This window comes from Micropterus salmoides, unplaced genomic scaffold (genome assembly GCF_014851395.1).
Source record: "Micropterus salmoides isolate LMB-PRFRI ecotype aquatic unplaced genomic scaffold, ASM1485139v1 Ms_hic_scaffold_20, whole genome shotgun sequence".
NCBI classification, from domain to species: Eukaryota; Metazoa; Chordata; class Actinopteri; order Centrarchiformes; family Centrarchidae; genus Micropterus; species Micropterus salmoides.
Window position 1 is genome coordinate 25,975,845 of NW_024041151.1, and position 109,970 is coordinate 26,085,814.

At 40.2% G+C, this 109,970-nt stretch overlaps 1 protein-coding gene across 2 annotated transcripts; it reads right to left on the minus strand.

The window, feature by feature from the left end:
- Nucleotides 1-312: 312 nt before the first annotated feature.
- si:ch211-196i2.1 (collagen alpha-1(I) chain) lies at nucleotides 313-107,617 on the minus strand. 2 transcript variants are annotated; one of them, XM_038734455.1, is made up of 68 exons: nucleotides 107,290-107,617; nucleotides 73,637-73,784; nucleotides 73,202-73,360; nucleotides 71,756-71,948; nucleotides 67,397-67,528; nucleotides 66,907-66,987; nucleotides 49,698-50,306; nucleotides 48,414-48,458; nucleotides 47,628-47,747; nucleotides 46,572-46,610; nucleotides 46,417-46,470; nucleotides 46,244-46,297; nucleotides 42,341-42,448; nucleotides 42,185-42,238; nucleotides 40,943-40,996; nucleotides 40,697-40,741; nucleotides 40,031-40,084; nucleotides 39,356-39,400; nucleotides 39,197-39,250; nucleotides 38,664-38,708; nucleotides 38,506-38,559; nucleotides 38,342-38,386; nucleotides 37,132-37,185; nucleotides 36,590-36,634; nucleotides 36,451-36,504; nucleotides 35,474-35,581; nucleotides 35,132-35,185; nucleotides 33,869-33,922; nucleotides 33,680-33,724; nucleotides 33,171-33,224; nucleotides 31,555-31,599; nucleotides 30,009-30,062; nucleotides 28,948-29,001; nucleotides 28,774-28,827; nucleotides 26,222-26,275; nucleotides 25,879-25,932; nucleotides 22,973-23,017; nucleotides 22,557-22,601; nucleotides 21,975-22,082; nucleotides 21,749-21,802; nucleotides 21,614-21,667; nucleotides 21,375-21,428; nucleotides 21,021-21,128; nucleotides 20,411-20,464; nucleotides 20,150-20,257; nucleotides 19,631-19,684; nucleotides 19,378-19,431; nucleotides 15,060-15,113; nucleotides 14,911-14,964; nucleotides 13,711-13,818; nucleotides 13,487-13,540; nucleotides 13,305-13,358; nucleotides 13,007-13,060; nucleotides 12,209-12,262; nucleotides 11,943-11,996; nucleotides 11,797-11,850; nucleotides 11,520-11,573; nucleotides 10,670-10,723; nucleotides 9,034-9,087; nucleotides 8,837-8,890; nucleotides 8,308-8,325; nucleotides 8,026-8,079; nucleotides 7,344-7,406; nucleotides 5,784-5,949; nucleotides 5,118-5,227; nucleotides 4,351-4,431; nucleotides 1,487-1,669; nucleotides 313-1,219 (listed from the first exon to the last, which is right to left on the minus strand). In XM_038734455.1, the coding sequence occupies exons 1-68, from the start codon at nucleotides 107,402-107,404 to the stop codon at nucleotides 1,070-1,072; spliced, it is 5,409 nt and encodes a 1,802-aa protein (XP_038590383.1). In that variant the 5' UTR covers nucleotides 107,405-107,617; the 3' UTR covers nucleotides 313-1,069. The 2 variants fall into 2 exon arrangements, with proteins under 2 accessions (XP_038590383.1, XP_038590384.1); XM_038734456.1 differs by lacking the exons at nucleotides 66,907-66,987; nucleotides 67,397-67,528; nucleotides 71,756-71,948; ... (1 more) ...; nucleotides 73,637-73,784; nucleotides 107,290-107,617 and adding an exon at nucleotides 57,642-57,803.
- Between the last annotated feature and the right edge of the window lie 2,353 nt (nucleotides 107,618-109,970).

Sequence of the window (109,970 nt, forward strand, 5' to 3'; positions counted from 1 at the left end):
CACTGTCGTTTTTAGCAAACATTCCTCAAACAGGAGTAAATAAAGCATTTGTTGTGGACTATTTTCAGATGCAGATTAATACGTTTAGAGTTTTTCCGGCAGCATTTCCGGTTTATGTAGGTCAAAATAAACTACACCATTTGTGTTCATGATAATGAGTTCACCTAGGTGGCTTTGAGATGGAGCTCTATGGCACAGAGGAATACAATATATCAGGCTTTGGCTACACAGACTAAACTTTTTCAGTGTTGGTTTTGGTCTTTCATTTCTAACATTTCTTTAAGTTTGAATGCGATACTCCAGACTGATCAGCATACTGTGACAACAGCTGCTTCAGCGCCCATGTGTACATCATTAATGTATCATACCTGAGACGTAAGAAAAAACCCAACATAGATTATATGAAACTGCAAAAATAATAAACAATGTTTTGTTTGATCTTGCTGTTGGCAAAAGACAGCATCAAGTATGCATAAAACAGGATGACTGCCCCCCTCTATTGTTTTTGGGATTAGATAAATGCTGGTCTTACAAATAAAATGTGATCGGCACCATGAGAAAAGTGACACATCTGAGTTGACTTACAGTACAAAAGTAGTGGACTTACAGTGAGAGAGTTTACTGGCCTGGTCACACACAGCCAATGGGACAACATTAGCTGTGTCCCCATGCAGAACACATTGTTAATTGTTCAGTTAGGACAGTCCGACTTTTATATACCCAACGGCCAGGCTATGACAGAAGCCCACAATACAAAACAAAAATCAAACAGAGTTATAAAGGATAAAAAAACATATATTTTTAAATTATTCAATACAAGATAAACGTCTCTGTAAACAAAATTGACTTCTCCGTGAAAAAAGCCTGGGGACACTTCTGTCCTCATAAATTCATTAAAACGGTCACTCAGCTTGAGAGATCAAATCCCCCAAAACAAGAGGAAAGGGAAGTGACATCTTTAGAAATTGGGAGAGATGTTCAAGTTGTCCTCTTGACGTCCATGATTTGAAGAGAGGTTTGTATCCTGGGCCTGTGAGGCTTCTGGGACGGCACAGCTTTCTAGCATTTCCTAGCTGAAACACACGGGTCCGACAGTGAAGCCAAACTGGTGTGTGAAGTTTCCACCTCCCATCAGTGCTACGTCTCTCAGAGGAAGCAGCTGGAGGTCTTCAAACTCAAACACAGACTCCCGAGGTCCAGAAATGGTCTCCTCTCCAGGCTGACACAAGAAATAGAATACATTTTTTAGTTTTTACATTTAATTGCTATGACTCACCTTTTTTCATATGCAATGACTGAAACTGAAAATTATGTATTTCATTCCTCTTTTTTTCCTCTATTTTTTGGATGCTTTTTTCCTAATAATAAATAATTGTTATAAAATGAACCTGCTTCAACAAGATTTTACACAGCAGCAGCATGACAGGTACTTTCTCAAGCCTTTCAGAACACAGCGAAAAAGAAGTTTACAAAACTTTATACACACCACACAATCTTTAAGAGCTCCGAGGTAACTTTGCTTCCTTGTATCAGTGAGGAATTTGATGTCTCTGTCTGTCTGACCCAGTCTGTGTCCTGGGTGGCAGGAGTAGGTCACCTTCTGGGTGGCGGTGGTACTATGCAATCTCAGAAAACGCATCTGGACCACGTTAGCACCTGGATAGTAAAACTGATAGGAAAGGAATAAGAACGTGATGTATTTACAATGTCAGCTGGTACATAGTTACGCAACAACAATAACATTATTTAAGTCATTAAGTCATGAATCAAATCATCAGTGGTGTGACAGATAACCAGTGTTAGGGTAGTTACTCAAAAAACGTAATGGATACACATTACTAGTTACGTTTGTTTTTTTAAGTAATGCCTTACTTTACTAGATTACTCACTGCTGAAAGTAACTAGCTACACTACTAGTTACATTATTTTTGGATTACTCAGATTAGTCAGTAATTGTTCCCTCTGGTTGGATGAAGTCTGACGCTCTGCATGATCCATGATGATAGAGATTAATGTCAATAAAGCATACTGTCAATATTTTAGAGACCCCCTAAAATATCACAAATCATGCTTTTAGGTGAGCTGTTGTCTTATTAAGTGCAGCTAAGCTCCCCCTGGCTCCCCTGTAGTTCACACCCTGGGCAAGAGTCTCAAATTGTTTGTCAGACAATCTGTTCCTCCTCTGAGTCAGCACAAGACTGCCCAGGCTATAGAGCCTCACCACAGGTGCACCAGAGGGTATCGCTGTCCTTTCACGAAACAATATGAAGCAATACCTCCACCCCACGAAAGACGTCTTTGGCAGCTCTGCCATTTCTGTGTCCTCATGAACTGGCGCTGAACTCAAAAGTTGGGTCCGAAAAGTATTACGCAAACACGCATGAAAAGGGACGTTTGATTTATTTTTCTCTCCTCCCCTTATGGGGATAGTTCAACAACCAGTTTGCAAGTAACACGATGATTTTGTTATTAGTAACAATGCGTTACATTACTGCGTTACAGAGAAAAGTAATCTGATTACAGTAATGCATTACTTTGTAACGCGTTAACCCCAACACTGCATATAACAATATTAGAAAAATAACTGTATCTTCCTTCTTCTCTGAAGTATCTCCGGTTTTGTTTGTAAGTTGTAATGTGATTTGCTTGCTATTTAGCCTGTTTACCTCATTGTTTTGGCTTTACGGCACATTTACAGTCTTGATGTTAGTGATGAGATATTAGAATTGGTGTTTTTCATACTTGTGGATTTCTGCTGCCCCCAGGGGCGTTTCCAGGCTCTTAAAACATTGGGGGCTTAGCCCAGCCCAGAAATCTTTCATGTTTTCACATTTTTATATACAGTCTATGGTTTTCACTTGTTTTCATCCCCACCCCCTGTTGCCGCCCAAAGTACGTCTGTAAAGCAACAGTAAATGACCTCTACACAGTAACCCAAACATCTGTCCCATTTTCTGATAATAATAATAATAATCAACTAGAGGGGGTCTGGGGGGTCCTCCCCCTGAAACATTTGGGCTTTAAACACTTAATTTCCTGCATTCCATGAATTTTTTGCAACAATTTATTGAGGAAATGTCTGAGGTGACAAATCAAAATAAAATAATTTAGTGTACTATAATGCAGTAGAGTGATCATACATGCAGGCAAGCTATTTTTCAGTGGCCACGGCTCTCCTTTATTCCTTCAAGTGCCTGCTCTATGCAGGGTAGGCTATGCAGCTGACGATGAAGCTACTGCAGCTCCAGTGCCAAACAAATCAGTTATTTTCACGTATTTGGTGATTTGTTTGGCCCACAAGAAACAGCTCGAGCAAAGGGGGAGGGAGTGGGCCGATCGTTGGCCCATTTTTTAAAATCAGTTAGTCCTACATACTGTATATGCCAGATTATCAGTCCACCCCTGAGGCTACCCCCCTTTAGACTGTCTGACAGACACAGAGCCCGTCTGGGACTGTAGCCTATGAGACGAGTGCACTGATCTTCATCAGAGGAAGAAAAACGAAACTGAAAACACTTGTGATCAGACAGAAATATCAGCATAATTCTACACAAATGTTCACTTCAGCAACTCTGATAAAGTGCAGCTCACAGCCGTTTTAGAGGGAATGAAGCATCCTGGAGACAGTAAAACAGTAGTGTCTCACAGCGAGTGGGACAGAGACAGCAGGACACAGAGCGACAGGTGTCAGTGTCGCGGTCAGGTGTGATATTCTCTCATTACTGTGCGCCGACTGTTAACTGTTTGCGTTGAATGAATGGTTTTTTTTCGGTTTACAAAATACAGAAAAAACTAACAATTTGTGTGAATATGCAATTTACAAGAATCTTATATGTGCTTACACCAATCCATTCACACAAAATTACTTGCAACATTGAAGCCCAAGGCTTATATTTGCCTGTGTGTTAACATATTGAACAGACACTGACCGACAACATTTATGTTTGATTACAATTTTGCAATTCAGAAGTCGCGGACAAGCACTGAAGCTGAAGCTGTGAGCAATGCGCGCTCTCTCTCTCTCTCGTGCTCTCTCTAAATGCAGTTTCAGTAACGGTGGTGGAGTGGTCACATCAAACAAAATGTATCAATTATTGCGAGTAGCCTCCGCTCTTTGAAGACCTTAGAGAGAGGCTGCGTCACGAAGAGTATTGCATATTAGCATGGAAATATTTTGTTGCTGTTGTTGGGGGGGGCTACAGTCAAAACATCAAAAATTGGCTGCCCCCAAGTGTCCAATAACATCAAGGAATGCAGTTTAAATGCATCTGCGAATATGCGATTTGAAATAACATCCAAATTAGGGGAAATGTTTTCTTTTGGTTGTTTCCCTCAGACGGATTCACTCACCTGAAACCCCTGTTCCAACCTGCTGAGCCACTGAAAAGATCCTTCTTCAGAAAAGCCTTCCATCCAGGCTTTCATGGGCAGCTGCAGGCACAGAAAAGAAGGCACACATTTGCACATCTGGATGCAAGTCTTGCTTTCATGTATGAGACCTGTGAAGGTCAATGATGTTCAGACAGCTGCTGATAAACTCTGGATTAGCATGCAGCTCAAGCATGAAGCAGAAGTAAATTGGCTACTTTAGTGATAGATGCATCCATCTCACGCTACCTGAGACCAATTCATTTTATTCTTTGGTTGAGTGAATCAATTCTTTATGTACTATTGACTCTATTAGAGTGATTATGATGATTATGATTATGATTAACAAATTATGATTTTGGCCATGGTTTGGAGGCTCTGCACGGCCGCAGCTGGATATACTTGTATACTTCGGTGATTTAGGCTAGAGGCTGAGATAGATGTTGTGTAGATGTTTTGGGCGCGGTATATTTATGGCAATTTTGTAGAGTCCTGAAAACTTGTGTTTGTGCGTGTGTATGGCAGACAGTGAATCTCAGCATAGATTTAATAACTGATCCTGTAGGAATGATGTCCAAACTACCGAAATAAGATTTTCCTTCAAGAGGACTGTGTCACAAGTTCAAGTCATCACTGCAGAAGCGTGTGCTGACTGACAATTTATCAAATTGAGATTGCGGTCGTGCAACACGACGACATGAAATTAGGTGCAATTTCCCGGCAGCTTTTCCCGGGTGATGTCTTTATACCTGAGAGTCTCGAGGATGAATGCAGGTCTGTTTTGATGCGGAGGAGAAGCTGCAATAGGCCAGCAGAGTGTCGGCTGGGCTCCCCTGGTTGGGGTCGATGTAATACATTCCTGCAGGGGAAGGTTACCAAGAGGTCAATGAGATCTGCAGGGATGAAAGTGTTGTGCCCCACACTGACAGAAAGACCTGAGAAAAACCTGAATCACAACTACTCCTACATAGACTATTGGCTAAATGTTAAAGCGTAAAGAATTGCAGTAGACATTTTTCTTTTCTGTTTCTAGTAAATGTATTATTAGTCCTGCTTTAACTAGCAACTGCTGGTGCACCGGTGGGCACAGAGAATATGGACCCTTCACTTATATGATATTCAATAAGAATTTAAAGTGTTAGGAGTCAATTATGCATTATGTATCTATATATAGGCACACCATAAAATCTGTATTGAGGTAAATTACTTGTTTTTGGGTGTTACCATTTTAATTTTACCTTATAACAAAAAGCATTTCTCCATGTGAGCTGTTCTGATCTCTGACGTAATAAATGAATCTGGCAACTTTTGGAATTTTAGCTTTCAAAAACACACATGTAACAGAAAGGACAGTATCTAGAACTTCAGCTATTTCAGTGTGTATTTACTGTCATGACACTGTTTCGGGAACTGACCGCTGCTGTACTCAGGGTGACAGAGCCAGAGCTCCAGACAGGTGGTGGCAGGATGCTCCTTACTGCCATCAGGAGGATCCACCAGCAGCCGAAGCTCGTGCTGCAGAGAATCTAGCAGAGTCTGGATCAGAGGGTAGTTGGGCTTATCGGACACATACATCAGGTCCTGCACAGGGGAATAGAGCAACAAAATTGAGGGAGAATGCACTTTGAGTGTATGTTGACTTGTACTTTCAGATGCTCTTATGATAAATGCTTTTGTAATTGTAAATAGGGTTGCCCCCTTCAATACAGAAAAATGAAGGACGCCTGCCGCAGTGGGGGCCACACCCCTCGGGGGCCCGGCAACGACAGGCCCGATGGTGTGCCAGTGGTGGCATATCATAACTTAAAACATGTTTTCAGGAAAGTATTAAGATTGATACCAGTGGACTTTGTAATAAGCTATTTGCTATTGAAATCAGTGTGAACAGATAAACGCTGTCTCTCTACATCACAACTCAACAGACTAGTGGTCTTATTGTCATAGCTGAATACACAGCTACCACAATAATAAACATAGGCCAACAATGTGTGACAGTGAGACCAGAAAATATAGGCTTTTGGAGGAACTTGTGAGATATGAACTGTGTTTCATTAATTTATTAAATCAATGTCATGTCCATAACTTATGAACTATAAATAGGCTAAAACAAATGACTTGATATGAATTGGAAAGACTTTTGCAAAGGATTTTCCATAATCATGAACGGCAGTGGACCAGAAGTAGTAGTCTTCTTTTGATTGTCAGTAAATATATTTATGTATTTATTTTATTTTAAATCTATAGTATTGAAGAATGCAATTCTATAGATTGGTTATGAATAACAATTGTTTATATTCTTCACATTGGCACTATATTTTGATAATTAAATGTGTATTAAATAACCTTTATCGCTTATTAAATTAATGCTTATGTGTCTGACTGTATATCTCAACCTTAAAAAAACAAATCATACCATAATGTAGGCATGTGCTTAATTTAGATTGTAACAGTATTTCTTAACAGATAGGCAGCACATGAAATCCAGCGTAATCAATCAGAAAATTTGTAAATTTTATTAAGTCATTACACTGCCTCGGCATGCTGTCACACGTCTGACAGGCCACTGTGCACCACACGAAACACTGGCCGACAAATTGTGAAGTTTGGCTTGATACTCATCAAGTAGGCTATTTGATTTCTCCCACTTGTCGTTGGTAGACTACTTTTGCATCCGCTTTTGTTTCAGAGGGGACGCGGGCGTTTCTGGAGCTGCTGCTGCCGTTGTTTCAACTCGACTCCCTGCCAAGAGACCCATCCTTATCTGACTCTGATTGGCCCTGAACCCGACGGTATTAATCATACCAACAATGGCAGCGAGTATTACCCAGTACGGGGTAGAAAAGGACTAGTCTTCACAGAATGCGGGTGGGATGATTTGCATGTGATGCTGCATTAAAGACAACTCGGAAATACGGGACAATTCTGTATTTTAAGGGACGGGTGGCAACCCTAATTGTAACTCATGAGTCACATGCCTTGAGTTGAGTCAACGTCATGTTCAGTGACTGTCCTGAGGGTCCTGGAACCCCAGGTGGGCCCTAAAACACAAGGGAGATTGTGGTAACAAATTTTACAAAAATTACACAAATTGGGTAAACACTGCAGAGAGATCAATATTATCTAGATTTTGAAAAACCTTTGTAATTCATCACAAAGTGATGTAAGAAGTCTTAATATACAAACTATACACTAACAAATATAAAAATCTTAGATTGATGGAACTACTGAGTGATGAGTCACTGAAATAAAAAGTTTATTTCTTAAGCTGTTTCACATTTTGACAATTTTCTAAAATCAAATAATGTGGTGTTCAACAAGAAATTATAGATTAAAACAATAACTCAAGAGAGCCAAAGAACTCTATAATTTGGAATAACTTCCTCTGAATGCTAAGCTAATGTTAGCTAAAAGCTAGTCAAGTTATAAACTAAGCAAACTGTCAGACACACAAGAGTATGCACACTAGGCTAATCTCATATTTAGCTTAACTTATTTCTAGGCACTGTTAATGTAGCCATCTTTGTATAAATATATCCATTTTGGATGTACAGTACCTAGTGTATCTTAAGTGCTTTATAATAATATGAAGCACATTAACCAATCAAACCTTAATTCAGAGTTTGTTTCATCCTCTGTCTAACTATATTGTGAACTTACTGGGAGCCCCCTCCTGCCGGGCAGACCAGGTAAACCTTGGTAGCCTTTCAAACCCTGCAGCGAGAAGAAAATGGGATAAATAAAGACTGCTGCAAAGTCCCATTACATTCTAACGCCAACTCCAAAGTGTGACAGCTTTATGATTATATGTGCCATCAACATAAACCAGAGTGATCTCAACATAAGAAATCCTCCAGGGCGTTTGCTTCAGACAACAGTGAGTGAGTGCCGAAGTGAGTTTGATCTTTCAGGACAAGAGTGCTTGAGTTGATGAGATCATACCTTTAATCCAAACAAACCCTGCAACAGAGGAGAGAACAGGAAAAGAAAAGGGCATTAGTATGGTTTTCCACTGCGAAGGGGATTTATCAACAAAGAGCTTTGGAGTGCTTTTATGTGCATTAAGAAGCCATCAGCCACAGCTTTGCAGATTTTATTACGTAAGTCAATGGATTTTTCTCCCCCCCAAGACACAGTGGGTTGAACACAATCATTATGTGCTGCTGAACTGTGAATTATTCAACAGACTGGCAGCTGAAGAAAAGATTAGTTACTTGACAGATAGCAGTCTGCACTTTATAGGAGTTTTTATAAAACAATAACATTTCCATCACACGTTCCACTTCCTGTGCTGTCTACATTTTTCAGACACAAGATGAAGTGACAGATGAAGTGCTTCAATTCAAAATATATCCCAGTCAAACACCATCTTTCCATATAAGAAAGCCAACGTAAAAGCCAAACTGAAAAACAAGACACCAGTTATAAATACAATGAAAGAGAAATATAATAGCAAGTACATGAAACTTACAGGCAGTCCTGGCATCCCCGGTGTACCCCTCGGTCCTGGTGGACCAATATTTCCCTAACAAAATTAAAAAAGAGAGAGAGAGAAACGTACACATTTGCCAAACCTCAATATCATAAAAAAATATTCAAATGTAGTAAAAAGTCTAGTTCAAAACACAAAACTGAAAATAAGATGACAAACTACGATATTCCCTGTACCTGCTCTCCCTTCGGGCCCAGTGGACCTGGCAACCCAACAGGACCACGAATACCCTGAAAATATAAAAAAAATTAAAGATATTTTAAAAAGGAGAATGACACAATGTTTCCAGAGACTGACTCACAAGAAAACACAACAAATATCCATAAGAGACAAATTGGATTTTTCAAAACTTTTAGCATGACTTACCAAAATCACAAGAAATGAAAAAAGGACTATCAGGGCAAGCACTCCTCTGTCAGAGCGACTCATGATGTCACTCTCTTGGCGTTTTGTGTGTTTGTCTGTGTGTTGTGTTGTTTTCTACATGCTAGGCCACAAAATGTTGTGGGTAAAGGCCAGAATTTGACAATGGAAGTAAAAGGGAAGGTTGTGGAGCACTGGGTGGGTGTCTTTAGAAACTTTTTCAAAAGAGGCCTAATACAGTGACTTTGCCTGTATTTGCTGAGGAAACTATAGACTTTGAACATTAGCAAAGCTGTCAAGAAATAACTGCCTGAGTCAGACCTTCACCATTACTTCCTGGCATAACCTTCTCTCTGTTTAAAACAAATCAACACATTCTTGGCTCATCAGTCATGCAAGTAAAATAGCAGGGACCAGCCAGTTCTCCCCATCAGATCTCTATAGCCAGCAAGACTGATGCAAAAACAACTCTCATCACACAGGACCCTTCTCACTCCCACTTAAAACTCATTCCATCTCACCCCATTAGCTTACTGTTGTAAAAACCCTCTGGCCAAAAAAATCCATTAATCAGGAATGTGATTGGCAAAGGACAAAAAAGCAGGAAAATATACTGAACCCCCCCACACACCACGATCAAACTGGCAGCTGCTCTAGAACAGCATATGGATACAGGATCTGTGACAATAACTTCAAAGACAAGTTTCTAATCCACTGTGCCATCGCAACCTCTCTATTAAAAAAATATTATTAATAATTGATGTTATTATAATTAATAATTACAATAACATAATAATAATAATAATAATAATAATATAAATACTAACTTTCAAATTAGTTCAGTTGAAGTTAATAGATTATTTTTAATGAATAAGAGACAGCCGCAAAGGTCGTTGCCTGTTTAAGACCTGGTGGAAAAACAGTTATATTATTCAGGAAACTCAGATCAAACAGCCAGATCAGTCTCTGTCTATTGAAAAAATGTAAGAAAAAGTTCAAAACACTTCAACTCTGTCAGCGGGAGGGTGTGTGTGTGAGAACGACCGCAACAGTTTCACGGGATCGCGCCCAGTATTACACAGAAGTCGTTACCATGGTTTTTGGCTAACAGCTGACTTAAACAACATATGGTAACACATGCACATATTTGGACTCATATTGAACGATTCTCTATTAAGAGTCCCAGGAAGCCTCTCCACTGAGCCATGCAGTGCAAGGCCAAACCCTGATTCTGGCTCACCTTAATGTAATACAGCCATCATTAATGTTATTAATTACACCTGCTGCTTTGACATGTCAAAAGGTCTGCTGTGAAACAGGTCTATTGGTAGGACTGTGTTGCAGCCTTGAACAATATACATCAATGTTTATTAATGTGCATTGTCCCTGTTAAATGAACCAATAAATGAAAAAATTAAAAACATTAGACATTACAAGAAATACTCCTACCTTCATGCCATCAGCTCCAGCTGGTCCAGGCAATCCATGGTCTCCTTTCTCACCCTAAGGACACAAAAAATACAGATAAAACATTTTTATAACTAGATTTTTCTAATTGAACCAACATATATACATGGTATCTTTGAAGCTACGAATACTTTCAAAGGCTTAGTGCTTTAAAGGTTCAGTGTGTAAGTTTTAGAGGCATCTAGTGGTGAGGGTTGCGAATTACAACCAACTGCTCACTCATCGCTCACCCCCCCACTTCCGAGGGCAGAGGAGAAGCTACGGTCGCCGACACACTCTGTCTGCTAAATAATACATGTGGTCCTCCATTTGTCCAAATTTCTCTTTTCTTCTTACTTTTAAAAACCAGACGACAACAGCTACTACTACTTCTTCAACTTCTTTTTCTTCTTCGTACGTATTCATCGTAGTAAAGGAACACGCTCTGTAGAGCATCTTGTCTGTTTGGGCTACTGTAGAAACATGGTGGCGCAACATGGCGACGTCCATGTAAGAGGACCCGCGGTGTATGTAAACAGAAATTTTAAGGCAATAAAAACATAATAATAAAACATAACGCTTCATTATGTAAGGTCTTTATACACCACTGACAACATAGTTATGTATATTACATTACATTTCTGTCAATAGATCCTCCTAAATATTAAACACTGAACCTTTTATTAACAGCTATTAACAGTTTTTACTGAATCTAAGACAAACCCTGTTATTTGAACACAAATGAAACTAGCGTTGTTTTTGAACAAACAGAATCCAATGAGATCCAGTTGAGTTTGGACCTGCAAGTAAAGTTTGCACTGAATCTTTGTCAGGTTTATTAATTCTTGTTTACCTCTTTCCCCTTTTCACCTTGATCTCCCGGCTCTCCACGTAAGCCAGGGATTCCCTTGGTGACAAAAATTAAATACATTTATCAAATGTACATCAATGCACTGACTGATCAAATGTACTTTAATTGTGAAAGTCATTACTTTATTGATCTCTTCTCCAAATCACTGAACGAGACAGATTGCTGAATAGATCATTTCATAGCTGATGTATGCGGGTATGTTCAGCTAAGACATAAAAATAAATGAAAGCATGTTACGTGAACAAATTAATTGACTTACGATGAGCCCTGGCCACCCAGGGAGGCCGGCCAGTCCTGTGTCTCCCTTTTCACCCTGAACGACAAAACACAATCTAATATTTGCTCATTCATAATAATTAATCCAAATGTGCACAAAGCCTGTGGCCTTGTTTCTATATATCCCACCTTCGGCCCTCTGTCTCCCCTGGTTCCTCTGACTCCGGCTTTCCCCCGTTTCCCCTGCAGACAAGTTTACCATATTTTCAATGAGAAACAAAAAGCAAGAGTGGACACGTGTGAAACAACCCACAGCAATGTTTTATGTATAAATCTATTAATGTAGTGGCTGTCAGAATGGCCAACACTAACAACGGTAATGACCAAAAATTGGATTCTTGGACTCTTTCCTACATCTTAAATTATTTTGCAAGACCAAAACAGAAAGCTCTTACCCTCCTTCCAACATGGCCCATCTTCCCTGGTGATCCATTCATGCCATCATCTCCCTGTAGGTGCAAAAAAAAACCATACTGATCAGTGAAAAAGCAAATTAGTATCTTTTTCGACAACTTCCACTGGGAAAAGGAGACACAGGTGCAGTGTGATTTTTTGTGTTTTTTTTAAAAAAAGATCAGTCTGTGACCTAATAAGTAATTAACATTTTCTTCTCAAGGGAAAGGTGATCCCAATAAAGAGTAATTACATAAAACACAACATAAAATACTTTGGTTTCATTTCAAATGCATAAAATGAGGTGGGGACAGGATTTAAAGAGATAGTTAGATATAGAGACATTTTGGAAATATGTTTACTGGCTTGAAGAGCGTTATATAATAAGATCAATACCCCTCTCATGTCTGCAAGATAAATATGAAGGCTGGGCACAGGGGGAGACAGAGTCAGGCTTGCTGTTTCCTCCTGTTTCTACAGTAAATTAACTGGCTGCTAGCTGTAGCTTCATGTTTAATGGACAGATATGAGAGTGGTGAAGATCGTCTCATCGAACTAAGGCTAAAAGGTGAATAAGAGTATTTCCTAAAGGTGAATATGTGTATTTCATGAGCAATTTAGTGAAATTACTGTATGTCACAGTGAAGCAGAATTAACTCCAAAATGGATCAAATGTTGTTTTCTTTATTTAAATATGTACAATTTAAGATGTTTTGGAAAACTAGAATGAGTAAAAGATGTTACAAGAAGTTACAAGATGCATAAAGACAAAACATCACATTGGACTTTGAGGATCTTACCTTCTCCCCTTTCATTCCCTGTTTCCCTTCAGGTCCTGGTCTTCCTAGCACTCCCTGCAAAGCCATAATGATTTGTTTTATTATCATGCTGCTTTTAACTGCCATAAGTGGCAAAAACAAAACACATACACACAGAAACACACACGCGCACGCACACCATGAGTTTATGATTGTTTGCCCTTTTCCCCAATAATTAATCACTCCCAAACCAATGGTATAATTATAGACCAGCTGCTGCAAGCAAAACATAATGTCATCATCCACAGTGTTTCTGTGTTGTACACAACCACACACTTACAGGAGCCCCTGTGGGACCTGGGGGACCCTGGGGTCCCATCTCTCCAGGTGGCCCCTGAAAAAGAGAACGAAGAGGCACAATTAACAAAGTTAGAGTTGTTGAGGGTAAAAAAGCTATCTTTAGCAGAGGTAATTAACATCAGGTGATGTGTTGACGCTACTCAATAGCGGTTTCGTTCTCACCTCAAACCCTGGCAGAGCCGGAGGACCTCGGATACCTGGCAGACCATCCTCACCCTGCACGGGTAATTAATATTACTACGGTAGTTTAATGAATATTTGCACAAAGTAAACATGTGCTTGCATTAAAATGTATTTATCAAGAAGGTGTAGCACCATGTGCTTCATTTATGTTGGATTTCTAAATGCCATACAGTAGATACATATGACAAGTTAACCTCACTAACCTGTTCCCCTGACACACCCGAGGCTCCCGGCTCTCCCTTCAGTCCCGGTGGCCCTGGTTCCCCTTTATGTCCCAGGTCTCCCTGAGGTCCAACTTGTCCTACTAGGCCCTGCAATGCAGATATCACCAAAATGCAATAAAATTACCATGACAAGTTATTAAGTCATTTTTTTTGTTTTTAATTTGGGGCTTAAAATTAAATTTTACTTCAAGTTAATTAAATCAAAATTAGCCTTTAGGGTGAGATGCTGGGTGACTGAGTTCAACTGCTGCTAAAGTTATTTAAGTTTAATGTGCAAACATCTGCTAATGGCTTATACTTCCTAAGCGGTTATCTGTTTACGTGTTTATATAGCAACAATAGACAAAAATCATTTAGTTTCACCTGTGGTGGATTTTTACTTCACCTCTTGGTAATTCATTTTAATGAACACTAAACACAAAGTACAGCTGAGGCTGAGGGGAATTGGACAAATTGAAGATTTGACCTGAGGATGGAGATAGATGAAAAGTCATGGGACCACCAAAGTAATTATAATCCATCCTGAAGGGGGGCATGAATTTGTGTCATGCAATCCACCTAATAAATGCAAAGATATTTTTCCTATAAACCCAAAAATGTCAACCTCATGGTGGCATTACAGGAAAAGTCATAGGGTCACCAAAGTTTGTGTGTGCATATTTCATCGCAGTCCATCCAATTATTGGAATATTTCAGGCTGGACCAAAGTGGTGGACCATACAAACCGTCCCTACAAACATGCCGCTAACATGGGTAAAAACCATGTTAGATGAACCTGAAATAAAATTTCAGGTTCATCATCAGGGCTTCAGTTGTTAGCCAGCAGTCTGAACTCATCGTGCTCTTGTTATTCATTTGGCATAAGTGCACCACATACTATGATGACCATTAAAACTGAAATACCACTGACTAGATTTCTCTCTAAATCACTTAAAAATATAGTCCTTCCACGGCCACTTAATTTACTGATGTTTGCTGTAATAGCGCAAAGGGAAAATCATGTATTTAAAAATGTTGCCTCCATTAGCTGCTGGAAAAGTCACATACAGGATGAGGTTTACATTATGTGGACTGTGAGGTTAACTGCAATGTAACAGATGGAGAAGTTGTGCATACTTTGCATGGAAAACAAACCAAATAAAGTAAACAACTACTCAAGTAATACTCAAGGATACTTACAGGTGGTCCCAGCCCCCCCGTGTCTCCTCTGACACCACGTGCACCAGTTATTCCCTATGTATAAGACAAACAAAACAAATGGATGGCTTTCCTCATTTAGCTGCACTTTAGTCCATATTGTACAAAATGCTAAATGTAGTTAAGTTTACCCGAGGGCCTTCACTCCCTGGAGGCCCAGTAGTCCCTACAGGCCCAGAATCCCCCTGATGAGATGGATGAAAATATTTTAATGCCATTCTGACTTAACTGATGTGGTTCAAGCAGAGCACGGCAGGTGATATACTCTATCGGCGATGGTGTATTAGAAAGCGTATAGTATGTGCCTGTAGCGGCAGGAGTCCTCTCAATCAGGTGAGATAAGTTAACATATCACGGAAATGTTGCTGTTGATTTTCCTGTCGTCTGCTGTTGTTAAGCAAAAATATAATTGTAAAAATACGTGGTAGCAGTGGTTATGCACCCTGAGCCCAAACCAAACAAAGAATAACCGAAAACCAAATTCAACCAGGAACAACTTTTAAGTTTAAACCTGACAGTTTTAAATAAAAGGGGGTGTGAGGACGGGTCTGGCGGTTGCTCGGATGCCAACCATCTGCCTCTGTGCCCGCTGAAACCGGTGAGGGTTATGCGTTGGCGTAAAGTGGTGTCTTCGGTTTGTGCTATGTGTTTGTCGTAAGAGAAAGAGACGCCTTTCCAAGAACAAAGGAAGTTGCGTCACAATCTTGCTCGTTTTACAAGTGCTAATAGTAGTAGTAGTGCCGATAGTAGCGGTAAGTGGGAAAGAAAGGATCGGCCTTGTGGGATGATATGGATGGGGGAGTTTGGGTGTCCAATGAATAGAGAGAGATAGGTGCGGTTGGTGTCATGCGGGTGGGTTGCATGGAGCTTGGAATTCGGGACTGAGGATGAATGTAAATGCTCTGTATTTGTATAGCGCCTTTCTACGTCTTTGACCACTCAAAGTGCTTTTACACCACATCTGCATTCACCATTCACTCACATTCATTCACTGAGCCTAAGTGCTCAAACAGAAACAAACATTCACACATATTCATACACTGGCGGAACAACCGCGGCAGGTTCTGGTGTCGGCGCCCCCACATAAGGAATGTGAGGAAACGGCGACATGAACATTGCGATGTAATTTAACGTAACATTAAAGTTATGTGCCACCATCCTGCCGCCTTGGTATGGTATGGGCCTTGCCTTGGTTGACTTTCTGAGGAATCGGACCGTCAGTTGATTGTGCAATGTTTTCTGATAGAAGGGTGGGTGGTTTGGGGATGATGGGAGTTGGAGGCACGGCAGGGCGTAGCCTTGGAAAGATGGGGCATCGAGAATGCCTATTTGCGGGGTCTGGAGTTTTGCACTACGGCATGCGGCCTGGGAAGCAAGAGGACGTAATATGTGAACTGAACAACGGAGCCAAATCCAATGGTGGAGAGGCAGTCGTCGTACTTGTCCCTGCAGTTGGGAAAGACTGAGCGTGTTGTATCACGTGAACAACAAAGGTAAATGCTGCGACTGTAAGCTCCCTATAACTTAAAGGTGAGGGATTCCTAACTGGATTATACCGTGGGGTGTAAGGAGCTCCCCGGGAATGTTGTGTGGTGTTAATGGATGGCAAAAAAAGAAGCGCGAGTTTGCGATACTTAGATGACGGAATTGTTGCCTGGGGTAAGGTGAAGCGGGGACAGCTGCAAGGCTGAAGTGCGTGGACAGGGGGAACGGCGCAGTTAAGTTGAATTGCTGGTGGTCGTGACACTGACGACGTGTGGGGTAGGAAGACCAAGGGTAGGGGTTGCTGAAGGAATGGACGGTAGCGCAGGTGGGGGTTTCTGCGAGACAGAGAGAGAAAGAGCTGGTAGAGCGGGGGGGAGCAGAAGGAGCTATGTTGGCTGCAGCTAAAGGAAGAGGATAAGAAGGATGCTGGGATGTGAGGGATGTAGCAGGGGTAGGGTGTGTAGCCTCCTGAAACATGGGTGGGAGAAAAAGGGGAAACAGTGGAGTCGTTTGCGTTACTGGGCGTCGTCGTGACATCATCGGCGGGTCAGGTGCATGTGGCGCTGCATCGGGAATGCGGAGTGGCCTGCTGGAGGCTGTTGGAGGTCGCTGGGTAAGCTGGAAAACCTTTCGGTGGAAAGGTATAGCTTCCTTGAGTGCACACTGGAGCCGTGATCGGGTTAACTGATGTGGGGCCGCGAGTCGGTTGTGAAGCCGGTGGTGCGGCCGGTCAGAAGTCTGGAAGAGTCGACTGTGGCCACTGTGGCCTGTGTGTGTTCGGAGGAGTTGGACAGGAGCTGAAGTGGATGAAAAATACTGGATGATGCGGTGAGAACTTGAATAACGGAGCGTTGTCGTGGTGGACGTGTAGCTAGCTGCATGGGAGATAATAAAACTATGGACTGAGAAGATTAGAGAGCGCGGGCGGATCTTCGTACGGATCGCAGTTGGGGGGGCTGAGAAGCAGCTCGTGATCTGTGTAAAGGTAAGCAAAGGTACTTTCGAGAAACTTCAATGTGTGTCTGAGTCTGAACTGATGGTCGTGAGAACTGAGAAACGGGAGAGAAAAGGGGTTAGACAGGCTTATATACGTGAGTGCATGTGACTGGATTAGAGGCACAGGTAGATGAAATAAGTGAAGCACAGGTGGTTGATTGGAGGAATTGGATGAGGCGCAGGTGGTGGAATTAGTGGGAGAGGCGTGGTCCTGTTCCTGAACTTTAGTTATATAACTCCATAAAAGTAATTCTAAAATTTCAGCTACAAGTAAATTTTTTATGTACTTAAATGAAACAATTACAGTGGGGGAAATAAGTATTTGACCCCTTGCTGATTTTGCAGGTTTGCCCACTTACAAAGAATGCAACAATCTACAATTTTAATCATATGTACATTCTAACAGTGAAAGACAGAATCCCAAAGAAAATTCCAGAAAATCACATCATATGAATTTATAAAAATTGATAACCATCTGATGAGGAAAAACAAGTATTTGACCCCCTGGACAAACAGCATGTTAATATTTTGTAGAAAAGCCATTATTGGCCAGCACAGATGTCAAACGGTTTTTATAGTTGGTGACAAGGTTTGTGCACATTTCGGCAGGGATGCTGGCCCACTCCTCCCTGCAGACAGCCTCCAAATCATTCAGGTTCCGAGGTTGTCGCCTGGCAACTCGAATTTTAAGCTCCCTCCAAAGATTTTCAATTGGATTCAGGTCTGGAGACTGGCTAGGCCACTCCAGAACCTTGATGTGCTTCTTCTTCAGCCACTCTTTTGTTGCTTTGGCGGTGTGCTTATGGTCGTTGTCGTGCTGAAACACCCATCCTCGACCCATCTTCAGCTCTCTCACTGAGGGAAGGAGATGTTGGTCCAGAATTCCACGATACATGGCCCCGTCCATCCTCCCCTCAATACGATGGAGTTGTCCCGTCCCCTTGGCTGAAAAGCACCCCCAAAGCATGATGTTGCCACCACCATGCTTGACGGTGGGGATGGTGTTCTTTGGGTTGTACTCGGTGTTCTTTGCCCTCCAAACACGACGAGTTGAGTTGAGGCCAAAGAGTTCTATTTTGGTCTCATCTGACCACATCACCTTCTTCCAGGCCTCTTCTGAGTCGTCCAGGTGGTGAATGGCGAACTTCATGCGGGCCTGTACATGTTTCTTCTTGAGCAGGAGGACCTTGCGTGCGCTGCAGGATTTCAATCCATGACGGCGTAGTGTGTTACCAACCGTTTCTTTTGTAACTGTGGTCCCAGCTGCCTTCAGTTGATTCATCAGTTCCCCCCTTGTGGTTTTGGGATGATTCCTCACCGTTCGCATGATCAGGGACACCCCACGAGGCGAGATCTTGTGTGGAGGCCCAGACCGAGGGAGGTTGGCGGTGGTGTGGTGCTTCTTCCATTTCCTGATAACTGCACCGACAGTTGATCTTTTCTCTCCAAGTTGCTTTCCGATTCTCTTGTAGCCCATCCCAGCCTTGTGCAGATCAACAATCTTGTCCCTGATGTCCGTAGAAAGCTCTTTGGTCTTGCCCATGGTGCTGATGTTGGATGCTGGTTGTTTGGGTGTTGACAGGTGAATTTTATACAGGTAACGACGTGAGGCAGGTGTATTTGATGTAGATAATTGGTTGGGATTGGGGCTGTGTCTTAAAGAAAGACTAACTGGCTTGTAGGAGCCAGAATACTTGCTGTTTGTCCAGGGGGTCAAATACTTGTTTTTCCTCATCAGATGGTTATCAGTTTTTATAAATTCATATGATGTGATTTTCTGGAATTTTCTTTGGGATTCTGTCTTTCACTGTTAGAATGTACATATGATTAAAATTGTAGATTGTTGCATTCTTTGTAAGTGGGCAAACCTGCAAAATCAGCAAGGGGTCAAATACTTATTTCCCCCACTGTATTAACAACATTGTGAACGAATGCCAGAGGATTATTACTGAAAGCAAATAATATTACCTTCGGGCCCTGAGGTCCATCTAGGCCCGGGGGTCCCAGAGGGCCTGTGATTCCCTAAAATAAGCCACACAGCACAGAAAAAGTATACACGCTGACATCAGTTTGAATTACGGGAGAAACAGGTAAAAATCAAATGGATCTGTCATACATCCACAAATGTCAATCCCAGCTGTGAACAGTTCAATAAAAGGTTAAATACAAAGCTGAGCGGCCTGTCATCGACAGCGTCAGTGCATCCTGGAAACAAACTTACCTTTAACCCGGCCAGACCTGCAGGTCCCACTTCACCCATCAGCCCCGGTTCACCCTGTTCAAGAGGGTGAACATGACATCAGGAACAGCTTCTACTCACCAAAATCTGACTGATCCATTTTATATTCTGTTTATTAAATATTCAACCATCACTACTAAAAATGTAAGTGCTTGTAATCATCAAAAAAGGCTCAAACAGCTGGGCACTGCAGTTTTTAACACACATTACAAACAAGTGTAAAAAGTGCTTTTGTTTGGGACTAATTTCATTCATATTAATACACATTTAGTGCTTAGTGAGTATTTACAGCAGCAAGGATGGTGTATATGGGATTGAGACAAAATAAACTACAGTGTGTGTATTCATGGTAATGAAGGAACATGTCACCAGTGCAACAGTGTGGCTCACTGATGTCACAGGGGAGATCAATAACTCACCAAATCCAAAAAAATTGGGATACTGGGAGTATGCTGTATCATTAAAATGTAACAGAAATACCAAACACAAAATTGGGCTGACCATTAGTCCAACGTGGCCCTTCTCCCCCTTTGGGCCCCTTTCACCATTTTCTCCAAGGGTTCCCCAAGGGCCTTCTCGACCAGACAACCCTGGAGGTCCCACCTCACCCTGCCGACAACAGCCACAGCCTGATCAGAAACTGCAAACATCTCTTAGAGTCAAACCAACACAATCACCCTCCTAATCAGCGGCGTGAACAGGATGAACTTTAACGTGTCCATTCACCAACTTCAACAAACTATAGTGAGGTAGTAAAACGACCTTTTCCCCTTTCGGTCCAGGATCTCCAGCTTCACCAGGATGGCCGGCATCACCCTGCAGAGGGGGAATGAACGTGAGTGTGGAGTGGAACAGCTGTCCAGCTGCAGGTCAGAACGAAAACACCTCATTTTAAAGGAATGATTTGAAGCTATCACAGAGATTACAGGCTATGCTAGCTCTCTGCTCAGCATGTTATATAATCAACATGTTAAAACCCTCACAGGAATCTGAGCTGTGCGCTGGCATTGTCAAGAAATGTTCATTTCACGGTTTATCTAAAGGTGATGGTAGTACCATTTTTATAAGTATTTCATAGAGCACCTGAAATACGTGACAATAATCTGTAATGCCAACAAGAAATAACAAAAAATACTACAAGCAAATCTGTTCACCATAACACTGTTGCTATAAAGTGATGCTGTAAAGTAAACAGAGTGGAGGTAATGGTATTGTGATGAAGCCCTTAAATTCTTCACTGAATTGAAAAATCACCTCCTGTGGAGCTGCTCTGTCATTTATGAGACAGCAGTCGAACACGTGTGAGAAAACGTCTGTAATCAATTTAAAGTGAAGATCATCTTTGTATAAACAGCAGATAAAATGCACCTACCTCTTTACCGACTGGTCCAGGTGGTCCCTGCAATCCTTTTGGGCCCTCGAGTCCTCTCTCTCCCGGAAGCCCTGGAGGACCAGGTTTCCCACAAGGCCCAATGTCCCCCTGTGAAAACATGGCAACATAAGAAGACAGGAAATCATTAATCATCAAGACAGGATACATTTATTGACTGCAGGTTATCAAATGCCTTTACAGAGTTGGCTGTCAAAATGTTTAATTCCTCAAAAAACCTGGGGCTGTAGACTGTTCCGCAACATTAAACAAAGACAGTTTGGTCTCATATTGTATGTATTGTATGAACAATCAGTGATGTAAAGAGTCAGGATTGATGCTGCTGTAAACACTGACCTGATATCCTTTCTGTCCTGGTGGGCCTTCAGTTCCTGTTTGGCCATGGAGACCCTGATGTCAAAAGTCAAAACAATCATCTCCTGACAATAAAAAGTCCTCCTGCCATTAATTGTTTACTATTATTTTATTATGTTAACGACAAAAGCAAATGTCAGAACAAGTAAGGAAGGCGAAGATATACTTTATGTCAAAACTGGATATATGAAAATGTTGCTTCACTATATAACTAAACCAACCTGTTGTCCATCTTGTCCTGTGGGGCCATCGTCACCAGGCAAGCCAGGTAACCCCTGGTGGTTACAGAATCAGTTCAGAACTCAACATAAATGAAATACTCATATTAAATGATTGTTATATGGACTGTGGTTTACCTTTTGTCCTCTTTCCCCTGCTGCTCCTAATAATCCATCAGCACCCTGTGGGCCCTGAGGAGATTCATGTAAATTTTTTGCTTGGTTTTGAAGGTGTGTTGGGTCAACCAGATGTTCAGACATCTTGTATTAAAATGAAAGTATTTGTGGATTTTCATCTTTCCAGACTATAAGACGTCTGGACCGTATAAAAAAAAGCAGCAGTCGATGGTAGGTACCCACTCACTGTGATTCCTGCTGGCCCCTGTGGCCCCTGAGATCCTGGGGGCCCTTGGCTTCCCCTCGGTCCTGGTTTTCCAATTGCCCCATCAACACCAGGGAGACCTGGAGGGCCCTAGAATAAAAATCAATCTTACATTTTCTGTCAAATGTTTAATGTTCTGAGTGAGTTTCCAAGACTTTTTGGACTCGGTACAAAGTCAAGACTCAGCCAGGGATTTCATCTGTAATCTTTTCTGTTGTCGCTTCAGTCTGTCATTGGTATGTACAGATTATCTATAATATTCAGTCAACTGTGACTAATTTCAGTCAATTCATCTTCATTTTCAGTTTAAAGAAGCAGTTGACAGTTACATTATGGGATGCATGTAAGCGTACATGCAAACAAATGGACACATTGATTGGTAAACAGGTTTTTTATGATGCATGTGTGATAAACCATGATGAGTCAAGATACCAAACCAAAGCAAAAAGGCAAGAAAACAACTGTGTGTCCAATTTAAACGCAAACAGAAAACCCTGCAACACACAGTGATGTGTCATTATGAAAAAAGTAAACTGCTCAACTTCACTAAGAACTACAACTTACTGGTGGGCCCTGTATCCCTTTGGGCCCTTCGTCTCCAGGCCGACCCTGTAAGAAACAAGAAGTTCCACTTAATTCACTGGTTCATTAGGAAAGTTGAAAGACATGATCTGATGGTTATGAATGTTTCCCAGTGAATTCATTAGTTCTTCTAGACTGGATATTGTTAAAAAAGAAAAGTAGATTATTTGTGATCACTATCAACGTTGTGTGTGATTATTCATTATGTTTTCTGTGCTGGTTTTATAAACAGAATTTCCTTAGGGACAATAGGTGATACTGCGTAATACTGAGTCATAATTTAATGATTAAAAACCACCAGCATCACAATTTGAGTCCATTAACCAAGCAGCAAGAAGCAAAATATTTTGTTCTCTCTGATTTAGGGCACAAACTTTCCTATCAAAGGTTTCTCTCACCTGAGGTCCCCGGGGTCCCTTCTCTCCAGGCGGACCTGGGGGACCCTGAAAAAGAAAACCAGACAAGTCAGAACATGCTAATCACACCCACAACGGGTACGAGGAGACAAGAAAAAGAAGCCCCAGGTATTTTGTGTAAGCTCAAATATCATTTGTACCCACGTCTCTCTCAACACTTTCCAAGCAAAAATCTGTTGTAGTCAGGGGACGAATTGAAAGTATAGTGTGAAGTTATCCATTTTGTGATGCATTAAGTGTCCTTATCCAGTCAGAATACCTCTGAAGCTGGTATTATTGTTGGTTGCTTAGTGAGAGATGAATAAGGCCAGAATAGTCATCTGGCCCAGGGGCTTGATGGCTACCAAGCTGAGTTCTTTAAAAATTTTTGGAACATCTTTAATGACCGCATCTGCTATTACCTTCCTCCTACACCTTACCTGAACCTTTAATATAGTGGAAGTTTTTTTAATGAACTGTAAACCCTGAATAGTTACTGTATCTTGAGGTCGGTGATGACTGTATAGTCACACATTTAACAGAATATCACAGATTTAAAAGGTGTACTTTTTGACAAACACTGTTCCCTACAGGCTTTGTCTACTCTCCAGAGCTCTTACATTTTCTTTCATTCCCTCTGAGAATAAAGTATGGACATGATATTTTGAAAAACCTTTCCAGCAAAATGTAGAACCTCACTCAGGTTGTCCAGCGCATTCGGTTTACCGCTGTATTTAGTGTTCAAGCCAGCAGCTGATGATTTCACCTTCCAGGAGTTGTGTAACTTTACTCTCACATTAATGGGCAACTATGTGAGTCAGCCAAAAGTGTGTCCAATGACACTGCAGGAGGGATGGTGGACATGGAGTGAACTTCTGAAAATTCTCCCGCTTCCATTACTGAAAGTAACTCTTTCCAAGCAAGAGTGATTTTCTTATTCCCAAATCTAACCAACCAAAAGAGGAGGATTGAATCGTAGGGTGCAGAAACATTGATGTGTTTCAAGAAGAAAGTTTGAGTTTTCAGCTTCATAGACAACTTCACCAAAGCAGAGGAAAAGTCAATCCGCGCAGGTAAAGGAAAAGACGAGGTCTGTGTGTGTGTACCTGCATTTATGATGTTTACAAGGGTATGTGTTTAAGGCCACTTAACAAATCAACTCTCTAATGGAGATTAATTCTGAATGTGTCCAGCTCTTATATCTATCATACTGTGGGCGTGTCTGCTCTGTTTAGTTAGTTCTCTGTCAGTTTGGTTATTTTGAGTCTTCTCTGTATCTGTCATTTAGTCTGTGTTTTGGGTTTCAGTCTGTTCTTGTCATTCATTTTGTTATTCGGTTTGCCTGTCTGTCCGGTTTTAGTTTTTGCCTTTATGATGTTTAGTTTATTTTTCTGCATTTAGATTGGCCTCTGAATGTTGATTTTATTTCTCTGCCTGCTTGTCTGTTCTGTGTTTTGAGTTCCAGTTGGATTCTTGTCTTATGCCCTTGGTCTTTTGCACCCTGTATATCTGTTTATATGTACTCATATTTCTGTTGGGATTTGTCTGTGGGTTTGTTGGTAGTTCTGTTAGTATGGGCCTGTTTGGTATCTTTCTGTGTTCCTGTAAGTACATCACCCTGCCTGCCTGTGTCTGTCTGCTGTTATTATTAGTATCACCTGTGCTTAAATGTTTGTTGCTTCTGTTTAGCTGTTGCTGGTGTGTTGTATGTCCACTGCCGTGTGGCTTGCTTGCTAGCTTGCTTGCCTGTCTGTTTCTGCTGCCTCGTTTTTGGACAACTCTTTGTTGAATTCTGGACTCTGCCGTAAGTTCTGTGGGCTTAAATAAATTCTCAGAAACTGTACCTGTTCTGCCTCTGTGTCCTGCGTTTGGGTCCTAAAACCTGTCCCTGCCTGCACACACGACAACATAGTAATATAGAGACTAAAATACTATTGAAAACAATTGTCATGTAAGCAGTATGTGTAAAATAATTTCACTTTTCAAGCACATTTAGCCTAGGGGCCATACTAAAGCACTGTCCAAACATAAATCAGTTTAAAATTGGGTATAATAGTATGGTTTTCACAGGTTACAGAGAGGAAGAAGGGGGTGAACAATCAGTGTTTTCTGGGTCTAGTATTTATTTTCACTTTTGTTATTGTTGTTATTCATTCTTTCCTCATATGTACCTCTTTTTCCTTATTTAAAAAAAAAAATATGTACATTTTGAATTGCTTTTGGGTATGACAAAGTAGATGTGTAAATATTAATTTGGAAGACAGGTTATTTATTAAGGGTTTTATTTGTGGACAAGGGGTGTGATTTTAATAAGTTCTTTTCCTCTTCCCACTGTTCGAATATGTAAAGAAATTGACAAGAGTTTAAAGAAATGTCTTTGACTCTAATTATTATTATTGATTTGTTTTAATTACTATTTCTTGTCTGATGTCTCTGTTTCACATATATTCAAAATAAACACCTAAATAAAGTAAAAAAAACAATGCTTACTGGAAAGTGTAGAGGTGGCCAAACTTCATAAACCATCAGTCAGCACTAGATTGTTCCACTCTGTTGCCAAAACAGTAGAGTGGAACAGGGCTGTCATTGAGGATGTCACCTGGCAGTCTGGATTGCAGGGGGCTGCATCTGGTGGACATGTCCTCTCACTCTGCCAGTAAATTTGCCACCAGTGTCCCCAACAAAATCAATCCCTGAGACCTGTTTGCCTCCATGAACAGGCAGTCCCTGCACACCAGCTGCACACTTCACTGGTTTTCTTTTATTTACCAAACCCTCCTTGGTGTGACCCCATTATAGCTGCTGTCTTCATCAAATCCTCGGAACAGTGCTCAGTCCTGCTCTCGTATACCCTGAAACAGCTCCCGGGGCTGAAAGATGGGAAATAAAAATAAACTACAGACACTTACTGCAGGTCCTGGCTTCGCAGCGGGCCCAGGTAAACCTCGTAAACCTGGCTCACCCTGGCACAGAAGGAAAAGAAAGAGTTTATTATAGTTATTTCTCACAGCTAACGTTGCCTCCAAAAGTCGCCACACCCCCACATTGTCAAAATGTCAGCGAAAATGTTTGCAAAAAGTTTTGCCTTCTAAAAGTGGCTATTATTCCTTGAACTCAACTGTTGAACATCCTCATCTGTTCTCATGTACAACGGCATGTTTGAAGCTCCCCTCACGTTCCTTTGTTCCGCCAACAAAGCTCACCTTTACAAGGTTTTAACATTCGAGATGGGTGACAGAAAGATGACCTTACCCTTTCTCCAATGAACCCTGGAGGCCCACGCATGCCCACGGTGCCCTGGATGCCCTGATGGCAGAAGGAACAACAGATTTTCAAAAATACCATAATTGATTAGTTTTTTTGAGCATTAAAAGATCTGAACTGTAGGAGTTGTTTGATTTGACCTTTTTGGAAATACTCTCCTACTGCATTAGGTACACCTTTCTACTGGGTAGGACCGCCCCTTTGACCCCAGAACAGATTGGGCTCTTCGTGGCATGGATTCAACAAGGCTGGGAAATATTCCCTAGAGATTTTAGTCTATATTGACATGATAGCATCCTGCAGTTGCATCACATTTGTCAGCCTCACATATCGATATTTGTCAGACCAGCTGTTTTAAACAAACAAGATACATATAGCTGTAGCTTCATATTAAGCATTCAAATAGAGTGGTATCAATGTTCTGATCTATACTGAACAAAATTATAAACTTGTGGCAGTGTGGAAGAAAGACTTTCTACCATTCTATATACGCTCTAGATTAACTTTAAAAGCAGACAAGTGATACACTGACTGCAGAATGTCATTCAGTCTTTTATTGCCATGTTATTCTTGAAATGTGCACTGAACAAAATTATAAACGCAACACTTTTGTTTTTACCCCTGTGGTGTATAACATATGTGCATTTGACGCATAACAGTTTAACATAGCACTGTAGCAGCTGGATAGAGGATTAGTGACCTTTAAGGGGAGAGCAGAGGTCAGTGGTTACGTGGAGGCTCAGACCCTTATCTGGTGTCCAACAAGATGTCTACACTTATCCTATAGAACTTTGCTCTTATATGGATTGGAGCCTTAGTTTGCAGACTCTGACCCTTATATGGTATTTAGTAGATACCTAAACATGTCCTATATAAGCTGTGTTTGATGTACAGAGAGACAGAGTGGCCATCGGGCTTGGTCACTCTCCAAGCTGCTGCAGAGCTTGTAATTGATGCTGAACTCCTTGATGTAATAAACTTTTATGATCAAGAACAGTGTCAAGCGGATTTCTTCTCAACACATCATCGCAGCATTATTGTTTGGACACCACACCCCCATTCATCATGAGCTGAACTCAAAGATCTAAGACTTTCTCTATGTACACAAAAGGCCTATTTCTCTCAAATATTGTTCATAAATCTGTCCTTTGCCGAGATAATCCATTCACCTCACAGGTGTGGCATATCAAGATGCTGATCAGACAGCATCGGTATAGCACAGGTGTGCCTTAGGCTGGCCACAATAAAAGGCCCCTCGAAAATGTGCAGTTCCATCACACAGTACAATGCCACAGATGTCGCAAGTTTTGAGGGAGCGTGCAGTTGGCATGCTGACTGCAGGAATGGCCACCAGAGCTGTCTGAATTGAATTTTCATTTCTTTAGATTAAGCCGTCTCCAAAGGCGTTTCAGAGAATTTGGAAGTACATCCAACCGGCCTCACAACCGCAGACCACATAACCACACCAGCCCAGGACCTCCACATCCAAAATCTTCACCTCCAAGTTCATCTTTGACCAGCCACCCGGACAGCTGCTGCAACAACTGGTTTGCATAACCAAAGAATTTCTGCCACAAACTATCAGGAACCGTCTCAGGGAAGCTCATCTGCATGCTTGTCATCCTCATCGGGGTCTCGACCTGACTGCAACTTTGCACAGCCATTGAAGAAGAGACCAACATTTTAAAGGCCACAATCAACAACCTGATCAACTCTATGCGAAGGAGGTGTGTTGCACTGCGTGAGGCAAAGGGTGGTCACACCAGATACTGGACCCCTCAATACAATGAAACTGCACATTGTCGAGTGGCCTTTTATTGTGGCCAGCCTAAGGCACACCTGTGCAAAACCCAAGCTGTCTGATCAGCATCTTGATATGCCACACTTGAGGTGGATAGATTATCTCGGCAAAGGAGAAGTGCTCACTAACACAGATTTTGACAGATCTGTGAACAATATTTGAGAGAAATAGGCCTTTTGTGTACATAGAAAAGTCTTAGATCTTTGAGTTCAACTCATGATGAATGCGGGCAAAAACAGAAGTGTGAAATTATCGGCAAGAAGGCAAAACATTTATAAATACAATATTTTTAATAAATTGTAATAAGTTTTTATTTTACTAGAAAGAGTAGCCCTATCTCTTTCCTCTTTGGTTTTATTATCAGAAGAATGTTTGTGTGTGAGGACATAAAATCACTTTGGACCGATCCACTACTATTAAAAAATTTACAATAACTATACCATTATTTTGTGTGTGCGACTTATGAGCCTAACCTACCATACATTCATACATGATATCGTTTTTTTTTAAATGCTCAGTTCCATTCCATAAAGCCATTCTGACATGGTCTCTTGTTTAACATCAATATTGAAATTACAAAGCAACATGTAAAGGTAAAAGGTAATAATCTGTTTAGTTTTAATGTGAAATGATACAGTATACTATTCATACACTGTATATTCTACACACATTATGTATATTCTGGGAAAAGGTAGTACAGGTGCATTCCCTGTATTGGCCTTGCTGAAGAATCACTTACATACATGCCTACTGGGCCCTGAGGTCCCTCCATGCCTGGCTTCCCTGTAAAACCCTGAGAAAACACACACAAAACAAACATCTGCATAGCACACACTGACAAAATACACACATATATACATATATGCGTGTTGATGTAATGGATGTCATGACTTCTCTGCCCCTGTGGACTCACCCTGTCTCCTGGGGGGCCTGGTGATCCTGGAGGTCCTGGTTTCCCTGGTGGCCCCTGTCAGATAAAAAGTTCCAATCAATACTAGCAGTGCTATAATAAAACGTGACATTGACATTTCTCGTCAAGATGAAAAGCTGTCTCGCAATAACAGCATGATGGAGTGTGAGGGAGTGTGCAGCATATAAAGATGCCTCCGACACTTTAAAATCGTTTTTGTGGCAGCATTTTGAGTACCAGGTGGAAACAATAAATGGCAACAGAGTGACAGACAAGACACCAATAATATGTAAGCAACATTTCATTGTTTTGCATTTTGTGATTTTCAGTCAAATAAAATACATATTTCGTCATTGATTTCTAAAACGTAGAGTTAAAATTTCGTCTCATTTTGTCCCGTTCTCGCGAACCCAATATCATGTATTGTTTATTGTGTAACGTCTTGACTCATTAGCCAAGACTATTGTCCCACCCCTAATCAATACCGTCTGTTTATCTGCTCACCCAATCAGATTCACAGGACTACATAGACATTACATCATCCCAAATACCATGAGCTTTATGACAACATGCACAGTGAAAACAAGGATGCTGATGATCAAGCGCACATCTCTGACATTTTTGCAAAAATGCTTGTTTGCTGTCTGACTGGAAGTTAGCTCAGCTCAGTTTGGTTTCTTAGAGTCTCATCTTTGGACAAAACCGTGTTGGTTGCTGGCTTAAACATTTGTTTCACGGGGAATAGATTTACAAACAACCCAACGGCTCTTTCTTGTGCTATCTGCTTCAGAGGATCTGTCAACTCAAATAAACTTCCTTCTTGGCTTCATTCTCGTCTCTGAATAACTCCGCTTCAGCAAGGCAAGGCAAGGCAAGGCAAGGCAAGGCAAGGCAAGGCAAGGCAAGGCAAGTTTATTTGTATAGCACATTTCAACAACAAGGTAATTCAAAGTGTTTTACATAAAACATAAAAGCAACAGGGAAATACATATAAAAAGTAGTTATGGCCTTTCAAGTGCTTTGTCTTGCAAATGACACAACCACAGACTAATAACAAAACATACCGGAGACCCTGGTGGGCCGTCTGCTCCTCTGTCTCCAGCAGCTCCTTGAAAACCCTGGAAAAGTAGCAGAGTAAACTCACAGTTGCTAAGAAACGGCAAAAAGCCACATGCGGTATAAAGGGACACAGTGTGTAATATAAAACGTGCAAATGTGGAACAAACTGTAATTTATTTCTAGCAATTAACAGATGTGCACTGAGCTCTTAAATTATTGGTTTAGCTCAGCTGATTAGTATTTTACCAATAGTTACTTAATCTGCCATTTGATGGGATTCACAAGGCTACTCCCTAAATGTCAGTACGGATAATGTATTGGTGATTAAGAGTTTAATTTAAGACTCTTTAAAAGGCATTTGTCTTTGTTAACTTGAGCAATCAATAACGTGGTGACTGTTCATTTGGTAATATAAAAAGTGTTACTCAGCAGCAGTACATCTAGAGTTTATAAGTAGTAAATCCAGTTTTCTTAGAACATTAAGACTGATGTGCACAAAATGTTGATGAGTTGGCAAAAAACATTTGGTTTGGAGCTGTTTCTCATTGTTTGGGTCACTTAGTTTCATTAAAGGGAAGTCTTAACGCAACAGCATAGCCAACAGTGTGGTTCCAACTTTGTGGCAGCAGTTCTTCCCCGATTCAATAAAATAATGTGCATAGCCAAGTCCAAAAAGAGATTGTTTTCCCAGTTTGGTGAACTGGCCTGCCCAGAGCCCTGTACCCAGTCCCATCCAACACCTTTGGGATGAACTGGAAGACTGACTATGAGCCAGACCTTACTGCCCACTATCAGTGTTGGACCTTGACAATACTCTGAACAGCTGGAAATCATTATAGCCATGTCTTAAAATTTGTTGGAATGTCTTCCAAGAAGAGTGGAAGCTGTTATAGAGGAGAGTCAAAGAACCATTTTAAATGAAATATTGTTATGCTGCAGAAATGTCCTGGCCTACACAAGAAAACATCTATATTTGGTACAGATCCCTGCAAAAATCACACCGTAATCATTTAAATAGTTTTTCAATGAAAATGAATTATTGTGTAAAATGAATTATGTAATAATGGTCATTTCCTCCAATACTGCAAATCATATCGCAATTGCAATATCAGTCGCAATTTTCACAATTAAATATTTTTTCAAAATCGTTCAGCCCTCTTATAGAGCGATTTTCAACAAACACATATAGGTGCAATGTTAAGGTGTCCACATATTTTGAGTGTGTGACACAAACACGCATGTACATACATGAACTCGGATCAGCCCCAGCCACTTTTAGTGAGCACGCATGATATGTTCAACTGCCTGGTAGCAGGTTCAATTCTGTCTTGTTAAAACTTTTTTTTTTCCTTTGGCAGAGTTTGTTGTGTTTGCCTGCTCATGAGTCTATAAAACCCTCCATATTTAATCCTGGGCTGTCTTGTAAAAGTGTAATAATGTGGTTTTATTCTGTTGAAGCCTGTAGCTTGTGGCAGAGAGCCAAAAAAGACAAGCTGGAGGGATGATGTCATAAGCTGAACGTTGAGGTCATTCTGAGGCTAACAGTCTTACCATTGGTCCTTTACTGCCAGCACTGCCAGCTGCACCTGAGGGACCCTAAAACAGAAACAGAGAAAATACCAACAATGCAATTTCTCCCAACAGCAGAGGTCATTCAGAGTGCAAATAGTAAATATCATCACTTTAATGAATTCAATTATGAAGAACATGAACTATGTTGTAATTAAATCTTAAAATTATAGTTCAACATTATGAGAAATATGCTAATGTGCTTTCTTGCTGAGTGTTAGATATGATGAGAAGAGTGATGCCACTCTTGAATCTGTACATTAAATATGAAGCTATAGTCATAAGATGATTAGTATAGCTCACCCTCTCTCTCTCGTCAACAATGTCCACACATGTTAAAACAATTATAGCAAAATGGTTACTTTAAGGTAACAAAACCCACTGGATTAAGGTTAGGGAAAGAATGTGGCAATGGTAAATAATAAAAACACTGTAAACAATAATTTCCAATCTGTGGAGATATCGCAGTACTGGTAATCCGGCCAGCGGTACTATACTGATGCTCTCTTCTCATAAACACTTTGCAGCATTCACGCTGGTAGGAAGATTTTGTTAGCTTTGGATGGAGCCAGGCTAGCAGTTTCCCCCTCTTTCCAGTCTTTGAGCTAAGCTAAGCTAAGCTAATCTAACTGTCTCCTGGTTGTAGCTTCACATTTATTGGACAGATATGAGATATTGAAAGCGATTAAGCGTATCTCCCAAAATGTCAAATCAGATCTTTTATCAATTTCATTAAAACCTTTTGTTCATTTGTTTCTACACATCTCTTAAAATCAAGGCACTGACTTGATACAAGTGAAACTGAAGTGGAGACTTTTTAAAACAAGAGTCACCCCAATAAAGGGTTTATTTTCATCATTGATTCATTTGTTGATTTTTCTTATAAATAAATGATAAAACGTCAAGTCAAATAAAATGACCAGAGGTTTTTATCCAATCAACAGCCCCAAATGAAAGAAAACAAAAAAGTAGCATATCCTCACATCTGAGAAGTTAAAGCCAGAGAATACTTTGCATGTAAAAGACTTCAGAATTATTAACATATGATCACAATTAGTACAATTAATCTTCTGTCAAACGGCAAATCAATTAATTGTTGATGATGAACATGCAATCTTTTGCAACACATTTCCCTCTACAACAGCTTATCACAGAACTCTTGTACTGTACAAAGACTGCCTCCTGCTGTCTAAAGCAACAATTACTACATTAGAGTAACAACTAGGGAGTCACTTTTGACTGTTTGAGGGCATTTCCATCTATCTTAGCGGTCTTTGCTATACGTTTGCATGCAACAGCTATGAAATCTTGGACTCGAAGGAGCATTTCTCTTTAAAGAAGTGAAGCATGAGCAGTAAAGTGTCTCTTCCCTTTATTCTCATCACCAATTTTAGCCCTGTGCACTCTAAAAGACACAAAACCGGGACTATAAACCAAGACAGATAATGACGTGTGTGGAATATGTCCACATGATAATTACAAAATAATTCACTGAATTATTCATGCTTGTACAATATGTGGCAGGAAGTAGAGGACACACAGACAAAACATAAAGCATTTACAAGTGATGGAATGGAAATATGATAGAGAATGGGAACCTGTGTACCAGGCTTTCCTTCTGCTCCCTCTGGTCCAGGTGGCCCCGGCAAACCCTGGGAGGGATAAACCAAAATCACACACAGAGACATACACAAACACAAACACACACTCATCCTGAAGAATTCTTTCTGCAGAGTAAAAAGACTTAAAAATTGCTTTTCTGTTCTATCTCTGCAGGTCTGGATTACAAGTGAGTATTATAGATGGAGGTTTAAGGCTGATATAGAATAGAAAGTATAAACATGTACCCATAGAGGTTTTTAGGCTTCGTAGGCCTTCACATCATCTGATTATGGTACAGAAAAATCTGCTTAACCATAATAAAATGAGTTAGGAATAATGTTAGGAATATACATGTTCAAATTAAATTTTAATTCTAATACAAACTACTCTTAAGACCTTGTATTTGAAATACTAACATTCAGACTTTTGAAAGACCTGCTTTTAGAGCTTAAAGAATTCAGGGACGACTACGTTTCAAATAATTTCTGACAGGCTTTAAGTTTACCGAAGGGCCCGGTTGGCCATCGTGGCCCCTCTGTCCAGTCCGACCCTGGAGAAAAGTAAAGAGAAGACGACATCTGTACAGTAACTAATAGTGGGTTACGAAAATGAAAATGATAGGTAATGGACAGATGTTTAGCAATACGAATTTATATGCTAGCTCTAATTTGGCAATGTTGTGAAGTCTCTATACCTTGTTTCCTCTGGGTCCTGGTTTGCCGGTACGTCCATCTGGTCCCCTGTTCCCCTTCAAGGAGGTTCAGATATTAGTGACAATTTCCACAAGAAGGCTGCCTTAATTTGTGTCTTGCACTGATTTTTATTCTTAAAATGGGTGAACTAATGTCGACATTAGAAAGCAGAAATTACAAGACTAGATATCCTTGTGTCACAGAGTCACAACATGCTTATCATTTAGATTTACTATTTAGATTATTAGTTGTCATTGTCATTAATAGTCACCTTATAAGCACATAAGCACAATAAGCACATTTGTTGTGTTTACAGACACACATCCGACGGACTGTCACTGAAACTTCGCTCCCTGGCCAGTAGGTGTCACTGTAAGACTGTGCATTGTGCATAGTGAGCGCAGTAAGGATGCAAGCAGAAGAGTAGTAACGGACAGAAACACGGAAAGTCCAGTATGGTAAGCCATGTAAGCAACCGCTTTTAGCTGCTGCTGATAGCTGAGCATAGTTCATTCAATTTGTCTGTGCTTCATTCACCAACATAACAAAATTCATAACAGAAGAATCCCTGAAGCCAGAAAAGGTGAATAATCACACTGGATGTTTTAAGAGCCTCTTCACTTCATTTTAGACTGAAATTAGACAGGCATAACACGTATCTTCTGACCCTGAAGAGGCAGAGGTAGGTTGTGGTAATGTGGTAAGTAACCATTGGGCTCCGTGAAAGGCACATTAGAGAGAGTAATGAATGTCAACACATCATCCATGAATTGCTAAAAACAGTTTGGAAACACCTGTCATCCCTGGAGTCATTAATCAAATTGTGGATTCATTTTTAATTATCAAAGTCTGTCTAAGATTTTACCTTGTGTCTGAAAGAGAGACAAACAAAATGTAACTTAAGCTGTTATTTTTTTAACAACTGATTGAACCTTTAGTAGAGGGCTGAAAGTGACTCCAGCTGTGAGGAGTGATTCCAATTAAAACTTGGATTTCACGTCGACATAACCGCTGTACTCGCTTCATTACTTTTTGATGTTTTAATTTAAAACACTAAATACTCCTGTGGAATGACCAAGTGCAGAAGAAGTCAGCAGCGTGTTAAATTCATGTTACTGCATTCATTCACTTCACAATATTGGATTGTTAAATTCACATGCAGGAGCTGGGAGCTTTAACTGTTTCGCAGTTAAATGTGACGTGTGGCTCAACATATGAGGTCATCTGACATTTCTTGGTGTTCAGACATACAAATCATCACTGACCTTTAACCCACGGCTGCCTTGTTTTCCCTGAGGACCAGTTTCTCCATTTGTGCCCTGAATAAAGAAATATAAAATCAGTCAAGCTTATCTCCTGGTCTACGTCTCCTGGTTAAAAGGGCATTTAATGCAATCGTGTTCTGCAAATACTATGCTGCATTGTGGGTTAAAAATCTGACAATGAAGTTTATTTTTTACTGTGTAAATCAACTCGTCATAGCTTAAAACTAAAACAGGTGTCCTTCTTGTTATTTACTGTTAAAAAGCATCAAAGTTCATTCTTGACAGTCAAAACAGGTATTTACTTTGTCAGGAAACAAAAAACATGGTGGTTAACCACTTCACCTCAGGGCCTTTGGGGCCAGGCTGGCCCTTGGTGCCTTGGAAACCTGGGAAGCCGATGGGGCCCCTCTCTCCCTGAGGACCCCTAATACCTGGTGCCCCTTGAAAACCCTGATATAAAATCAGAAAGAAACATTTTCTCATTATAAAATAGCACAGAGCCCTTATAGTTTTGCATTTTGGGAAATATGCATAACCAACAACAGAGACTACAGGAAGCAATGGGCCCAGTCAATAAATCGTCCCTCACATAACCTCGGTAAAACCACACTGCCTCATGCAAGAACCACTCGTACAATTTGTTCTGAAGGGGAATCTGAGAAATAGACCTGTTGTTTAAACATTACATTGATATGTAACTTAATTAAAGCCAAACAAATGCTAAGACTAATCCAAACTCGTGTTAAACCATTCCCTCTTTATGTGTGTCACAGTAGCACTGCTCTGATGACACGCTGTCGGCAGCGGTTCTATCAATATTCCTCTAATACCGCTACTGACGCTGCTATTTGGTCTGCTGATTTTCCGAAACAGGACTTGAAGCTCTGCTCTTCTTTTTACTTTCCCATAAACAGAGCAGCACGGGCAACCTTGTATGGCAGTTAATGCTAATGATGAAATCTCACAAACATGCACCTCCTCATGGACAGGTGGCATTCATCAAGGGTAAATGAGCAGGTCTGTGCAGTCACAAGAGTTTGGTGAATCTGACTTGTCTAAGTGAACCTCACAGAAAAAAAGTAAGAGAGGTTTAGGATAAAGTAGGAAAAATATTCTTGGACGAGGCCCGCTGTGTCGTTTACACATATTGTTATACACAAGGGAAAAAAAGAATAAATAAGCCTTAAGAAGGCACACTTTGTTAGCTTTGGACAGAGCTAAGCTAAGCTAAAGAATATTAAATTAATATAAATATATTTCCCAAAATGTTGTAACTCAACGTATTCAGTGTTATTAAACAAAAAGCTGCGGGCTTGTACTTTGTCGCCTTTAGTTCCTGGATCCCCCTTGTCTCCATCTGGTCCCCTTTTACCCTGTAAAGAAGAAAATGATCAAAGGGAGGTCCAGCCAATAAAGTTTTGCAGTAGATATGTTTGTAAATATATCTTGAGCACCTACCGTTACCCCGGGAAAACCCATAGGACCCCGTTCCCCTGGTGCACCCTGTAAATAATGTTAGTTGTTATATATATAGTAAGTTATTTTGAAGGTTTTCTAAGAGAATAAATTATAAATCTGTGAAACGAGTTCAACTACAGTAAAGGGCAGCAGAGAATTAATTTCACTTTATTGTCAGATTTTTTCTGTCATTTCTCTAGCATCCCAAGAATAAGGAGTGTAGATGAAACACAGCGGCTTCAGTGTCTCACAGCATCGTGTCAAGATCCACTGAGAAAACCAGTAGATGGCGCTGCGTGGCTGCAGTATGCTGTCTACCAACAGAGTGCTTGTAGAGATCAATGAGCAAATATATTTATAGTCTGTCAGTGTGAACCGTACAGTAAAGTTGCTTTGGATCACTCACCAGACCTTGCAGACGGCAGTCCCAACTGCTTGTAACACTCTCCCATACATCTAGTCTGTTCATACAATGTGTGTACCTACATGTGTTTGACTGTAATGATGTAATACCCTGGGGAATATGTTCAAGAGCAACTCACCATGGGCCCCTCAAAGCCGGGATCCCCCCGGGCACCCAGGGGCCCCATAGGCCCCTGAAATGAAAACAAAAAGAAAAGAAACCACACAGAAGAGAAAACAAAGATAAGACTACATTTTCTGTTCTTAGGTGCTCAGACTTACATCAGCTGTCTCTACATGTTGGTACATGACTTAGGACTTCTCATGATGCATGTCACCCTTATCTGTAGAATGAACAACTTGGCCTAAACCAGTGGTTCATAAACCTTTTCTGTCATGCTCATCTTGTTCATCTTTTATTTATTACATTGTGGAAGCTGCACTTGAGCAACATGAAGGAGACGAGGCTCTCCCACTACAGTGACACTTACGTTGAGAGCATTTAATGTTTTCCTAATGAGCATTGTTTGTTTTCTTTTGTCCCCTGTCTACAATCTGTCAAATCTATTAAACATTTCATTTTGCTGTCTGAATAAATCTTTACATGTTTGTTTATTGTCCCCGCATGAGGTTCATTGAACTTAATTTCCACACCACATTTTCTTTCAGTTATACTTGGGGCTGTAAACCAGGACACTTCACTACTTCCACTGCTGTGTGACCCGAGAGCAGCGTGAAATGCTTTTACGCCTGTTTTTACCTTTCTATGGTTGTTTTATGTTGGCGTGCACTTTTTAAACTTTTCATTATTTATACAGATTCTGGGTGCAAATGCATGTTGCATGTTGTGTATGTTGTTATGCTATGTGTGCGTGTGTTGAGTAGTTTCTAAGCAATTGGCCCTAGTGGGATTAATGAAGTTGTTGAATTAAATTGAATTCACACTAGGGGTTCTTGAGCCCAAAGAATCAGATAAGTTTGGATTCACGGATCTGACTTATCCCTTCACATCTGTCTGATCATGCATCTAAAATTGATTCACTTACCACAGGTCTGTTTTTCTGATTCCTTGTCTAACCTAAACAATTAGCGTAAATCTAAAAAACAGTTAAGTTGACAAGTCGATTTAGTTAATACAGTCCAACCATGATCTTATAGTTAAGAACAACTGGTTGCTGTACGGTGACTATGGAGTGGGGCTCTAAAACACTTGCATCTGTCACAGTATCAGCATCAAAGTTATATGACTTATACTGTGTGAAATTCAGTTCAATAAATCTCTTTTTTAAGGTTTAGAAAACAAAAGAGATGAAAAAAGGAACAGGATTAACATGATGAGAACAAACTTACGGGATCTCCTTTAAGTCCAGGAGCACCTATCAGCCCTGGGTGTCCCTGTTAAAATGCACAGATTGAAGTTAACCTCCTGCACTTTACCGGCGGCAAAGTGAGCAAAGCAGCACCCCAAAGAGTCAGAAGTCTCCATTAACAGTCTTGCCTTGAACTGTACTCACTTGGGGTCCTCTGAGTCCTGGAGGTCCCATCTGTCCCTCTAAACCTGGAGGCCCCTGGTCGAAAGAAAGGGAAGGCAACGCATTTTATGCCACAGTCTATAAACATTTCCAGCAAGTTGAATAACTGCAGCATATATATAACCAAAGAAAATGTATACCTGTGGGCCTTTGGGACCAATGCTGCCAGCAGGTCCCATGTCCCCCTAGAAGAAACAATAAACAATTTATACACAAAGGAAGAAACCTGTAAACTAAGTTTGGTCACTTGGTTTGATGTCAATGAAACCTTCCGGGCATGAAGTATAAAATCAAAAAAATCACATTTGCTTCTTTTCAAATTTCTACTCTATTGAAAACAGTTTTTTAATAATCCATTAATCATTTAAGTAATTATGCAGAAATGCCAAACATCCCATGCTTCTGAAATGGTAGAATCAGATGATTTTCTCTGTTTTATATCACAGTAAGCTGAAAACCTTTAGGGTTTTGGAGTGTTGGTTGGACAAAACATGCAACTTGAGGATAGCACCTTGGCTTTTGGAAATTTTGAGAAAATTTCACTTTTTTAACATTTAACAATCTAACAAATAATCGATTAATTAAAGCATTAAAGTAATTGCAGCCCTTGTGGGAAAACAGCTTTAACTCACATTTAAAGTATAGTTATAATAAAACTGTGGTGTAATCTTACCCTTGAACCATTAACTCCTTGACTGCCAACTTGTCCTGTAGAACCTGGTGCGCCCTGTGACACACACACACACACACACACACACACAAACAAATAGACATAAATTTATAACATGCACAAACAGCCATATTCTATCATTTCATCTGTTTTTCTGCTTACCGTCGGCCCTGGCAGACCTGGGGGGCCATCCAGTCCATTCTCCCCCTGGTAACAACACGTTAATAACAGCATGAATGAGCCACCATCCTACACACAGTATCTCGCAGTGAACGCAACTATACGATCACTTAATAATAATATTAATTCACCAAAAGTAGAAAATAATCAGGCATTAATCACTCCCCCAATATTAAGTATATTAACTACAGTTTGTATGAAAGCCAAACAAACACAGTAATACAGTATGTAGTTCTCAAACTTCATCCACATCTTTGAGACAATTTGTGGATGAAGTTTCAAAATTGATATATTTCCTGTTTTCTCCTTTACATGGGCTTCAAAAAAGCAGTTTGAAGAAAAGACGCTTAACATGGTCACCATTTTTTTAGGCTTAACCACAAAAAGAGGCCAAGCTCAATAGTTTTATTATTTGGTAAAACTGTGACTTGTTGTTACAGGATGATTATGTCAAGACTGAATGTATTTATTTTTTTGGTGAGCTTGTCCTTTTAATGTCAACATCACTACATGACAAAATAGTGAAGCAGTAAGACAGTGAAGAACGGGAAAGACATGATAAGCAAACAGCAGACAGAACAAGTACAAATATTTGACTGGTGGAAACTTGACATGCATTTAATGCTAGCAGCCAGAGTCGAATGGCACATCACTCACATCAGGCCCACGGGGCCCCTCTGGCCCGTAGCCACCTCGGATCCCCTGAGGACCCTGCAGAGAAGATTCAGAAATGCAGTGTCAACTTAATAACAATACACCATTAAAATACATAGAAAACAGAGTGAGGATTAATCAAACAGATGACCTCCTACTGATCAGAGTGCGTGTGGTAATATCAGGCAGACATTCTGATGTCTTGCCAAGTTGAATCAAAGTAAACCCGAGAATAGGCTGAAGAGAATATGAGAATCAGTGCCTCGCTGCTTGGAACTTAAAGTTCAAAGAGGGACTGGATTAGGGATTAAAAAGCATTCAGCAGTGCATGTCTTTCTTTCACAAAAGCTGATAGTTTGTTTTTTCTTTCCTTTTATTTGACACCAGTTGGATGTGTAAGAAATGTGTTACACAAGGACAGCTGTTACTTTCATGCATATTGTTTTAAATTGATCCTGTAATGTGCTGGCATCTTGCCCGGCAGATTGTACATGTCGTCTTCCTAATGTTTAAGCAGCTTAATGTTACATATAAAGAGGAAATGCTCCTTGATTTATGATCCTCCTACTTTCTTCCAAGGGGTTATGAATAAAAAATGTAAATTCCCTCCAATCATGGTTTGTCGCACACATAAAAAGGAATATAATAGGGAGGGTACAAGACACTCACCGGTGGTCCGACAGGACCAGGTGGGCCTGGCAAACCAGTTGAGCCCTAAAACAAAAACATGGTCTAAGATCATTACACTGCATCTAATTTTTCAATTTACATCTTCATACCTCCTAAAAACAAGCCACTAAAGGCTAGAGTTATTTCATTAATGTTGTGTAGCATATATTTCGGTTTTGTAAGAAAATGGTTTATGTTAGGACAAATTCTACTATATTCAGGATGGCTGATTTCACCAACAAGTACCTTCTCACCCGGTTCGCCATTTTCCCCTCTTGGACCATTGAGGCCAATGAGACCCTGGTGAGGTAGAGAAAAGAAACATTATCTTCTATGTAAAAGCAGATTTCTTTCTTGTTTTATCCTGCATACAAGAGTGTCAATCAATTTCACCAAAGTGAAATTACATAAAAACATTTTTCAATTTGGAGAAAAGGTCTCATGCTACAAGGGCCTTATCAAATCTGGATTTAAAGCAGCAGTTCCCGTCCGCTCTATAAAGCGTTTACAGCATTTTTCAAAATTATTAGCATTGTTTTCGACCGCAGCAGGCAGCAGTTTTCAGCTGAAAAGTTCAATACCTCTAAAAAATACCTGCCCAGCAGCAAACAGCAAACACAAAAAGTTAGCAAATAGCTGGTGAACATTTAGCAGCTAAAGAGCCAGATCTTTCCCTCAGGAGTTAGAAAGCAAAAAGAGTGAAAATTGGACTGGATATTTACCAGGTTGCCTGAAAAACGACTTAAAATTAATGATAATATGACTCTGTATCTGCTGAAGGTTTAAGTCTACCATATCAACTTAAATGTGGTCATATACATCACAGCTGTGTGCTTCTCTCTGTTGCCCCCATGTCCATGCCCAACCTCTCTTTGAAAGGTAGAACTTTTATTAGCTCAGCAGCTTGTTAGGTGATAGTTCAACGACCTGAATGGGCTGAATTTTAAACCTCAATTGATTTTTTTGGTACTGACCAAAATGTGTCTATAGCACCAAGTATGGAAAACTATCATAAACCAAAACCTGGCATCGAACTTCTGGTCAGAATCTTTTTTTCTTACTCTTTGATTGGATCCTTATCTACATGAAATAATTTGTCAATTAGACTTTTTTATTTATTTAAAAAATGTTTTGATAACATTTGACAGTCAAGTTATATGAAGAAGGGTTTTGTAGAAAAACGTTAATATTTCTCCAACACAACAATGGAAAAAACATTTTATTTCAACACTAGTATAAAAAAAAGTCAGTTGAAACTGCTTTGAATAAAAGTGACAGTTACCCATCAGTAAAAAAGTAAAGTAAATGACAATTAAGGTACTGAATTGTTAAAACATGGCCCAAAGATAGCATTCATGTGCCGCGGCTCAAACTGCATCCAGTACAGCCATGCCTTCTTTCCTCTGATTTCACAAACAGTAAATCTAACATGTAAGTGGTATTAACTGGTTTCCCTTACAAAAGCAGCTGTGCTTTTTTATTCCTCACCTCATCACCTTTTTCCCCTTTGGACCCTCGTTCTCCCCTGTATCCCCACGGGCCCTGATGTCAGTCAGAGACAAGGTGGAAAAACTTCAACAATTAAAACCACATCATGTATTATTTGTGTGCTTTTTAACTGTTCACGATACAGAATGTGCACACCTGTGTTCCCGGAGCACCAGCTGATCCGGGCTGACCATCTTCTCCATTTTCCCCGTCTCTCCCCGGGGTCCCGTCTCGTCCTGGAGGGCCCCTGTGACCCGGCTCACCCTATCAGACAACATGTGTTGATAGTGACTGTGTCTTTATCAGCCTGTTAGTGAGTAGTTATGACATCTTTAAAAGAAACTTGAAGACAACATTAACTGAAAAGTGACAAAGTAAAATAAAAACAAAAATCTGAATTGAAACAAACTAGAAATACAGCGCGTGAAGCACAACACTCTACAGCTGCAAGCTACATTATAGATTATAGGTTTGTGTTGTGAAGACATTGACCCTCTCCACCGCTCAGAGGAGCCATTTATCACACAGACAAGGCAACACCTGAATAACAACACAATGTCTAGAAGAGTGTGGCCCGCAATAACTCTGTCTGAAGACAGGTGGAAAACATGTACATAATCACAGTGAATGGCTAAACCACCTGTGCTGGCAGTGAAGGATGGCTACATGTAACAGGGTGTTACATATGCGGGGACTGATATGATGAAGGCTTTTATTTAACTAGAGTTGTTTCACTTTGAGCAATGGACTCTTTTTTGGGAACATTTTTGCTTCAAAAATGACATGAACGGTTACTCAAAATGATAAAATTTGCTGTTGGTTAATTGACTAATAATTTAATCACTAATCACACCTGGAAGCTACCTGTATACAATCTAAACATTTGCCCACTGAGCAGCTTCACTGGAGCAGCTCAGGTTTAGGGCCTTGCTAAAGAGCACCTCGGTGGTTGTAAGGGTGGAGCAAGTGCTTTTTTTTCACTAACCCCACCCAGATTTATCCTGCTGGTCCATGGATCAAATTGGCAACTTCGCAATTCAGTGGAATTTTCAACCTTCTTGGCATGGGACAAACAAAAATGTGCTTTCATCCATGTAGTCTACACAGTGACTCAAACACAAACACACAGTGGATCTATATTCTCTGCCACACGGGATCTAAACAGAGTAGACACCAAAGGCTGTCATATGGGCGATTGAGTGTTTCAAACCATCCCAAACCAAACTGTTTGCTCCTCAGTGGCAACTCATTTCCCAGCTGAGACCTCACGCAATATATGGCAACAGGCTCACATTTTCCATATGGTCGCAGTGGACTTCCATGACGCATGTTTATGTATCTGAGATGGTTTTTGAGATGGATGTAATGCAGTTTAATATACCTTTATTTTTACAAGCTGTTCACCCAAACACACTAAAGCTGGGGTAGGCAACGCTGGAAAATTAGCAAGAGACAGCTAGATTTTGAAAGTATCCAACTGTCCACCTCCTCCTTCTAGGGCTCCCTCCAAAGCCACTCCCTCAAAACAAATTCTCATGCGCAAGGAGTGCGCAGTCAACAAATATAACAAAAATGCTTCTGAAATAAATTGCCTACCCCAGCTTTAAGTCAGAGTTTTTTTTTATTCATTTGACGTGCACTAAGAAGGCAGGTCTCAGTGAAAGAATAAGAAAGATGAATTGAGAAAATGGGACCAACTACACATCTTTCATGGTTTTCGTTTTGAGTGTAATTTCCTATTTTAATTTGTTAAATCCTTGTGTCTATGCATACTTGTCTCATACCTGTCTCTGTGTTTTTCCCGTCGTCTGTATTAGATTATGTTTTTTCTTGTGTAATTTATTAATTTGTTCTGATTCCTGTTTTACTTTGTTACTTAACTCTCCTCTCATTTCACTCACTTCCTGTGTCTGTTTTTTTCCCGCTGGTTTGATTGTCCGCTCCGCCCTCACCTGTCCCGCATTATCTCAACCTTCCTTGTCATTCGTTCCTTAGTCATTTGTCAGGCCGTCTTCGCTGTCTGGTCAAGTGTCCCAGCTCTTCCTTTGTGTTTCCTGTGTTTGGATTACCTGTTGACTTACTGCCTGCTCTGCGATGGATTTTGTTTCCCTTTTACACTGCCTGCCTCACCTTTGGTGTACGTTGTTCACCTTTTTTAATAAACACTGAGAAGTGAACATGCTCAGCCTGGGTCCCCAGTGTTTGGGTCCTAAACCTCTGTTTCCCAAGTTGACTGTTGTTCTGTGTCTATGCTAGGCAAAACCTCAGTATAATCAAATTTAGAAAATAATATGGAATTTCTTAATTTAGCAATAAAAATACTTATTCTCTCAATATGAGAATGGTTACATCATAGGGAGGTTCATGTGTAGAGGGTTTCCAAACAACCACTCCCTTTAACCACGCTCACTCTGTTCCACCAGCTATATTACACTTAATTTAACTTAACATTCAACTGTTAAACTCTGCATATTGTATTGACAATCACTGTTCAATCCCACAGATTAATTTTAAACTTTGATCAGCATCCCAAAGTTTCCAATGACAACAAATATGTCAGATTCTATTCAGGGGACATGAACATAAAATGATGCCCAACATATCCACAATGTTTCCATTTGATGTAATTGTACAGCTGTAAAAATGTGCCATTCTTATTTTGACTACTAACTGTAAGCATGATTAAACTTCAGTGAATGGTTAGAATTTAAAAAAGATTTCATGGCTTCATTTAATCACAAACACATTTTTGTGCAGTGTTTGTTGATGTTTAAGTTACCACAGGCATCAACCCAGTCACCAAAAATTACGTTTCCTGGATCTAGAAAGACAGATTTTAGCAAGTGTGAAATCAAATTTGACATTTTGAAACATCTCAGAAACCTATGAGCAGGGCTTGACTTTTTTGCTCACTGGCCAATGTGGCTAGTGGTTTACCAAAGTTACTAGCCACACAGCATTTTTACTAGCCACATTTTTGTTGTTGGAAAATTACATTTTATATGATTAAAGTTGACAACGGCATGCTTAAATTGACTTGCTAAAATCTACTAATATTATCATTAGCTCTGATAAGGTTGTGTGTAAAGTTCCTTTTTTTGAAAACATGTAGTCTATTAACATAAAAAGAGTAGCTTCTTATTAAAAGTGCTGCATCAGAAACACTATTTATTTTTAACAGCAGTCAATACTGTAATACAGAGTAGAAACATTATCTGCATTAGAAATAAAGTTTTGTCTAAGAAAAAATCCACAATTAAGGTTAATTTATGTAGGCCTATATCAGTTTTGGGCTCTTTTGGATTTTTTGTAATTCATCTGCAGAGCTCTGACTGGATTTATGTTCATCATCATGAAGCTCTGGTCGCTCTGAGTAACTGGAGATACATCCACCTGAAACGAGCACACAGGTCTTTATTTTCCAGATTATCCCCTTAAAAACGCATCTTCTGCTTTCCTATACGGCATGATTACTTTTATTAAAACATAGAATTAACTCATGAAAGGTAGTTGTAATATGACGATATTGTGTGACATAAAGGCAGCCCGGCTACCACGTACCACACCATGTCCCTTAATCATGAACATATAATTTACAGCATTTAAGGGCACTTTCCTCGTGCACCCTAGCGCGGCGGCACTGCAGGAGAGAGAGCGACGCGTCTGTGGTCTGGATTCTCCTGCTATTAAAAAGGATCGCTATGTCATTGCTGCTGCAGGTTAAGTTCATAATTAACGGCAGGCTAAAACAGCCCTCAGTCCAACGGCCAGTCCACGAGTTTAATCTCCACAGAGTCAACTTGTTTCCAGTGTTGTCGGTCAAGAGAGGCTTCACGAATGGACCAATGAGCAAACACTATGTGGAGGTAGTACTCATGTGAGTTGTAGTGTCGTAGTGTCAAATAGCAATTCGTTTGTGAAAGTGGCTAGTGGGAGTGACTGTGTTAAATCCACCTGCATTGGGCGGGTTGGCTGGTGTTAATGTCAAGCCCTGCCAATGAGACTAATTACATTGATTAAGTTACTTCTGGATCAGGAAGTGATGGCTTAGGCACTTACCATCTCTCCTGGCATCCCTGGTCGTCCTCGCTCCCCAGGTTCACCAGGTGGCCCCTGAAAAATATAACCCATTCATGAATTCAGAATTAATCAAAGTAGAAATATCATTTTAAATGTGATTTATTCAGGTTAATTGTTTGCATTTATAATTATGCATGAAGCCCATCTCTTACCTGTATGCCAGGCCTGCCTGTCTCTCCAGGTGGTCCTGCAGGGCCTTCTTTACTCTGCAAGCTCACAAAGAAGAAACCAACCTCAGGTCAACAGGAACTAACAAAACAACTGAATCCCAACAGAGACATGATATTAATTGTCACAGCATACTTACAGGCCAACCAGCATGGAGTAACTGGTAGAAATTGGTTTGCTGCAGAGAGAATAGAAACACACAGGTTAAGTTAAATACCCTGAAATAAAAATAAAACAAAAAGTGTATAGCACATGGATGATACCAATCAGCATTTGTGAACACAGAAAATTATTCTATCACCTTCTCCCCAACTCCAAAAGGACCATTGCCTTATCACTGACCCTCATTCAGAATGAATGGAAACATGTGAGTGACCTCTGCAGGTTGTCCACATAAAGTTCAAAGAAAACACAGTAACAAATCGCCTTCACAAACTACTAACAGACTTTTATTTCTGTCATCTTTTTCCAATAACAATCTGCCAGTTCTCCATCATGCTGACAAACTGGTGGGTGTATTCTACAACATACAGCTGTGCCCACTACAGAGAGTTTAAACAGATGAGGACAAAGCATCAGCTTGCACGCACCACAACAGCAGGGTCCAAGGTTTAACAGATAGATTTGGAATGATCTTTTTTTGGGGTGGGGGTGACATTTCTGCTTTATTGTGATAGGGATAGCTTGAGAGAGACAGGAATAGCAGGGCAGAGAGAGGTGGTGACATATGACGTCTAGTGTGTCTTTGAGGTAACTGACATCAGTAAAGAGCTCCAAAGTCAGTAAAGAGCCCCAAAGGATATGTTAACTTGTTCTCAATTTGTATTTGCGTGTTAAATAAACAAGAAACAGCATGTAAATATGACAGCTTTAAAGGAAATCACTTGACTGATCTAGGCTAGCAGTTCCTTTGTGTATCCAGACTGTGTATTAAGCTAGGCTAACCCTGACCCTGGGCTGTCTCTGCATAGACCTTTCTGAAACACATTCTCAAAGGTTTCATGTTGAATATGATCTGCCAGTGGGAATCAGTGGGAAAAAGGTGCTGGATCAGGCTTGTCTCTAAACATTTTATTTATACTGTAACAATAGCTAGTGGTCATCCAAACCATATTTTTTTCCAAGCTCAAGACTGCATGGAGAGAGAGAAATGGAGAAGCAGAATAATGTGTAAAATCTAAGGTTACCACCTTACCTGAAAGGCAGCCCATTCCTCCGCTGTGTTCTTCCACAGGTAGAGGGTTGGTAAACCTGCCGGTCCAGGAGGTCCTGGCTCCCCCTTTCTTCCTGGACTCCCTTCAGGGCCTGTGTTACCCTGTGAGAGATGAAAAGGAAGTGGTAATTTTATAGCAAAACAAATCAATTTATATGGAAAACTCAGCACAGCCATGTTTTTAACATTCCATCATATTTGATGCAGCATTGGGGCTCTGGCATAAATAATTGACATGTATACTTAAAGGTGGGGTAAGTGATTCTGGAGAAATCCTATACTATGACAAATAACATGATATAGAGTTTACAACGACACAGTAAATAATGTAACTAACGCTAGCTAAGTTGTGGGTTAACAGACTTTCATTTCAGTTGTTGCTATGAAGCTAACATGAAGAGAGGACGAGACGGTCCCAGGTCTAGAAAGCGATACTCACAAGTCTCCTTAGCTAACATCACAACAACAGCAAACTAAAAAGTAGGCTGAATGTCCTTGGGCAGGTAATTAAATTTTAACTGACACACAAATAATGGTTGGAATAGTGTTGTGTGGCTCGATCTGAGCCACTTTGTTTGTTTCCCATTTACAGAGCCAGGGCTGTGTACAAAAAAACTTTTTTCAGCACATGCCCTAAATGGTCAGCTCACAGACCACGAGGAGATATAAGATATAATCCTGCATGCTAATTAAGAGGTGCACTTACATCATAAGGAGTCAAGTGAACTAGCTTAACATCATCATGTGTCATAAACACACTTTTCTTACCTTATCACCTTTAAACCCAGGAAGGCCAGGCTCACCAGGACAGCCCTGTGGAAATAGCAACAAGCCACAACAAAACTCATTTTAAGATCTCCCTCCCAACACTTTGAATGCCAATCAACCACTGTAAGATTGTATGGCTTAAAGTGTATTTGGGATATACATACATTTAAACTGCTTGGAACTGTGTGACAAATCCATAAATCGGGTATATCTCCCTACATCTTTACTATGTCCAGAGGAAAGCAAGGGAACCTGTGTTTAAGTCACAATCCATTTAACAAAGTTGGTCTTTTTAACTCATGATTAGGTCAATTTCATCAAGCAATTTAGTACACCTTTCACACTGATTTAGAACAGCGGTTAAACTGTTAAACGCTTGTCATACCATTTTAAAGCACCTGCCAGTCAATCAGAGATGAGTATTTTCTGTGGCCATGACATAGTAACATTCTTTTGTATCTCCCTAAAAAACACGCTTAACATATCGTGTCAAAACATAATAAAGTTCAACACAATACTTGTAAATGCTAATTCTACAGGCTAACATATACTGCTGAGCAAGCAAGACCTAAAATGCAGCACATAAGAAGAGGAAGACAGAACATCTTCCTTTATGTTCCCTACAGCCGTCATCAATCACAGTAATCTTGCTGAGTAATCCTGTGGATTTTATGGCAGCGTGACTCCGGAGACCGGCCCAGACATGACCAGATGTGCAGTCTGGTTCTGGTTCTGTCTGCCCTGCAGTCTCTGTGATGACCCACCTCTCATACCAGGTAAACCTTCCGATTGGATACTATAAAATGACTTTACTCTCTGGAACCAATAAGGTCCTCACATTGAGTAATGCTATGACAAACTGTTGAGACATCTTAAACACGCAGCTCCCTTAGTGCTCAGATCGCGGCACCAAATCCATGTGGATCAACATATGTTTGAGCAGTGTAACCTTCTTTGATCAGATTCAGATGGCAACTGATGGAGAACAGCTCTTGTAAGCTTTAAAGCATAAACAGAGGTTGCACTTTCTTCATTCAGGAGGTTTGTTTTTTATCTCATCCGACAACAGATAGCTCTGATATGATACATCAAATGTACTGTTAATTCAGTGGGAAACAAGCCTCGGCCTGCAATAGCTACAAAAACAAAAATTCTCATTGAGCAGTTTACATCAGGCAGAGCAACCTCAAGAGGACTTTCTTTATTGTAGTTTGAACACTTGGATACATACATGCATTAAAAACAATGGTATTAAATCAACATGAAGACCGTATGACCACTCACCTCCTGTCCTGGGAGACCCATTCGGCCCGGTGGTCCTCTCTGGAGCCGATACTTTTTGCCATCCGAGCCCAAGACCAGGTCTCTGTCCCTGGATACAATGGTCACAATGCCGGGTTGCTCCTTGTCTGGTTGTTTACCATTGGTGATGGTGACATGAGGTGTAGGGGAGACAGACCCGGACCTTTCATCTGTCTCCTCCCTTAGTGTGTGTGTGGAGTCTGTGGATGTTCTGGGATCTGAAGGGATCGTAGGAAGTACAGGAAAGCCCACAGAGGGCTTCTTGGTGGCACTTCCGATGTCCAGGTCAGTGATGTCATTGGATGGTTTTCTGGGGAACAGTGATGTAGTTCTCCCACTGGAGTCGGTCTTTTTGTCTGTGGTTATGTTCTCCTCTAATAGTTTCGATTTCTCCTTCTGGCTTCCCTTCGGTCCATTTCTGGAAGGTTTCCACTGAGGGTTCACTTGTCCGCCATTTTGGAATATTGGATCCAACAAGTCAGTTTCTTCATCCACCACAAAGACATCCCCACGACCTACTGTACCTTTCCGATCGGATCCTGAAGGCACCGTCCCATCCCCTCTAGAACTCCCTCGTTGCAGAAACATATTCTGTTGAGAAACAGAAGAAGAATTGGGGCTCATTCGAGAACAGTCTTCCAGAAATTTCTGTCTTATTGTGTTGGCCAGTCTGGCTGAGTGGCAATAAAGATTACTCATATAAACTTCACCTCTTCCAATGTGTAATTTCCTAACAACAATTACACTCAAACAAACCAATGTTAAATTAGTAGTACTGGATTGAGAGCATAGACCTTGTACCTGCAGATGAGTGAAACACAAATAATCTGGGGAACCATTTACCTTCCAAATAGATGATTGAGAATACGGAATTAATAAGCATCACCACCTCATCCCAACAATGTATGTTAAATCACATTTTAATGCCGAAGAATGGAAGGTCATTAAAAAAAGAAAATGTGATGGTTGTAATGAAACTATTCCTACTTAAGGACAAAAACTTGTCTCCTACAACCCTCAGACAAAACACTGCTGCAGACCCTCTTCCCTTGTTGAAAACTGTCATCAACTCTCCACTGACATCTGGCATAATTTTTCGCTGCCTTCAAGTCGATTAGTTTCTCATCTTTTCAAGACAGTTACTCATGACACGTCTGCCATCAAAAACTCAACATCACTACTGATTTAGTCTTGTTTCGTTCCACTTGAATGTTCTGTCTCTAATTAACATCTCCATGGTTCTCACAGAGTTGCCTGTTGGAGCAAAACCACTGTAAATATGTAAATATGTTTATTGATAGCACTCTCCACACTGCTGGAGCCTCCATTTGATCTTTGATCGTCATTATCATCGGTTAGATATCACATCTACATTTGTAATTGTGTTACCTTTTTGTTCGGAGGCTCCGGCTTTATATATATCTCGTTACCCTTGGGTAAAAGCTACTTTCCTCTACAGCGAGACAGCAGTCACTGTCATAGTAATAAAACTGACTTATAATAAAACTGTTGTATAATTGTTCTCACTGTAAATCAGTCTGGCTAAGAATGTCAGTCAAAGTATAAACGTATTATTATTGACTCTCGAAGTCTCAGCCACTAAAAAATATTTCAAAACAAACACAGCAGTTTAAAGTTTTGTGGTATCCAGAGGTGACAGTAAACAAAACAAAAGTAACAACACACAAAACCCTACGACGCAGGCATTTTCCCCTTGCTTGTCATATTGCATTATAGACACACACACACACACACCCACACACACCACAACACATCAGAATCTTGGGCCTTAGGGAAGAGTGGCACAGTGAGAGAGGCCTTTCAGGGGAAGGGACCAAAGGGCTGTAAATTTTGTTTGATGACCCTAATGGGCTGAAATGGAGAGCACTAAAGTGGAGCTGAGAGACATATGGAGAGCAGGAGGGCAGGAGGAGGCGAGGAGGAGTGTGCACGCTTGGAGATTTTTTGCCTTTTAGAATACATGAGCTTATACAGGTCTTTTGTGTTGTCATTTCCCCATTTTCTCTTTCTACACATCAAAGGTTTAACTTTTGCATCACGTCATCACAATATTATACAATACCAAACAGCCACAGTAACAATTTGGCAAAGCCGGTTCAAACTGATACAGTTTTGTACTTTTAACCGTTGTTAACTTCTTTGTATCCGTATGGCAGATCAATCTGTAACTATCAAGTCTCAAGAGGCCTGCAAAAAAAAAAAAATTTTTACAAAAAGGCGCTTTCTCTGTACCATTTTAGCAACACGATGCCATGTCTCTAGGGAAGGCAATGTTTGTCTTAATGCTAATTAGCAAATCTTAGCGTGCTAACAAGCTGAATAAAGATGGTTTACATGGTAAACATTATACCTGCTAAACATTAACACTGTGATTTTGACCATGCCAGCATCCCGACATTTAGCTCAAAGCCTTAGGCTTGAGCTAAATGCTAACAACCTTACAGAGCTATTAGAAAGACTGTAGGATCTTAGTCTTTTTTATTAGATTGCACACAGATGGTAGACAGAGAAAACAGCAAGGAGGCAAAGAAAATACTAAATGTATTGGGGTGAGGTCTGCATATTGTTCATGGCTTAGTGTAAACGGAGGTGTGTGTCCTGATCCTGGTACAATTATGAGGTGAGAAATGTTGTCTGACATCTCAGCTGAATCAATTCTGCAAAATAAATGCCACTTTTTAATGGGTAGAGTGAAAGTATATATTTGGTCGCAACAACGTTTCGTATCTGTGGCACTCAATTCATTTTATGGTAGTATTTAGGGTTCTACTATGTGACAAGAAACCCTCTTTATTGGTGGCATTGGTTCATGATGTTTTTGACACAACCACCTGTCTGTGAGAGCTATACTAAAGCTGCCATTGGAAGAGCTCAGGGAGCTGCAGGTAGGGTGGGTAACAAACATGAAGAATACAATGGTGCCATGCATTTTTACGCAATAGTTAAATTTTTACAGAGGGGGTCTCAAGGTTTCATATTTGGTTACAGGCATTTATTAAGGCAAAATTCAATTGAGCATGCTCTGATTGAGCATGCTCTGATTGCATTATCAGAAAGAATGATATGTTACCCAGAAATGATCAGATGAGCCTGTATTTCATTCATCAAATCTGAAATATTAGAACAACAGTCAGACTTAAAAGCTGTATTTGCAGTGAAACCTAGCCTTTGTGGGGATGGTTGGGGATAACGAGGGCCAGTGAAGAGCTGAGATAGGCAAGAGACCAAACACAGAGCTCCCACTGAGAACAAAGGCCCTTTCTTTCACTCTAATATCAGACCGCAGTCAGGCAGCCAGCCCTGTTCGATAAGCTGACACCAGATCTCCTCTGCTCAACACCATCCCCTCAGCTTATCTCCCCACCAGTCTGTGAGATAGCCCTATGAACGCCAGCCCAGGCCATACTTAGTTGGAGTACTATGACACGTTGGCCAGTCAGTCAGGAGCCGATAGTTGTCAAACACTCTTCACCGAAGAACGACATACTCTATGAAACATCATAGCATGATGTTATGTTTTAGGGAAATCTTCTTCTGGGTTATTGTGCGTGTTGAAAGCTATGTAATTAATGTACGTGTCTCAGGGTATAAAAATGTAAAAGCAGAGCACCACATAGTCAACAAACATAAGGCAGTGACTCACTACAGACAAATATGACTGTGTGTAAAGGATGCCTGCAGTAGAATAACTGATTTACTGTATAGTTCAACATTGGATTTCACACGCTGATACCAGCATAGCGTTAGATCGATGCGCCATACATTGTCAGGTCCTGCTTCAAAAGGTGCACTCCACCAATTTTACATTTTAAACTAGCTGTGTGACGTCTTCCATGGCTCTGGAGGGAGCTTTCCGAACTAGACAATTCCTCCTCATGCAACTCTTCACATACATACTCACATACCAGAGCTACTGTGCAAGATGGGGATTTGGGCTTTAATGTCTTGCTCAAGTGGACAGGAGAAACCACCAACCCTGTGACTAGTGGAATGCCCACTCCTCCATAGGCTCCACAGCCTTGTGATCAATGTGATGATGTCAATAGGGTTAGCTGGAGGTAAGACTGAGACTTCATTTATTTGACAGAAAACCTGCATTTAAAGACGATTGTGTTTAACAGGTAGGGAAGGTCTAATGAAAGGTTTTACTGGGTTGCATTATAGGAGTTGAAAGTGCCAGCATATCAGAGGCTTTATTACAGAACCTTTCTTCAAGGTACAGAAACTTGGAACTGAAACTCGAAGGATGGTTAGCCACTGTAATTTCAGACAAAGTTTAAGTACTAATCTACTCTACACTCTGTATGTTAAAAGTCAGTATCCTTATCATGATCTCAGCAAATCATTACAGGACATCTCTGATTTACTGTAAATGACAGACATGTGACAGACTTTTAACCAAACTGTGTGTGTATGGTAAATAGGGGCAACTTCATGAGCTGTCATCAGCATTAAAACCAAACGGCACAATTAAAGGCTTCATAAGATCATTCAGTTTAAAATTCAACAACTTCACAGATCTACTCTACTCTCTACTCTGCATAGCATGCATCTGAGTAGTTATCCTGTCAAACAAATCTCTAATACCCTTCTTCTTCTTTAAACCTTTATAACATGAGCCAAGACAATGTTTGCACTCGCTCTGTCTCTACCAGCTCTTTAGTAGCAAGCTGAAGCAAGCAAGGACACTGTCTATTTTATGTGTGTGTTCATGCCTTTGTATCGTAACAACACACTCTCTGAGCGGAGGAACAATGTAAGGTTTTCGCCCAGCCCCATCTATGGGTGAACAAATGACAGTCAGGGTACCAACGGGGCTCAGCAATCTCCCAGTGAAAAGGGACTGAACACAGCCTCTGAGACTGACTGAGGCCAGTCTGACCACAGGGAATACACTACCGAGAAGATTTACCACAGCTCCAGAGAGGACTCTGATTTTGGGGACGACGAAGACATGGCAGGTTCAGACGAGGACAGGAGAGGTGTCTAGAGAGAGGCAGCGACATTGTGTATAGCCCGAATATTTTCACATCTAAATAGGTGAATAAAGTCAATATTTCGACCAAAAAAAGCTGGTGATTAATGGAACAGTGGAAATCACACAAGTTTTGTATTTTCTACGATTGTATTTTTCTGTTTACAAGCAAAACTGGTGTAAGAATATTTTCTTTTGTGACATTTTTTGAGTTTATTTATTAGGCTAAAAAAAGCTAAGAGAGCTTGCGTAACGTAGCAAGCTTTCTGCTCGCACAAATCTCCAAGTTGAAACTACAGGGGAAAGCCTAAGCTATAATATGAGACTATCGCCAATTGCGGTACAAAGTGTTATTATGACACAGGACAGGCCTGGGGCTAGCTGGTTAGCATGCTAACTTCAGTTGATATCTCTGCAACAATATACATAGACGCCTTTGACGTCAGAACTGTTCTTCACATTCCGTATATAATGTTAGTTCATTTTTTGAATGTTTTAAACTAAAATTTTGGCCATATCTTAAACATTATTCATTTAAGGCTATACCAGTGCTTCTGCATTTTTGCTTTCACTTTGCTTTTCCAACCTTAAAAGCAGCCAGTGGTCCAACTTGCAGTGACTTGAAGCTCTCCATCACACTGTCAGATGGCCTTGTCTTATTACTGTCTCAGTTATAGTGTCATTGCGAGGTAATGCAGTTTTATGGTGCTGTTAGAACAATGTCTGGATACATTTGATAAACTCTCCTTTTGAAAATGAAAGCTTTTAACTGCAATTCAGCTAAAATATATTTTTTTAAAACTACTTAAAGAGGTCGTATACAGTACAATCACATATGTTCCATTACATTAGAAATTAAAAGTATTTATGAGCAATGTCTATCAATGCTGAAATAACTCTCTGCGACTCAACTTTCCTGCAACTCTGAATTTGTGGGAAAACACAATAAATTATGATCAGGGCAGATGTTGACAGAGCACACCTGGCCTAGATTAATGGTTATAACACAGTGTTGTGTCCTTCCATTCTCCTCAGCAGTTTGTCTGCATGTGTTGCTGACAGATCCTCTGCTGTGAGCAATGAGATATCTATGGAGGCCTCCCAGCCTGACACAAGCGCTGCAGGCTAGAGCGCTATCATCAACACACACGCAGACAATGAACACTTGCTCCTATTAAGGGCTAATCAAATGGCAAGGTCCGTAAATCTAACCAAGACACAGGTATGCAGACGCTCTCAGACTGGCTGGGTCTTGCAAGTAGCAGTAGGCAATTTGGCCCAGAAAAATGCATGATGACAGTGGTCTGATGTTTCAAGAATAAGGATGGGCAGAGGTGAATTTAAGTAAAAAAAAAAAAAAGAAGAATGTGGGGAAAAGTGAATTATTACTCTGATTAGTAAAATGTTGCTAAAATTAACAAACGCTGCCAAGGAACTTGCACAGACTCAATCTTTCAAATCAGAGCAAGCATAAATGTTAATGCCTGCAAGTGTATTTAACTGTGTTTATGTGTTTGTTGATCAGAATTGTCACATGCACACGAGTGAGCATAGGACTTTCTATTGTGAGTTGTTCAGGAACTGAGCAGATTTGGTGCAGTATTAACACCGTCATCTCCAGGACCACCCATGTTAGAAATGCCACTGTTGGGTTGGGATCAAAGTGTCCACCAAATCGCTAGTGGTGGTCCTGGTGTAAGATCATAAAGCATGTCAGAGGGATAAAAGAAAGACTGTGACTTTTTGAAACAATAAAATTGCTCTGCAACCTCTAGTTAGCTTCCACATGCATCTAGGTGAAGGCTTCTCATTTTCACACTAGATAGCCACAGAAATCAGAAAGTCAGATGGAGAGCCCCCATACAGGGAGGTGTATTGTTCTGCTGTATGTTTCTGAATGACGAAACCATAGAGCGATGTGTCTTTCTCAAGTAAGATGGAACCAAAAACAATGGCATTCACTTGCTGACTTTATTAATGGCTTTCGATCTTTAGAAATTCATTGAATAAAATGTATGTAGCCAATCTCAAGTCTCTCAAGTGTTTTGACACTCGTTTTCAAAGCTTTTACGTACAAGAATATTTTTAATTTTTCTACATACTGGAATTAATGATACAATTTGCCAAATCTGCTAGATTTAACAGTGCCTGCTATGACACTGACTGTCACTGAATGTCATGAATATACTAGCTGCTAGTGAGCGAGCCATTAGAGTTACAAGTGGGCGCCGCCTTAACCTCATTCAACATGCATGTAGAGAATATTTCCAACAATGTGCCATAATGTCTGCAGCCTTTTTAGGCATTAATATGCTGATGGATATTTAAAAATGTAATCCAACTGATCTTTATATCGTTTCATAAGCCAAATGAAGTAGCAAAGCCTAACATGCAGAGAGGATGAGACGTTCCCAGAGCCAGCACACCAGCTCCAGACAGCGATACTCACAACGTCGCAACAACAGCATGTCTTGGCAAACTAGAAAATAAGCTGAATGTCATTTAAAGTTACCTGTCACACAAATCATGGCCGGAACAGCTGGAATAGAGTTGTGTGGCAGGGTGCGGGCCATTCCATTTACAGAGCCAGGGTACAAAAACCTGATTTTTTTTTTTTCCAGCACTGATTTTGAGAAAAAGACGTGTACTGGATTATAATCTCATACGCTACCCTTAAATAATATCATTCGTTTTTAAATACAAAAACTGAAAACTACAGCAGGTGTAACCTTGAACTTTAAACATCAATGTCAAATCTTCAAGAGCCATAAAAGCCATAATAGCAAGGGTGCTCATCCCAGTAAAATCACTGAAAGCATCACCACACTGTGTGCAATACAATGGCCTGCAGAGCATTACACACCCTACTTTACATCAGCGTAGAACAAAAGAAAAGGTAAAACTCAGATATGCAACAGGCCAGGCAGTACCTGTCCTTTCTGCTGCGTTTGTCCTTGCACGTGCAATCCATTTAAATCCAGTAACAGGCATCCCAGGAGCAAGTACCATCCAACATGGTAGAGCATGACTGCCGGAGACACTGCAGATCTGTCTGCACTTCAGCTATTCACATTGTACCCACAGGCAGACCTCTGCACAGGAGGCTGATCCAGCTCCCAGCAGACACACCCACACACCTACTGGCTACACACCCTTCCACTTGTACCAACCATGTGTCTTGTAGTAACAATACATCTTATCTGGCATGTTTAGGAGGCTGAAGCCCATCCCATTAGCCCTAAGGGTGGCCTCTGCGAACACTGACAAAGAGTAAGACGAGAAAATTTACAGGGAGACAACTGTAATGTGGTCAGTTCTGCGACAATTTACATTTTAAAACAAGTTTTTCAAATAAGACATACATTCTATCACTTCACACACAAACGTCAGAGCATCCATCAGATGTTAATGCACATTAAACTGTCCAAATAGTGTGCCAGCTCTCAGCTAACTAAGCTAGATGGAGGGTGAGAGTGAACATCTGATCACAGTGAGCTATTGGCACAACACACTAACCGCAACATCATGGGCAACAAAAAATTTGCTAGAGTGACTAACTGCTCCTTCCAACCGAGGGAAGCAGAACGAAGGAAAACAGGGATGGTGTGAGGGAATCCCCACTGCTTTCACACATGGATGCATTCTGGTCGGAGGGAGCCTGTGCACAACTAGACTTAAAAGAGAGTCAAATCTCTGGAGGGGAATTAAAGGAGGGGAAAGCTGCAGTGCCCAGATTCAGTGAAACAACCACAGTTGAGAGAACATTTGAGGGGAAATATTCGCCAAGGATTGTCTGAGGTTGGCTTGATTTACATGACTGGGTTGACACTGAGAGGAGACCTCCTCCGCATGAAAGTTAAGAACAGCGGGGCAGCTCCCTGTCACGGGAAACATTACTTCATGTCTATTAGGAACAAAAGGAGGGGTGGTCTAGCATAAACAGCAATATAAATAAATGAGAGCAGAGGGAGGTTGATTCGGGGTGAACAGAACCTCTGTGGGCACTTTAAAACTGCAGGGCAGATGTGCGGGGGAAATCAATGATCTCTTTTTAATTCTAAACAACTTCCCGGCACATCTCCGTCGTCACCGCCACATAATGGCTTCCAGAGATCTCTGCTGTCTGCACTAAAAACAGAATCATTGTTGCGTTTTAAGCGGGACCTGTAGTGTAGGGGTTTGCTAGTACCTCAGGGAGTGGGCTAGCACTGGGAAGAAACAGAAAGGAAGGTGATTGCAAGATGCTGATGTAGCACTCTTGTGACAACGTTCCATCACCTAGCATTTAACCACAGTTGATTTATCTTCACAGCATAGATAACCCATACTAAATTATAGTTTTGAAGAGGAAAATTATTAGTTTGAGCATGTTGGGGCTTCTCGCATTTAGAAATGTGTTCTGCACCTCTTAGTGACAAAAAGAAAGAATCAACTAGGGCAAGAATTCTTCCTTTCCTCGGTTTCCGTCTTCTTCTTTCCAAATCCTCGATCTCCTCCTCCTCTTTTATCCGAGCATCCCGTCTTTCAACAACCCACTTCCTCTTGTATTCCATAATTGGAGGCGAGGGCCTCCTTGCTTGTCTGTAATTACTTTATTTTATATTGGAAACAGTGATGAACCTCACCAAGCGGATGAAAAGTTACTGCTCAATCTATGGTAATGTGAATAAAAGAAAAGTTTGACAGTGTGCAGAAACGTCCTGTTGATTTCAAAATAAAGGGCATGGCTTTCAGATGCACTTTTGCTTTTTTACAGCAAATGCAAAGCATATTTTCTCGTCTTTGTGTTTTACTTTAGCAAAGTGTTATGAGCCCTTTACTGAGTCTTTGATGGATATGATGGATGCAAGTCAAAAACGTGGTTTTAGCCTTATCATCCATACCACCAGATAAATCGTAGGGGATTGTTTTAATAGTATTTTCCTCATTATACTCTCTTGGGAAACAAGAGCTCTGTATCCCGCCGTCTCCCACTTCTGTTGCTGCTCTGACATGTTCGTGTTGCAGTGTGTCATCTTCCTGCAATGCCAACAGTTTGTTTTGAAGAGCTCCGAGCGTGAACAGACCTCAAAGTGTTTCATGAGACAGCTAACTGTTTGTGTTGACCTTTTCAAAATAGCTCTCTTAACTCCTTAAAGTGCTGAAATACAGAGGTTGAAATTATATTATAAGGCCTAATTGTGAGGGCTCCTGTGGCTGCAACCTTTTCATTTTATTTTATTCCTGTAAACTATATATTATTCATATACTTTATATGCAGCTTTATATGAGGCTAGTTATATCATTGTCTTTAAACTGTTTCTCTAAAACAGAGGTTTTCAAAGTGTGATGGAAAGTGGAAGAGGGGAGGGGGAAGAAGAAGAGACATCCATAAATGTGCTTAGAATTGATAGAAAAAAGACGCTGCTAACATAGAACATGGCTAAGAATTGTCAGGATTTTAAGTTTCATTCAGTATCAGACTTTGAAAAGGCCTGCTTTCAGGTCTATAATTAAGGGAATTTTACATTATATCAAAATATCCTCAACACTGCTTAAATTACTTACTTTTCTCTGTCTCTGCTATGATCATAAAGCATGACACCCACTAATCACAGAGCTCTGCAGTCAGAGGGCCCTGAGAGAACTGTAACTTTGCTTTCAGCAGATCCATCATCTTGGAGCCAAACCCAGCAGGATTTACATTTTCCATGCTGGCAGAATACTGCACAAAATCACAAAAACCAACTGACAACCTAGCAAGGGTCACTCATCTACTGCTGGGCCTTGCTGGAGCTTCTTGGCTGGCTATAGCAGATATTTAGAGGCATCTTGAGTCTGTAAGTTGAGGAGCTCTGTCAGCAACCTGTTTCCATCTCTCTTTTGTTGCTAGGAAACCTGGCAAATGTGTCTGTGTTGAGCAACCCAGCTCTCCAACAGAGCCACATGTAGAGGAGAATGAGGGCAGAATTTAGATTAACGAAGGAATGTGACGTTTGCTGGAGTGAACCTGACAGGATCGCAACATACAAGCCGACTGATTCTAACTCTGACAGGTAAGCCAGAATCATATCACTTTTTCAGTTGGCACTGCTTCAGTTCTCCTAACAGCTCATGGTGCAGAATTCAGCAATGCCATTCATTATGACTGAGTCTTGTAGAAGGTAACTCATAACCCCCATTTGGGCGAGAGGCTAACCTCTCCGTCTAATTCTCCTTACAACGATGGATGACTCTGACTTTCCCCTGAACTTGCCCTGACCTCTGACCTTGGCTTTAGCCAGCTGCTGCCTGCCAACGTGGCCAGAAAGTGGAAAAAAAATAGAAACAGATAAGAGTCGAAGAGGAGAGAGAAAACAGCTATAAGCAGTCTTAAAGTACTACTTTCTGCTGACCTAATGCTGACCTAATGCTCCGCAATATGCACCAACATTACTAACGGATCAAATTATGACATGTAACACAAAAGGGCTTGGTGGTAATGATGAAACCAAAGAAACTCAATGCCACATCTGCAGCTCCACTGAGCCTTACAGCATGTTCGGTCCAGTCTCACCACTCTCATCGTTGTCATTTCCAGCAGCAGGCAGCTGTTTTCAGCACGAAAGCCTCCAGCTGCTAGCCTCAGGCAGAGATGAGGAGCAACAGTATGCAATAGTAATCCCCACTTATTGCCATTCGATTTTTTTGTATCTTGAGCTTTATTATTGTTCTTCATCAAACGCTTGTAAGTTTGGGGAATTCACAAGACAAAATCTTGAGATCAAAACTGCTCTGCTCAATATTTTTGTATTTACAATCAAATCATTAAGTGTGATGTGAAAGATGTACTGATCCCGCATAGAATTATCACCCAACTCTGTAGTTCCACACAGCTTCACACAGCATTTTAGCATCTTTCAGCTTGTTGCTGTGGTTTTCCACTCCACAAATTTACTGTTTTGATTCTACTCTCAGTAGGGTAGTTTCCCAGCAGTATCAGGCACCTGTTTTCTGCAAATATGCTCTGGTAAACTCTATCCGCTACCTGCCCAGCACCAAATGGAAGACAGACAAAACAGTTACTAGCTTGTCAACATAGTGGAGTATTTAGCAGCTTACAAGCCAGATATTTCCCTTTGAAGTTGGCGGACCAAAAAAGATTAGACTTATATTTGCCCGGTGGGCAGAATCACAACAACAAATGAAGCTAAGGTTGCACTGTTTAAGGTGAACATGTCATGGTTTTATGTTCTGTTTTATTTTGAAAGTCTGCGTCTTGTGTCTTGTTTTACTTTGCTTCCTGACAATGTATTTCCTGTTGATTGTCTGAATTTGTTTAACTTGTGTTTAATCATCCTGCCACCTTGAGTGTATATAAGTCTGTCTCTGAATTGTTTAGTGTGAGATAGACTTCGTATGTCGCCCTGCCTGCCTGTCACCTGAGTTTTCTGTGATTCGTCGCCTTCTGTCAGAGCTTGGAATTTTGTAGTATTTTTGAATTTTTTTATCTGTATTTCATCTCCAGTACCTGTTTTATTGTGGCCATGTAGGCGTGGCGCTCCAGCCCTCTTGCTCAGCTGATGTCCTGCAGCGTTCTAGACTTGAGGCTCATCCCTGCAGTCAACCTTTTCAATAAGACTCCAGCTCGACTTCAGATCGTCCGTTAACCCACCGTGGTAACAAGCGCTACAGCCAAGATCTTGTTTCTAGATTATGAGAGTTTTTGATCCTGCCCTTAGACTTTGCAACTAACATCCTGTGTTTTTCCCTTCGCTCAGATCCCAGCCCCGGGTGTGTGGACGCTGCTACATTAAGTTTGTCAATAAATCTACCTTGAGTTTTTAACTAACCCGCCTTGTATCCACTCTTGGATTCTCAGTGGATTTTGGTATTCAGTTTCCTGATGGACTGCCTTCCATCCGAGTGTCTGCTTTTTATCCTCTGATTTCCTGTGCTTATGCTTGGCTAGCATGACTGAACATCGTCCCTTTGGTTTAAGAAAACGTTTGAGATTTAAAATGACACAAAACTTTGGATCTAATGGGTAATTTGTTAATTAGCAGCTTAAAAAACAGGTTAAACAATACTTTCACCTAAGGTAAAATTGTTCAATAACAACTCCTGCCAGGCTTTAAATTAAAGACAACATGAACTGTGGTGGTTTGAAAGACTCATGGAGAAGTGTCAAAATGATGGGTCATTTTTTTCCACCTCTTTGTTTTGTCTCAGCTTGCCAGTAAAAAGCCATTGTTTGACAGGTTTGATGAAAGAGGCCTCTCTTGAGACCCGAGTGGAAACACTTGGTTGTGACAGGACATGGAACAGGGAATATTACGACCACAGGCTTCTCTCTATCTCTCTTACTCTCTCTCTGACAGATGCAGCTTTAGGGAACAAGTGTACGCTGTGTTATAATTATTTATAAAACTGAAAGCCCCCAGACAAACCAGATTCACTCTTGTGGTGATGTTAAACGTCAAGAAAACAATCAAACACAAGCTCTGTATGCTCTCTCTCTCCCTCTCATCCAGACACACATGTAAACTATATATATGCAAGACAATCCACGTTTCTACACACACCATTTAAGAGACTACAATGCCAAGCACATAGGTAGGGCTGCAATTAATCGGTTGATTATTTTTCCAATTAACAATTTTTTTGTCTAGTCTATAAAATGTCTGAAAGTATTTAAAAAATGGTCATCAAAAGTTCCCAGAGTTCAAACATATATCTTCACATTACTTGTTTTGTTCAACAACAAGTCTTAAGTGATTCAATTTACAATTAGAAATCAAAGAAAAGCAGCAAATCTTTACATTTAGGAAGCTGGAAGCAATGACTGGTTTGGCATTTTTGACAGAAGACAGATAATACTACAAATTTACAAGGGAATGTAATTCTGACTAATATAGGGCATGTCGATTATGAGAGTTCAAAGCAATCAACATACGCTGAAGTTCATAGCTCATAGTTCATAGCTGGCTTTGTAATTAAATGTTAAGGTCCCTGACTTCCAGGAGGGTTTAACATCTTAGTGCAGCACATTGGAGGAGCTGTAGACTAGCTGGTCGAGTGCCATGTCTCTAAAGAGAGCACCTGTCAAGGGAGCCGGTGGCCCCAGACACGACATGCATCAAAGTCAGGAAACCCCAGCAACGTGGCCCCATAGTCCGAAATGTTACGCTTCAAAGACGACAGCAGCAGACCTTAGCGAAAGAGAAATAGATCTTGATAATGTAGTAGTGTTGTTTTAATTTTTTCTTTCTTTCAAATGTGCACATTCTGAGGAGAGCCAGAGACAAGACGGCTGTACCCTCCACAGGTCTGGTCCGTGTGGATTTAATGAGAAACAGGTTGCAGGGAAAATGAGGACTGTGTCCAAAATCACTCCCTCATTCACTATTTCCTATATGATATGGTGCAATTAACAACTTTGACCATTCAAGATATAAGGTATTCATTTGCTGTTAATAACCATTGCCATTGTGACAAGGTAAATCTCTACGAATTGCTTGTTTTGTCTGACAAGCAGTCCAAAAAAGATATTTAATTTACTGGGAAATAAAAAAAGCAGCAAAATTGGTACAGGTTAAAGGAATAGTTCTACATTTTTGGAAATACACTCATTCGCTATCATGCCAAGCGTTAGTTAGATAGTTAGATTAGATCAGACAATTTGTATTTCATTTCAATACATTTTACTGCATACAGTATAGTGCACAAAAGGGTTGACTTATGTGACGGCTTTCAGACACTGCCAAGGAGCAGAGAGAGAGAGACAGATAGAGAGTGAACAGACAAAGACACTAGGACACGGAGACATGGACACTTAAGGAGACAGACAGACATAGAGACTGACATACAGCCAGAGGAGACAGATTCAGATTCAGATTCAGTTTTTTAAAACTGAAAAACAGAAACAGATGAAGGGAGAGAGACAGATAATGAGAAAGAGATGCAGCCAGCTGAAGCGATTTCAGTAGACAGGTCTGGTGCAGCTTTGTTCCTGCAAACATCCTCTACAACACAAAACAGCAGGAGAGGTCTTTGTCATCTGCATCATCACAAAGGCATCCAAAACGCCATCCTGATGGGGAAACTCTGCCTGGTGGGGCTGGCACGGCACGGTATGGTCTGCTGTGTTTTACTCCTCGCTCCTCTGGCTGTATACTACTGTATACTGTAAAGACAACCAGGCCCTGGCTGGGTTTTTTTTCAGGCATTTTGCGTAGACATGAAAATGTAAATTCAATCCAGCTTTGCTTTTCCTTCTTTCTAAGTGCACGGTCTTTGCTTTGATTCCATTTCAAATGTGTGCCGATTCAAGTAACACTTCTTATTTGGCAAGGGCCAGTGTAAACAAACGTATGTATGTCAGGAACTGTATTTTGTTTAGACGGAGAGGTTAAACTACAGTGTGTCTAGTCATAACAAAAAAAGGATTCCTGAATATACAAGGTAGCTCATTGTAAATTAAGATGTAATGACCAGTTTAAAATATTCACCGCCATCCACCAAAGTTTTAAATGTCAATTGAAATTTTGTCATTAATTACTAACTTACCAGATGTGATATATTTTCTTTTCAAACAGCATGATGATGAGATGTTAACACTGCAGGATCTATCTTAAGTAGAAACCCACAGGCTAGCAAGCTATGGAAAGAAAGTCAGTTTGATTTGATAGAGCAGGCAGGAAGGTGAGAATATCTGTTGCCTCCGCTGTTAAGGTGCAAAGTGAACTGTGTGTCATAGTGTAGTGTAGCATCCGAATAGATTTTCATGCCAGATGTAATTTTAAGGGTTGTAATTATTATTTATTAACAACAAATATACACCTGAGGTGTGATTGGTACCTTGCAAATCTTTCCCACCTCAGCGGGTCACAGTTCATTTATTTGAACTAAGCCTTCGCACTTCTTCTCCGTCTCTCTGGCTATCTGAGGGATTCACCACTTTAAATAGAAAATGAATGTGAACCCCCACCTCCACCCAGCTCACCACTTGCAGTGTTTCTGCCCAGGAAAGCTGAGTGTTTTAGTTTTATAATGATTCAGGGGTGCAACTAAGAATTATTTTCATTATCAATTAATCTGACGATTCTTTTATTTTTTAGTCGATTAATCGTTTTGTCTATGAGATGTCAAAAAAATTGCAAAAAATGCCAGCTATAATTTACTACATCCCAATTTGACAACTTCAAATGTGTTGTTTTTTCCGACCAACAGTCCAAAACCCAAATATATTCAATTTATTATCATAGATGACAAAAGAAAAGCATAATATATCGTTCGATTAATTTAATTATTTGATTAAAAAATTAATCAACTAATTGCTGCAGGTCTATACTGATTATCACTGAATATTACACATTTATTTTTATTAAATAGTTTAGAATAGACTTTAACACAGATGTTTTTGTCCCACAGGCCCCCAAAAGAAATGATTGAACATAAAAACATGATCACCATAGATAATGACATTTTTTTCTTGCAGAGAGTACATCTCATAAACTCTGGTTCTGGTTATGAAACATGGAGAGAATAAAATGAGGAGAAAATACACATGAACTGCTGATCACTGTAAACAATAAACCAATAAATTCCCTGCTTGTTTTTTTTTAAATAAAACCATAAGAAATTAACCCAAGCTATAATTAATCAAAACAGACTCTTAGCTTCAGCACCCAGATGAACCCTTTTTCAGGCCACAACAGAGAGCAGAGAGCAGAGACAGACTGATGGACCAGAGGACAGACAGTTCAAGCACACAGACATCTCACAGGACACATACACACCTACACACACATACACATATACACACAAACGTATATGCAAAGTGGACCAGTCAGCCAAGGATAAGAGGTGGGACGGCTGGTTGGTGCCTCTGACGCCTGAGGCTCTGCACCGCAGCACTAGTTAATGACAGACGCTGGACTGGCGGTTTTACAGACAGAGAGAGACTTATGAAAAAAAATAAGCCAGTGGAAATAGATCTGCGGTTGGGATACACAAATGTGGCTGCCTGCCTGTCCACAGCCATGTCTAATCACCATGATGACGACTAGTCAGCGGCCCACACTCTCCAACTACAAGTCCAGGAAACCGCTGTGAAACCAGGCAACGGCGTGTATTTATGTGGGGTTCTTTGTTTTTAACAACTAAAGGAACAGGGAATTTTGAGTATAGCTTTACAGAGCACTGCAATGTTTCTCAGTAGTGTAGTTTACTTACAGTTCTGCCAAAGCTCAAAAATGGCTTGTCCTCGGGATTCCCCAGCAGGTCCTCAAGGTCATTCGAGGACAGCAGTATATTCTGTGTGGAAACAGAGGTGACAAATTTCTAAATTTAAAAACCACAAACAACACGCAGTTCAGTGCTAAAGCGATGAACAACCAAACACTCACACAGTTAAATTCACCAGACTGGATCAAAACCACAGGAGTCGGTGCAGTTTTTGTTTTAAATCCTCTGATGATCTTTTATCATGCTTCATAGTATATAACAAGTTCTGCTGTCAAAGTATTAACTGCAGGAGTCGGAGTGTCTGGGCTGTGGGCTTTAAAAAGACATCTGGCTTCACCTTAAACACGTCGATGACATGTCAGAGCCTTGGTGCTTACATAAGGAACAATACTGAGCGTTAATTTCAGTTGTGAAAACGACGATTTTCCTGATCCCCTACCTCCTAACCAACCCCCACCCCCCACCCATCTTTCCTTACCTCCAGGGCGTTGGTTCGCGGGGAGCGAGCAGTCTTAGGGGCGGTCTCACCACAGCGGGGCGGGTGGTGGCTGCAGTGTTGTTGGGCAGCACCTGGGTCACCCATCAGGAAGGTCAGCTGTCGGAGATGACCCTGCAGAAAAAGAATCGTTAAATAAAATGTGAGCGACTGCGGCGATTACAGGTAACTACAGATACCGAGGCATCTGCTCACCCTGAGCATTTGGGTATCTCAGTTTGGGGGTTTTTGGGGATTTAAGTTGCAATTTTTGCAAAACAGCAGTATTTTAAAATGACAGTGGAGTAATGCAGTAAGGATGTCTTTGGGTTTCGAAGTGGTGGTCAGACATAATCTCTATAAACAAATATCTGCATATGAATGCAGAATCTGTAGACACTAGACAAGATGTTGGTAGCGTTATGGTTTTCGTTTGTAGTCCGAGTAGTACTGACCAATCACGTTTGAACTACTTTTGGTTCCATATAGGTAAACAGTCCGTGTGGAGAGCAAAAGAGATGGAACGCATCTAATGCATCTGTATTCAAATCTGTATCCAATGACCAGAGCGTGGAGGAAGAGGAAGTCTCGTCCCGGCTAAATCGTCATCAGACAATAGCCAATGGGTTCAGTCATTGGGTCGGAAAAACAGCTAACTGGAGGCGTCACCTCAGGCTATGAGAACTTGAGATGGACTTTTTACAGACCAAACAAATAACTGAGAAAATAATCAGCAGTTGCATTGCATCTTCTAATTATCTCTTGAATTTAATCAAACTAAATCAGAACGAACCTTTAGAGACAAAGCTGTCAGGTTCATCTGTATCTTGCAGTCGAAATATTCATACAGTACATGTTCTGTATAAGGACTGTATCGCTTTTCATGCATGCACACAATATGTACAGAGAATGGAAGAACAAGCTTAGACATAGCCTATTGCACACCCACACACACATAAGGAGGTTACTGAAGGTCATACATTTCACTGCAGTTCCCAGGAACCCTGAGTCTGACATCAGGCTAAACATGACAAAGAAAACATCAGCAGACATTTAAAAGCCTCTGTCCTCAGGCTGTGTTTATAAGAATGTGATGGTGGGTGAGGGAGATGTGTGTGTGTGTGTGTGTGTGTGTGTGTGTGTGTGTGTGTGTGTGTGTGTGTGTGTGTGTGTGTGTGTGTATCTGTAACGTTAAAATGCTAATTGCTCATTGTTTTGTAGAATCCAAGATTGCTGGTGCTTATCATACACATAATATGCACAAATAAGGCCCATTAGGGTAAACTGAAAACCCATTTTAACAAGCTGTTTGATCTCACATTCTCAAATCAAATCCCAACACAAGTAGAAAGTGGAGGACGTACCTGTTTCAACACCCTCTGAGAAGTGTTGATAGGTTGGTTTTTTTAATATAGAAATGTATTGCTGTATACAGAAAGATAATGTTTCAAAATCCCATAATGGAGCGGGATCAACCTACACATATGTTTGCTGAATACAGACAGCTGCTGCAAATTTCTACTAATTTTATTGTTGCTCGTAAAAAACCTTGTGTGGGTCAATTAGTAAATGTGAGCATCAGTTGTCATCTGTTGTCAGAGTAACAAGTCCTTAAGACCAGCCCTTCCAAAGTGCAGGCTCAGTGACAGTTAACTGGATCATGGCAAAGACATTGGGGTTATTTTCAAATACAAATCGCTTTATTAGCTGTATCATGAAAGAGTACTGTTATAATTATAGGTTGTTGAGAAATCACTTTGAACTGTAGGTGTAATTATCACAATTTAATTTTCATAATGTTGACCTATAATTTAACATGATAATATACCACAAAAGATTTTTACACTGAAAAAAAACCAAGCCAAATGGCCAAATGTAGTTTGAGAAACTGGGAGTGAATGGATCGCAGCCATGAAAGTGTTGGACCTCAGTTAGAGCGAGTCCTATACTGCACTGTGATTGGCCAGCTGCGTATTCGGGGTGTGGCTTAGCGAATGGTCAATTGCATTAGACTTCATGACAAAATGGCCCTACTTTCCATTTTTCCCCATTTTATTGCCTCAGTAAAGTCAGTCTATGATCTCAATCGTAAGTTTCAAATCTTCTTCAATACAGCATGATTCATTTAGTGAATTATGGTCCCATTTGGAGGAAAATAGACAATAAAGCAGGGTCTGCTTTAGGGAATGGCTATCTTGTGATTGACATGTCAATACCATGGCGAGCTGTCAATCAGGATAGAGGCGACTCATATCCATCGCAATGTTTGACCAGCATTGTTGAAAAGGCTTGTTAGGAGTCGGCTGTTAATTTTTCCGTCAAGTTCCATTTGCTTTAAGCACTTTTTTTTCCACTAGCCAAAATTAGCATCCTGGTTAAAATCACAGTTAAAGTGAATTACAAATGGGTGTATTGTCACGTCCAGTGTCTGGTTCCAAAAAATCAGGATGGAGACAGCCAAAATGCCAAACTTGAGGTTTCAAAACTGCAGTCCACCAACAGGTGACGTCGTGGTGACTATGTCCTTTTATGTCCTGGCCTGTGGCCAGATTACTTTTATAGTGGCAAAACAAAACATTATAGTGGCTGGTGCTGAAACAGATCTCAGCTCTTATAATCACTTTCTCTTAAGTGATTGTGCCAACAAAATAAAAGCACAAGAACGTCCTTGCAGCAGTACTTTATGTCCTGTTTAATTGAGAGCTTTTACTTTGAAAAGTAAAACATTCAAAGATTCTGTGGCTTGCTTTACACACCTCTGAAAAAGCCGCCAGTAAATGCAGGAATTTCCTCTGCCTGGAGATACTGGGGAAATGAAAATAAGCGTCCATAGGTTGATGTGGACAAAATCGCCGGGAGGCACACACTAAAACGCACATGTAAAACGATCTCTTCATAATAAATTTATTAAAAAGGGAGAAATATAACAATAGCAGCAAGCGGTGACTGAACACACAACCCTTCCAATGGAGTCCTGTGCACTACTGACTGAGCTAAACAGACACAATAAACGGTGGATTGTAAGTGATAAATTGACTACGTTCTGGCCCACCATCGACTGACTTTAACAAAATTGGGCCCGATGCCAGAGCAAAATGAGTATTCAAGATATCTTCATAGACGGTTTAACAAATAAATCCTTAACCTGCTTTCAAAGAACCAAATTAGTTGGATGAAAATAAACAAGATTACTTTAACCTGATAACAACATGTTAGACTCAATTAGTTAAGCCACACTTGAAGAACAGGGCCAGGTCTTGCTATACCATATTTTGGTAAAATGGAGCCACTAAAATGTTGCATAATGTGTGCCAGTTGTGCTGCCATGAAGTGGATGACAGTAAGAGTTGCAGATAAAAGCAGAATACAGTAATGTATGGTTTAGCGTTGCCAAACACAAAAGACTGTCCAGAGGCAAGACTGTCACCACCTCTGAATGTGGAAGTGCTCTGTCCTTGGAGTTCAGTAAAAGGCTGAAAAAGGCTGTCACCAGGGGAAACAAGGCAATGGAGAAGCCATTTTATTTGGTGCTAAGAACAAATCCAGATGCTACTTCTATAACGCTTCTCCTCACCCCTATTGTGATCCCCAGGCTACATGAGTGCTTTTAGTAACTGGGACAGCATGTCCACAGTGCAAAGACAGGTACATTATGGGCCTTCAAAAATCAGCCTTTAAAGAACAAGTTTCAGTTTTTACCCTTTTGGAAAAATACTTAAAAGAATCCAAAAAAGTAATATAATGATCGGTCCAAACACTCATCAGTGTTTCCTCTGTAATTTTATGTAAACACTGGTGTTTGGGAGGTAACTGAGGTTGTGGTTAGAGCAGGTTGCAGGGATTTCTACGCATACTTTATAAAAACAAACACATGGTTTCTAAGCGTTACGGGCTGCACGTCTTTGTGTCTTTGATGAAAAGAGAATGGGGTGGGAGAGGGCCGCGGGGCGGGAATATCTACTTGTGTGTTCTTTCCTGTGTGTGTGCAAGGATTAGTGGGCATGCATGTCTTTTGGGACTAAATTGAAATGAACTGGACAATACACATGTGGCTTGTAACCCAGCAACAGTTGTTTTAAATATCATCTGGCTATTGCGTAACCATCTGGTTATATCGAGTTATTACACACATGCAATAGAACAGCATTCCAAATTCTATAAATAGAGATTTTAAAATCTGACGAGGGCCATTCAGACGCCCTGAAGTTCATCGATAAGTCAGGTGAGAGTCTGACCTGAGGTTGGCAGAGTGAAAATGAATGCATTCAGCTTCTGGGTAGACTAACAGAATAGGTCATAGGGTGTTTTTATGATCAGTGATGAAAGTTGCAGAGCCGGGCCGACAGGATACAAACCACTTACTTCAAATGGAGTCTCAAAGCCCTCGATGATGCCTCCCACCATAAGCAGCCCATCTGTGCTGATCCCCATGCCGTGGTAAACCCAGTCCACACTCTCCAGCAGAGAGCAGTCCACATACAGCGCCAGCCGCTTGGCAGACACACTGACGGCCACATGGTGCCACTTTCCATCAGACAGACCGCTGACTGGGAACCTGACAGAGAGACACATGGTCATTATGTAATGACATGTCTTTGGTTTTGTGTGTCTCGAGGTTGAATGTCTTAATGAATTAATCTAGAAGGTAAGTTCAGCTTAGGTCCTGTTAAAATACAGATGTTAGTAAGCTTTTTTAATTCTGTCTATTTTGAGACTGTTTAAACCAAGTGTTTTAGTGCAAACAGTTGCAGGTGGTAGGTCTTTGTGAGCGTGTCACTGCAAGTGGCATCACATGTAGTAATTTCCTGCATTGTTAAAAGAGCCCTCCACTGATTTAGCATTATACTCCTATAGTCGGACCCATGATAGTATAGCAAAAAAGTATCAAACCAGAGCAGAACCAGAGATATTGTCCCAGATTTTTATTTTCATTTTCAAACTTCAGCCCCAACCAACATCATAGATATTTGATGTTAATTGTTTCTAATCAGATTTTTAAATATGTATTTATTAAATGTTTGGCAGCTCCCTCTGGAGCCACAAAAGCCTTTATACAACTTTTCTCCTCCATATGCAGTGGTACTTCCCAGCACTTCCCAGCACAGTCTGTTTAATATATAAAATATTAATCAGTGAAACCTTGTAGGTGGAAGCCACCAGCGAACGTGCTTGACAGACTAGTACAGTATCTATGTGTGTCTATCTTTTGGCCCAGTTCTGTCTGCTGTCTTGCTGTGATGTATTGCCTCAAGCTCTGTGGATCCTTAAGAGACGAAACCTGCCAAGAGATACCTAATAAATCATTTCACCAATGAGACAGCCAAATGCAATTTACAGTTGAACAAATACACACATGCTGCAAACACAGAGCTTTCCTCTGTCTCACAGACACATTTGCATACACTTTAGCCAAGGAGCAGGAATGGGCATGAGTGGTCCGTGATTACCTGAGATGGATCCTGTAAAGTTACAAGGTAAATTTATTTAGAATTCTACAGCACAAGGTTGTATATGACATGAAGTTGTAGTTTCCTTTATACTACTCACAAAAAGCCATCGTTATATACAAACACTATATACAGTCGTAAAAATAAAACTTTTTTACATGGTGTAGTGCTGAGGATGAAACCGTCTGACATTTTTGGGATAATGTTTAATGCAAGTCAAAAGCTTGTACTTATTTGTCTCACTGGTAAATTTTTGAGCAATTTTAACCCATTAATCATGAATCAATGTTTCATAGCACCACATGCATACCATACACTATTTTTTTTATTTATTTTGGAAAAAATGAGGACGTGGGCTCACTCATAGTGTCGCTGCTGTGTTCCTATGAAGATAATGGCGGAAGTACTGATCCGCAGCTGCAGCATAACGTGGCTGTCGGGGCTGAGCATGGTGAAGACGCTGCGTTCATCGCTCTGAGGGCTCTGCAGCTGCACCAGTAAACTGAACTCATCTGCAAACCTAAACACAAATATAGACACATACGATTAAGCCATGTAATTGCTACCGAACACATAAAGGATAACACTAGGCCTTTTTAAATAGGTTACACATGCGGAGAAGAACTGCATAGTAAGCATAAACATGTTGCTAATAAAGATGTCACACAATAAACCTTTTTTTTAAAAAACCTTAACCAATGACAAAAAGTGAACCACAAGCTTTTACCTTTACATCGAGTAGTAAGGCACTATTAATGCTATGAGTTAACATATGGAGATGTGGGTGAAACCGTACCCATCAGTCAGGAGATATCGAACAGGGACAGCCAAGGTGGAGTACTGTCCCACCTGTAGGACTTGACACCTGTTGTCATCCACAGTCATGGAGGCGTTACTGCTGTTCGACACCTGAAGAGAAAGCTCCTGCAGAATGTTCACCTCATCTGTAGTGAGACAGTTCAGGAGAAAATACAAGCGAAGCCGTTAAGAAGCTTCGTGACATGCAATCATTATTCGGAAGTCTGACATCCACCCAAACCAGCACAGATACTGTTGTGCTACACTATTACAGCACAGGGTCTTACGTGCTTGTATGAGAACCACTTTCACCCACCAGATGTTAATGAATGTGTGCCATAAAATGTCAACATGTTTGCTGTGCGATAACCGGAAGCTAAAGTCTCATCTTCACTGGAAAGAAACAAATGCAGCATTTGCTTTGGCTTTACTTTTCATGTAAACACACATGTGGACAGTAAGGAATTTCCATTACAGGCAGAAAGGAAGTAAATAAAACAACTTCATCATTCATCTAATAACGCTTTGAGAGGCATAGGACAGGCCATATGAAAAGAAATTTAAATACTACAGCATGCAATCATATTTTAATGATTTTAACAATGGCGTGCTTTAAACTTTGTGGCAGCAGTTTGAGGAAGGCCCTTTCCTGTTTCAACATGATAACGCCTCCGTACACAAAGCTATAAAGAAAAAAGGTTCATAAAAGCTGATAAAGAAAAGGTTTGCTTGCACAGACCCCTGACCTCAACCCCTTTACTTTAGGAGGAACGGGAACACCGTCTGTGAACCAGGCCTCATCACTGAACATCAGTGTTGGACCTCACAAATGCAATTGTGTCTGAATGGGCAGCAAATACCGGTAATCATGTTTCAAAATATTGTGTAAAGGCTTTCCAGAAGACTGGAAGCTGTTATATTCATGATCAATTGTGAGTTCGTGTGTAATGTTCAGGCGGGAACATACTTTTGGCCATTCAATGTATGTTCTGCAATGTTAGGGGACCCAGGCGGCGACCATCTGCGGCAACCAAACCAAATCATTCTTCTGCTGGCACTTTCAAAAAACCTTAACATGCTGTGAACAGACCACTGATGGCGTAACTAAAAAGCGGAAAACCACTTATGGGGCCACTGCCTTTCAAAGCTGCAGAGGGCTGCTACAAATTCCATTCTACTTAAAGAGGTTTTATTTCCTTTTTTTGGTGCCCTACAGTGCGTAACATTGTTGTACCTAAACTGGCGTGTTTCGCATCATTAGATGTAAGTTATAGGAGTGTGTTTAATTTGTACTCTATGTGAGCAGGTAATATGCCATTCGTCATGTCCTACCCACAGGTGGCTTTTGTTGATTAACCCCCATGCTTTAACAGCTTCTCCTGAGGATTATGAATACAGCTCTTTGTCATATTTAGAGAAAGTGAGTCACCACCAAGCGGGAAGCTTCCAAATTGATCCAAACATGGAAGTCCCTTAAACCTGCATTCCATCGAACGGCCAGCAGGGGGCGACTGCTCTGGTTGCAAAAAGAAGTCTGGCTCCATTAGAAATAATGGTAAAATGACCCTACTTCTCAGCTGATTTATTTATTTACCACAGTAAACACTTTCCTATTGAGTTTATGGTCTCAATCACTAGTTTCATGTCTTCTTCAATAACACATGATGTTCATTTAGTAAATTATGGTCCCATTTAGAGGAAAATAGACCATAAAGCAGAGTATGCTTCAGGGCAGGGTTATCTATGATTGACGTCATTACCATGGCATCAGGCTAGAGTGACTCGTACCCGCGGCACTGTGTAAATTTAACCAGCGCCGTTGAGAAAGCTTATTAGGAGTTGGCTGTTCACTTTTTCTGGTGAGTACATTTAGTTTTAAACCTGCTGTTCGCTAGAGAAAATTGTCAACCCTGTTAAAATGACGTGAATTACAGATGCACCTAGCTAAGCCAGCTAGCTAGCTCCACAAGCGGCGCTTAGCTCCACGGTCTCTTCCAAATATGGTCACATCCATTGCTGCTGGTTGCAAAAAATCAACATGGGGGCAACCTATTGGCCAAACTCGAGGCTTCAGGCGGCAGTCCACAAACCAACGGGTGACATCACTACGTCTATTTCTTATATACAGTCTATGATCACCACTCAAAGACTGGTATTATTGTATACTGATCACACTTTAACCTGGGAACTAACTGTCAGTGTCATTATGTAAGAGGCGGTGCAGAGATTCATTAGGTATGTGTAGGTATGTGTGTATGCAAGTGCACTTGTGGATACGTTTTTATGTATTGTTGTGGGTAAGATTTGGACCTTGAGTCTGTAATAAAGTTTTTGATTTGATTGATGATTTGATTAGGTTAACAGAGATGTTACATTTGAGAAAAGAAACATTTAACTAGAGACCATTCATGCTGATGCGATCAACATGAGCAGCAGGGTACCTAAAGATTACAATAGCAGCTCTTTAACATGAACCTGTAGGTTTTAACCACTATAAACATGTCTCAGACTGCCTCTGGATTTTTTCCAAAGAGATGGGATTTCTCAAGCAGATTAAACCCTACTCCTCTCAAGTACTTTAATAAATGAATCCACGTCTGTCAGCCCTTAAGAGACCCATTTGCTCTTTACACCCATCCTGACGGCATTGCCAGACAAATCACTGGTCCGGAGAGAGCTGCGTGGTCACACTCTGCTGCCCTGAGGAATGGCACTGAGGGAACATATCTGGTGTCGCACTAAAAATTCCAACATACCAGCCTTCCTGCAATCCTCAAAGATGTATGGACGAGAACCCCTTAGAGAGAAGAAATTATTTGAATAATTGGTTTACTTTGCACTTTTAACCTTTAGTTAACAGCTGTGAGGGATGTGAGGTCAATTCGTCTGCTAATCAGCTAAACAAGATGTCAGTTTTACAAAAGAGGCGCAATAGCAAGCACATTACATTGTTTCATTAATCTCAGGCCACAAGGAACCCAGATGATGAACACAACATCTGTCCAATTTCAGATTTTAATTTCACAATTAGCTGCTAATGTTGTTTTCTAAACAGAGACACACAGCATGAGGTCAATGAATTCTGCAGATGCTAGTGTTAAATCTTAAATGTTTTACACATGAAGCTTAGTTAACTCATCTCAAGGAGTGCTACGCAACCTGTTAAAAGAGTTGTCTAATGCCTGCTGTTGTCTAAGAGGGAGTTTCAGTCTGTTTATTATCACTGACCTGTCCAATAATTAATTATAATAGTTCCAGAAAGGTTACATGGGTTGATTGAAATTAGATTTTAGACAGGACATAGATAGTAAGGGGAACAGGGATTTCCCTCAGCTGCATCAAGCAGCAAGATTGTTTATTATGTCAACAGACAAGCTGACCAAAAACTCATTAGAGCATTTCCCCTAATAGATAATTAATCTTGGTTTTCCATTTTAGGATCTGATATTACACAGAAATAGCTTCTCTAGGATGACTGCAGTCACATCATGTCTTCGCTTTCCCTGAAAGTCACTGTAGGCTGCAAAGAAATGCACGCAAAGAAATGCACAAATCACGTTGACTTGAATGTATCAGCAGAACAAAAGTGAGAAGTGTCAAGTAAAACGGAATAAAGCAGCAAGTAATAATCTTGCTGTTAAATATTTTTCCATTAATCAACTGATTGATTTTCAACTAATTGTTTCAGCACTAGGGATTTATTGACACACAGGGCAATACTGTGTTAATGTGAAAAAATGACCTCAAAGATAGAAACATCCATTTTACTCAGAACAGTCAAATAGGTTCACAATATTTTGAAACATGAAAATGTACGATAGTCTTTAAACTGTATCCAAAACCGTGGCATTTATATTACACTGAACCACAATCAAATGATTAATCTTCAAAAATGTATGTTTGGATGGGCATCAGAAGTTCATTCTGTATAGTTAATAAGGAAATCTGTCATTTATCAGCCATTGTTTGGACCCACAATTGCACAAGCTTCTAACAATTTACAAATTGCAACGCACCATAATAACAACATTAACATAAGGTCACACAATCTGCAAACGTTATCCGCTGTCGTATCAAGACGTGTGTGGGATTGCTGATGCTACAATATCTAAATGAGCAGTAATTTATAGCCACAGGAACTGGAAAATGTTCTCACACACTTACTGATCTAATGCTCTGATGGTCTTCATTAAGCCCCACTTGCGTATTCATGAAAGAACATTTCATGTGCCACAACTGTGCCCTCAAGGAAAACTTCGTACTCATGTGCTTTTCTCCCAACACTATAATCAAAGGATCAAGCCATTAAGATGGGGAGTGGGGTAAGGAGGCAGAGAAGGGGGGATGCCAGTCATGCCTGTTCTGCTTCCAGCAAAAGTAAAACAGATGTTTGAGTCCTGAATCACAAGAAATGTGTGAACAGTAAGGACCTTCAGGGTTAGATCAGTCTTTAGGTCATTTTGTTATTTGTCCTATTTAGCCAGTCAGAAAACTTTTTTTTTGGTCTTCGTGTGCAGTCTGAAGGTATGTTCACTGTAGTAAGTGTATGCCAAGTTAACTTACTTAATAGTTTGTTATGACTGTTCATTAGTTGTTTAAAAGTGACATTTGCTGAGTTAATTCAACTGATCTAGACAATATATGTTCTCAAATTGAGATTTAAATATTCAGTGTGTAATATTTAGGAGGATCTATTGACAGAAATGCAATATAATATACATAACTTTGTTTTCAGTGGTGTATACAGACCTTACATAATGAACAACAACACACCGCGGGTCCTCTTACATTGACGCTGCCATGTTTCTACAGTAGCCCAAATGGACAAACGCCTCTTCAGAGCGTGTTTCGTCACTATGTTTAATACGTACGAAGAAGAAAAAGAAGAACAAGAACATGAATAAGTTACGTTAGTAGTAGTAGTAGTAGTAGCGCACAGCACAGCGAGCTTGCGCACACGCCGCAGTCAAAGTAGTTGAACTTTTGCGTTGACCCCAGCTTCCAGGCAGTGCAAATCGATTCTTTTCTGAAAATGCCGTTATGGAAGAAGTAGACCTCTCAAGACCTTCAGTCACTGAACACTTAACATTACATCCTGTTGCCTCCTCCTGTCTGTGTTGAGAAAATGTTACCAGGTGTAAAACATCAGGAGCTGCATCAGAGATGTTCTCAATTTCATTTTCACTAAAACTTGTATGTATGGATGAGAGTTGATGACAATAACAGTTCAGTTTATTCCCCTCCTCAATAACAATTTCCCCTAGGGGATAAATGAAGTTAATATTCCTCTTATATTAATAATACTTACATATACAGAAATATAATTGTTAATGTAATTAAATATCAAAAATCAACTTAAGTCATTACTACTACACATCTTTGTAGTAGCGTCCATGTTGATTCCACATTCCGACTTAAGAGCTCAATGACTTCACAACTCACGTGAATGCACCATGAGCCACTACATGCCACTAAAACTTACGCACTAAACCTTTAAAGTTTATCTGAAAAACTGGGCCATCTCACCTGAAATAACAAGACTAAGAGTTGACAGAGTTGACAGCCAAACACTCTCTGTGAGACTGATTTGGGAACAATGATGCTTTGAACTAATTGAATGCTATCAAGCTTAAATGAAAATGCTAATGCTAAGAAGGTTTAATGTTAACTAATTAGCTCTTAATACAAAGTACACCTGAGGATGATAGGAATGCCATTAGTTTTCCAGGCAAACTGAAATTTGGACCTGATAAGGGCACTGGATCTGAGTTTTTATTATTACTGAGTTTTTTAAATAAAATTAACATAAATCACACAAAATGTTTTACATCCTGAGGTGGGCATGAATTTCTGTGGCAAATTTTAAAGCAATAAACCCAATGGTTGTTTAGATGACCTTAGAAGACCTTATGGCAGCGCTAGAGGAAAAGTCAGGAATCAACAAAATCAGTAGGATTCATCCTCTGGGGACCATGAATATCTGGACAGAATTTTATGTCAATTAATTTAATAGATGGAGACATAGAGCCATAAGGCTAGCTTGGCTAAAAACCACTACTGCTAACTTTTAAAATGAATACACTTTTATAAACAAAACGTTCACTTTGTGAGGACCAGAGCAGAGATGCTACTTCAAACAACAAAAATAGTATATAGAGTAATAAGTAAGGCTATTGTTTAGGCTGTCATATACTAACTAAATTGATCACAGAGAGATGAGCATAAGCAGAATACAGTGCATCAGGGAAAAAGTCCTGAAAACCACAAACACAGACGACAGCTGTGTATGATATTCTTTAAATGCCCCCAGTCATTGTAAAGCATCTCGTCTTTTTGTTATCATGAAATGTTTTGATCCTTTCCATAAAACTCCTAAATTGCCTTCTGATGAGGGAAAGTGATAATCAGTGTAACAAATGGAAGCTTTAATGATGATCCACCATTGTCATGTGAAAGAATACAAAAGCCTCTAGAGAGAGACATGCAAAGAAATTGTAAAAAGGCCCCAGTAATTCTGTTTACCCTGCTTCAAAAGCTACTACAGCAACAGTTTGCCAGATCTACTTTGATTTACTTGAGAGATTAACAGTAAAGTGATGACAAGGAATGTCTAACAATGAATAAAATTCAGATTTAGATCAAAATGAGTTAACAACAATTCCCTTATTGATGATAATCCAGAAATGTACGATTGTTGTTTTAAAACACAATGCAGAGCTAACAATCAGAGAAAAACTCTCAGACAGGATGATCATATACAACTCATATCTGATCTTTTTGAAAGGGGTTTTGTGTTTGTGGGACACACATATGGTTCTCATACATTCTGCATTGAAGTATGAAGCTACAGAAATTCCATCATTCACCATGATTTCGCCACATGTCGGAGAAAGAGACCAAATGCCGATGGTTCTCTTTCTGCACGCATGCCAACATGCACAGGTATTCTTTTCTGCATTTACAGGTCTTGTGTTTGGGAACACTTCGGTTTTCTAATGAAATACTACAATGGACAAGACGATAAGCAGAAAGCAGTGGGCCGACATTTCTCAGTAGTAATCAGCATGTTTCTGGCACCACGTCAAACTTGTTAACGCACTAATGGTATCACACGAATGAGAACGTCACTGCAACAAGGGAAAAAAAACAAAAACGAGACCTTAGACTTTGGAAAAGTTTTTTTTTTATCTCAGCAGGCCATGAAATTGAATAAATCTGATATTTTAATGTTTAATGTTATTTTGTTGTACTTTTGAACTAAGTGCTAACAATACAAGTTTTGTAAACTGCATTATGTCATGGTATCTTGGTGAGGTCTCAACATAACAAATGTTAGGAATAATCTTTGCTCACCTTGTTTGACATGCAGAGTCACTCCTTAGCTTGTCTTCCAGGCTCGGTAACATATGGTTACCCATAACACCCTTCTCTTCGTCTATCCACAGAGATGTTAATGTGCATCATTGCAATGTAATTCCAGCCTTACACAAGAAATGCACCACCTCAAAAATGACACGTCCGGTGGCTATGGAAATGGAGACCACGAAAACTGTGATTGGTCAGCTTGTGTTTTCTCCAGTCAGTTTCAAATGTCAGTGGAGATGGTTGAAAGTGACAACCTCAGGAAGCCCAGCAATCTTCTTTTATGTAAAATCTTAGCAAAGCAATTCCCACTTTAAATCTGCTTACCGTGATCATCACTCTCTACCTCACACAGAATTAAAGAATGTAATATTTTGATTGACCCAAAGTGAATGAAAGAACATAATTACTTAATAAATGATTGACACAACCTGATCATGTAGCTACAGCACACCCAGTTAGTGTTACAGTGGCGCTATCAATGTGTGAGATCCAACGCTAAACTGTATCAGTTTCTTCACCAGAGGCATCTATGGAGAAACAGCTTAACCCAGCAGCATTCAGTAAATCCACCTAAAGACGCTCTCATCCACACAGGATTGGAGAGCTGTGAGGCATTGAGGTACTCGGCCTTAACAGCTGTATACTGGAATCCCACATATACAAATATGGTAGGCTAATGCAAACAAGACCTATATCCACTAACCCCAAAACAAAGCAACAATCAGCGTGCCCTGGCAGTGTTGTGGTACGTGTTTGTTTTTGGATGAGGTCCACAGTGAAAGGTCTTATTCACACACTGTACACTGTATAGCTGCTGGCTACACACAGCATCAATCCCATCATTTCTCAGTAACCACGGCATATAAATCATCCATAGATTGTATCCCCTTAATTAGCTTCAAGAAAATAATACTGCTCTACAATGCTGTCATCCATTCTTTGATAAAAATCACTTTGACAGCAATGAAAAATGATTTGTTGAAACGTTCAACAGATGGAGCAATTCAAAACCAGAAACATTTTACATGAGTGGAAGAAAGAAAAGCTTTTAGCATGTTCTTGAGTGAAAAACCTCAAACATTCAAAGATTCCCATTCCAGAGGGATGATTTTACTTCAGTGTGAACATGAACACACTTGGAACAGGATTTTCTCTGAAATTGACTTTTGAGTTGTGGAGTAGAGTGAGGCCAAATAGAAAAGCTGTTCACTCCTCTATGGTCCACATTCATAATTCCAAAGTAGCAAGCCTTGGACACACCTCTTTTGATTGCACTAATTTCTTTTGGCTCAGACAGCAGTGGGGCATGTAAGGAGCTTACCGACTTTATGTCAGACTGTTTCAGTACGTACCAAAGCTCAGGTCCACCATGAGCCAACAACAGAGAATAAAGCCATCTAAACTTTCTCTATTTTTGTAACTCTCTAGAGTTGCAGCAATTATGGGGCTTGGCCAATGCCCAGCAATGAGTCAGTCCACTGCAGTCAATTTGAAAGGATGAAAAACTACTTGTAGAAGAAAGAAGGTGCCAGGTTCTGTCATTCAAAAGGGTCAGAATAAAGACGTTAATCAGCAATCAGTTGTATCTGATCAAAAGATAACCACACAATTTAGTTTTAGATCCATTATTTACGCATGTGTTGTGTGTCATTGTGGAGTATGGAACTTATGGTCTGATAATTATTTGGCCATGGCCCAAATCTATTGTTCTTTTTGTATTACATGATATTTATTTCATTTAGATGACCTTGCTGTTTTAGATTTTTATTTTTGATCAACATCGTGTATCCTCATATACGTGGTCAATAAAAATACAACTGACTTAAAATATGAGTGGCACAACCGATGACTAGTAGAGTAATTCATTTATTTGTTTTAAGAAAAAAATGTGAAAAAGTCATTAGGGCTGCCTGCAACTAGGGCTGGGCGGTATATCGGTATATGAGGTACACCGATATAATTTCAAAAGAGATATGAAATTAGACAGTACCGTTTATACCGATATAGTTTGAGGTTGAGTTAATTAAAGTTTCCGTAAAGTCCTGCCAGCGTTTTCTCGTCTCTCTCCCTCACCGCACAGCCCCGCCCCTCCCTCTGCGTCTTCACAGAGCAGCTTTCTACTCACTAAGTCTCTAACAAGATGGAGGGAGACACAGTGCTGGTCAACACTGTTAAAGACCTGGCTTGTAAAAAGGAAAAACACGGTTCATTCAGTGTTTCCCACACATTCACTTTACTTCGGCGGGCCGCCCAGGTTAGGCGACACACGGAAACCCGGTGATTACGTTACAAGTCGCGACACTGTGGATATTTTACAAGAGCGGACCAGGTAAAGCGACAGTGAACCCAGCAGTCAGATGTTATTCGTTAGCTACCATGTTGGTTTTGTTTTGATAGGCTACGTCGTCAACACGCCTCCTCAACATGCAGCTCACTCCGGAAGACAAGTTCTGCTTCTTTTTTTTTCGCCGACTTTATCCAGCCTAGCCTACTACTCATGGAGAAAGTCATCGAAGCGGACATACAGGTAGAGAGAAGGTAAAGCCCCTTTTCCACTGCAAGGTACCAGCTCGACTTGCCTTTATTTGGTTTTCCATTGTGTAAAAGTTGCACTTGTATCTGCTACCAGGTCCTTTTTTTTGCATCACCTCCGTCTTATCTGTCTTTACATTCTGAGTAATGCTGAAACGTTTAAACTTAAATCAAGAGACAGCTGTGTGTGCGTCGCTGGTGTGTGTGTGTGTGTCGCATTGAACATTATGTCGCGGCAGTTGTGTGTGGCGTCGCTACGACGACCAACTACACCGAGGGGTGCTATCTCTGGTTACTATCTGCAATGGAAAACAGAGCACGGCCAAACCGAGTCGAGGCGAGTTGAGCTGGTACCGGTAATGGAAAGACGGCATAAGAAGCGGGGCACGCTGACGTGTTTGCAGCAGAGGTAGTTAGGTCTGTGAGTGTGAAGAGAACTGAAGGAGGCAAATTCAATAGGTGAGTGATACTAAGAAACAAGCTAAGTTACTAAAAAAAAGTAAAAACATGTCCCCTAAAACCGCAATCTGTTGAAAAAGAATGCTATGTGTTAGAGATAATGCACAACCACCCATGTGATTATTTAAAATAACACATTATGTTGGAGGGGAAATATTTTTTCCCTTTGAAAAATTTTCCTTTGAAAAATTTTCAAACAAGGAGAAGTAGACTTGCCTAGTAACAACTGAACAAGTAGCCCTCCAGCTATTATTTTTGCAATCATAAGACCCTGACATTAGAGCTGTGCAGTATTCTGAAAGTAATGCACACTCACACTCATTGACAGAAAGACACTGTTGTTTCACATCCTTTTGTGCATTCACAGCACATGCATGCCAAGGCTTTATAGCATAAAACTGAATTTTCTATTGGGATTTTACACACACAGTTTGTCTAGGGGGATCAGCATTAGTTATGGAGGAGAGGCAGCTGTGTCAGTCAACAAAAGTCAGACTTGGGATTTCGGGGCCACTGGGGGTCACAAACACTAAATGTTCTCCCACCTCTTACCAGAGCTTCTCTACGGCACACTGACTTTGTGAGATGATCAGTGGTACGCATTTCTACTGTTTATTCATATATTCTACCCTGAAACATAGAAAAACCCTTCATCATTTTTGAAAATCTTACAAGAAAACTTACATTTAGCCTTTTACTATTGTCAGAGCCCCCAGTTAACAGTGAACTACTGTAACTAAGCCTCCTACTGACAGTCCATTGCTGAATGAGAATAAATGTATTTATTTTATTATTATTACTGGTTTGATGTCACATACTACTGTACAGTCTTCAGTTCAGCTGTTTTTAGGCAAACAAGCTCAGATGAACCCACTGTACACTACCTGCCCAGCTCCAAACAGCAGAGAAAGTTATCGTCTAAATAGTCACTTCAAGAGTCAGATATTTTTCTCAAAAGTTTGTGGAGACCAAATCAGAGATAAAAAGGACATACATTCATCCAGTGGACATCTGAATGCTTGGTTATTTTGCTCTGTGTCTGCAAGATGTGTAAATGGGCAAATGCTTGCTAACACGTGTGTTGGTGTAAAGAAGCTCTGACACCCTGTGGCTGATGATAAATAATTGCTTTGAGCCTTTAGAAGTAGAAATGCGTTCTTTTTCAAATGTTTTGTACTGTATTTTACTGCAAAATAAAACTTGTAGTTGTAAGAGGGCAGTCTTTGTCTGTGGAGATCCAGTGGTTTATGGTGGCCGGTTACCACAGTGATAACCACAGGAACATGATAAGACATCCTCCCTCTAATCTAAATCAAGCTCTGCCCGCCCACCACTGCCTCCTGGTCTGGCCGACCTCCAGCAGCTGTAATCAGGGGGACGCAGAACCGTCTGCCACGCCGTCCTGTGGTGGGATCACATTACTCTAATAGTCTGAGACGGACCAACAGATAGCTCAATTACTGTACTGGTACAATTACTCCACTCTGCTCTGGTAGTGGGGGCAGCACAAATAGGCAGAAGATTAAAGACTTCCACCTACCTTGGTGGAAAACGAGGGGGGAATCACCGGGCCAGATAAGTAGGAAATGAGAGATGCAAAGTCGGAGCGAACACAGGAAACATATAGGAAACTCTGTGTTCCTAAACATCTCAGTCAATCATCAAAAAAAGCTTTTGGTGATGAGCACACCTACTGCCACACTAAGCTTTAACTGTACAGCAGATTGTGAATGCTCACAGATGCAGTCTAATGGAAAAACCTTCTGTCTGTACAGCCTCAGACTGCTGACTTTATGAGGTCTGGCTATCAGAGAGCAAGAGATCCGATGTTGGGATATTATATCAAGAGGTGTCCCTTACAGAGGATATAATAAGCTTATGTAAAAATCTGAGTTTGTGTGAAGACAGGCTTGTTAACTGGACCCATAGCTCAATGCAGGACATGGAAGGAATAAAGTGGACTGAATGGATGTAACAGCTATGCCTGTATGTTACATGGCCCAGTGATATGTAGATATAGGTCTTGAAAACTTACAACAGGAAATATGTGCTCTGGAGTGGGGAATTACAGTGCCACAAGGAACTACAGTATATTTAGGAGGAGTGATGTTAGAAAGGTACAGCTAGAGGAAGAAGAGGGTTTTGAACAAATATTGAAACCAGAGTTGCAGCAGTAGCAAGTAAAAGACATGTAGGACTGGTTCTCTTCCTCCATGCCTTCAGAGTGGTTATCCAGAGCGACTAATCACTCAGTCCTGGAGGGTTGAGAGAGACATAAAAACTTCCTGTGCTGTTTTTCTCTTGCTTAACTGCCATTGTAATCCTTTCAGAGGGCCTTAAGAACACTGGAGCCAGTCATCAGCAAAGTTAATTAAACAGGATGGTGGCATAACTTGGAGGAGAGGGAGAGCCCCTGTGTGATGCCTAATGCTTAGCATTACATCTGCAGAATATGGTTTTTAATGTAAAAACAGCAAAAACATGCCACAGTAAAAAAGATTTAGCTGTACTTTCTGAAGTTTAACGTTCACTGTGTTACTATCCAGGGGCAATTCACTTTGAAAGAATTGTAACTAGGCTGCAGTGGTGCAAGAGAGTACAGGTTTGACAGATTTACATCAGACGTCTACAGTGCTTAAATCTGTAAGATCAGAGGGAGGGATGAAGGATTGGTTTATTATTGGTTACACATACAACAGCAGTCCTTGAACTTCTTAACCATTCTTTTCGTTTGTGGACTTCCCCTAAAATAAAATTTCAGCACATGACATGACAGCACCGAAAGACTCCATACAATAAGGAAACACAGGAACTTATAATTTGATTTTGACTCACTGACAATTTATTTATATTTTTGAAGAAACAGTCCCAGCGTAACCACTTGAGAGCAAAGAGAAAGATTGCTGAGGACTTTTTAGCCACACTCATGGTCTGGCTCTAGGAATAAAAATGACCGTCACATGGTAGGTTGATCTACCACTTTGGTCCAGAATGAAATATCACAACAGCTACTGGATGGCCATTGAATTCAACCTCATGGTCCCAGAGGAAAAAGCCTTTTGACTAGTGACCTTTTCTTCTTACGCCACCAGATGTTTAACTAGGGTGACCATAATTTGGTTTTCAAATAAGAGGGCAATAGAGGCAGGAGGCAAGCCAACACCAGAAGAAGCAATTCTGACTCACAGTTACAGCAGTTTGTGGTTATGGTGCCTTGTTCTCATTCATTAAATCCTTGGGCAAGGAAAATTGTCTACATGATGATTAAAATGTAGAAGTGCCGGTACTGCGTACCGGGAGTACAGTCCAACTTCAAGCACGGCATTTTTTGTTAGGGCATTTTTTTTAGGCTGTTCAGGCGCCACATGCCACTGTTGACAAGCAAGCTGCTGCTCTGTCTCTTGGCTGTTGCTGTGGTGTTGAGGGTAATGATTAAGATGCAATTTGACCAATTTTTGCGTGAAGGGCCTACATGCCCGACCAATAGTGGCGTGCGAGAAGGCGGGAATGTTAAAACACACAGAGTGAATACCAACTGTAGAAAGCAAAAGCTGAATCCGGGACAATGTGGGCGATTTAGAAATCCCGATCGGGTGCATTTTTTAGGTCCCAAAAAGAGGACATGTCCGGGAAAAAGAGGACAGATGGTCACCTTAGAACATCATCAGGATTCAGGATTCCAAACAATGTATCCTTATGAATTTGGTGATCCCTTTTTATGCAGCACCATTGGTGAGGCAGAAGTCTAGCATGGTCAGACATTACTTGGAGGGGTTAGCTGTGCTCTGGGTGAACTTAGTATGGGGGCATTAGGTTTACACGTATAAAACAACACTAAAACACAAAAAGAAAAGAAAAAGTTATTATAATTAAATTATTGTCAACTTATTGAAATATTTTATTTTTCAAAGAAAACACATTATATCCTCCTTCACGAAAGTTATTGGATAACAGAAGCAAAATGAGAATAATAAACAGTTTTCTTCATAAAGCTACACAGAGCCCCCTTGAACATTTTCTCATTTCCCCTCCTGGGATGAATAATATTTAAGTATGACCCAGCCAGTGCAGCTAATCCAAACATTTTTTGTTAACGTCTGAATGCCATCTTACAGCACAATGGATCCATAGTGAAAAACCACCATGCTTACGGACTCGCTAAAGCTTTCAACACACAACAGCTTTCCCAAGACAATGCCAGAGTTACCTCAGGGCAATTTTCCTGTAAGGAGAGGAAATGTAGAAGAGCTCCAGTCAACACTTGCCCTGGTCTCCTTCTAAACTTGCCTGTTGAAAAATTCATCAGAAGACTCCAAAGGAAGTGTATGGAGTGATGAACGTGCCGCCGGGTCAAATTCCCTGCTGTTTTTGCAGGAGTGAATAGCACTAATGATAGGGTTATGACCCTGTAGAGCTTGAAGGTTTTTCTGCACATCAAAACCATGCACAGTGTGAGGGTTACCAATGTCAAATATTCATTTCCATTTTCTTAAATGCACAAGTCTTTAACTTGAGACATTAAACAGCCAAATGAGATAGCTTAGGTAGCGTAACATTAGCTTCTCATTTTCAGTGAATGACAAAAGTGCAGAGGGCAGGAGAGAGAGTGGTGCGTCAGTTTGACTATGGCCATCCAGCAGAGTTTTGTTCCATTGTATGTTCCAAGCACGATGACCCTTAGGTCTCTGAGGTCAGGGTCAATGGCAGTGTGACAAAAAGGACAACCAAAGAGGATTTTAGATTTAATGTAAACACCTCAAATAGCATGAATGCTCCTCACCCTGCATTTTTAAGCCTGTCCTAAAACAACACTGTATAGTTTCTTGCATGTGCTGTACGTAGGGTCTTGTTGTGATTATGTATCTTTCCATGTAATCTATAATGATTTTGGGACAGGTAAATTACATATAAACATAACTGTATTTCAATGTGAAGCAGGTCAAAAGTTCAATTTAAAATACAATCATTTGCTTTGTGCTATAGCAGACCAACAGGATATAGTGACCGATGGTACTTTTTATTTTACGTTTTAAAAAATTGATCACATACAAATCCTGTCTAGATTGTCAAACTATGAATTATGATTATATATATTATATTATATATTATGATTACTGAAATGCTGTTGAAAGAAGAGTACTGTGTTTTAAACCAAATGTAGCTACTTTCAGCTAAGACATCTAGACATTCTTTGTTTACTGGCTACGGTGTACTGCTATTCTGTATCTTGACTGAACATTTTGTATTATAACTATTGGTAAGGCAACATTATTTAAAAATAATTAACCAGCCAATTAAATGGAGACAAATGAGTCAATACTGTCTGTTTTCAGGGTGCAGCTCTAGTTAAAATGCAATATTACTGTTTGAGATCTTCAAAGTAAAAGCCACAGTGATCACTCTTTGTAGATTCAGAGATTTCAACAAGCTGCATGTTTTCACAGATGTGAGCCTGACAGTTTGCTTTGCATGAGAAAAGTTTCATTTCTCACCGAGCAGACACATAGGCACAATGCACATCCAGCTCCTGGGACAGGATCCATCTCTGGACCCCACCTTTAGGGGCTGCAGAACAGATGAAAGGGGTGAAAGGGCCTTAACAGACAAGCTCTGACTACATCTGGAGAAGTCGACTTTGCAAATAGTCAGTCCCCAAAGCTGGACTCTGACCAGACACATAAACAGCACCTGTGGTAATCCCCTGGCCTGTGTCCTACAAGCAACATGAGAAGTTCTTTAACCATGTCAAGCCAGGTATTCATCGACGTTTAATGTCATTTATCGAAAACCTTTTGCTTCAAAACCACAAAAATGTAGGAATATGAGGCAAAGTGAAGTGATTACATGCTCATTAACGCAATGACTGTTTCTCCCTTCCCATGTTCTGACCGCCTTTTAGCAATTCCAAGAACCACACAGCCAGATGAGGAATGTGTCGGCTGAACATGCAAACAGATGAGGGGGGAAAAACCCTTTGTGCTACATGTGTCTTACATACCAGCTAGAAAAATATAGCTGCTGAGGGTGGGGAGGGCAAAACGGCCTGTAAAATTAGTATTTTACGTGAGATGAGGAAAGCAGAGAAGGGGCTTTTGGATGGCCGAGGGAGTTGGCGAGTTGGGTAATGAGCCTGCTGGAACACTAGGGGAGAAACGCATCTCAACTGGAGTGGAAATTCAAGGAGTAAAACACGGACAGAAGACAAACCACCAGATCCCAGCACCTACTGAGAGATGATCAGGGGATGGGGGAAAACTAAAAGAGGCCACTCTTTTAGTGTTTCCACAGAAACATGAATTTCAGCGAAAAACACTCTTTCAACAGACTAAAATACATTTTTCATTTGCAGCCCTCTTAAGTTTGTTGATTTATTTTCATGATTGTTGTTGTTGTTACCTATGAAACATATAGCCCTGAACCACAGTAGAAAAATTCCACAGCTGATACTGTATCTATGTAAGCAACCTGATGTAGGCCCCTTCTTTTCAAGCTGGAACATGAATGTGTTTCCAGACTCACAAATTAAACAGGATCCAGGCCTATCAGTGTATGGGAACTGCACCATAGTACTGGCAGAGAGCCACTCTGGTGATGGTGTCACCTCTGTGTAAACAGTACAACAGTTCTACGGGTATGTCTTCATATGATAAACACACCAGAGTTAAGTTAAACCCGTAACAAAGACCTGTTCTGTGGGAAATACTACTGAAAACCTTGTATCTCCAACATATCTAGATTTCATTTAATAAGAGTGAACAACTTTATTACAGAAGCCTGTAAATATCAAATATTTGTTTTACTCCAAGTTTTCCCCTGATAATGGGATAATTATCTTCTGATCTCGAGATGATCGAATGTTGTTTTGTCGTGATAACATTTTCAAGATCTCGAGTTAAGAAAGCATATCTGAATACAGGGGTACAATTTCAGAAAAGTTCCCAGTGTCACTGGTTCGCTCCGCTGGTAGAGTGCAGGACTCATCCAAGGATTGTGTTTTCGACTTCCACTCTCGATGATTTTGTTTCTTCTTTTGTGTGTTTTTTTTTATCCTCTTCAACAAAGTTGTTATGAAGAGATCAGGGGAATTTCCCGTGTGATGTTAATTTTCAGTGTGTAATATTTCTAAGGATCTATCGACAGAAATATAAGATCCATAACTATGTTTTCAGTGGTGTGTAAAGACCTTACATAATAAACTGTTATGTTTTTATTACTTTAAAATGAGCCATTTATATCTACATAACCACGGGCACCCCCTTCCATGGACGTCGCCAAGTTGCATCGTCATGTTTCTACAGTAGCTGAAAACAGACAAACAGCGCTACTGAGCGCGTTTCACGTTTTTATATATAGTCTATGGTTTTGTCACTAAGTTCTTGTTGTTCTACTTCTGGTAGAATTCAGGCAGTGCAGACACTCGTACATTAGAAGAAGAAGAAGTAGTAATAATATACTGTAGGGGTCTGCAAATAAATTTTTAATCGGAGCAATATTTTCAACCATTAGGTGGTGGATGAGATATAAGCCATAATATTACATTGTGGCGGCATGTTGTTTGGTTAGCTTAGTTGGTAAGGTGCAGGACTTGCAACCCAAGGAATGAGGGTTTGATCCCACCTTCGGACATTGTTGGGTTTTTTTCTCTCTTCAACAAATGCGAATGTTTCTGAGATCCCGGCATGTGTGGCACTGTTTTTGTTTCAGTGTTTGATCCTCATCCATCAACCTACTAACGCTTTTGCATTTCCCCAGTATCTACAGGCAGAGGACATTTAGAGGAATCACGTTTTTGTGACGGCTCTTTCAGAGGTGTGTCAAGCAGGCTACAGACTCTTTTAATGTCGTTCAGAGTTTTACAAAGTAAAAGCTCAGTACAACTTCAAATAGAAGATTGCAATAAACAAGCTTTCTCGCATTTTATTTTGTAGGCAAAACCACTAAAGAGGAAGTGATTATGTGAGTAACTGTTGCTGTCATGACTGAGATCTATTTTTAAGCAAAGCTATCAAAGTATTTCTTTATTTATATTTTTTGTCACTATTAAAGCACCATAATCTGGCAGTGGGTCAGATATTATTGTTGGCGGGCAGTTTTGGCGAGGGTCCATAATCGCAGAGAATTAACCCCTTGACGCCGATTGTTGCAAATTCGCATCATACCTCTTCCTTGCAGACTGCAAGCCAAGATAGCACATGGATTCCCCCAATGCCTGTTGGTGCATATTCAATACGTACCTAGGAACCTTTTGCAAGCCCTGGTTTCTCATTTATGCCTGTTGTTGCTAATTTGCATCATACCTACATATACCTGAATTTATATCTTTTCTATCTTCTATAGACAAATTAACAATCTTCACTTAATTTAACGTCAGCTTAAAAGCAAATGAAAACACAAATAATTTTTTTTATTTTTTTATTGTAAAAAATTCAGGCGTTAAGGGGTTAATGTGTTTCCCTTGTCAATGTTTGTATAAACTTTATTTAATATGTTGTTTATAATGGACTGTGGAGCAGAAACAGTGACAGTGTTTCACACTATTGGCTTACATTTTCCATGTTGTCTGTCAGTGGGAAAGTTGCAATAATATCTGGTTTTACTGACTAATTAAGTAAATATAATTTCTTAATAAATATACCTAAAGAAACCTAATTTCTTGACTGGCCACTCTCTGCTGTCTCAGAAGAGACACCTTTTGTGCTGTGTCAGACACCGTAGCTGTCCTACCCTCTTTGAAAGGTTAGGGGACAGTGGTAGACTGGACAGAATGTTGCAATTCACAACCCTCACCACTAGATGCCACTAAATCTTACACACTGAACCTTTAAATGGATTCCCCTGAACGAGAAGCTCAGGAATTTCCTCTGATTGTGACAATAAACCTACCTACCATTCACTGTTTGCATGTTAGCATGCAGGCGTTAGCATTTAGCTCAAAGCACCACTGTGCCAAAGTGCATTTTAAATTTAAGTTTCAGTACGGACAATGTGGAAATTTCCACTTCAATATACAAAATATATTATGACAGAAGGTATTGGTGCTGAAGTAATTGGTTGATTAGTCAATCAACAGAAAATCACCAACAGTTTTGTTAATGACTTAAGTTCTCTATCCAGAAAAGAAATGCCAAACTCTTTAAATAGCTTTAAATTTATGGGATTTAATAGACATTATTGCAACTGGCAGTTTTCACTTTTTTAATATTTTGTAGAATAAACAATTAACTACAAAGATCTTGCACTTCACAAAGTCTTACAGCCAGGTGCATGGGATCATAAACCCTGACTGTGAAAGAACCAAAAGAATCCTGCACACTGTCCATCACTTGTTCTCTCTTTATTCAAAATGTTTCAGTGCTCAGATCTTCAAACATCATCCTCAGACATTCGGAGTTTCAGTTCTGCACAAGTAATCGACAGTGTGTGGGATTTCTGGTTCTTTCACAGTTGTAGATTAAAAGATTAACTGGATATTCAAAAAAAAGCATTTGATTAATTGATAATAAAACGAAAGATTATTATTTGCAGCCTTAAACAGTATTTTAGGGGTGTACTAAGCTGTTGTGTTTCAACTGCTGTACGCCACTAGAGCCATACTCCTAAATTCGATTTTTATTTCTTATGTTCAAGATTTAATCTTACCAGGGTGAATTTAAGTTTAATAAATATCTTTTTTAAAACGACCGAGTAGAATATTGTGTAAGACGGACGAGACATTGGCCTACTGTGATCTCATGACCTCATAGCCACTGCTCTGTCTTGTTAAGGTCATCATTAAGGTGCAGACCACAGTGGATGGGGTAAGAAAACACCATAGTTACATTGACAATGTCATTAAAGTGCTTGTAAAAAGCTCTTGTAAAAAGCTTTACAAGAGTCGGTCAGTTCTGTGGTGTATGAATCCTGACCTTAAGGTTCAAGTTCAGTTGAGTTGGTTACTCTTCAGGTCTCCAAAGACTGGCTGAGAGGCTGATCAGTACATGGTACATGTACGTTATGTATGTAAGGCATTTCATTGCTGTCTGTCAACTTTTTTGAACTGTGTCAACATGCTGGAAATGCTTTTTTTTCCAAAATAATCGATTGGTGTGGTGGTCCAAGGGGCCATTGGGCTCCCCACTTTACTCTCCTGTCCCACATTCATTTTAAGTCGCGAATCACAAATGCCTCTATTTTGCAACACTTACAGTAAAAAGTCGTTTCAATCATTTCCACCCACTTTAAGACATTAGGTAAAATAAAGCAGGCAAACATTAAAATGGGAATGATATTTATATTTTTATTCAACAAAAGAGTGAATACATAGTGAAACTACCTTGCATTATGTCAATGTTGTTTCCTGACACAGACTGCATGATTATGGCCAAAATGATAATCAGGATTATTATATCTATATTGAGTTCACGATTATTTATCACGATAATTGTACTTAATGTAATAATGTTGTGCTGCATTTCTCCCTGCGATGGACTGGCGACCTGTCCAGGGTGTACCCCGCCTTTCACCCGATGTCAGCTGGGATTGGCTCCAGCCCCCCGCGACCCTGTACGCAGGATAAGCGGTTGACGATGGATGGATGACACATGCGGACTTGTGGACTTTGCTGTCTAATCTGGACTGTAGGAGGAGGGTGCGCTCGCAGCCAAATGGCCCCCTTGGCTGTAAGTTTAGGAAGCGCTTGATTTGGGCTGAGGACCAGTAGCGCTACAAAGAAAGTTAAAGGATCAGACTCAAACTTAGAACCTGTAGGTTTTGCCAATTTTATGTTGCTTTACTGTTTATTTTGCAGGTTAGCATGTGCAAGTTTGCACGTTACGCGTGTAACCCAAGCTGGAGCTCCTGTCTATCTACCACTACACACACACACTTGGATCTCATGTAGAGTATGTCCTCAGACTGACCTGTTTTGCATATACTGATGGAAACTCAATCTACATAAAGTCTCAGCCCTGCAACTTGGTAATGACAACCACTCTTAGACATCCTGAGAGGCATGTGTCTGTTTGTAAGGACGCCAGCAGCACAGATACCGATGGTTTTCTCTTCATGTCTGTCAGCAGCACAGACCACAGTAGATTACGTCACTCTCACTTAATCAGCAGAGATGAGAACACAGCTCGGGTCACGAGAAGCAGGTTATCCTCGCTTAACGTAAGGAGGAGGGAAGAAAAGAAAAACGTGCGACATGATGATGATGGATGACAAATGATTTTGGACAGCTACGCCATGTCTGAGAAGCACTCTAATTCATTTTTAGCTAAAACACTGTATAGTTAGGCAATATGAAAATATATATAATGGGACAATAGAAATTTGACAACCAGAAGAGTTTTTGCTAAAGCAAGTCACTGATGTGTGGCAAGCAACCTTTAGCGAAACTGGATATAAACCACAGGGTTCATTCATCCCATGCTCCACAAACAGGTTAGAGTTGCAATCGTGCCAAAGTAACACTTATGTAAAACTGAAACTTTGTTCTCCACATTGTCTGAGGAAATCCAAGAACCCGAGATGGCCAAAATGAAAGGCACCACCAATGACTCTACAAACTCGATAATATAGGGTTTGAGGATTTTTGTGATAAAGTACTTTATTTTTCGGGAGGGTACTTACTTCACTGGTTAAGCTAAATACAGTAAATAACAGACTGTGAAAGAAAATGTCATCATGTCACTCACACCCAATGGGAACTTTTACGCCTCACTCACAAATCCAGATTCAAAGTTAGTTAGTTAGTTTGTCATTAGTTTGAAGTTTTCAGGAATGTTTGACGTTAGGTGCATAATATACATACTCAGCTCCACTTGGGCAGTTATTTTCTGACCTCATTTTACTGGTACACGACAAAGTATTCATTCATAAAAATGAATCAGACCGATGCAATGAGACAGTCAACATGGAATACTAATGGGTTGCCTGCTCCCTTGCATCAAAGTATAGTAGAATAAAGTTTGATCTCTCTCAACCCCTCATTGTTGCTTCAATTCCCAATGACTGGCACCCTGTCCCTTCTCCAGCCTGTGAGTGTGCAATGTGTGTGGAAAAGGGGTTAATATGTTTTTAAATTAAGCTTGTAAAAAGTGTGACAGGAATGTAGCTTGTTGAGCCTTTATCTGTACCATGTCAATCTGCAGACGCACAATCTCATGTCTCTTGAGAATGCACTGCAGACTGAGAGGCTCAAACAAGTACAATCAGCTGCATTGTGAGCATCCCAACTGTCTCCATTGTTCATTGTTCACAGGCTTTTTTGTCAGCATGTGCACGCGGCTGCAACGTCTACATTTACTGTACAGTAAAATCAGAAAATAGCTAATATTTCATTCTAATATAAGAAGCTAATAGCATGTTTCTTTTAATCTTGCAGATGTTACTGAAAGACACAAACCTGCAAAAAGTAATTTTTTTCATTAAGTCCTTGAAGAAGTGACAATATGTGGCATGACAGTAAGATAAGTTTACTTTCTTACCAATGCACACCAACTTGTTTCAAGTATTTAAGAATTATAAAGGTTTAGAAAGTGGATATCTACTGAAAACAAGGCCTTGTTTAAATATAATTCAGTTTTAAGGACAAATGTATGCCTTGGAGTTCCCATGCAGAAAAAACTATAATAATTTGTGTACCCGTTTTGATTCATTTTTGCACACAAGATAAGTGTATGTATGTATATTATATTTACACAAAGACACACACACATCTAATGTTTATCTGTTTACAAGAGTTTTGAGTAACTAGAAACGTTAATTCTGAAGGACTATGAGTTAACAGTTTGAGTCAAGCGTAGTAGGCTATGTGTTGCTCTGGTTGCGTCTTTGGTTTGTTGTGTGGTTGGTTTAAAAAACAAACAGCCTGCGTCAATGCCAATACAGCAGATTGTCAGCTGAACGTCGGAACAAATAATATAATTTTTCTCTTTATGGCCATTCCAGAGCTCCATACATTGTCCTTCATGTTTCATTTCTAAACAAATACTGTATGAATCGATTAGATGCTGATTTTGTTATATAGTGTGCTTCAGGATTGGTCTAACTCTAGCCCAGGCTGCAGCTTTGATTATCACCTTCATCCATACAGAACAGGCTAATGTGGCCAACAAACCTACACACTGACAAACACACAGGCACAAAGCACAAAAAAAAATAATGAATTTCTCTTTTGAGGGAACTGTTTTGATTAGGGCCACATTACAGTGGACCAGCGCCATGCAGGCGATGCATAAAGAAAGAAAGCCAGCCAATGGTCCTTCAAGGCTGATAAACCTTGAGCAGTCTCGACTAAAATGTGAACAGTGAAGGCGACATGCTGGGCTTCAAAACAAATCAATCACATTAAAGTAAAAGCTGACAGACAGCGGCTGATGGGAGTTTAAAGGTGAGGGCATGGTTCACCCACAGAAAGGTAAAGAGAAAAAAAAAGAACGAAAACAAAACTCATTTTGAATCTTTCCCTCTGGCTGTCCCATGTAGGATCTGCTCGAATTCTGTTAGTCATAACAGAGTTGTCACCCCAGGACCTTCATCAGTCAAGTTCAGGCAAACCGATTACTATAAGAATCAGCACGTGTTCGTCATCAGGGAGGACGTTTGTGAACATGTCATGGGCTATTGATTGAACCTATCAAACTATTCATTTAATCTAAATCAAGCAGGTTTACAAGTTCATTATTTTTAGAGGCCAGGTTTTAGAAATGAGGAATGCTCTCCAGCAGTAAATGAAGGAAAACAACACAGAGCCACAACCAATAGATGGTGGCATTTCGTTTGGTTTATTACATTTATTTGTCAGGGACCATGTACTAACAAACATTAATCTCATACAAGGAGAAGAGATTTAGGTGAGCTGTAAGGACATGTGTATGCTTTTGCACTGCTAGTTGAAGATATTTTTTTTTATTATCAACAAATCACCTCTAGAAACTAAAACCAAACATGGCTATATAGCCAAAATCTGATATACATTAGCCTGTGCCTCTATGCCACACAACTGTATTGCTGTCCCAAAACTATAAAACCACATACAGTAGCCAATGAACATGCCATGTACTTTATTCTGAAACAAATTTGGAACTACATTTTCAATGTCAGTGACAGGCAGACGTCATTGACCGTGTAAGCCTTATCCTGTAAATCTAAAACAATATCCATCGTCATAAATGTAAAGATTATAAATCAAATATGTGTGTAAGTCTGTATCTCACTGGTGTTGACTACTGGGACAGCCAGAGTAGTTTATTTTACCATGCAGCGCACCTTGCTGATGTCACACAGGGGTCAATGAATACACAGATGGTCAGTGGAACAGTGTGTCTGTGTATCTGAGAGTCTATGTGAGGGCCAATGTATGACAAAAGAGTGTGCCATGAATCTTTGAAAAATACCATACCATAAATGTGTATAAAATGTGCTTAATCTTTATGTGGCATGAATAAAGTTGCTGTACTATGAGGTCAAACAGGAGAGTGTGTGGCGTGGACAGGATTTAAGTGTGTGTGAGTGGATGGGTGTCTCACTGGTATGAAACAACATTGCATCACCTGGCATCTATTTTGTGGAACACAAGCGTATTAAGGCAGTTACACATGTCACAGCTGCAGCAGTTAAAACTGGCCTCCTGGCTCCACCTTGACTTTTTTTAATGATGAATTACAAAAATACGATAGCTTAAATGTGTCCCACAGGGCCAAGGGTTGCCAAATAAAGTCAGGCCCTGCTATTAGACCCCAATCGGCACCAGATTTAGGTCTGCATGCCTGCCAGGACTGAGGACACTCAGCCAAACTCATGCCAAGTGCTGTAACTGAACCCTACGCTCATAACCATTGTCTGGAGGCAGCAGTAAGTGTGGTTTCTAAATTGACAATATGAGCAGTACAACATGACAAAACAACACACAGCGAGAACCCAACTTTCAAAAAGGTACCTCTAACAAAACCATACCATGGTATAAAATTGCATGAAATTTGATCAATAACATGATAAAAACTCCCATGGTGCCAAGGTAAACCTAGCCTTGCATTGCGTAAAGTGGCCATAATCTATAACTTTACAATAACAATGACAATGTGAAAATACTTAACAGTGTGCTTGTTCTGATGAATCTACTTGTCACCTTCTCCCTCACCAAATCACATGTTTCAGCCATGAACGTGGGATGCTGCAGCACCCGCTAAAGTCGGGAATTATAGAAATCCATCACTTGAAAATTTATATGTTTTCCCCTTTCTTACTGAGATATAGGGTATATGTGTAGTACACAGGTGTTTGTTTATTATCATATGTATTAGTCCATTATTAGATTCGGAGCAGGTTGGAGCTATAGTGGGTGAACACAATGAGGTGTTTTTCAAGTGTCCCACTAATTCAAAGTAACTAACAATTCTCTGTTTTTGTCAGTGAAATGAGCAGTTGCTGCGGCTGCTTTGACACGCAGTATGTTTGTTGTTCAGGTTAGCTGCTTAAAATTGTTGTAAATTTTTGTTAATCTTTTTTAGGTACAAATTATCTTGGCATTTAGCATGATGTCATAAAATCAATTATAAAGTCATACAATCAATTTTAGCTGTCTGGCCCACAACTTTAATGTTTTGGTTCACTGCAAGCAGGAACGGCAGTCCACAAACTACGCTACAGAGCGCATTTCATCATCACGGCGTTCTTCTTCTGCTTGTATAATTCTGGCAGTGTAGATGCCGTCACTACAAAGAAGAAGAAGAGGAAATAATAATAATAATAACAATAATATGCAGTTTCTGTGTAGTCCTCTGGTTTATTAGAAGTATGAAGAGAAGTGACATTTGGACAAATGAACGAGCGCATGTGGTATTTAGCATGAGAGCCGACAGCCTGTGGATCTTTATACCATGAAGCCGGACGGAGTCGTGACAGATAAAAACAGCTGACGGCAGAAATCACAGATGTGGATTTTCCCAGATGGAAGGCTATAATGTGAGACAGATGTTTTCAAAGCAGTGCTCAAGTTGTTTTCTGCTGGACAGGTAATTAAGTTTATCAGACTTTAGCGATGCAAATGAAAGCTGTTGTTTGATAGCTTTAGCTTGAAGCTGGCCATAATCACAGAGAGCCGTGACATTTTTCCCCTGTCAGTGGTGTAAAATATGTTGTTGGATTAATTTCATTTTGCCTACTTATTCTCCAGCCTGTGGTTTGGCATTGCCGGTTACATTCTTGAGACAATCAGCTGATCAGTAATTGGCAATAAAACGTAGCTTCAAGCATCGAAGCTCAGATCATGCAGCTAGACTTTTACTGCGCTGGTAGAAAAAATGTGTTGTTGGATTGTAACTTCATGTCGTTCTTCTCCAGCACTCTGTTATGACTTTGTTACGTGGACAGAAATGTGCCCTTAGCTTCCTGAGACAAACAGCTGATGAATTTTATTGGCAACAAAACGGTAACAGCAGGGAAGCTCAGACCAGCAGCTAAACTTCACATTTTACTGCCCTGATGGAAAACATGTATTTCTTTTTACTGCTAATGGTGATATATAACAAGACCGTGTGCCTATCAAGTGACCAAAAATACTTTCTGAATTTGCATTATAATATTATTGGATATTGCTTCACTGTGCACAAAAATGTGTAATTTGTACAAATGCAACAAATGCAACAAATGTACACATGCAACTCTCTTCTATCTCATGGATGACATCTTTTTCCTTTCTGAGGCACCATAGCTATACAACTCGCTTGGATAGTGGGGTGCAATTCGCAAACCCTCACCACAAGATGTCACTAAAACTTACAAACTTAACCTTTAAGGGCAACGTGCGGTTATTTGTCAAAATGTATAGCCAGGTCACCAGGCCAGTAAAAGCGACTAGGCTTTTAACTGAAGTTTTACGGAACAAACCATTGCCATCACAGTTCCTAAATGGTCTAAATGCCAGTACTTAATGGGCATATGTTTCAAATCATACCACTAAATATGGTGGTTACTGCTAGCAGCTTATGCAGGTATTACCTGCAACACCAGGTGCACACTGTCACCATTAGCTCTGTTATTTAACACCACAAGGCAGGTGCAAGCAACACAGAGAACGGCCGCGGGTATGGCTGTCAACACTTTAGTCGAAGTGGAACCACAAACAGCACAGCTTGGGACAAACCACCAGATCATTAAATTGCCCTTTCCACATAAATCTGTGTCTTTGTGTCTTATGGGCTGTAATGTGTCCACAGGCTCTTTGCGGTGACTGAGTGATGGGAGACACATTGAGAAACGACATTACAAAGTGGTCACTGAGGTAACATTGTAAAAGTTAAAAAAATAAATATAAAAAGCCCATTCTTTTATTTATTCATCTTTAACGCCAAACATCTGAGGAACTCTGTCTGAACACTATCAACCCACTCTATCAGCCATCTGGATCCAGTTGGCTTGAGGAGAGATTACAGACGAGGAAGGAGGTTCTGCTGCAACATGTGGTTTGCACCTAGCCCTCTCCATCCGCTTATGTTCACACAAAGCTAACCACAAGCCGTAACCTACTCCACACCCACAACCAAGCTGATGACCCTATGTATATTGTAGGGAATGTTACACCACGCACGCCACGGCATGTGGACCTCTGCCTGGTTAAAGCTGGCTAATGGGCTCCAGATCAGGGCTCACCAAGTACTAAGGCCCAAGATCACGTTTCATTGGATGCAGATGCCTGCTTATGGATCTGGCATTATATTGGCAATGACATCATGAGCTCAACCTGCTGGATGAGCATGAGTGACGAGGCCGGCGCTGTGCTTTTGATCTGGTTTGACTTGAGGGCTTGGTGATGTGACATAAGTGTTGCAAAGTGTACCGAAATAAGTTTGAAATGACGATGATTCTCTATGTAGAGGGAATTAGAAAAAAAACAAGACAACTGTGTGACTGCCAGACCTTTGTATCACACGTTTTACATAGTGTTATATCCAAAACTGATTATCGCATTTATAGATACAGAGACAACTTCTTGATGCACAGTTTAAAATTCACACTGTGTTTCAGTTAATGAGTGCACCAAGCATGCAAAAAACCCCACATGACTAAACATTTAAATTCCTCCTTGGTAATTAAAATCTCAGTGGTTCATCCTCTCACGAGCAGAAAATAAACTGCTATTTGCAGATAAATTACAAATAAAGACTAATCATTACAGCTTTAGTCAGGATCCCACCTAAATGTAGCTATTCTCTTGGAATCATGATCCACATCACCATTCTTGGCTGGCAGTTTTGGAGATATCTTCTGTGGGGTTTCACACCAGACAGACATCCTTAGGCCCCACCATTAGCAGGGCAAACCTTTCTGAAGTTTGATAATCTAAAGCACATTTATGTCATCCATATTATATATAATTGAAAACAATTTTTAAGAGTCTTACAAGTATGTCTGTGAAATAATGCCTTCCCAAATTCCCAAAGAATGCACTTGAGACACATGAAAAGACCGCTCAGAGCCTCTCCATGTGGGACCTCCACTGACACTCTCACAGAGAAGGTCAAGAAGGTTAGTCAGCAATTTCCACTTCTGAAGAAAGTGTGTTAGTGCTAGGGTAGAGGTTTGGTGAGTGGATGGGTGATTGTGAGAGGTATGGAGACACTCAGACGCAGGCACTCCTCTTTTAAGCATCACAAAACTCTTCCCAGCAGCTGTTCTGCATACGGTGCTCTAGCGATACCTATCTCGTAGGGTCAGAGGCTATTCCTGACATATGGGAGCCACATATCACAGCTAGATATGGCTCGCTGGAAGGATGGACGGATGGATTGGAAATGACAGAAAAGCCTTAATTCAAGGAGGAATAGAGGCAGGCAACTGTGCCCAAAAGTCAATCACAGAATATACCGTAAAACTAATTAAGAGCTGAGTCCCAAATAGCCACCTACCCCGTTTACAGGTCTGGTGTGGGGACATATTTTGACAAATAAACGCAGGTCTCCATTAGACACCTGGTCTGTTTTATTGGATGTATAAAACCTCTTAACCCCCGCTGGGTCGCCTGCTTTTGCTCCTTCTAAGCTGCTTAGATCGTGCATAGAAATATTTATGTTTAAACTTATGATCAGTATGGACATGCTACACATCGCTAGATTGGTTAGGTGAGTCCGAATGTGTCCGTTCCTTGATTTTTAAATTCCTTTACTCTTTAAGGGTCCAACGATCAAAAGACTTTTCATAAAAAATAGTTGTGAATACTGTCATGTGAAGTACATCACTCTCTGTGTGCTAACTTCTGCCACACTTTTCTCTGCACCGTGTTGTTGGTTATGTTTGTTTTCGTTACGTTGGTGCCTACAATATAAAAGTGCATAAGCCGTCTGTTGGAGCTAGATCAAATGAATGACGTGAATTTAATATTATTTGATTTTTATACAAGTGATATTCATACTGTTCGAAATAAGTAAACTGTTTCATAGTAGCCTATTTCAGTTTTGTGCAAAAGGAATTAAAGGCCTGTCCCATATGGACGCCTTCCCCAAATATAGGCGTCAATTCAGTGATTTAAGCAAATAAAAGCCCGGGCTATTATCAGGCTGAAAATTTCATTGGAATCTCCTGTTTTTAATTTTTGGGTTCTTAAGTTCAAGTGAAAAGTTTGACCTGATGCTGGAGGAAAAGCCTAAAATATTAGGATTTGTCATGAGAGAATCATGGACATCCTCATGAAGTTCCAGAAAAGCTTTAGTTTTTGACACCTTATAAGCAAAATGAAAAGTAAAAAAGTAAACCAGAAGGTGGCACTAGAGAAAAGCTCACAAGTATCCAAGGAGGTGTAAGAACAAAATGCAGCTATGGAAACAGACAATAAGCAAATTATGGCATATATGAAGCATGTGACTTACAAACCTCCACTGAAGCTTCCATCAGAAACATCACATCTGTGTGTGGGGCGATGAGGACACTGTAACATTACTCAAATAAACAAATAAACATTTCCATCAGGTTTTACACCGTTTGAGCTGTCACTGGCATTATTTTAATCACATCAGCTAGTTGGGCTGTCTTCCTCTGCAGTGTTTTAATGGCAATAGTGGATGGAAGCGCACAGTTTTTATTTCCTGGAAATTCTGATACAATTTGCATTGCATTAGAATGGAAACCTGGCTAATGTCGACACATCTTCCTCTAAACTTAAGAGTTGGATGGACAGAATCACCATTCTTATGCCACACATATGGTAGGGCAAAAACTATATGGAACTTCCACAGACTCTTGTCAGATGGGATTGAAGGCACAGAGTTGTCTATGCACTACCAGGCTGAGCACATTGGTGCATGCTCAGCGCACAGAGACGGAGGCTTCAAAGTCAAATCAGAGGTGGTTTGACAATAATGATGGTAGAACAGATAAATCACCTGCAGAGGAATTTTGGGTTAAGCATCATTGCGTCAACGAATGCAGTTCTTCAAACCTGAGTGAAAAGGAATGCTTCATGTGTAGTATATGTGATTCATTGCAGTCAGAGAGGGTTCAAATATGTAGGTGATTGACTCTTGCGCAACAGATCACAGCGGTGGATACTTGGTAGGCTCACCTGTTCCCTCTTTCTTTACTCCTCCCTAACCTAGGCTATCTGAAAGGTGCTATGTACAACTACTGAACAGATGCTTTTATGCTATTGTTCTCAGTGTGTATACCTCTGATAAATCAGGACAATAAATATGCGATAAATGTATTTTAAAATGTACTTAAAAGGTGTATAAACACAGGAATATGGAGAAGACCTGTGGGAAGTTCAACAACAGCAACCCTGCATATCAAACAAGCTGACTGACTTATCCAAAGTCCTGTCACGATGTTTAATCTAATAAAGTAACTTGGGCCGGACAATAAAACAATAATAATTATTGCGATATAATTTTTTAAATATAACAAATGTTCATAATAAATAATAAATATTCAATAAATGTCTGATTTTATTCAGTTTTTCAGTCCTTATTTTGTTGAGGAAAAAGGACAAAAAAAAAACTTTTACTTAATTTCACTGATGAATATTTGTTGACAAAGATTTTATCATAACTGTTTTGAATGTTCTACCTCAGATTTGTGAAGTGACCCTCTGTTTGGCATCAAGTGATGACCATAAAGAAGTGTTTAAACCAAAATGAATCCTCAGGTTTCTTGAACTTTCACTCAGGAGCAAAAATCATCCTTTAAACAAGAAATAACGATTTGATACTTATCGAGATAAATATCGATATCAAAAGATATGAAACCTTTTATCGTGATATCGTGATGACATTTTTGGCCATATTGTCCAGTCCTAAAAGTATCTAATAAAGTGAGCAAGTAGCCAACAGGATGCAGAATCTCTCAGTTTTTGGTACTATGCATTTGTCTTTTAGCCATTATGGTATCCAAGACCTTGTTGTTCTTGCCTGATGATGATTTCATTCAAAACACAAAAAAACGCACATCACTGAGCATCACTGAGCATCTCCAGTAACCCCCAGAAGCTGAGCATCACACCACCACATTACATTATTAACATTGGCTTGGGATAAACTCACAATCACTCTTAGAGCATATGCTGTCTCATATTCAGGTTTTCACCATATTAACTGTATCTGCAATCACACATTCCAAAATGAGCTCAGTTACATCTGGAAGAGGGCGAGATTTAACTGAGGAATCCAAACAATAACAGTAAACGCATGAAGATTATTACTGCAGTGTTACATAACCATCAGCCTATTCACTGAGATTCAGTAAAAGTTTACACAACGCTCTGCCATCTACATTACCTCTCTGAAAACACACAGTGAAAACATTCAACAGGCCAGGTTCAATCAACACGCTGCAGGTCTCATCTGTCACCTCACCGCTCTAATCCAAACTCTCAGCTGGTTCCCCGCTCTCTGACATCTCTGTTTGGGTCTCCTGTGTGGCTCTAACACACATATGATTGCAATGAGGAAATATGATAAAGACCAAACTGTAAAATAAACAATATGTATGATGCTGTGGAATCCAGACACGACATACTCGGGCGCCTGGCAGAGCTCCAGTCTAAGATCAATTTCAACAGGTCTTAGGATGGATTTAACAACTCCAATGCGGCTCAGAAACACAACGTAAAGCTGCAGTACGTACGCAGTATCAACAGTCGTGATAGAACAAAGGAGATCCAGACACTGACAACACTGATGAGACAACAGAGCTGGCTGTGGAAAACGATGTTGTGATTAACTAACTCTGCTTGGCAGAATAAAGGCATTCCATGTGACTTAATAACTGTGGATGAGTCTTGGCATCAGTTTCCACATATGTTTGTTTTGCAAACTAAAGACATTTTGTTGTGCATGATGTATGCATCCAAGTCCAGACATCTCTTTTGGGCCATGTAAAAGGAAACATATCAGTCAAATTTAGTGTAAACAGATTCTATCTTGGCTCAGGCTGATTCAATGGATTTGGTAACTTTGACAACGGCCTAGTGTTTTTTTTTTTTGACAATTAAGGTGCATATTGAGAGGCAAGACAGCAGCAATAATATCAATTTAAAGCTGGTGATGGTCAGTGAAGCATTTTACAGCATGAACGGTACATAAATGAAACACCTCAGATTTGGGTTTTAAGGGCCCCAGATTTATGGAGAGACTTGTTGATATTGCAGGCTGGTAAACTAAACTGCAAATGTGAACTAAAACAATTCTTAATTAGTGTGTTGTTGTTTTTTTTCTTTGAGAAGCTGTTATAGTAATTGGAAAAAGCAATCAAACATAATTGGTCTGTAGTGAAAATAGTTGAAGGCTTATTGTTTCCTTGTGGTCTGAAATGAGTCTTCACAGCATGCCAAACAAAGTTATTCACTCAGTCTGCAAGTGTTTTGGCTTCACTCTCACAGCAGTGAGCGACGAGATGAAAATACAAAGAGAGTCAGAGCGTCAAAGTCGGACTGACTGATGCTGCGGAGTTTCATCTGGACACAAACTGCACTGAACAAATGATTTAATGAGCTCCAGCTGATAAAACCTGATTTTATGGGCAGCTGTTGTGACTGGGTTTTGAAGGTTATTAATGTATCAGCAAATGTGGCATGACTGGGGAAATGGACGTTTTTTGGAGGATGGTGAAGAAGAGCACACGACGACGATAGCACAATTTATCATTTGTGGGTTCTCAAGGGAACAACAGTGGTTTTCTGTTACATAAGTTGGATCTTATAACTTTACACTAAAAAGAGCAGGTCTATACATTAACTAGACTTCTTGACAAGTTTTTAATCTAAACACGCGTGTTTAGCCTTAAGATATTTACCACAGGTCCACAGGTGTAACACACCACTCTTACCTGTCTGCAGCATCCCGGAGCCGGACTCGCCTCCAAAATCCACCGCTGCATCGTCGGTGCTCGTCGTTTTGAACACGAGAAGGCAAACTGTCCATCTTACCAACCAGTTGAACATCTTCCCGGGTTAATCAGCGTTGTAGTTAGGGTTTAACGACATGCAAACAAGAGATCCGAAATGTGTCGTGGACATAAAACCAGCTGTAGTGTGGTTCTCATTCACCGGGAGTGAGGAACACTGTTGACCGGCACTTTTCTTTTGAACTTGGAGTGCTAACTTCTCATCCTCTTCACCTCACCTCCTCCTCCTCCTCAGGTTGCAGCAGTTTCTATCCTCCTGCAGCTGCATCACATCACCGAGGCGCCAAACGAGGCAATAAGGGCCCCGCCTCTTTTTTCTAATGTGGACCAATTAAAACCCTGCAGGGCCTCCGCCCATTTAAAAAAAAAGCCTGTCTGTGTAACTTACTTGCAAATTGTTCAGCCTTTCTAGGGAAGATTGATCCATTTTAGTCTGTAAGAGACTTCTCTGCTGATTGGTTCCACATGAAACCTCACATTTATAACACAAGTTACAAAACATCAATAATGCATACTGTTTGTGTTTGCATAAATCACAGGATTACTGGACAGTACCACACAAGCCCACACTCTACTGTACTTTCTAGTCTTATTCCTAATCTTCTCACTTAATGGAGCACTTTCATTAAATCTGCAACAAAAACATTTTTTTAGCCACTTGGGCGAAGTGGAAAGAAGCTTTGAACACAACACTGACATGTCACCTGTTAAGTCCTTAAGGCGAACTTGTTAGCAATCACAGACAGAGCAATATTATCATTCATCAGGAGTTGTGTTTGTGTCCACCTGATAAATAAAAAGTCTAGAACTCCCTCTCAATTTAGCTCTGTTTTTGGTCTCAACCAACTCCTGAGGGAAATATCTACCTCTAGCTGCTAATTGCTCCAATACGTTCAAGTCGCTAACTTGGTCTGTTTGCAGTTTGGTGATGGGCAGGGAGTGTACACTTTAAACCCAAATAAGTTCAGAATACTCAAAGTATTTGTGGAAACTGATTACCTCAAACCTTTATAGTAGTGGTAATAATGTTTTTGAGAAAACCTTAAATTAAATACACTACTTTTTTAAACATTTAATTTCTGCATACTAATGTTTCGCTGATGCTTATTAAAATTATTCTTTACTCTTAAATGTAATTGTGCACAACTTATACTCTGAGGGAAATCTACTCAAAAAAATTAATTGTGCTTGACTCAAATACTAATGGAAACTCACTCAACAAAATTACTACTAGTCAACTTGAAATTTACAAAATGCCCATTTTCAGACAGTAGTCCTCAAAAATGCAAATACAACTCAATTATTACAATTCAAGTTATCTTTATTAGTATCAAAACCTTCAACATCTTCTGTCATTTCTACATTTAATTTAATAAGGCACATCTTGCATAAAGCTGAATAGACTAAGTAATTGACTGCTTGATCAGATAATTAACCAGCAAGAATTTTGATAATCTATTTGTTTTCATTCGTTTTTGCAATAATGTTGAACATTCTCTATTTCCAGATTCTTAATTGTTTGGTGTTAAGTGATAATAACTAGAATCTCTTGAGCAAAATAAAATTTCCTTTTACTACTTACTTTACTGTTTTGTGGAAAAAGCGACTACGCATAATTTTATTTCATGAGCAGCACTTTTACTTAAATAATATAAAAGGGAGCTTTAAATGTGTAGTTTTATGGAATCATAAGCAAACAAAGATAGCTAATAAAGATTTTTTATAAATAAGAAGTCCCACACTATGCAAATTGTTGTCCAATAAAGAAATGTGCAATTCCACATAATTTTTTAAAATCGGGATAAACTACACCCCAAAAGCAAAACTTGCTAATAATAAGAATAATAATAGCGGAGGAAAAGATCAGCATTAAGTTGTCAGGTTACAGCTCTTTCCTATACTGTACATCTTGATAGTTAAATTACATTAAAAAGAAAGGACGGTGTTGACCATGGAGGAGCTGAGGTTAGTTAAAGCAAATTAGGGATGCAAACTAATGTTAGTCTTTTTATGCTGATGAGGAGATTATTCTTTTGGATTTTTATATACAAATGAAATGCTTGTAATAACACAGAAGGCAGGTGGTTCTCATGTTGCCTATTTTTTATGTTAATTTCTAGAAATGTATAAAGCAATAACTTAAGACACAAAAGGCAAACATGAATAATCCTATCTGTAATGATTCTGATGTCATATTAACAGTGTTTTCCTGTCATTATAAGGTGGTGAGGCTCAAAACTGCTCGGTGCTGCGCAATGAATATAAAATCAATGTGGAGAGCATCAATTTTCCCAGATCTAATGGTTAGAATTCAACCCCAGTAGACTTATTTAGCAAGTTTAGCTTTTGGGGTGTAGTTTATTCCAAATCTGCTCCAGATTTTCCTACTTATTCACAGATGTGGTAATAACAGTGTTACAAAATTATGTGGAATTGCACATTTCTTTATTGGAAAACATAATTTTCTTGGGGGAGGACCCACAATCGCCAACACAAAAATATCATCTTATTTTTTACATTATACTGCCCTGTGAAAGCATGTTTTAATCCCCATTATTTCTATTATTATTTGTAAATTTACCTGCTTTGCACCTGCCTTGACT

Bases quoted from the DNA above. Each gene is read 5' to 3' on its own strand.
- si:ch211-196i2.1 (XM_038734455.1), bottom strand. From the start codon at position 107,404: ATGTTCAACTGGTTGGTAAGATGGACAGTTTGCCTTCTCGTGTTCAAA. The intron at 47,748-48,413 runs GTAAGAAAAGTG...CATCTCTCACAG, and splicing joins CTGGGTTTAAAGGTGATAAG to GGTAACACAGGCCCTGAAGG. The intron at 35,186-35,473 runs GTGAAGTGGTTA...TTCTTTATTCAG, and splicing joins CTGGCCCCAAAGGCCCTGAG to GGCACAAATGGAGAAACTGG.